Consider the following 144,179-nt stretch of genomic DNA (forward strand, 5'->3'; position numbering starts at 1 on the left):
TTTAATCTATGAAGTCAGATGGCCTAAGTTCAAATTCCAACGTTGCCATTTACTAGGTATATTAATACTGACAGGACTTCCCTGGTGGCACAGTGGTTGAGAATCTGCCTGCCAAAGCAGGGGACACGGGTTCGAGCCCTGGTCCGGGAAGATCCCACATGCTGCAGAGCAACTAGGCCCATGCATCACAACTACTGAGCCTGCGCTCTAGAGCCTGCAAGCCACAACTACTGAGCCCACATGCTACAACTACTGAAGCCTGCACGTCTAGAGCCTGTGCTCCACAACAAAGAGAAGCCACTGCAGTGAGAAGCCCGCGCATGGCAATGAAGAGTAGCCCCCGCTCGCCACAACTAGAGAAAGCCTCTGTGCAACAGTGAAGACCCAACGTGGCCAAAAATAAATAAATAAATAAATAAATAAATAAATAAAAATTAGAAAAAAAATACTGATAAACATTTGTATATTTATCAAATAGGGATTTAAACAGCCCTTACCTGAGAGAGTTGTGGTAATGATGACACAATGCTCGTAAAACATTTCGTTAACATTTACTGAGCGCTTCTCTCTTTTTTTGAATTGCAATATCATTTAATACTATTTTCAACTGCTTTAATGACAGTATCCATTCTGACAGTTTGAGTACAGTATACAGAAATCAGATTGTGGGTAGCATGGTGCAGTTGAAAGAAAAGAAGCCTTGGAATCTAAACCCAAATGATCAAGATGAGGTCACCAGTAAGGGAACAAATGGGCATGATGTGACTGAGTGCTTCTTTTACTCTTTTTTTTTTTTTTTTTTGCGGTACGTGGGCCTCTCACTGCTGCGGCCTCTCCCGTTGCGGAGCACAGGCTCCGGACGCGCAGGCTCAGCGGCCATGGCTCACGGGCCCAGTCGCTCCGCGGCACGTGGGATCCTCCCGGACCAGGGCACGAACCCGTGTCCCCTTCATTGGCAGGCGGACTCTCAACCACTGCGCCACCAGGGAAGCCCTGAGTGCTTCTTTTAAACTGTCTTAATCTGTTTGGGCTGCTATAACAGAATACCATAGACTGGGTGGCTTATAAACAACACAAATTTATTTCTCGCAGTTCTTGAGGCCAGGAAGTCCAAAATCAAAATGCTCACAGATCTGGTGTCTGTTGAGACCCTGCTTCCTGCATTCTGGAGAAACATCTTCTCACTGTGTCCTTACATGGTGGAAGGTACAGGGGACTCCCTGAGGTCCCTTTTATAAGGGCATTACCTTACCATCATATTGGCAGTTTGGATTTCAACACAGGAATATTGAGAAGACACAAGCATTCAGTCTGTAGCATGAGCTAAGCAATGTACTGATATTGTCATTATCGGTAAGAGGGGGAAGATGCCACTCTCGTGGCATGTTGCTTATTGCAATAAATAGCTCTGCCCGTGTTTAACTTAGTCTTTATATACAGCCCCTCACTTTAGGACCCAGACTGGCCTAGAACAACATGAATGGCAGACACCGCTATACTCAGAAACAGCTGTTTGCACAGGCCCGGATATGACTCACTCCTGGGGTGAACCAAGTATCCAGGAGACTTGATAAACTGTACCTAGTTCATTAATTACATAATTCCAGTACAATAATAATGTGTTTCTTTTTAAAGTACCAATTAAAAATTATCATATAAAAAGGAAAAAACCCCACAATTTTCAGCGGCTTTCAGGCATTCTTAAGGAAGACCCCAAATATGATAAACTCCTCTAAAATTTGAGTTGCCCAGGCTCAAAAAAACACAGGTAAAGTGAAATATTTCTTACAGAAAGGTGCCTGGTGGGTCATATTTATCCTACATGAGAAATTTTATGAATTCCTCCTGGGAATTTGTCCTATAGACATACTTCCATATGTATAATAGGTATATGAAAAAAGATGCTAATTGCAGCAGTGTTTATATATGCATGAAAGGAAATAAATATTTACCTGCAGAGAACAAACTAACTAAATCATGGGGTTTTTTTTAATTGAATTAAATCTCTATGTTCTGATATGGAAAGATTTCCGATATAAATAAGTTTAAAAAGTACGTACAAAAAATGTCTCTAGTATGTCCCCATTTACGTGTATGTGCAAGCATTTTAACAGACATATACATGTTTGGGTTTATATACATAAAACAATTCTGGAAATATATTTTAGAAATTACTGATGGGGGCGTCAGTGGCAATAGCTGTTTCAGATGTTTTGATTGAATACCTTGCCAACTTTGATTTCCATAAAATTGTGAATGGACATAAAATAGACAAGGGACAAATCAATTACATCTGTAAGATTTAGGAATCAAAATGATACCCCATACTACTTCCTCCTGATGGTTTGCTTATTTTAAACAATATTTAACATGGCAAAATTCCAATGAAAGAATCTGGATAATCTCTAGGAGTTTGTTAGGGAGAAAAAGCGTTCTACATTATGGTAATTTCCTTTTACTAAACCTGCACTTAGGTTGTCTTCTCCAGATTCTTACTGACATCCCAGAACTGTAGGGCCATATAGTTATTTAAGTATTATCCATTCCTTCTTCATGTTCACAAGACCTGAGAAAAAAAATTACTTGTTTGTAGTGACCTGAGAGAATTGAATGTTGCAGTGAGTTATTTAATATTATTTCTATATTCTCTCACTTTTGTTAGGGTCACATATTATAAAGAAGAAAATGTCTTACAATTAAACTATAAAACAGCTTAATGAAAACATAAAATGCGTAAATCAAGAACCCTCAGGTAAAATGGTCAAATAACAATGATATTTTGAAAAGAAAGAAATATTGCAGTCCTAAAGGAAAAAAAAAAAGAGAACCAAAACAATATTAAGATACAACTAATGAACTGATAATAAGTGGTAAGGGGTGAGATAACCACAAGTAAAAACTACCTTACTAAAAGAGATCCTCACAGTGAAAGCAGAATGAAAAAGCCAAGGATAGAAGCAATTAGAGAGGGGCTAATAGAGATGGAAGATAAAGGTAATCTAGTATAAATGATGTTCTTGGAGAACTTAAAAATGTAAGAAAAAAATTTTTTTAAATTTTTTTTTTTAAAGATCTCTGTTCAAGTCTCTCTCTCTCTTTTGTTGCTTTTGTTGTTGTTGTTGCTTTTGGCCATACGGCGTGGCTTGCAGGATCTCAGTTCCCCAACCAGGGACTGAACCCGGACCACGGGAGTGAAAGTCCAGAATCCTAACCACTAGGCCGCCAGGGAACTCCCCCTTGCAAGGAAAATTTTATCCAAGGATATAATTCAAGAAATGTCCCTGAAATGGCCAAAAACTGAATATGCAGAACAAAATATCACCTCCAAAGAAAATTTGATATAGAACATTCAACTCATAGACAAACTGATGGGCTTCAAAAACAAATTTTTTTCAGGCATCTAGGTTTTATAGGTAAACTACTAGGCAGGGAGAGAATTTAGGTTGCCTTCTGACTTCTCCATGATAATACTCAAGGCCAGAAGGAAAACAGCAGTAGTAGCGAGCCTCCAAGAAGACCTTCCACGATCCCTGCCTCCTGGTATTCACACCTTTGTGTAGTCCACTCCTTTGTTTTAATAGGGTTGGTCAGTGTGCCCAACAGAATCCTGCAGATGTGGTGACATGTCACTTCCAAGGTTAGGTTATAAAAGGCACTTCGGGGCCTCCTGGTGGCGCAGTGGCTGAGAGTCCGCCTGCCAATTCAGGGGACACGGGTTCGTGCCCCGGTCGGGGAGGATCCCACATGCCACGGAGCGGCTGGGCCCATGAGCCATGGCCGCTGAACCTGCGTGTCCGGAGCCTGTGCTCCGCAACAGGAGAGGTCACAACAGTGAGAGGCCCGCGTACCGCAAAAAAAAAGGCACTTGGCTTCTGCCCTGGGGGCACTCTCACTCTCTCTTGGATGACTCATTCTGTGGTAAGCCAGCTGCTACGCAAAGGCCACGGCGATGAAGAACCATCTAGAAAGGAAGAGTCTCTGGACAACAACCACCTGAGAGCCATCTTGGAAGTAGATCTAGGCCCCGCTAACCCTTGAGATGCCCACAGCCATAGCCCACAGCTTGAATGAATCCTCATAGCCCACAGCTTGAATGAACCCTCAGAATGAATCCTAAACCTGGACCACACAACTAAGCCTCCCCCAGTTTCCTGATCCTCAGAAATTGCGTATGATAACAAAGACTTGTTGTTAATGGCTAAAATTTCACGTAATTTGTTGCACAGCAGCAGATAATTAAAACAGTCCTCAAAAAGGGAAATAGAATATGACCCAAGGATAATATACAGGGTAACCTAAGAACAATCTATTCTGACAAGATGTTATTCAAGAATAAAAGTAACCAGTAGATATTTTCATAGAAGAAAAACATGAGGCAATGCAAGATCCATTAAAAGAACTACTTGTGAGGGAGGGGATATGGGAACATATTTATATGTATAACTGATTCATTTTGTTATAAAGCAGAAACTAACAAAAAAAATTTAAAAATGAGTATTTGAACCCCCCCCCCAAAAAAAAGAACTACTTGTTTAAGAAAAAATCAGCCAGTTAAGAGATTAAAGCAAAGAATTCAGAGACAGAACTCACGGTGAAAAAACTGACAGTGAGTATTAACTCTGTGAAAATGGAGGAATGACACCTACTATGGAAATTTTGCTACAGATGGGAAAATAAATGTTAGAAATCATACAATGTATAAACTATAATAATAACAGCAACAATAATAATAGCGTAGATAACAAACAACATTGGGAGGAATTGCAGGAGTGGTAAGGTCCTTGATCTTTCTTAGCGGTATGAAAATAAAGGAAACCTCATTTACAATGAAGTTGGGAAGCCCTGAAGGAGAAGCTCTCATGCATATGACTCACCCCAGCTTGCAGACCCCAGCAACAGCAAGCTGCCCCCCACCTGCAGCCAATGAAGAACCGCCACAGCCCTCCCCAATTTCTTCCTTTCCTCTCTAAAAGCAGGCCCCACTTTTCTGTTCTCCAGACTTGCCTATGATTTGCCACAGTTTGCATGTCCTGACATGAAATTCCTCTGCTCTTCCTGAATAAATTCATTTTTCTGGCTCCTTTTTTTTTTTAAGGTCAATAGCAGGATATTAATTACTATCAGCTAAGATGTAAAGATTTTATTAAAAAATAAACAGGACTCCAATCTCTGTATTTTTCATAGATTCCCTGCTAAGAGGAACTTTTTAGAAAATATTCTCTCTTGTAGTGAAGAACTATGTTTTTAACCAACATCTTAGAAAGACACCCCATTGAAGTAAAAAGGTATTTATTTGGGGTTCGTTAGAACTGCAGCCCAGGAGACACAAATTCAAGAAGCATTTGAATTGTTTTTGGCCTCTCTACAAAATGGAGGAGACTTATAAAGACAAAAGCCCCAGGGTTATAGTTAGTTACATGAGTTGTTTATCAAGAATTATAATGGAAGCTGGCAAGAAGTAAGGATGCTTGTTAAGTAAGGGTTGGTTGGGGTCTAGAATGGTTGCATAGTTAGGAGGGGAAAGCTTGAAACCATAAGGTTGCAGCTGGCAGGTGTTCTGAATACGCTTGGCAGTGTCCTTGGGTCTGGTACAGTTCAAAGAAAGTTCAAGTTTTCAGTGGTGCAGAGATGTGACCTAGAACAGATCCTCAATGGCTGCCCAAGTCCATTTTTGCATGCCTGAACTGTGATTACTGCATTGTAATTTCAATTTGTCAACAATGTCCTGATTTTGAATTTCAAAAATTCCTTTAGTTTCACTTTTCTTATGTTGTATATTTGAATTAAATTGTATTTAGAAATAGGGTTATATTACCTCACTTGTAGAGAAGTTTATCTTTCACTCTTCCTCCTTATTTTAACTGAAAAATGTTTTAAGTAAGGTTTACTACTGCATTATTTCTTAATGACAGAATTTGATGATTTTTTTTCACTTTCATTTTTGTACTTTTCTGCATTACATAAAATCCTGGCAACGTGTATATGTTGATTTTATAATAATAACTGAGTAATTTTTAACAATAAGATAAAGTACTAGAAGCACATACAATGTGTTTAGTGATTTATTCTAGATGATGGGAACATTTATGGTTGTGATTTTCTTCTTTGTACTTTTCTATATTTTAAAATGTGAATGAATAAAATATGATTTTTTAAAAAGCAACAAGTGGGCCTCCCTGGTGGCGCAAGTGGTTGAGAGTCCGCCTGCCGATGCAGGGGATACGGGTTCGTGCCCCGGTCTGGGAGGATCCCATATGCCGCGGAGCGGCTGGGCCCGTGAGCCATGGCTGCTGGGCCTGCGTGTCCGGAGCCTGTGCTCCGCAACGGGGGAGGCCACAACAGTGAGAGGCCCGCATACCGCAAAAAGAAAAAAAAAAAAAGCAACAAGTAACCAAAAGATTTTTCATAGTATGCATGTAATTATTGAAATATTTTCTGTGACATACAATTTATTGCTTTATTGACTATAAAAGTAACACATGGTTATTTTTTGGGGGGGAGGGGATGCACTGGGTCCTCACTGCTACACACGGGCTTTCTCTAGTTGCCGCGAGTGGGGGCCCTCCCCATTGCAGTGCGGGGGCTTCTCATTGTGAGGGTTTCTCATTGCTGTGGCTTCTCTTGCTGCAGAGCGCAGGCTCCAGGTGCACAGGGTTCAGTAGTTGTGGCACACGGGCCCAGCTGCTCCACGGCATGTGGGAATCCTCCCAGACCAAGGTTCGAACCTGTGTCCCCGCATTGGCAGGCAGATTCTCAACCACTGTGCCACCAGGGAAGTCCCGGTTATTCTTTAAAAAATGTGAACAGTGTAAAATGTCAACATATAAAATATATTTTAAAATGTAAAGAAAAGATGTAAAAAATCATGGCAGTCTATGTTCCATTACACAGTGGTAGGCCCTATAAATAAGCATTTTCTTATGGTTTCTTATTGTGTATATAATCCACTGGGATGAATGTCCTCCTGGAGAAAGATAGTGACAATCTGTTCACTGCTATATCTCCTGTGCCCAGAACACTGCCTGCACATATGTGGCACTAAATTAATACTTCCTGCTTCAAGTTACCATATAATCCAGCAATCCCATTCCTGGGCATATATCCAGAGAAAACTCTAATTCGAAAAGATACATGCACCCCAATGTTCATAGCAGCACTATTTACAATAGCCAAGACATGGAAGCAACCTAAATGTCCATCAAGAGATGAATGGGTAAAGAAGATGTGTTATACTAATCATTAGAGAAATGCAAATCAAAACTACAATGAGGTATCACCTCACAACAGTCAGAATGACCATCATCAAAAAATCTACATACAATAAATGCTGGAGAGGATGTGGAGAAAAGGGAACCCTCTTGCACTGTTGGTGGGAATGTAAATTGATATAGCCACTATGGAGAACAGTATGGAGGTTCCTTAAAAACTAAAAATAGAACTACCATACGACCCAGCAATCCCATTGCTGGGCATATATGCTGAGAAAACCATAATTCAAAAAGAGTCATGGGGTTTCCCTGGTGGCGCAGTGGTTGAGAATCTGCCTGCCAATGCAGGGACATGGGTTCGGGCCCTGGTCTGGGAAGATCCCACATGCCGCGGAGCAACTAAGCCCATGAGCCACAACTACTGAGCCTGCGCGTCTGGAGCTTGTGCTCCGCAACAAGAGAGGCCATGACAGTGAGAGTCCCGCGCACCGCGATGAAGAGTGGCCCCTGCTCATCACAACTAGAGAAAGCCCTCACACAGAAACAAAGACCCAACACAGCCAAAAATTAAATAAATAAATTAATTAATTAAGAGTCATGTACCACAATGTTCATTGCAGGTCTGTTTACACTAGCCAGGACATGGAAGCAACCTAAGTGTCCATCAACAGATGAATGGATAAAGAAGATGTGGCACATATATACAATGGAATATTACTCAGCCATAAAAAGAAATGAAATTGAGTTATTTGTAGTGAGGTGAATGGACCTAGAGTCTGTCATACAGAGTGAAGTAAGTCAGAAAGAGAAAAACAAATACCATATGCTAACACATATATATGGAATCTAAAAAAAAAAAAAAGGTTCTGAAAAACCTAGGGGTAGGACAGGAATAAAGATGCAGATGTAGAGAATGGACTTGAGGACATGGGGAGTGGGAAGTGTAAGCTGGGATGAAGTGAGAGAGTGGCATTGACAATATATACACTACCAAATGTAAAATAGATAGCTAGTTGGAAGTAGCCACATAGCACAGGGAGATCAGCTCGGTGCTTTGTGATCACCTAGAGGGGTGGGATAGGGAGGGTGGGATGGAGACCCAAGAGAGAGGAGATATGGGGATATATGTATATGTATAGCTGATTCACTTTGTCATAAAGCAGAAAGTAACACACCATTGTAAAACAATTATACTCCAATAAAGATGTTAAAAAATAAAAAGATGTGGTATATATAACACAATGGAATGCTACTCAGCCATAAAAAGAATGAAACAATGCCATTTGCAGCAACATGGATAGACCTAGAGATTATCACATTAAGTGAAATAAGTCAGGGAAAGACAAATATGATATCACTTTTATGTGGACTCTAAAATATGATACAAACGAACTTATTTAGAAAACAGAAGTAGACTCACAGGGACTTCCCTGGTGGCGCAGTGGTTAAGAATCTTCCTGCCAATGCAGTGGACACGGGTTTGAGCCCTGGTCCGGGAAGATCCCACATGCTGTGGAGCAACTAAGCCCATGCGCCACAACTACTGAGCCTGTGCTCTAGAGCCCACGAACCTCAACTCCTGAGGCCACATGCCACAACTACTGAAGCCTGAGCACCTAGAGCCCATGCTCCGCAACAAGAGAAGCCACCACAATGGGAAGCCCACGCACCGTAAAGAAGAGTAGACTCCGCTTGCCACAACTAGAGGAAGCCTACGTGCAGCGACGAAGACCCAACGCAGCCAAAAATTAATTAATCAATTAATTTTAAAAAAGAAATAGACTCACAGACATAGAAAACAAATTTATAGTTACCAAAGGGGGGGGATAAATTAGGAGTTTGGGATTAGCTGATACAAACCACTATATATAAAATAAACAACAAGGTCCTACTGTATAGCACAGGGAACTATATTCAATATCTTGTAATAAGCTATAAAGAAAAAGAATATGAAAAAGAATATGTATAAATGAATCACTTTGCTGTATACCAGAAACTAACACAACATTGTAAATGAACTGTACTTCAATTAGAAAAATAAAGTACTTCCTATTTAATTAACAAATGGTTTTAAATTGAGATAATGGAATATTTATGGGTTTGCATTTCTCTTTATCCATCTATTTCATATATATAATAAACTATTCCCCATGTGACTAAACATTTTATGTCTGCTCATCGTCAATTATATGGAGTTCATTTATTTCACTATTTCCCTTTTGTTACAGTTAAATTTTTCCTAAAATCTCATTTTTATAGAAGTTCAACAAATAGCCTTGTACATAAATTTGTCTGCATATCTATTGAAAATTTGTCTGCATATCTATTGAGGATTATCCCTCAGAACAGAGTCTAGGGGGCTTCCCTGGTGGCGCAGTGGTTAAGAATCTGCCTGTCAATGCAGGGGACAAGGGTTCGAGCCCTGGTCCAGGAAGATCCCACATGCCGCGGAGCAACTAAGCCCGTGCGCCACAACTACTGAGCCTGCGCTGTAGAGCCCGCAAGCCACAACTACTGAGCCCATGTGCCACGTGGCTACTGAAGCTCACGTGCCTAGAGCCCCGTGCTCCGCAACAAGAGAAGGCACGGCAATGGGAAACCTGCGCACCACAACGGAGTGCAGCCCCCCCCCCTCACGGCAAGTAAAGAAAGCCCACCCGTAGTAATGAAGATCCAACTCAGCCAAAAATAAATAAAATAACATAAGTAAACTTAAGAAAAAGAAAAAAAGAACAGAGTCTAAAATGTAGAATTACTAGATCAATGAGCATAAATATTTTTTAGGTACCATGATTTAGTAGTTTATGACATAGTTACAACTAACATTTGAGAGTTTACTCTGTATCAGAGATTTTACCAAGAACTTCAGTCATATTGTCTCTTTGAGTTATTACAGTGATGCTACAATGTTAATACTGTTGCTATTCTCATTTTGCAGATAAGAAAACCTAGGCTGAGAGAATAACTTTCCTGAAGTCGCACAATTAGTAAGTGGTGGAGGCAGGATTGGAAACAAAGCAAGACAACCCCGGAACCTAACTCCATCCTCAAAAGTGAAAGTTTGCTTGGGTTTGTATCTCACGAGCACCCATTTACTAGCTGTGGGATCCATGCAAGTTACTTAATCTCTTTGGCTTTGGTTTTCTATAAAATGGAGTTCATAATAGTACCCTCCATTGTGAGAATTAAATGAGAAAGTGTACATTAAACTCTTACTAGTGCTGATACATAAGAAGAGCTCAACATGTTAGCTACCCAATTGTTATCTTGTTATTTATAAAGTTCTGAATATACTCTGCACATTTTGTATCAAAGCCTCACACATTACATTCCCACCAGGAATGTTGTCAACAGATTTATGTTGCTGCAGATTATACTGGGTTCCAAGAGTGCCAAGAAAAATAATACACCAAAGAGATGACCTATGCATAACAGAACTTACTTCCTTTTGCTTGCACATCATATATGCATCCTAAAGGTGTTATTTGAATTTCCAACACTAAGCTTCCTTTCTGTTCTTTGCCATAATATTCATTTTGGCAAGAGGAATGTAAATAAGTGGAGAATTGGCAGAGTAATTTTGGTAAATCAAACTCTTAAAATTAATTTGACATGAAACCTCTGGTTAATGAGGGCAAAACTGAGCTTGTTTGAAATTACTGATAATTTCATCACTATCCTATGTTTTTTTTTTCTATGCATACAAGAAGATAGGGGAAGAGAAGGAGAAATAATGGTACTCCTAAGACTTTGCTTAATATTTGAACCAGACAGAGACATATTTAATTTATACATTATTACTTATTTCATCCAATTTTTTCATCCTTACTGCAGCCAAACCAAGCAGTTTGATATTATACTCAACATACTCTCATAATTTGTAGACAATTGACAATAATGATCTCAAGAATTTAAAAAATGTAATTATATTCAAAGTATTCAAAGTTTGATGATGAAAGTACAAAGTGTAGAAATTGGATAAGTACTTTCATCAAAATATGGAAATTAAAGGTAAAAAATCAAATAATAAAAATTTCTATATTTTTCAAAAATATTCAAAGATGTATTGAAATGAAACTACAATTCTAACACAAATTAGAATTTAACAATATCACGATTTAAATCAACATGATTTTTAAGCGCTGAATTTTTATTTACCTTTTGGAAATTTAATTGCATTGTATTAATTTTTTTAATTAATTAATTAATTTATTTATTTTGGGCTGTGTTGGGTCTTCATTTCTGTGCGAGGGCTTTCTCTAGTTGTGGCAAGTGGGGGCCACTCTTCATCGCAGTGTGCGGGCCTCTCACTATCGCGGCCTCTCTTGTTGCGGAGCACAGGCTCCAGACGCGCAGGCTCAGTAGTTGTGGCTCACGGGCTTAGTTGCTCCGTGGAATGTGGGATCCTCCCAGACCAGGGCTCAAACCCGTGTCCCCTGCATTAGCAGGCAGATTCTCAACCAGTGCGCCACCAGGGAAGCCCACATTGTATTAATTTTTTAAACTAAGCATAATTCTAGCATTCACTGTCCATTGAGTTGCCAACGTAAAGAATCATTATCCCACGTCAATATGTACATGTAAGAGTAACATGAACTCTTCAACCTCATTTGCCACCGTTCCAAATACCATGTGAGCACCAAACTGAGACGTATTCACAACTGGGAACATGAACAGAAGCAAGAAACTGGAAGCTCCCCACTAACTGGAAAAAGACACATCCATTAAGCAAGGATCTACTGCATTTGTGCTATCTGAAGGGAAGGACTTGACAATTTGTCCTTTCTCTTACCTGGCATTGCTGCTCTGCTAATCCTCCTCGCACTGTAAGGCAGTGTGTTTTTCTGACACTGGCAGCAGCAGACTTCAAGCCTTCACATTTGGTCACGGGTCGTCTTTAGTTTCAAGGAAAGGAGGCAGGAGAAGCATTTCCCTGGGGCCTGAATGATAGCCACCGGAGTGAATCTGAGGGTCACAGGCCTCTTGGACCCACGTGCCCAGGATAAAGGTGCTGTCTCAGTTCAGGCTGCTACAACAGCATAACTTACACTGGGAGACTTAAACAACAAACTTTTATTTCGCCCAGTTCTAGAGGCTACAAATCCAAGCTAAGGGTGCCAGCACAGTCAGCTTCTCAGTGAGAGGCCTCCTCCTCGTTACATCATCACTGTGTCTTCCTTGGTGCACGCACAGATAGAACTCCCCTTTCTCCTCTTCTTTTTTTTTTTTTTTTTTCCCGGTACGCGGGCCTCTCACTGTTGTGGCCTCTCGCGTTGCGGAGCACAGGCCCCGGACGCGCAGGCTCAGCGGCCATGGCTCACGGGCCCAGCCGCTCGGCAGCATGTGGGATCTTCCCGGACCGGGGCACGAACCCGCGTCCCCCGCATCGGCGAGCGGACTCCCAACCACTGCGCCACCAGGGAAGCCCCTCCTCTTCTTATAAAAGAGCATTAATCCCCTTGCCATTTCACCTGCCTTCACTAATCAAGGTCATTTTGAGACTTGCACGTCTCCAAGAGGCAGATAGCCTAAACAATATGATGCTAGCCAGAGTTATTCTCCAGGAACTTGAAGTCAGCTGTGTCTAGATAGAACTGAGCTGGTTAAGACTGGATAGGACCACCGACCTTCCAACTGGGCAAGCGCGAGTGTCTGTTCGGTGACCTTTTGACGTCATCAGATGGTGCTAAGCGCCTCCATTTCACAATGCGCACAGGCCTGTAGCTTAGTACGCCTTCACAGAATAATGATTATTCCAATCACCTTTTTTTTTTTTTTTTTTGCGGTACGCAGGCCTCTCACTGCTGTGGCCTCTCCCGTTGCGGAGCACAGGCTCCGGACGCACAGGCTCAGCGGCCATGGCCCACGGCCCACGGGCCCAGCCGCTCCATGGCATGTGGGATCCTCCCGGACCAGGGCACGAACCCGTGTTCCCTGCATCGGCAGGCGGACTCCCAACCACTGCGCCACCAGGGAAGCCCTCCAGTCACCTTTTCCAATCACCTTTCCCCATGCCGCCCGTGCTCCCCACGCCTCAGACAGTCCTGCTTCATTACTCTTTACCCCATAAATACCCCGAGCACCTTGCCTTGGGAGAGGTGGATCTGAGACTTGTCCTCCTGTCTCCTCATTTGGCTACCTTGAGAATAAATCCTCTCTTGGCTGCAAACCGTGGCATCCCACTGTTTCGGCTTGCTGCATGTCAAAAATGAACCCAGTTCAGTAACACCACCCTAAGGGCAGAACCCTCAGGACCTCCCAAAGACCTGCTGCCAAATACCATTGCATTGGGGGTTAGGGTTTGAGCATATGAATTTGGGAGGGACACAGATGTTCAGTCTACAGCAGATACCCATGTGTTCTTTATACATTTTTTTTGTGGATGTTTTTGTGATATGTGTGGCCCTCTACAGTGTGGGACCCAGGGCATCAGTATCTCTTGCCCAGTTCTAAGAGCCTAACTACTGCAAGGGAGTGATTATTGCTTCCATCTTCAGAGTTTTTGTGCAGAACACCCAAGTTGAGGTTCCTACAGTTAGAGCTGTCCCTTTAAAATTCTCAGTAAGGGGCTTCCCTGGTGGCGCAGTGGTTGAGAGTCTGCCTGCCGATTCAGGGGACGCGGGTTCGTGCCCCGGTCCGGGAAGATCCCACATGCTGCGGAGCGGCTGGGCCCGTGAGCCATGGCCACTGAGCCTGCGCGTCCGGGGCCTGTGCTCCGCAACGGGAGAGGCCACAACAGTGAGAGACCCGCGTACCAGGAAAAAAAAAAATTCTCAGTAGGTCCTCGAGGGCAGGCATTCCTTCAAAGGCCAGAATCCCGAGTGAGAGTTCAAAGCGTCCACCTCTTACTTTCACAACAATAGCAAGTCCAGGAGGAGAAGAGCTGGCTCAGGACAGACGGCAGGGCTAGCTCTTCCAAGGCCCTACTTCTCCTTTTGGTTTAGGGTCAGAGCCAGCTCCTTGTTCCCACTTCTTATTTCAGAGGCCCTGCTGCATTACTTGCACCTGGGCCTTGGTCGGGACCATCCTAGTCCAAATCCATGAATCTACCTGAAATCAAACCTCAGGGAGAAAACCTGGGGAGCAAGGATTGAAGTATTTATCTCTCCCTTCCAAGAAGACCCCTGGGATCCTGATGCCCATGGTTTCCCTCAACTTCTCAGCTCAGCAGCTGGCTTTAAACGAAGTCCTTCTTTTACCTTTCTTCTGGGCATCACCCATGTCCTCCTAGTGTACAAAAGGCATAATGATCTACTCATAGGTGATCTTCCATCTCTACTGGTACAAGGAGGGAGTGGTAACATTTTTGCATAAGAAAAGAGAGAAAATATTTATATAATCCCTTCTAGGGCATAAATTTGGCAGATAATCCCATTTGGCAAGTCAATATAAGTTTAATATTTATATGCTTGTTGATTCGGTGAAACCCTGCAGACAATGCTGAGATATTATCATAGTAATTTGATACATTTGGTAATTCGATATATTTTATCTAGTTAGTGTTCTAGAAGAATATATACCTCTATTGTTTGTCAAGACTAGTACCTTGGTTGTTTATTAGTGGTTATTGTTAATTAATCCTGATGTTGTATGAATGCTTGTCAAGATTCTGGATTTCACCACAGAGGCAGTCATAACATATTAGTCTTTAAAGATGAGTATGAAATTTCTTAACACTTTTAGACAGAGATAAAATGAATCAGTTTTTTTATTTCTTTTACATGCAACTAGCACATAAAAGGAAATTTTTACTGCCTAGGATGTGGATTTTAACTATAGAACACTTTAAAATTATTTTTATTACCTATAATATTTTTTCTGATTACAAAATTAATTAATGCTCTCTACTGAAAACATGGAGGATATAGAAAAGCACAAAGAAAAAAATAAAAATCATCCACATTTCTAAATTCAGATTTAAACCTCTTCACATTTTGATGTAAGATCTACCAGTATTTTTTTCAGCACATATATATATCATTTAGTTTAAAAACTGGGTTCTGAGCATACATTCAGTTTTACAGTTTGATGTCTTCATGTAACATATTGCAAATTTTTTTTCATGTTATTCAATATTCTTTAGTGTTTTTTTTTTTTTTTTCGGCTGTGTTGGGTCTTCATTGCTGCGCATGGGCTTTCTCTAATTGAGGTGAGTGGGGGCTACTCTTTGTTGTGGTGCGTGGGCTTCTCATTGCGGTGGCTTCTCTTGTTGCAGAGCACGGGCTCTAGGTGCATGGGCTTCAGTAGTTGTGGCACATGGGCTCAGTAGTTGCAGCTCGCGGGCTCTAGAGCACAGGCTCAGTAGTTGTGGCACACGGGCTTAGTTGCTCCTTGGCATGTGGGATCTTCCCAGACCAGGGCTCGAACCTGTGTGCCCTGCATTGGCAGGCAGATTCTTAACCATTGAGCCACCAGGGAAGCCCTCTTTTGTGATTTTTTTAATGGCTGAAGATCATATCATATAGCTCTACTATTTAACCAACTCCTATTTTTAGACATTTAAAATTGTTTCTTGTGTTTTACTATTAGTAACTCCAAGCAGTTAATAGTGGAAGTAGTATTATAGTAGAAGTAGTAGAATAGTAGAAGTTAATAATTCGACTTCAATTCTAGAAGTAGATTCTTGAGTAGAAGTATCTATACACATTCTGGTTCACAATACCTACTGCAAATTGTGCCCAGCCATCACCCTCACCTTACACCTCACATTTACAGGAAAGCCCATTTATGCCCTTATGAGAAATGCATACAAAAGCCTGTTCCCAGCACCTTCCTTCATGGGGTGTTATATGTTTTTCAGTATTGCCAATTTCTTTAGTTACTAAAGAAGGTTCTTTTTTTTTTTCATATATTTAATTGATTCTTGTGTATACTTTACCATTTTTATCTGGGGTATTCACATTTCTTAATAATTTTTTTTTTACTTTGAAAAAATAAATATTAAAGTAATTATCCTTGTCATATATTTGCAAACATTTTCACAGTTTGTCATTTTCACCTGTAATTTTGTCTGACATTTTTTTGACATACAGATGTTTTAAATGATTTGTGTTGTCAACTTTATGATTCATTTCCCTTATGTTTTCCTCCTTTGGTTTTATGTAATTACACAGAAGTTTTCACTCAGTGAAAATCTATCCAGCACACTTATGATTTGTTCACTTTTCCATATTTATGTTATATTTCAATAAAATTTACCAAAACTAGTAAAGATCTTTTCTAGCCTATATATGTATGTGTATATATACACACACACAGATATCTATATTCTCTTGGTTATTTTATTACTTTATTTTTAAATTCTTTAATCTATTTGAGTATATTGTTGTAAAGTGAGCTAACTAAATGTATTTTTCCAAATTGTCAACTAATTTTAGCAAAATAATTCTTCTTTGAATAAGAATAAATTAATACCTCTTTTCCCCCTGAACCTTAGCATCCACATTTGCAAAATGAGCAAGATGGATTGATCTCTTGGCTTTTCTCTGTGTCTAAAGTTTTCTGATGTAGTAACATAGATGTTAGAGAATAACCTATGGTGATTTAAAACCATAAGTGGAGGAAACACTGAAACTAAATATACTTCATCTAACAAGTTTGAACAGACTTGAATAACCAAGCTAACAGCAAAGTCCATGATATTAAAAAAAAGATGAAGATGAAGGTAGAAAAACTGATTTTTCCAGACTTGCAAGGGAAGTGGTCCAGGGAAGAAATTACCAGAAGAAGCCAATCTAGCCACACAGCAGCTGAGCAGTTCTTTATTCAGTGGATGAGTTGGCAGCATGACAGCACCTTCTCCTACTTTCGGTAATGGGATTTTCATTCAGTACTATGGTTCCTGCACATTGATATATCCCTCCATCAGCTCCTGACATTGATTTTGGAAGCACTGCAGATTCTGACCTAGTTAGGTATAGACTCTGGAAATTGTATTACTATTACTATGTTCATAGAAGTCAATTATCATTTGCCCTTGAGCTCCTCCAGAAATTGATGCATTCATTGAATAAATTCTGGAGTCGAAGTTATAAATCCCAGAAACTGGACCTAATGGGATTTAGCATAGAAGTAAACGAGAGGTAATTCTACTCATTATCACTAAATCACTGTTTTTTCCAGTGCTTCTCAAGGTCTCCTAGTTGAGGGAGCATACATTGCCATCACCTAGCCTAGCTTCTGCTACCACTGTCATGACCACCTACTGCCTCCTAGAGTAGTAAGGAGGGACCCTACAAATTCATGAAGGCACCTATGCTCCGATATAACTAGAGAATCATTTCCCTCCATGATAACCTGAAGTACTCTTAACTCTTTGGCCCCTAGAACATGGAGCTTCATGAAATCAGTATACTTCCTCTTTGACCCAATACCCAGGTGCTCCAGGAATTCTAGATACCAATGTTTATTAAAGGCTTATGTGGGACTTCCCTGGTGGCCCAGTGGGTAAGACTGAGCTCCCAATGCAGTGGGCCTGGGTTTGATCCCTGGTCAGGGAACTAGATCCTGCACGCATGCCACAACTAAGAAGTCCACATGGCACAACAAAGATCCTGTGTGCCGCAGCTAAGACCTGGTGCAGCCAAAATAAATAAAAATAATTTTAAAAAGTAAATAAAGGCTCATGCAGCCCTTAATATTATTGACAAAACAACCCATATTTATTGCTTGGGGTAGGGGTCAGTAATGAATTCCAGTTTGCATTTACTACTCAGGACAGACTGCTGTTATAAACTAACACTGGTTTTCTGTTAGTTCCTTTAATCTCACGCATCCTTTGTCAAAACTCTAGCATCCCTGGGTCTGCACCTCTGCCCAGGTCTCATTTTGAATAAAAGAAGTCAGGAGTTAAAAAATGAAAAATACCTTCCACATCAATACTGAACATTCAGACATAATCACACCATTTTGACCATATTACACTCAAGGGATCTTATAATGAATTGCATTTTCTACCAAATCAAGGCCTGGTAATCTACTCCAGGAGCACAGAAAACTTGTCTATCCTGCTCCCTAATTTATCCCTAATGTATATAATAGTATCCATCACATATTTATTGAGGAAAAAAGAAAAGAGTATTTTAAAGTGATTTATTTATTTTTTGAATAGGTAATGTATGCATATAGTTTGAAATTCAAAAGATATTATATGATATACAGTGAAAAGGTTTTCTCCCATGGTCTCCCAGACAGCCAACTACCCTCCTCAGAAGCAATAACTATCATCAGTGTTTTTCTATTTCTTTTCAGAAATAATAATCATATGCATACACACACTCATATACATTCACACAAGTAGTGGTATATGATAGACACAGTTTTGTATCTTGCTTTCTTCAGTTAACAAAATATTCTTGATATATTATTATTGCACAAAGAGAGATACATTATTTCAAAAAAAGCTGCCTCAGTGAAAGATATTTCGGTTTTCTCATCTAGTCAATATGCGAAGTTAGTTAAAACTGGTTTTGCATTCCAGTGAGAAAAAATTTTGTAAACTAAAAATATGATTAAAAAAAGATTGCATTTCCGGGCTTCCCTGGTGGCGCAGCGGTTGAGAATCTGCCTGCCGATGCAGGGGACGTGGGTTCGTGCCCCGGTCCGGGAGGATCCCACATGCCGCGGAGCGGCTGGGCCCGTGGGCCATGGCTGCTGAGCCTGCGCGTCTGGAGCCTGTGCTCCACAACAGGAGAGGCCACAACAGTGAGAGGCCCACGTACCACAAAAAAACAAACAAACAAACAAAACAAAACAAAAAGATTGCATTTCCAAGAAGAAGCCAGTAAGAATCCAGAAATTAAATGTCTTCCTGGATTGGAGTATACCCTATAATTCAAAATTCTTCCAGAATGCGTTAGTTTTCAGATGGATTCAAGCAGAGTCTTTTCAAAGATCCAAGAGTATGTAGGGAGAGGTCTCTCTTCCTCTAGATTTATGAGTGCTAAAAGCCACATGTAGAAAGGGCCTACCTAAAATAAAGCCAAACTGAGAAAAAACAGAGCCAAAGGAACTAGCTAAGTCATGATGTGTTCATTTGAACTTCTGGATTCAGCCATGCCTGAAGGAGGTCAGGACTAGGGTAAGGCAAGTGAGGCACTCATCTCAGGAGCAAAACTTGAGAGGATGCAAACAAAACTCAGTAATCAAAAAAAAACAGTATTTAGGGCTTCCCTGGTGGCGCAGTGGTTGAGAGTCTGCCTGCCGATGCAGGGAACACGAGTTCGTGCCCCAGTCCGGGAAGATCCCACATGCCGTGGAGCGGCTGGGCCCGTGAGCCATGGCCACTGAGCCTGAGCGTCCGGAGCCTGTGCTCCGCAACAGGAGAGGCCACAACAGTGAGAGTCCCGCGTACCACAAAAAAATAAATAAATAAAAATAAATTAAAAGAAAAAAAAAATCTTACCAGTAAACCTGAAAGCCATCTTCTTAGCCTGGAACCAACAGAGAGGGCTATATTTAGTGATGGTTTTGTGATGTTGCCTTTGTTCCAAAGTCATGATGACATCACGGCAACAGTGGACACTGTTTCAATAATGGTTCATTTTCCTAGGAACTGGGAATCTCCCTCCTATGGCTCTCAGCACTATTAACACTACCATGTTTGAAACTGATAACAGTTACTGTTTCTGGAAAAATTAGAGATGACTGGCAGGGCATAAGTCATGATTTTTGTTTTTATATCCTTTTATAGTTACTGAAGTTGGCGTTATATTATTGCATTATCCACTCAACAAACTGTAAAATAAAATAGCTTATTGTGCTGTTCTTATAGGAATTTTAGGTGGTCTTACTAAAATCAAACCAAGACTCAAAATTCACCCACTGCAGAAGATACTCGTCCTAGTCTATTTGGTCTGCACTCACAGACTGAGTAGCTTAAACAACAAATATTTATATCTCACAGTTCTGGAGACTGGGAAGTCCAAGATCAAGGTGCCAGCAAATTCAGTGTCTGGCAAGGACCAATTTCCTAGTTGAATGACGACCTTCCTCCCACTGTGTCCTCACATAGTGGATGGGGTGAAGTAGATCTCTGTGGCCTCTTTTACAAGGGCACTAATTCCATTCATGAGGGCTTAACCTCATGACCCAGTTATCTCCCAAAGGCTCCCCCTTCGAATACCATCACATTAAGGGTAGGGGTTTCAACAGAGGACTTTGAGGGGCTTCCCTGGTGGTCCAGTGGTTAAGACTGTGCGCTTCCACTGCAGGGTCATGGGTGCAGTCCCTGTTTGGGAACTAAGATCCTGCATACCGCACAGCACAGCCAAAGGAAAACAAACAAACAAACGATTTTGGGGGCAACACAAACATCCAGTCTATGGCAATACTACTCTTCAATCACTAGGTATCTCTCTGACACAACACTTTAAAACATCTTAGCTATGCCCCCTGTTACAGGAAAACCTGGGCCTCCCCCCCTTCATGTCTCTGAATGCCCCTAATAATGTCCTCCATTCCTCCATCTAGAACATGGTGTTTCAATATAACTATGGAGTCTATTATTCAGATCTGACACTGCTTTCTCCCACAAGGCTTTCCAAGATAGATAATTCCTTAGCTGGCCCCAGCCACTCTGTATTCACCTTTCAGCAAGCTGAGACAAGGTAAAAATTTTCTATAGGTCAGCATAGATCCCCAAAGACCGAGATTCTTTGACACCTCAAGTGGAACTTTACAATCCCAAAAAATTGAACGCAAAATCATGTATATATATGCACTTATTTTTTTTTATAGTGAAAGGATCTATGACTTTTAATCAAATTCTCCAAGTGATTGATAACCGCCAAAACAACTTAAGAGCCATGTAACACATTCTGTAGGTGCCTGGCCTATATTCATCCTACATTTACTGTTCCCATATTTCCTATGGGTAAGAACCAATGACTGGGGCTTCCCTGGTAGTGCGGTGGTTAAGAATCTGCCTCCTAGTGCAGGGGACACAGGTTTGAGCCCTGGTCTGGGAAGATCCCACATGCCACAGAGCAACTAAGCCCATGCACCACAACTACTGAAGCCGGAGCGCCTAGAGCTGGTGCTCCGCAACAAGAGAAGCCACCGCAGTGAGAAGCCCGCACACCTCAACGAAGAGTAGCCCCCCCTCGCCACCACTAGAGAAAGCCCGCGCAGCAGCGAACACCCAACACAGCCAAAAATACAATAAATAAAAATTTAAAAAAAAAGAATATTAAAAAAAAAAAAGAAGAACCAGTGACTGACTGCCTAAGAGCTTCTCCAGTTATGGAGTGTGCTAGGTCCTGAAAGGACAGATGGGAAATGCTGAGGAGTTAATGTCTCCAGGAATAGCCTTGAGCCATTGACAGATGAGAGTTGGAAAATAAACACCCCACCTCCTCATCCATCATATGGAACAATGCCAAGAAAGACCTACTCTACATAATTTTCCAGGATCTCCCATTGGGATTAAACCATTAATCACAGAGTCAATCTGCTCATCAACATACCTTCTATTGGCTTTCTTCCATGGTTGTCTCACTTCCCCATTTCCCTACTTGTGTGTCCTGGGATCACCTTCTAAATAAAAACCTGTACTCAGATCTGTACTTCAGCATCATCCCAAGTCAAACCACTCCCCTTTTGGTTCCCATATAGATAATCCACTCTGGCTGTCATTTGGGTCATCTGTACTCCAACCAACCAATAATAAAATCAGAATGCTTGTTAATGGGCCTAGTTCTATATCCATCTTTGGAAACCTACCTGCGTTTTGCTAATCGCTCCTTAGTGGTTACATTAGACCCTACTTTGTATTCAACCTCACCACACTCCATACCACACAAGGTAACATATGGGAAAATGCATTACTCTTCCTAAAATTTTAGGCTCCTATGCCCTGCACCACTACTTAAAATTTCTCAGCAGCCCTTTGGGGCCTGAGGAAAAAAATACAAGGAGTGAAAAGGGAGCTGACCTAGGCTATCAGGATGCTAAGTGTTTATTTTCTCATTGTGTTGAAGATTACAACCTACTTTGGTTTATTTGTTTTTTGACTTGAATTTAGACTCTTCCTTCTTGCTGCCATTACTTGGCTCTCATGCTTCTTAAGGAATTAATTGGAGTCTTAGTAGCATTCTAAGAAGTCGGCCCCTGGAATCCACAGGCATGTCTTTTGGCAGATGGTTTTTTGCAGTTCTGCAGACCAAACCTAATTATCCACTTTGAGTTGTCATCTGAGTTTCTATTTGAGTTGCCAATGTTTGTCCATTTGAGTCTTCTCCTGTCCATTAAGCAATTATAGTGCATGAAAGAGCATCTGCAGAAAAAGAATGTCAGGAAACCAACAGCCATTTGTTGAGAGCCATATGGGGCATGCTGGGACAGTCACCAGAAGTCCATTTATTTTCTTAATCAAGCAAGTAGGAAACATATAATAATGGAGAAAAGAACTCAAAAAAGATATGACCTAGCACATCTACAGGACAGTTTGGAAAATTCCTCTCATGTTAACAGAGTCCAACATATGCACCGAACGCATTTCTACTTGGTCAAGCAGAGTGTACTTAATCTCTACCAAAATAGCACAAAAACAAATGCTATAAATTGGAGCTACCTAAATACTTTTTAAATAAGTACATATTAAATATGTTTAAATGTCCTTTCCTCAGTTTTAAGTTTCTACAAAGGGTCAACTTCCACCCCCATCCCTACCCAGCATCTCCTGCCAAATCGGAAGTTTGTCTGACCCTCCGACACAAGAAAAATTAATTTTCTTTCACTGATTCTCCCTATATTCCTTCCTTGCTTAGTAACAGCAGCACGAGGAAAATAGAAAACAAATAAACAAACAGAAAACTAAAATCAGCCAGCTTATTTTTTCTTTTCTTTTCTTTTTTTTTTTTTTTTTTTTTTTTTTTGCGGTATGCGAGCCTCTCACTCCTGTGGCCTCTCCCGTTGCGGAGCACAGGCTCCGGACGCACAGGCTCAGCGGCCATGGCTCACAGGCCCAGCCGCTCCGCGGCACGTGGGATCTTCCCGGACCGGGGCACGAACCCGTGTCCCCTGCATCGGCAGGCGGACTCTCAACCACTGCGCCACCAGGGAAGCCCAGCCAGCTTATTTTTATATAAGGTTTACATAAAAGTGAAATCACAATGCTCAGCACTGATAAGAAAGTTTTTTTTAATGATAAGAGGGACATCTTAAATCTTTCAAGTGCTTTTGAATCAAGGATGCTTATCTTACTTTTTTTTTTTTTTTTTCCCGGTACTCGGGCCTCTCACTGTTGTGGCCTCTCCCGTTGCGGAGCACAGTCTCCGAACACACAGGCTCAGCGGCCATGGCTCACGGGCCCAGCCGCTCCGCGGCATGTGGGATCCTCCCAGACTGGGGCACGAACCTGTGTCCCCTGCATCGGCAGGCGGACTCTCAACCACTTCGCCACCAGGGAAGCCCTTAACGTACTTTTAAACCTATAAAAGTAGGGACAGTTGAGATCACCTTGACAGCATGCCCGTCTTCACAGTAGTAAAGTTCCTCCCAGAACAAGTTTCCTAGTCTTTTAGAGCTTGAGTTGTAAATTGGGCTAATTTGTTCTACTAGAAATCCGAAATTAGAAATAACCAATATACCTATGACTGGCTGTCTTAGCCAGGGAGTCACCGGGTTGTGTCCAAAGAACAGCCTTTCCCTGCCCATTCTCACGGCCCCTGGGCCCCCTCCACATCACCTTTCTTCTCTTTTTCAGTATTGATTAGCAGAATCCCTGGCTGTTAAAAGTTCTGTTCTCCAACTCCAATGAGTGTGTACGCTACCAAGAAATTCTCTGATACCACTTGGGTGTCCTACAATTCAACTCAATTCTGACACTATCTACCTGGATAGTACATCAGATTCCACAGGTTGAGAGCTTAGTCCTTCAAGGACTGCCCCCCCACACACAAACACACACACACACCTTCACAGGCCAGTTGGAAGCTCTTATTATCACCTGTGCCTCTGACAAGCTGGCTGTAGATTGGAAGTTCCAACCACCTCCACCATGGGTTCAAATTAATTTCCTAGAGCAGACTTCAGTTGCCAGTCATAAATCCACGTTGTTACCTGTACTTCTGACCAACTGACTATGAAACAGATGCTCCCATTGCCCTTATTGCTTAGGAAAATTCCAAGAGTTTTGGGAGCTGTGAGCCAGGTACTGTGGACAAAGACCAAATCTATATGAGAAACATATTTTGGTCATCCGAATGACCAAATACATATCACAGTATCACAGCTATTATCTTCCCAAATTCATCAACAAGGTCACCAAAGCTGCCTGGGATCTGTGGTCTCAGGCCTTCTATTCTTTTTTTTTTTTTTTAAGATTTAAAAATATATTTATTTATTTGGTTGCACTGGGTCTTAGTTGCAGCAGGCGGGCTCAGTTGTGGCACGTGGGCTCCTTAGTTGTGGCATGTCAACTCTTAGTTGCGTCATGCATATGGGATCTAGTTCCCTGAGCAGGGATCGAAGCCAGGCCCCCTGCTTTGGGAGTGTAGAGTCTTAGCCACTGCACCACCAGGAAAGTCCCTATGCTTTCTGTTCTTGCTAATCCACCACCCCTGCTATTCCTCCAACTTTAACCAGAGTCTTTCACTCCAACTTCCACAGCATCCGTACCAGCATCTACCCATGCTAGATCACTTATTCCTACCTGAATGATCTGCCAATTCTCCCTCTCCCTTCTTTAAATGCAAATAGAGTCCCTTCTCCCTAAAACTACAAACAATACTGGTTCCACACCATAATATACATGATTTGCCCTTAAACATTTTATGCTCCATTGTTCCTGGCGAACAGAATAAGTTTTGGCAAAGAAGTCTCACACCCAGTTCTATGTCTGAGTGAGAGAAGCTGCTTTACTGGGGTCCTGTGTGGGCCTTGTAAATGCAGGTCCCCATAGAAACATTCTTATGAATGACATTTCATCTGCTCTATCAGGAACATAATAGTCTCAGTGAATGTTTGTGGGCTTTCAGAAATTAGCATGGCTGCTATGAGATTTACAACCACTATAAAAAAAAAAAAAAACTAATTCCTCAAAGGAGTGTAATCTAGGTTCCAAAATCTGGATTACCAGCCAGGTCGTCTTTCTTTCTGGCACCTCTACTTGGATGTCTCCCAGGTGCCAAAAACCTAACATTTACACTCCACTGAACCTGCTTGTTCTCTATTCCCTGTTTAGTTAATAGCACCTTACCCACTGATTGCTCAGACCTGGAAACCTGAGACGGCTGTGCTTGTTTCCTGTTCCTCACAGGCTCACATCCTGCTAGTCTTTTCTCTGAAATGTCTCCCAAATCTCGCTCACCACCATAACTTGAGCTCAGACCCCACCAGCTTTTACTGTGACGACGACAGTGGTTTCAATGATCTCCTTCCTTTGTTTCTTTCTCCTCTCTTCAGATCCATCCTTGGTACTGCCTCTTCCCAAAACACAGGATTATGACAAGCCCTGTTTAAAACAAAAAGCGATAACAACAACAAAAGCAACAGCAAAAACAACACACACACCTGACTTCACAAGATTTTTTTTTTTTTTAGTATATAATTTTTTTAATTGAAGTATAATTGACCTACAACACTATGTTAGTTCCAGGTGCACAGTGTAGTGATTTGATATTTCCATACATTACAAAATGATCACCACGAAGAGAGGTTATTGCCCACTCTGTGTTACACTCAAGTGGTCAGTACATCTACGGCTTTTGCTGGCAGCAACTCTGCACGCTCAGATGTGAGCCCTTCAGTAAGGCCAGGGAACAGACAGCTCAAATGCATCTAGTCTCTCAGGCTTGCTCTATCATGAGTCCCTCCTGACCAATCAAATAAATGTGAGTTGATGACTGGAGGTCACAGAGACAAAGGGAAATACAGAGGGAAGTCCTCTTCTTGGGTTCAAGTGGGGACTCCAGCTACAGAAATAATCTCCTAACTTTCTTGTCTAATCTCAGATTTCCAAAGACTAGAGATAAATTTTGTGTTAAGTTGTGGTAGCTCCTCTTAATCACAGTTTTTATGTGTTCTCCCCCTTTCACCATTTTCCTGATATGTCTCTTGTCATCTTACTGGAATTTTAATGGTTTTAGTTTGAATTAAGTTGTTATAACAGTCTATATATTTTCCTATTCTGATATGTTAGAATAAGGACTTAGAATGCCAACCATTTTCTTCCTGTTCAAACTCTGAGAGAACACTTTCCCTAAAATCTAAATTAGTTCAGTCAACAAGTATGTTTTGAGCCCATATTTAGCACCAAGCACTAAACTTGATGCTGGGGCAACAACAGTAAGGAAAACCAGGTATGTTCCCTGCCCTCCTGGAGCCTATAGAAGAGAGAGTGGAATAGGCACTAACCAATCACATAACATATTCAAGTATAAAACTGCAAGTGCTCTGAAGGGAAGGTGCCTGGTACTTTGAGAAACTCTAAAGCTGAAATTTGATTTAATCCAGAGGTTTCCTAGGGAGGGACACTTGATCTGAAACAGGAAGGGTGACTAGGAGATACCCACTTGAGAAGGTCAAGTATTCCAGGCAGAGAGAACAGTTTCTGCAAAGTGGCTGTAGCCACAGGGGCATACGGAGTATGAGATGAGCTTGGAAAGGTAGGCAAGAGCTAATCCCATTCATAGTTAAGACGTATCATCTCTGTCATAAACACAGTGGAAGCCCTTGAAGAGCTAACTTTATAGGGAGGGAGTGTGTGCTACTCTGTGTCATTATGGTCTAATCAAAGAGAGGGGAACTTATTCTGAATTCCATCTCTGACTCCTGGAATGCTTTGTTATCACCTTAATGGCTCCATGACTCAAGTTTCTTTGCCTATAACCAGTTTACTTCACAGTGTGTTGTCTCAAGTGTTGTAGAGATATTTTAAGGAACAATGAATCATAACTGCTGAGTTCTTTGAACTCCTTGGATGAAAGATGTTATACAGCTTATTAATATAAAGCATTGTTATTACCTATCAGACAGAAAGTTGTCTCCAGCCAAAAAGAAACCAGCAAAATATAAAGTATATGAGGCTCCATCTACTTCTGTAATACTTAAATTTATAATCTAGGTATAAATTAAACGGGCTTAATGCTGGGTAGTCTCAGCATCTTTGATCTAAAATGCCCAGAGCACTCTGCAAATATGAAGTCATCTATTCTCAGAACACCAGCCACTATAATTCTTTCTTCCTGAGAATTATGATAGAGTTCACAAAGTTTACATTCTTTTCTAAAGGTCACCACCAAAGTTAGGGTAAATTTGCCAAAGAGGAATAAGCTCCTGGTTTATTCTGCCAGTCCTAGTGATGGTTTGTTTGCTTGGTTTTCACTCAAACAAGCAAACAAAAACACCTCAAAGCCAAAATATAAACTATAGAACATGGAGATGGAGGAAGAGCTTAAAAAAAAACCAAACGAGCAATAAACTTTCTCCCCTAGGTAAATATCTTACCTCTTTCTTATCTTTAGTATAGAGCAATTTAATACATTATGTATTGTTTTGGCCTAAGAGGAAAAGTAGACAAAAGGAACTGCAGATGAAGAAACCATAAGGTTAGGGACTTTTGGCAAAAGAAGTGAAATAGAGACACAGATGAGAAGGAACTTTGAAAGCTGACTCCTTTTATTTCCTTTCAAAGAAAACCTTTAATATTATTGGTATCTTCATAACAACTTATATTAGGGGTGGAGAGAGGGAGGGAGAGAGAAGCAATGCCCAGTGCCAACTTATCCAGGGCCTGTGAAAATGTTTTTAGTTCTTTTATTTATTTATTTTAAATTTATTTATTTTACTCATTTATTTTTGGCTGTGTTGGGTCTTCGTTGCTGTGCACGAGCTCTCTCTAGTTGTGGCAAGCGGGGGCTACTCTTCATTGTGGTGTGCGGGCTTCTTATTGCAGTGGCTTCTCTTGTTGCAGAGCACGGGTCCTAGGTGCATGGGCTTCAGTAGTTGCAGCATACGGGCTCAGTAGTTGTGGCACAGGGGCTTAGTTGCTCCACGGCATGTGGGATCTTCCCGGACCAGGGATCAAACCCGTGTCCCCTTCATCGGCAGGTGGATTCTTAAGCACTGCGCCACCAGGGAAGTCCTCCTTTAGCTCTTCTAAATTAGAAGAAATAATGATATGATCTAGCCTGAATTAAATTTGTCTTTATATCAACACAGCCATAAAAGACAATTTTAAATATTTTTTTTATTGGTAGAAGAGGCTCACAAAAGCAAAAACACCCAGGGCCTGTGAAAGTTAAAATGTGGCCTTAGAAATGCCCTAACTTAGATATTGTGAAGAAAAGTTGCTGAGGAAATCCTTAACAAGGATTTATTTTTCTACCCAGACACCAGAGCATCTCACAAAAGCAACTAAATATAATGTTTTTCAAATGATTCAACAAACTGAATGGAGCCAGCTAAGTGAAAAAATCTGGAGGGTGATCAACAAAGGAAGATGTGGTTTGATTTCTCTATACAGCTAATCTACAGAGCATGGGATTGTTATTTTATCTAAAAGGGCTATTGAAGTGATCAGAGTGATGAGCCTCATTGAGAATTTATAACTACAAGCCCTTCCTCATGCTGGTTTCTGATCCAAACTTACATTAACTGTGTTATCTGATAAACGTAATGCCAAAAATCAGTTTTTAAGTTTCCCTGGATTGGTAGTGCCCCTAAGATCCTGGAAGAAGCTAATACAAATCCTCTCTCAAGGAAAGCACTTAAATCCCTCAAATGATTCACACAGATAAAGTTCCACAAATACCAAGACTATGATAAAAAATAATCATAAAACATGAAAAAAGAAGCCTAACATGAGCAAGAATCTGCATAAACAACAAAGAAATAAAATGGGACACACAGATTTCAAATAATGTAATTACTGTACACCTAATCTATATTAAATGTGTTTAATATGCTTAAAGAAATATAAGAGATATTTGGAAGTATGAGTTGGGAACAAACAAATATGAAGAAAGATTAAATATCTATAAATGAAAAGTGTAGTTGAAATTAAAATCCATTTGGAGAACTGAATAGAAGATTCAACACAACTGAAATGCAGAGTTATTAACTGGAAGATAAAACCTGGGATTCAGTTCAGAATATCAAACACATGAAAAATATGAGAATGAGATATGAAGGTTAGAATGAAGAGGTGTAAAATACATCTAATGGGTATCTCAGAGTATGATAAAAGAAAGTGGGAAAAGCAATATTCAACAAGATTTTGAATACTGAGATTTTTCCAGAATTGGGGGATGACAGTAATTCTCTCAGGTTCAGGAAATCGTTGGCTGGATAAATAAACAGCAACTCCAAACTAGACACAATTGTAATGAAATTGAATAACAAATCAAAGAGCTCTTAAAAACAGCCCACATTAACTACAAGGATCATTAGATTGACTTCATTAGAGCAGCAAAGGAAGACAGAATACAGTGGAATAGTATTTTGAAAGCATTGACAGAACAGACTAATAAGCCCCAAATTCTATATCAAGAACTCTACCTTTTAAGAATGAGGCAAAATAAAGACATATTTTTAGACAAACAGAAACAAAGTTTACCTTAAAGAGATCCTCAGTGAAGGAATTTGTAAAGGACATACTTCTGGAGGAAGGAAAAGAAGTGTTTTGAGATACAAGAAGAAATGGTGAAGAATGTGTAGACTGTTGATGAAAGAAAAACACACAGGGCTTCCCTGGTGGCGCAGTGGTTGAGAATCTGCCTGCCAATGCAGGGGACACAGGTTCGAGCCCTGGTCTGGGAAGATCCCACATGCCACAGAGCCACAACTAGGCCCGTGAGCCACAACTACTGAGCCTGCACATCTGGAGCCTGTGCTCAGCAACAAGAGAGGCCGCGATAGTGAGAGGCCCGCGCACCGCGATGAAGAGTGGCCCCAGCTTGCCGCAACTAGAGAAAGCTCTCGCACAGAAATGAAGACCCAACACAGCCAAAAATAAATAAATTAATTAATTAATTTTAAAAAAAAAAGAAAAACACACAATCTAAAAGTTGTGAATGAAGGGCTTCCCTGGTGGCGCAGTGGTTGAGAGTCCACCTGCCGATGCAGGGGACACGGGTTTGTGCCCCGGTCGGGGAAGATCCCACATGCCGCGGAGCTGCTGGGCCCATGAGCCATGGCCGCTGAACCTGCACGTCCGGAGCCTGTGCTCCGCAACGGGAGAGGCCACAACAGTGAGAGGCCCGCATACCACAAAAAAAAAAAAAAAAAAAAAAAAAAGTTGTGAACGAAGTTTTATTTGGGGACCTTATGAGGATATAGCCTGGGGAGCAGTCTCTCAGATAGTTATGGGGAACTGCTTTAAAGAGGTAAGGGAGGAGCCAGGATATACATAGGAGTTTTTTGCTGAAAAAAAAAAAAAACACCACACACACATGTTGTCAAACATCAAAATATTACTGCTAATCACAAAAAAACAGATATCTCAAGTCAGTGATTTTAGTGCTTTTCTCTACGTGGGAAGATGCAAGAGTCTGGGCTCCCTGAAATCATTCCTTAGACAAGCATCTTAACTATCTAGGGCTGGTATCCAAAGCACAGAATGCTTCCTGTTTTTCTCCATCCTGAATTCTCCTCAGGGTGCACTACTGGGTGGGGGAGGGCAGTTGCAGTGGTTGATGGCTTGATCCTTGTAGAACTGGAATGGCAGGCAACATTCTTTGTTTATTGGAGTGGCGGGCAACATTCCCTTTCCACAAGACAAATCTAATTAGACACTGGCTATAAAAAAAAAAAAAAGACAATGTATAATTATAAGGTAGACAGAACAAAAACAATGGATTACAATAAATTAGGAGAGGGATTTGATAGGGGTTAAACCAGTCTAAGATCCTTGTGTTATTCAGGGGAAGAGTAAAGATGTCAATTCTCTTCAGACTTAAAAAATTTCAATATTCATGGGAACATTTCACCCCAATCAAGGGCAGATTTTTGAATAAAGATGGAGAGTTATACACATGCATCTGCCTCTACTCACCCAAAGAAAACCTCACTAAAATCACAGTAAATAGACTTTAAAAGGCCTCCAGGTATAAGGACAAAGAAGACAGAAGATGAAGTACCAAATTTTTGGAAACTGAAAAGCAGATGGATGAAAGTTTACTGACTGAATGCACTCAAGAAAGTTGAATTCTGGGGCTTCCCTGGTGGCACAGTGGTTGGGAGTCCGCCTGCCGATGCAGGGAACACGGGTTCGTGCCCTGGTCCGGGAGGATCCCACATGCCGCGGAGCGGCTGGGCCCGTGAGCCATGGCCTCTGAGCCTGCGCGTCGGGAGCCTGTGCTCCGCAATGGGAGAGGCCACAGCAGTGAGAGGCCCGCGTACCGCAAAAAAAAAAAAAAAAAAAAAAAAAAGAAAGTTGAATTCTAGGCCAGCAATGGTCCAAATGAAGCTTCAAATAGTTTCAAAACCGAGCAGGACCCCATGGGGCCCTCCAGGGTACAAATCCTTTCTGTGTCCCCATTTCTTGTTTGTAGGAAATAGGTTTCAATCAGCCTCTTTGACTTTCCCTGAAGTCCAAAGGGCAGGTTCAAACAGTTGCTAATCAGAAAAGTGAGGGAATGCAGAAACAAAGGAAGAGCAATCAAGAAACAATAGCACAGCAATAAAGCAGGGTCCTGCTCAAGGAATATACATAACAATATCTTTGAGTTCTTCTGCAGGAACTAAGGCCCCCGACCCAGGTGGAGGAAGGTAACTCCAGGCTGAGCACAAGAGTCCTGGAGCACCAAACTGTCACCTCACCACTAACCAATCAGAAGAAAGTCTGCATACAGTGGAAGATGACAAAGACTCTAAAATCCTCCCCAAATGATTAACTGCAATTAACACCCCCTTTTTCCCTTTAAAACTTTTCATGGTCGAGCAGAGTCTTTGGAGTTGGTTCTTAAATAACTCCACCTGGAGGTCCATCTTCTCCCCAGGTTGCTGGCCTCCTGAATAAAGCAATCTTTCCTTTCCAACAAACACTTGTCTTGGAGTGCTTGGTTCCTAAGAAAGGGCAATTTATTTAATGGTTGCGTGCTATTTGTTACCTTGGTTTGAGGATACCAAACAATCCATAATCTGTACATTCCAGAATTAATGAGATTATCTCATTACAGATTCCAGGAGACATAATTTCCAAGCTGACAACAACAACAAAGACTATTTAAGGTGTCATTAAGAAGTTTCAGACTACTGCATAATTTCAGCTACTGTTTATATGAAAGAATGTACTCATAAGCCAAAGTCTAAAGATGACTTCAATTCAAATAACTTTTTTCCCCAGTTTTAATGTAATTTCTAAAAGAAAAACGGTTCACTCAATAAGATAAACTGCTCCTTTCAAAGTTACTTAAATCTTAGAGATGATACATTAGAAAAACCTGTGTTCAGTAACCTAAAGAAGTAGAAAACATTAATTTCGTGAAATTTACCTTTACTTGCTAAAAAGCTATATTAAGATGCAATGATTTGTGAGTTATTGTACAGGTATTTACATACACTTTATTAATATATGAATTAAATATATTCAGCTCAACAAATGCTAGAGAACCTACTATGGGCTGTGCTCCCCAGAGTAAAAAAGATGAATAATGTGCCTTTTGGCCTTCTAGGAATATTCAGGGTAAGAGAAGTGATTGATAGGTATGAAAATGCCTACCACAGAAGGAGGCAAAATGTAAGGAGTGTAAAACAAAGTACCAGAAGGAAAAGGATTAAGATGAAAATCCTTTTGGGTAATTGCTAAAGATTTCCTCTAGATGACCCCTGAGATGACCCCTGAGGGTGGGTTTGCTTTCTACTGAAGGAGACACTCAAGGTAGCAACCTGATAACAAAATGTGTGCCGCTTGGAAGTGATTAATACTAGAAGAGTCCTCATAAACAGTCTGAAATAGATATGAATTTTAATACTTAATCTCTTCTAATCTCATAACATATAACGTGGTACGTAAAATTTCAAGTTCCAAATATTTTATACCTTCAATCATATCCAGTATAGTTCCTGTTTCCTCAACTAATAGGAAGTCCCTAGCAGTTACTCTGGACTCTCCTTAGATCAGCCAGGATCCCACTGGAGACAAGTTAAATCAGGATCGCTGGAGTAGGGGTTCAGGTATTTGTATTTTACAAAAGTTCTCCAGATAATTTTAATGTGCAGGCCAGGGTTGCAAATCAGCTGCCTAAATTGCAGTTGGGCAATTTTGGTCTTCCCGATAACTGGTTTAATTTCTTTGCTGGTTCAATAAATAACAAGAGTTTTCCTATATTATTTTCTATTAGCTTCCACTTTACTGACCATTTACTATGTGCCAGGCACGGTGCCAAGCATACTTTTGCGCATTGTCTCTAATTTTCATAGCTACCCTTGGAGTAGGTGCTGTTTCTAAGTTACTTGACCAGTTACTACCCCATTCCGGAGCCCAAGAATTTACCCACTGCACAATACTGCTTCTCTCCTCACTGACTCCTCATAAGGAGCTGCCGTCAACACCAAAGTCTCTCAGCAGATATAAATAAACGCTATCTGGAAAGACCAACGAAGAACAAGTAACGGAGGGCACCGGGAGGCAGAGGCGACATTGCAGGGCTGACCGGGAGATTCTGCGAGACTCAAGATCTCTAATCCCCTGGTCTCCCAGCTACCGCCCGCGCCCCCTCCGCCCCAAGCCTTTAACCGTCCCTACTTAGCCCCGCTTTTCAACCTCACTGTTCCTTGTTGGCCAGTTTCAGAGCTGGAATAACGTTTAAACACAAGGGAGGAAGCCCAATCCGGGTATTTCCCAAACTAGCTTAGTCATTACTGGAGATGGGGAAAAGCCTTCTCTAGCATTCTTCTTCATCAGCCTGAAAGGACTCTACGAGATGGGAGCAAATGCCAGGGCTGCCCACTTGGCTTCCTCTAGGGCCTTAGGTGGAAGAGCCCGCCCCAGCAGCAAACATCCAGAGACAGGAGGCGTGGCTGGAGGCTCCCACCCCTACTACCCTGAGGGGAGGGTGGGGTAAGTGCAGGCGGGGCTGACTGCTTTAGTTGCCTTTCAGGGTCCGGGGGCAGGTGGGCGAGTTTTGTCCCGTGCCTTGCCTTTAAGCCAGGGTGCGATAGCAGTTTCAGTCGTCTGGGGAGAGGGGCTGGCCCGACCCACGTGCACATACCCAATTTAACTGAAGGCATTGAGGGGGGGATCCGAGTTCAGGCTTGGGGCGAGTGGCTGCCGGCGCACGTCAACGCCCCAGCTCCGCTGGCAGGAGTTCCTTACTCGCGTGGGTCCCAGGGCAGCCCGCCGGGGGGGCTCCCTGTTGCCATAGCAACCCCACGCGCCTGGCAGGGACGGCGCGCGCCGCGGGGCTTCGCTACTACCGGAAGTGACGTGTTTCACCTGCCGAGCGAGGGCGGGGTGGGACCGGGCTGCGAGGTGCCGCCGCAGCCAGCGGGTCGGGAACGCGCGGGGAGCCGGGTGACTGAGACCCCGGGTGAGGAGAGCCGCCTACCTGCAGTCGTCGCCCACAGTTGGGCCGCCACCATGGCGCTTCTGCTGCGCTTCGTGCTCCTGTGCGGAGTCGCGGGTGAGTGGGGGACAGATCGGTCCCTCGGGTCTTTATTGCCTGGCCAACCCTGGGGCGCTCGCTGCCTGCGGCCACCCGGGAACAATGGGGCTTGGGGGAGGGGGCGGGCGCGATTTGGGGGCGCTGCGGCAGTGGTGGCGGTTCGCGCGGAATTGCACCGGGGTGATTTTGCCGGACCGGGCGCGCGAGCCCCGAAGGTGGGTGGGGCCGCTGGGAGGGGAGCCCTGCGGGGCCGTGGGGTACCGGGGGGGGCGTTGGAGTGGGGGACGGAGCCCCGGGATGTGGGGCGGCGGTGGAGAGGGCTCCCCGGGCGCGGGTGGGTGGGCGCGGCGTGCCGGCTGCGCCTGGCGTCTCTCCCAGGCTATTCTTTGCCGCGGGTGCGGGCTTTGCTTTATTTGCTCTTGCCCTTTCCCTTGTTAGCCTCGGTGTCGTTTCCATCGGGGTTACCCGGTTTCAGAAGCCTTGGGCGGCGAGTTTTCAGGTGTCGAGCAGTCCAAGCCAGGAGACCGAATTACAAACGCCATGATTAAATGGACACTGAGCTTTTCAGTGCCTCGGATCGTCCAAGCTACCTCTAGGAAAGAGGCGCTGAACGAACTGTAGGCTGAGCCTTCTTGGTCTCGTGGAAGAGGCGAGCCCAGGCACGAGCTGTTAACTAGACGGTAACTCGACGAAGTGGACTGTGGAAAATCAGAAGTAGATTCCTGCAAAAATGCAGTATTGATTTCTGCAGTCGCGGGGCAAAGTGCAAAGGAGAAATTAGTAACCTTGGTTTTGAGTTTATAATGTTTTGATTCATTTTGATAAGATGACTTGTACAGGGAATTTCGAAAGGATTCGCCACGTAATGCATGTTCGACTGCGCCTTTCTTGGGAGGGGGGAAAAGGGCATTTAAAGCTGCGTGGATGTAAGGCATAATCGTTCGATATCTTTAAAAAACTGATTGGTTGCCATGTCCGTGCTTTAACCAACTGATATTGTTTTGTCAAAGTAAGCATTTTAGAACCAAAGGATTCATTAAACCAACCACAACAACAAAAAAACCCATCGGTGGGACCCTAGGAGGCACACTTTGTGTAGCCTCCGGAAGGATAATTTTTTTAAGCGCTCTAAAGCTGGATCGAGTGGCCCTTTCTGTTGGGATGGCTCTCTGCTTCCTGTTGAAATGTTAATTCCATTGTTGGATGCCCCAGCTGTGAGCATTACTCATGGGATCAACATTCTATTAACAAGTCTAATCTTCGATATGAGTCTATAGCATTACACTCCACCTTTTTAATACATATCATTTAGACATGGCTGAAATTTCCAAAGTAAAGCTTCCGGAAAACCTAAGAGTCCGTAACCATTTTACATGATACGTTACACCTTGTTTTGGTCAAGGACTAAACTGAAGTAGAAGTTGAGAACATTGTGATCTCTGTGGAAAAAAATGTTTTAGCCTATATCTAGAGCAGAGAAGTGGAAGAACATAAACCATATAGAGGATCCCCACCCCCACCCCGCCCAGGGATATCAGGATAATTGTCTGGATTTCATTTTTTTCTGGATGCCTCACTTTGGTAGGCACAATCTCATCCTAGGATATTTTGATACATATAGAGTCATTCTGCTCATAAACTGTACACTATGGTACAATGAACATCTCTTTAAAGGACTGTTGGCTTCAACTAAACTATTTTACTTCAATTTTCCAGCTTAGGAAACAACTCAAAAACTGTAATTGGCGTATAGCTTTGGCTATTTCTTCAGATACTTCTTGACATCTTAGAAATTTATTGCCATGAACTCAGTTTGAGTGGTGACATGATTGGATTCTACAATTGGCAAAACAAGGTGGAGGCTTACATATTAAAAATTTCAGTGCTATTGGTATATCTTCCTCTAGAGCTGTCTATGTGGGTTGTAGAGTTTTGTGTTGTACTCTGGTTGCTGATGGAACACTTTTTGATGCGTTTTTATCACCTACCTAGTCGTACCGCTAGTAATAGTAGGGTCAGTAGTGATAGAGCAGAAGCAGTGGTAGTAAAAATAAAGCCTTGATTACGCAGTTATTTTTTTTTAAATAAATTTATTTATTTATTGGCTGCGTTGGGTCCTCGTTACTGCGCGCGGGCTTTCTCTAGTTGTGGCGAGCAGGAGCTGCTCTTAGTTGAGGTGGCTTCTCTTGTTGCGGAGCACGGGCTCTAGGCACGCGGGCTCAGTTGTTGTGGCACACGGGCTCTAGAGTGCAGGCTCAGTAGTTGTGGCGCACGGGCTTAGTTGCTCCGCGGCATGTGGGATCTTCCTGGACCAAGGCTCGAGCCTGTGTCCCCTGCATGGCAGGCAGATTCTTAACCACTGCGCCAACAGGAATGTCCCTGATTACTCAGTTATTAAATGCCAGGCACTGTTCCAGGGCTTTACATACACTCATTTAATGTACCTTGCAGCCCTAGAGGATATATATGTATTATAATGTTCCCTACTGTACAAGTGGAGAAACTGAGGCATGAAGTGGTTGTATAACTTTACTCGCCAAGGTCACAAATTTCCTTCTGAATCCCTGCTCTTATCACTATGCTGCCACTTTCCTCTTTGATTACCTCTAATCGACATCTTAAATTTGTATCACTGGTTATCTGTCATTTATTAAGAACCTGCTTTTGGTTTGACCGTGTGCCAAATACTGAGGGCTTTTATTATTAGCCTTTTAATTTCTTGATCTTAGTTGAACATTTTCAGGCCCTCTGCGAACACGAGGATCCAGGGCTTAGACTGGTGTTGTAAGCTTAAATGGCCCATGACCCAGCAGCATCATTGTCACCTCGGGATGGCAGTGTTAAAGTGTGGGGTGCTGCTGCTTTTCACAGTGTCAATATGAGTGAAAGTAAAGTACTGGCCAGTGATTCTGGTCTCCAAACCACTTGTTAGCCATGCAGTGGCGGCAGGACCCTGTTCTCTGTGCTTCAGTTGCTGCTGATGTCAAGAATGGGAATCCCACTATATCAGTTGATATAGTGGGAAATGTTTATTGTTTTGCTTTACCTGGTGTTTTTTAAAAATAAATAAATTTATTTATTTATTTATTTTGGCTGCATTGGGTCTCTGTTGCTGCGCTCGGACTTCCTCTAGTTGCGGCGAGCGGGGGCTACTCTTCGTTGCGGTGCGTGGGCTTCTCATTGTGGTGGCTTCTCTTGTTGGGGAGCACAGGCTCGAGGCACGCGGGCTTCAGTACCTGTGACTCACGGGTTTCAGTAGTTGTGGCACGCGGACTCTAGAGCGCAGGCTCAGTAGTTGTGTCATGTGGGCTTAGTTGCTCTGCGGCATGTGGGATCTTCCCGGACCAGGGCTCGAACCCGTGTCCCCTGCATTGGCAGGTGGATTGTTAACCACTGCGCCACCAGGGAAGTCCCTACCTGGTGTTTTTTCCTTTACTTGAAAAAAATGAAGATTATTAGATGTGAACTTTATCCCCTCCATATGCCTCTCTCTTAATTACATTCCTGTCATTATACCACCACCAGGGCAAAAGTTGCCCTTCTCCAAGGCAAGCCACCCAACATTGGCTCCTTACCCTATCTGTTGTGGGGTTTCCATAAAATTACCCAGTATATCTCATTGCACTAGGTCAGAGGGCAGGGGCATTACCTGTGCTGCTGTTCATTGTCACAGTCCCGGCGTTAGCTTGTGGCACCTGGCAGATCGCAAGTGTTCAGCAAATGTTGCACGTCTGAATGTTTTCAGCCTCTTTGCCCATAGGCCTGTGTATATGATATGGCTCTCATCAGTTTTATCTCTTTCCCTTCTCATCCAATAAAGATGGTCCTGGGCTTCCCTGGTGGTGCAGTGGTTGAGAGTCCGCCTGCCGATGCAGGGGACACGGGTTCGTGCCCCGGTCCGGGAAGATCCCACATGCCGCGGAGCGCTGGGCCCATGAGCCATGGCCGCTGAGCCTGCGCGTCCGGAGCCTGTGCTCCGCAACGGGAGGGGCCACGGCAGTGAGAGGCCCGCGTACCGCAAAAAAAAAAAAAAAAAAAAAAGATGGTCCTCCACTAGTGACCATTCCATTAGCCTTTCTTCATTCCATTGTTAGAAGTTAAGCCTCTGCTTTATCTCTGACCTCATTCTTCTGTCTCACCCACCTGCTTCAGTTGCCAAAGGTATCAATAACCACGTGCCGAATCCATTTATTTCTTTAGAGCTCCTTGACAGCTACTTTGGTTCTTTCCTACTCTGTTAACCTGCCCTTCACTACCTTCCTCAATAGGTCCCTTAAATGGCAGCCTCCCCCATGATTTAACCCATAGCCCTCTTCTCAGCCTCCATCTTAAACCTGGGTGACTTCATCTGTCCATCACTGTACACTCAGAATCGTTGCTAGTGACTTAAAAATGTTGCCAACTCACCTCTCCTTTGAATTCTGGGCCACTATTTCCAACTGCCTAACATTCAGCATCCCACCTGAATGCACTTGAGTACCTCAGACTCTGCAGGTCCTCAACTGAAATTACCATTAATTAACTGATTAAATGATCCCATCATTCAAATATCTATGGCCTACTGTATACTATGGCTGTGCTAGATGCCCCTACAATAGTACAGGCATTTGCCTGTACTATTAATTACCATTAATTAACTGATTACCATTAATTACCATTAATTAACTGATTAAATGATCCCATCATTCAAATACTATGGCCTACTGTATACTATGGCTGTGCTAGATGCCCCTACAATAGTACAGGCGTTTGCAAGGTGCAAAAGGTTTGGTGGAACGTTCCCAGCAGATGGAGATCTGAAAGGGTATAATGTGCCTTGGGTTCAGTGCATATAAGGCATCTAACTAACACTTCTCGTTTTGATGTGCACCTGAGTCATTATGAGGACGTGTGGGGTGGAGCTTGAGAGTTTACATTTTAACAGGTTCCACATGATGTCACTGCTGAGTGCACTCTGAGTATACAGAGACCCAGAGACTGTGCCAAGAGCTTAGGAGATGATCCCCCAGGAGTGGCACTGAGAAGCTTGTGGAGGTGTTAAAGAAGTGAGGTTATACACTGAGATTTATTCTCTTGAATGGTGTAGAACTCTGCAGCAGTTTTGGAGGCAGGTAGGACCAATAGATTTAACGCATTGATCCATCTGGGATGACCTGGACACAAGCAGTCCCTGTTGAAATACAGCAGAGTGGTGCTGGGCTTCCTGTTTCAAATGAAAATTGTTCTGAGGGAGATGCAGAGGAACCTGTATCTGGTGGATTGAATGAGTGGCAAGAAAAAGTTGGAGGAAGCCAGTAGGATTTCTGGCTTGAGTGAATGATCACGTCACTAACCTATAGGGAATAAAGAAAGGAGAAGCAAGTTTTAGGGAGATGACAGTGACACGTCTTCACACGTCCTCACGCCCTCATAATGACTCAGGTGCACATCAAAAAGAGAAGTGTTAGTTAGATGCCTTATACGCACTGAACCCAAGGCACATTATACCCTTTCAGATCTCCATCTGCTGGACACTTTGTATTTGTGGTGCCTGAGGGGAATGGAGGTGAAAGATACCCAGTAGGAAGACTTAAGCAAAGGACTGGATCTCAGGAGAGAGGCAAAGATGGGTGATACAGAATTGAGAATCACTGCTGATAGGTGGCATCTGTGTCTGGTTAACCAGGAAAAGCAGGTAGGACTAGAAAAGAAGATGAAATGTGATGCTGGGGAACATCAACATCTAATAAGTAGTCAGGAGGTGAGGAACCCAGGGACAGTAAGAATTTATGGAGAGTGCAGGAGAACTAGAGGATGAGGGTGTCCCAGAAACTGATGAAGAAATGAGGCCAGTGGGTCTTACATTAGGAGATTACTGAGAACATCTGGAAAGTGATCGAATCCAGAGGGAGGACAGTACGTGTACTGAGAGTAAAGCTAGATTTTAAGAGATTGAGGAGAGGGCATCAGGTAAGTAGAGAATAAGAGATTACTTTGCACTTGCAGTTGGTTTAGTGCACGTTGCACGTATGGCCTTCATTCCAGGGGACAGTAGCAGACTCCATGGGAGAAGGTAGAAGCCAGAAGATAAGAACTCTAACTTCTGTGCGTGTGTGTGTGTGTGTGTTTATTGAAGTTTAGTTGATTAACAATGTTTCAGGTATACAGCAAAGTGATTCAGTGTGTTTGTGTGTGTGTGTGTGTGTACACACACACACACACACTTTTTCAGATTCTTTTCCATTATAGGTTATTACAGGGTACTGAATATAGTTCCCTGTGCTCTACAGTAGGTCTTCATTGTTTATCTAGAACTCTTAACTTCCAACCACCGAGACATAGAACCTTGTTCACATGATCATTCTTCTTTAAAACAGTGTATTCCTCTTTACACTCGTTCCGGGACTCTGAACTCTTTGGCTTCCCAGGGGATGTCACTGTCTCATCCCACCCTTTATGTAGGGATCCCATCAACTTTAAAAAAGCTTAAATATCCCTCCTGACATGGCTTCAACCCTTATATCCCTCTTTCAGCACCGCCTGTCTCTCCTTTTCTCCACCGGATTTCTTGAAGGAGTGGATTTTCCTTCATATCCACTAATTCTTCCACCCTTTGCAATCTAATTTTCACCCCCCCTCTACTCCTGTGAAACTGCACTGGCCGCTGTGGCTGCATCCAGTGGACATGTCACACCTTCAATCTCTTAGACCTCTTACCGAGAATGGCTCTATTGACTAATCTCTTTCCTCCATGAGCTGTTCCTCATTCTCCTTTGTGGGCCCACTTTCCTCCCTCTACTTAAATGTCAGTTTCTGGCTTCAGTTACCATTTATGTCCTTACAGCCTCCAGTCTGTTTCCTGTCTCACTCTCCCAAAGCTTTGCCCGTAATGTCAAACTGCTCACTTGACAGCTCTGCTTAGACTTCCCACAGGTAACTTCCCACAGGTACCACCAGTTGAACCTGTCTCCAAACTACTGTTCTCTCTCACATTAAATGGCATTTTCAGCCACCAAAATGCCCAGGCAAAAATCTGGGTACCTTACTTGACTTTTCATATCCTCTTCCCAGCTTACACCCAGTTTCGAAGTCACTTGTATCCCTCCAGCCACTCCTGGAGGGATACAGCATACCTCAGTGTATACCACCATCTCTTAAGATGGTTGAAGTAGCTTCATAATTGGTTTTTCATTGAGTGAGGAAATAAATGGGGAAAGATGTACTAGGCATGAATTTCTGTTTGTTGGCTTGAGAAAAGACCTGGAAGGGAAAGAGTATTTGAAGATCAAGAATAGGTATATCGTTGAAGAGGTGAGCAGGGCTGGGCTCGGCGTCCTGCACAGGCCAGCTTTGGGTGTGTCAGCCCTGCCATGCGTTCAGTATTGGAGTGAGTTTATGTTACCACTCCAGTCTCATTTTAATCCCCTGCTTTCAACCTGTTCTCCCCTCTCCCTTCGTTTCTACCTTTCCTCTATCATACTCAAATCATTATCAGGTGTAACTAAGTAAAGGCAAGAATTGAGACTGGGAGCTTTTGATTTGCTTCATTTGGTGGGCAGCAAGTAATGGATGTGAACGTTAAAATAATTTTAAAAATTTTTAAGTAATTATTAAGGTAACCTGGAAAATAATTAAAAATTATCTAACTGAAATGAGCTTATTATGGCTTTATCTTACTGTCATTTACGTAGCATTTTTATTTTTATTTATTTATGTATTTCGGCTGCGCCGGTCTAAGTTGCGGCATGTGGGACTGTCATTTACGTAGCATTTTTATTTTTATTTATTTATGTATTTCGGCTGCGCCGGTCTAAGTTGCGGCATGTGGGATCTTTAGTTGCGGCGCACATGCCGGATCTAGTTCCCAGGCTAGGGATGGAACCCAGGCCCCCTGCACTGGGAACTCAGAGCCTTAGCCACTGGACCATCAGGGAAGTGCCTCCCTTGCATTTTTTAAAGAAAACAAATCTAATGTTCTAGAATAATTGTTAGATTGGTTTTGGAATTAGATTGGTTTCTATTAAGAATATGATGCTAAGTGGAAGTAAAGAGCAGTAACCTTTTTTAGCCCTGGCTCCTTTATTTTCTACTTAATTTTTTCGGTGGGGCTGAAATTACAAATGGTAGAGTGTGAGGGGGGATGGGAGAACTTCACCTTGGCACAGTGAAGTGGTCTGTACAGGAAGCTGGTAGTTTATGGTTTGGTGATCTCTTGGGGCTCATTTATTGATATTCTTTGTAATTTGTTCACTTTGTTGAATCCATTACTGTCTCCACGTAAAAGAAAATGGGAAGGAAGTTGAAAATGTTTCTGTATTCAGTGGCAAAATGGTGACTTAAAGGAACATTTACCTCTTTTGTGCTTTCCCACTGGTCTTTTCTGTAGGCTTTCCCTCCCCTCATTGACTCACCCTTTCTGGTTTCTAATAATGAGTTAGCCAATTAAAGTTTAAGCCTTAAAGGCCTTAGCTTGACTCAGTAGTATTTGCGGTTTATTTTAATTGGCAGGGTGCTGGTAGAAGAAAAGGTTATTGCCTGCTCTGTTGACAAAGGGAAGGTAGGATAAGGGAAGGAGATAGTAACAGTCTATTTTTAGGGTAGGTGTGAGATCAGTGGCATGGTCCAGTTTGACCTTTGATAGTTGGTGAGAAAAGGATTAATGGTCACATTAACCAATGTTTATACATACTGAGACAATGCAAATTTCTTTACAGACTATTAAATCACTTTCATTCTTTCAAAGATATTTTACAGGTTGGAATGGGAATGCTGTTTCATTTACTTCTAAGAAAGAAAACTTTAGATTTCAGGAAGAAGCAACATAACTAATCATGATTACTTTTTCACTTCCCTATCGTGTAACTGTATGTTCTGTGTGAGCTTTTATCTATCTATCTATCTAGTTATCTATCTATCTATTTATTTATTTATGGCTGCCTTGGGTCTTTGTTGCTGCACGCGGGCTTTCTTTAGTTGCAGCGAGCCGGGGCTACTCTTTGTTGCGGTGCGCAGGCTTCTCATCGCGGTGGCTTCTCTTGCTGCGGAGCACGGGCACTAGGCACACGGGCTTCAGTAGTTGTGGCATGTGGGCTCAGTAGTTGTGGCACAAGGGCTTAGTTGCTCCGAGGCGTGTGGGATCTTCCCAGACCAGGGCTCGAACCCATGTCCCCTGCATTGGCAGGCGGATTCTTTTTTTTTTTTTTTTGCGGTATGCGGGCCTCCCACTGTTGTGGCCTCTCCTGTTGTGGAGCACAGGCTCCGGACGCGCAGGCTCAGCAGCCATGGCTCACGGGCCTAGCCGCTCCGCGGCATGTGGACTCTTCCCAGACCGGGGCACGAACCCGTGTCCCCTGCATCGGTAGGCGGACTCTCAACCACTGCGCCACCAGGGAAGCCCAGCAGGCGGATTCTTAACCACTGCGCCACCAGGGGAGTCCCTGTGTGAGTTTTACAGGTTTCTCCAAAGGAAGTATGGTTTGGCTGCACAGATAAAAATGCTCTCAAGGAATCTCAAGGAATATGCAGATACGGTGAAATCAAACGTGTTGAGCCACATCTTTGTTGAATTGTTAGAGTGACTCTAGTTGACCCTCCTCAGTCTCTCAGATTCCCCAGTAAAGAGTGCTTTGAACTCTTGAATACCAGGCTATTCTCATGGGGGTTTTCTTTAATGGACCAGACAGAAACTTCAAGTGTTTTGTGCCCTGGATAGTTCTACAGTAAGAATTGAGAAGACTCTTTAACCTACTTGGTTGTACACTGTGAAATCTGATACTTTTAGAATGAGCTGGTAACTCTGGGCTAGAAAAGTGATCTTACTGTGTTTTTAAAGACAGTTTCACATGCATCTCATTTGAATCCACTCTCCTGACAGCCTATGGGTAGGAAGGACACATTTTTTTTTTTTTTTAATAAGGAATCAAGTTGTAAAGCCAAGGCCTTAAGTTCAATAAATTATGGCATTGGTCCAAGACAATGCTGACCTAGTAGAAACATGTCATTTAAAATGTTCTGGTAGTCACATTTAAAATTGAAAAGGAAAAGGTGAAATCAATTTGTATATATTTTGTTTAACCCAATATATACAAAATATTAATTCCATATGGTCAAATTGAACATCAGTAAGATTAATTTTTTTTTTCATACTAAGCCTTCAAAATCTGGTATTTTACCTACAGCACATCTCAGTTTGCACTGGCCACATTTCACGTGCTCAGTAGCTGTGTGTGGCTAGCAGATACCCTTTTGGTCAGTACAGGTCTAGAACTTGGAGCTTTAGTTCCCAGTAACCTTCCACCATATTTAGTTTCAGAACATTCCACTAACTAAAATAGCATGGGTGTGGTGTGCCATCAAAACAGCTTTGTCAAATGGAAAATGCCTTTGGAACTGCTCTCATGAGATTTTATCTAAAATAATTATTTGTATCACAGTATTCCCGTTGACAACAAGTTAAATAAAGTCTCTTGTTATTTAGTTTCTTGTAATCATCAGAGCATTTGTTGCACACAAAATTATATCAGCTGTCCTTTTTTGGTTATATGCATTTATATTTTAGGTATAAGGTAGACAAAATAAATATATGGACAAAAATAATATTTTTAGCTTGCCTATGTGGGGAATAAATGCATTTATGGAGAGATTGAAAGTAAGGATAGAGTGGTCCCTGGTGATGGTTGCTAGGAAATTTGAATTTATTTTGGGATATTAGAAAGGAAATCATGCCAAGATTGAGGCAATCTTACAACAGTTAGACATGCTTACAACTGGTTTTTTATTATTATTATTATTGTAACTAACCTTTTCTTTATTAACTTAAGTATTTTCCGCAAGTAGGTGACATTTGCTTGTTTTGCTGTTACGTCTCTTTGCTTTTTTTTTTCCTGTGATCTCATCTTTATAAGACACTTCACCTGAGTTTCTTTGCTTTTTTTTTTGTTGTTTTTTTGGCCAGGTACTCACTTTTCCTGTTTCATGTTAATTAAAGGAAGAAAAGAAAACTTGTGGTTGTTTTTGAACGAGGAGGCAAAGGCAGATTTCTTAAAATGAAGCGATACGTGTTATTTTACGAAGGTGATGAAAATATTCACTATGGCAACGGATCTGCTTTACCCATAATGCAAAATACCCTATTTGCATTTGTTTTGCCAGAGACTTCTGAAATTAGCATCTCTGTATTAGAGAACATGGGGAAAATAATACACTACATAGATTGAAAACAGGCTGAGACTTAATTTTTTTTTTAAGGTTTAAAAAAACAAAACTTTTATTTAGAAAGGCTAAAATGATTGCATGCTAATTTGAACAGATAGGTTGTATAAGAAAATTCCATTTTTGATACCCTCCAAGAGTTGGATTCCATTATGTGTGCTTTGCTCTTTCTTCAGACCTCTTAACTTCAGACTGGAGTTGAACAGAAATGTGGCTTACTCCTTTCCCCTCAATTCACTAAGAATTAATTTTATTTATTTATTTATGGAAGGGTTTTCTTTTTTTTTAATTAGTTATCTATTGTATACATATTAGTGTATGTATGTCAATCCCAACCTCCCAATTCATTCCCCCCCCCACCGCCCCCGCCGCCCCGCTTTCCCCCCTTTGTGTCCATACCTTTGCTCTCTACATCTGTGTCTCTATTTCTGCCTTGCAAACTGGTTCATCTGTACCATTTTTCTAGATTCCACATTAATGGAATATAGAAATTCCATTCTGACTTACTTCACTCTGTATGACAGACTCTAGGACCATCCACATCTCTACAGATGACCCAATTTCTTTCCTTTTTATGGCTAAGTAATATTCCATTGTATATATTTACCATGTCTTTATCCATTCCATCTGTCGATGGGCATTTAGGTTGCTTCCATGACCTGGCTATTGTAAATAGTGCTGCAATGAACGTTGGGGTGCATGTGTCTTTTTGAATTATGGTTTTCTCTGGGTATATGCCCAGTAGTGGGATTGCTGGGTCATATGGTAATTCTATTTTTAGTTTTTTAAAGCACCTCCATACTGTTCTCCATAGTGGCTGTATCAATTTACACTCACACCTACAGTGTGAGAGGGTTCCCTTTTTGCCACACCCTCTCCAGCATTTGTTGTTTGTAGATTTTCTGATGATGGCCATTCTAACCAGTGTGAGGTGCTACCTCATTGTAGTTTTGATTTGCATTTCTCTAATAATTAGTGATGTTGAGAAGTTTTCATGTGCCTCTTGGCCATCTGTATGTCTTCTTTGGCCCATTTTTTGACTGGGTTGTTTGTTTTTAAATTTTTTTTTAAATAAATTTATTTATTTTATTTATTTATTTTTGGCTGTGGTGGGTCTTCATTCTGCATGCAGGCTTCCTCTAGTTGCGGTGAGTGGGGGCTACCCTTCATTGTCCTGCGTGGGCTTCTCATTGTGGTGGCTTCTCGTTGCAGAGCACGGGCTCTTAAGTGCGTGGGCTTCAGTAGTTGTGGCACGCGGGCTCAGTAGATGGGGCTCACGGGCTCTAGAGCACAGGCTCGGTAGTTGAGGCATAAAGGCTTAGTTGCTCCGCAGCATGTGGGATCTTTCTGGACCAGGGCTCAAACCCATGTCCCCTGCATTGGCAGGCGGATTCTTAACCACTGCACCATCAGGGAAGCCATGTGCAAAGGTCCCATTTGTTTATTTTTGTTTTTATTTCCATTACTCTAGGAGGTGAGTCAAAAAAGATCTTGCTGTGATTTATGTCAAAGAGTGTTCTTCCTATGTTTTTCTATAAGAGTTTTATAGTGTCTGGCCTTACATTTAGGTCTTTAATGCATTTTGAGTTTATTTTTGTGTCTGGTGTTAGGGGAGTGTTCTAATTTCACTCTTTTACATGTAGCTGTCCAGTTTTCCCAGCACCACTTATTGAAGAGACTGTCTTTTCTCCATTGTATATCCTTGCCTGCTTTGTCATATATTAGTTGACCATAGGTGTGTGGGTTTACCTCTGGGCTTTCTATCCTGTTCCATTGATCTATGTTTCTGTTTTTTGTGCCAGTACCATATTGTCTTGATTACTGTAGCTTTGTAGCATAGTCTGAAGTCAGGGAGTCTGATTCCTCCAGCTCCTTTTTTTTCCCTCAAGACTGCTTTGCCTATTTGGGGTATTTTGTGTCTCCATACAAATTTTAAGATTTTTTTGTTCTAGTTCTGTAAAAAATGCCATTGGAAATTTGATAGGGATTGCATTGAATCTGTAGATTGCTTTGGGTAGTATAGTCATCTTCCAATCCAAGAACATGGTATATCTCCATTTGTTTCTGTCATCTTTGATTTCTTTCACCAGTGTCTTATAGTTTTCTGAGTCCTGGTCTTTTACCTCCTTAGGTAGGTTTACTCCTAGGTATTTTATTCTTTTTGTTGCAATGGTGAATGGGATTGTTTCCTTAATTTCTCTTTCTGATCTTTCATTGTTAGTGTATAGGAATGCAAGAGATTTCTGTGCATTAATTTTGTATCCTGAAACTTTATGGAATGCATTGATTAGCTCTAGTAGTTTTCTGGTGGCATCTTTAGGATTCTCTACTTATAGTATCATGTCATCTGCAAACAGTGACAGTTTTAATTCTTCTTTTCCAATTTATATTCCTTTTATTTCTTTTTATTCTCTGATTGCCGTGGCTAGGACTTCCAAAACTATGTTGACTAATAGTGGTGAGAGTGAACATCCTTGTCTTGTTCCTAATGTTAGAGGAAATGCTTTCAGTTTTTCACCATTGAGAATGATGTTTGCTGTGGGTTTGTCATATATATGGACTTTATTAGGTTCCCTCTATGCCTACTTTCTGGAGAGTTTTTATCATAAATGGGTGTTGAATTTTGTCAGAAGCTTTTTCTGCATCTATTGAGATATCATATGGTTCTTCTTCTTCAATTTGTCACTGTGGTGTATCACATTGATTGATTTGTGTATTTTGAAGAGTCCTTGTATCCCTGGGATAAATCCCACTTGATCATGGTGTATGAACCTTTTAATGTGCTGTTGGATTCTGTTTGCTAGTATTTTGTTGAGGATTTTTGCATCTATATTCATCAATGATATTGGTCTGTAAGTTTCTTTTTTTGTAGCATCTCTGGTTTTGTTATCAGGGTGATGGTGGACTTGTAGAATGAGGTCGGGAGTGTTCCTTCCTCTGCAATTTTTGGAAGAGTTTGAGAAGGGTGGGTGTTAGCTCCTCTCTAAATGTTTGCTAGAATTCGCCTGTGAAGCCATGTGGTCCTGGACTTTTGTTTGTTGGAAGATTTTAAATCACAGTTTCAATTTCATTACTTGTGATTGGTCTGTTCATATTTTCTATTTCTTCCTGGTTCAGTCTTGGAAGGTTATACCTTTCTAAGAATCTGTCTATTTCTTCCAAGTTGTCCATTTTATTGGCATAGAGTTGCTTGGAGTAGTCTCTTAGGATGCTTTGTATTTCTGCAGTGCCCATTGTAACTTCTCCTTTTTCATTTCTAATTTTATTGATTTGAGTCCTTTCCCTCTTTTTCTTGATGAGTCTGGCTAAAGGTTTATCAATTTTGTTTATATTTTCAAAGAACCAGCTTTTAGTTTTATTGATCTTTGCTATTGTTTTCTTTGTTTCTCTTTCATTTATTTCTGCTCTGATAGTTATGATTTCTTTCCTTCTGATAACTTTGGGTTTTGTTTGTTCTTCTTTCTCTAGCTGCTTTAGGTGTAAGGTTAGATTATTTATTTGAGAGTTTTGTTTCTGGAGGTAGGATTGTATTGCTGTAAACTTTCCTCTTGGAACTGCTTTTGCTGCATCCCATAGGTTTTGGATCATCCTGTTTTCATTGTCATTTGTCTCTAGGTATTTTTTGATTTCCTCTTTGATTTCTTCAGTGATCTCTTGGTTATTTAGTAACATATTGTTTAGCCTTCATGTGTTTGTGTTTTTTACGTTTTTTTCCCTGTAAATGATTTCTAATCTCATAGTGTTGTAGTCAGAAAAGATGCTTGATATTTCAGTTTTCTTAAATTTACCGAGGCTTGATTTGTGACCCAAGATGTGATCTATCCTCGAGAATGTTCTGTGTGCATTTGAGAAGAAAGTGTAATCTGCTCTTTTCGGATGGAATGTCCTATAAATATCAATTAAATCTATCTGGTCTATTGTGTCATTTAAAGCATGTGTTTCCTTATTAATTTTCTGTCGATGATCTGTCCATTGGTGTAAGTGAGGTGTTAAAGTCCCCCACTGTTATTATGTTACTGTCAGTTTCCTCTTTTACAGCTGTTAGCAGTTGCCTTATGTATTGAGGTCCTCCTATGTTGGGTGCATATATATTTATAATTGTTATATCTTCTTCTTGGATTGATCCCTTGATCATTATGTAGTGTCCTTCTTTGTCTCTTGTAATACTCTTTATTTTAAAGTCTATATTGTCTGATATGAGAATTGCTACTCCATGTTTCCTTTGATTTCCATTTGCATGGAATATCTTTTTCCATCCCCTCACTTTCAGTCTGTATGTGTCCCTAGGTCTGAAGTGGGTCTCTTGTAGACAGCATATATATGGGTCTTGTTTTTGTATCCATTCAGCAAGCCTGTGTCTTTTGGTTGGAGCATTTAATCTATTCACATTTAAGGTAATTATCGATATGTATGTTCCTATTACCATTTTCTTAATTGTTTGGGGTTTGTTTTTCTAGATCCTTTTCTTCTCTTGTATTTCCCACTTAGAGAAGTTCCTTTAGCATTTGTTGTAGAGCTGGTTTTGTGGTCCTCAATTCTCTTCATTTTTGCTTGTCTGTAAAGCTTTTGATTTTCTCCTTGAATCTGAATGAGATCCTTGCCAGGGTAAGTCACCTTGGTTGTAGGTTCTTCCCTTTCATCACTTTAAATATATCATGCCACTTCCTTCTGCTGTAGAGTTTCTTCTGAGAAATCAGCTGTTAACCTTATGGGAGTCCCCTTTTATGTTATTTGTCATTTTTCCCTTGTTGCTTTTAATAATTTTTCTTTGTCTTTAATTTTTGTCCGTTTGATTACTGTGTGTCCTGGCATGTTTCTCCTTGTGCTTACTCTGCCTGGGACTCTCTGTGCTTCCTGGACTTGGGTGGCTATTTCCTTTCACATGTTAGGGAAGTTTTTGACTATAATCTCTTCAAATATTTTCTCAGGACCTTTCTCTCTCTCTTCTCCTTCTGGGACCCCTATAATGAGAATGTTGTTGCGTTTAATTTTGTCCCAGAGGTCTCTTAGGCTGTCTTCATTTCTTTTCACTCTTTTTTTCTTTATTCTGTTCATGGCAGTGATTTCCACTGTTCTGTCTTCCAAGTCATTTATCCATTCTTCTGTCTCAGTTATTCTGCTATTGATTCCTTCTAGTATATTTTTCATTTCAGTTATTGTATTGTTCATCTCTGTTTGTTCTTTAATTCTTCTAGGTCTTTTTTAAACATTTCTTGCATCTTCTCGATCTTTGCCTCCATTCTTTTTCCCTGGTCCTGGATCATCTTCATTATCATTAGTCTGAATTCTTTTTCTGGAAGGTTCGCTATCTCCACTTCATTTAGTTGTTTTTCTGGTGTTTTATCTTGTTCCTTCATCTGGTACATAGTCTTCTGTCTTTTCATTTTCTCTTTCTGTGATTGTGGTTTTTGTTCCACAGGCTGCAGGATTGTAGTTCTTTTTGCTTCTGCTGTCTGCCCTGTGGTCGAGACTTAATTTTAATCAGAAATGAAATTTGATTGCTTTCCTGAGATGTGTATGTGTGTGTGTTCATGAGGGGCAGGGGGAATGGGTGGGTCACAATCCAATTCAACAAATACTTACAGAAAATCTATCTGTATGTTCACATTCTTAACTCCCCCGTTTGGTTTTACATTATAATTTATAATTTCCCTGGTCCTGATTTATAAGTTATATGTTAAATTTCTCATACAGAATCTCAATCCCTGTGGAAGAAGTTTGGGGGGTAAATAAATAATCTGTACATGTGGGTGAGACATTGTAATAGGTGCTTCAGGAGGTATGAGGAAGATGCCGTTCCAGTACTATTTTCATGCTTCAGTCTGGAGGAGGGAGACTGACACTTACTCTTAAAACAAATAAATAAGTAAATAAGGCAGAGCAGGTACTGATTTGAGCAGATGTGTTATGTGATGTAAAACCATATGGTTTTCTGATTATTCTCTTGGGGACCCACTGCCTTCTCCAGATCATTTTCCCCCTTCACCTTGTGTACCAACCCTTCAGCCCACTGTTTACGCCAAACTTCTGGTTACTTTCCGATACTGACCATGAAATGCCCTGCCTCATACCCCCCACTCCCATCATACATTATCTTGGTATTTTAGGATTTTTGTCCTACAGTTTGCTTTTCAAACATCTCTACACCACAGTTCTTGATCCCTCAAACACAGTGATTTTCTGTGCATTTCACTTAGGCAGTCCTCTCCTTACATTTAGTTCTTCCTTAGAAATCTTGAACTCTATTGTCACTATTTCCCAGCTTTGTCAAATTTTCATCACACCTTGCTGTCATTGCGATCTCCAGGCCCTTGCCCCCTTCCACCCTGCTTCTAGTCTTCCAGTTACTTTAAAACCAGAATTTCTTCACTAATCCTGCATCCTATAGTCAGATTTCAGCTCGCATTCCTGGTGTGGATCAATCCTACAGGCCAGTTTCTTTGCTCCTGCTCATGGACTGGGTGCACAGCTGGAGAAAAAGTGCACATGCATAGCTTCATACATTAGGGAGACTATTGGCTAGACTTTTTGCCTAGCCATTTGGCTAGACTTTTTTTTTCAATTGCATTTATAAAACATCAGAACGTTTATATATATATATATATATATATATATATATATATATATATAATACACACACACACACACACACACACACACACACACACACATTTACTTTTTGGCTGCACAGCACAGCTTCCGGGGTCTTAGTTCCCTGACCAGGGATTGAACCCAGATCCCAGAGTGGGAGTGCTGAGTCCTAACCACTGGACCACCAGGGAATTCCCAGAACATCATATTTTTAACAAAGACAAAATAAAAATAACTTTTTTTTTTTTTTTTTGCTTTATAACAAATTTAATCAGTTATACATATACATATGTTTCCATATCCCCTCCCTTTTGCGTCTCCCTCCCACCCTCCCTATCCCACCCCTCCAGGCGGTCACAAAGTACCAAGCTGATCTCCCTGTGCTATGCGGCTGCTTCCCACTAGCTATTTACCTCACGTTTGGTAGTGTATATATGTCCATGCCGCTCTTTCACTTTGTCACAGCTTACCCTTCCCCCTCCCCATATCCTCAAGTCCATTCTCTAGTAGGTCTGTGTCTTTATTCCTGTCTTACCCCTATGTTCTTCATGACATTTTTTTTTCTTAAATTCCATATATATGTGTTAGCATACAGTATTTGTCTTTCTCTTTCTGACTTACTTCACTCTGTATGACAGACTCTAGGTCTATCCACCTCATTACAAATAGCTCAATTTCATTTCTTTTTATGGCTGAGTAATATTCCATTGTATATATGTGCCACATCTTCTTTATCCATTCATCCGATGATGGACACTTAGGTTGTTTCCATCTCCGGGCTATTGTAAATAGGGCTGCTATGAACATTTTGGTACATGTCTCTTTTTGAATTATGGTTTTCTCAGGGTATATGCCCAGTAGTGGGATTGCTGGGTCATATGGTAGTTCTATTTGTAGTTTTTTAAGGAACCTCCATACCGTTCTCCATAGCGGCTGTACCAATTCACATTCCCACCAGCAGTGCAAGAGTGTTCCCTTTTTTCCACACCCTCTCCAGCATTTATTGTTTCTAGATTTTTTGATGATGGCCATTCTGACTGGTGTGAGATGATATCTCATTGTAGTTTTGATTTGCATTTCTCTAATGAGTAAAGATGTTGAGCATCCTTTCATGTGTTTGTTGGCAGTCTGTATATCTTCTGTGGAGAAATGTCTATTTAGGTCTTCTGCCCATTTTTGGATTGGGTTGTTTGTTTTTTTGTTATTGAGCTGCATGAGCTGCTTATAAATTTTGGAGATTAATCCTTTGTCAGTTGCTTCATTTGCAAATATTTTCTCCCATTCTGAGGGTTGTCTTTTGGTCTTGTTTATGGTTTCCTTTGCTGTGCAAAAGCTTTTAAGTTTCATTAGGTCCCATGTGTTTATTTTTGTCTTTATTTCCATTTCTCTAGGAGGTGGGTCAAAAAGGATCTTGCTGTGATTTACGTCATAGAGTGTTCTGCCTATGTTTTCCTCTAAGAGTTTGATAGTGTCTGGCCTTACATTTAGGTCTTTAATCCATTTTGAGCTTATTTTTGTGTATGGTGTTAGGGAGTGATCTAATCTCATACTTTTACATGTCCCTATCCAGTTTTCCCAGCACCACTTATTGAAGAGACTGTCCTTTCTCCACTGTACATTCCTGCCTCCTTTATCAAAGATAAGGTGACCATATGTCCGTGGGTTTAACTCTGGGCTTTCTATCCTGTTCCATTGATCTATCTTTCTGTTTTTGTGCCAGTACCATACTGTCTTGATTACTGTAGCTTTGTAGTATAGTCTGAAGTCAGGGAGCCTGATTCCTCCAGCTCCATTTTTCGTTCTCAAGATTGCTTTGGCTATTCGGGGTCTTTTGTGTTTCCATACAAATTGTGAAATTTTTTGTTCTAGTTCTGTGAAAAATGCCAGTGGTAGTTTGATAGGGATTGCATTGAACCTGTAGATTGCTTTGGGTAGTAGAGTCATTTTCACAATGTTGATTCTTCCAATCCAAGAACATGGTACATCTCTCCATCTATTTGTATCATCTTTAATTTCTTTCATCAGTGTCTTATAATTTTCTGCATACAGGTCTTTTGTCTCCTTAGGTAGGTTTATTCCTAGATATTTTATTCTTTTTGTTGCAATGGTAAATGGGAGTGTTTCCTTGATTTCTCTTTCAGATTTTTCATCATCAGTATATAGGAATGCCAGAGATTTCTGTGCATTAATTTTGTATCCTGCAACTTTACCAAATTCATTGATTAACTCTAGTAGTTTTCTGGTAGCATCTTTAGGATTCTCTATGTATAGTATCATGTCATCTGCAAACAGTGACAGCTTTACTTCTTCTTTTCCAATTTGGATTCCTTTTATTTCCTTTTCTTCTCTGATTGCTGTGGCTAAAACTTCCAAAACTAGGTTGAATAAGAGTGGTGAAAGTGGGCAACCTTGTCTAGTTCCTGATCTTAGTGGAAATGGTTTCAGTTTTTCACCATTGAGGACGATGCTGGCTGTGGGTTTGTCATATATGGCCTTTATTATGTTGAGGAAAGTTCCCTCTATGCCTACTTTCTGCAGGGTTTTTATCATAAATGGGTGTTGAATTTTGTCGAAAGCTTTCTCTGCATCTATTGAGATGATCATATGGTTTTTCTCCTTCAGTTTGTTAATATGGTGTATCACGTTGATTGATTTGCGTATATTGAAGAATCCTTGCATTCCTGGAATAAACCCCACTTGATCATGGTGTATGATCCTTTTAATGTGCTGTTGGATTCTCTTTGCTAGGATTTTGTTGAGGATTTTTGCATCTATGTTCATCAGTGATATTGGCCTGTAGTTTTCTTTCTTTGTGACATCCTTGCCTGGTTTTGGTATCAAGGTGATGGTGGCCTCGTAGAATGAGTTTGGGAGTGTTCCTCCCTCTGCTATATTTTGGAAGAGTTTCAGAAGGACAGGTGTTAGCTCTTCTCTAAATGCTTGATAGAATTCGCCTGTGAAGCCATCTGGTCCTGGGCTTTTGTTTGTTGGAAGATTTTTTATCACAGTTTCAATTTCAGTGCTTGTGATTGGTCTGTTCATATTTTCTATTTCTTCCTGATTCAGTCTCGGCAGGTTGTGCATTTCTAAGAATTTGTCCATTTCTTCCAGGTTGTCCATTTTATTGGCATAGAGTTGCTTATAGTAATCTCTCATGATCTTTTTTATTTCTGTAGTGTCAGTTGTTACTTCTCCTTTTTCATTTCTAATTCTATTGATTTGAGTCTTCTCCCTTTTTTTCTTGATGAGTCTGGCTAATGGTTTATCAATTTTGTTTATCTTCTCAAAGAACCAGCTTTTAGTTTTATTGATCTTTGCTATCATTTCCTTCATTTCTTTTTCATTTATTTCTGATCTGATTTTTATGATTTCTTTCCTTCTGCTAACTTTGGGATGTTTTTGTTCTTCTTTCTCTAATTGCTTTAGGTGCAAGGTTAGGTTGTTTATTCGAGATGTTTCCTGTTTCTTAAGGTGGGATTGTATTGCTATAAACTTCCCTCTTAGCACTGCTTTTGGTGCATCCCATAGGTTTTGGGTCGTCGTGTCTCCATTGTCATTTGTTTCTAGGTATTTTTTAATTTCCTCTTTGATTTCTTCAGTGATCACTTCGTTATTAAGTAGTGTATTGTTTAGCCTCCATGTGTTTGTATTTTTTACAGCTCTTTTCCTGTAATTGATATCTAGTCTCATAGCATTGTGGTCGGAAAAGATACTTGATACAATTTCAATTTTCTTAAATTTACCAAGGCTTGATTTGTGACCCAAGATATGATCTATCCTGGAGAATGTTCCATGAGCACTTGAGAAAAATGTGTATTCTGTTGTTTTTGGATGGAATGTCCTATAAATATCAATTAAGTCCATCTTGTTTAATGTATCATTTAAAGCTTGTGTTTCCTTATTTATTTTCATTTTGGATGATCTGTCCATTGGTGAAAGTGGGGTGTTAAAGTCGCCTACTATGAGTGTGTTACTGTCGATTTCTCCTTTTATGGCTGTTAGTATTTGCCTTATGTATTGAGGTGCTCCTATGTTGGGTGCATAAATATTTACAATTGTTATATCTTCTTCTTGGATCGATCCCTTGATCATTATGTAGTGTCCTTCTTTGTCTCTTCTAGTAGTCCTTATTTTAAAGTCTATTTTGTCTGATATGAGAATTGCTACTCCAGCTTTCTTTTGGTTTCCATTTGCATGGAATATCTTTTTCCATCCCCTTACTTTCAGTCTGTATGTGTCTCTAGGTCTGAAGTGGGTCTCTTGTAGACAGCATATAGATGGGTCTTGTTTTTGTATCCATTCAGCCACTCTGTGTCTTTTGGTGGGAGCATTTAGTCCATTTACATTTAAGGTAATTATCGATATGTATGTTCCTATTCCCATTTTCTTAATTGTTTTGGGTTCATTATTGTAGGTCTTTTACTTCTGTTGTGTTTCTTGCCTAGAGAAGTTCCTTTAGCATTTGTTGTAAAGCTGGTTTGGTGGTGCTGAACTCTCTCAGCTTTTGCTTGTCTGTAAACGTTTTAATTTCTCCATCAAATCTGAATGAGATCCTTGCTGGGTAGAGTAATCTTGGTTGCAGGTTTTTCTCCTTCATCACTTTAAGTATGTCCTGCCACTCCCTTCTGGCTTGTAGAGTTTCTGCTGAGAGATCAGCTGTTATCCTGATGGGGATTCCCTTGTGTGTTATTTGTTGTTTTTGCCTTGCTGCTTTTAATATGATTTCTTTGTGTTTAATTTTTGACAGTTTGATTAATATGTGTCTTGGCGTATTTCTCCTTGGATTTATTCTGTATGGGACTCTCTGTGCCTCCTGGACTTGATTAACTATTTCCTTTCCCATATTAGGGAAGTTTTCAACTATAATCTCTTCAAATATTTTCTCAGTCCCTTTCTTTTTCTCTTCTTCTTCTGGAACCCCTATAATTCGAATGTTGGTGCGTTTAATGTTGTCCCAGAGGTCTCTGAGACTGTCCTCTGTTCTTTTCATTCTTTTTTCTTTATTTTGCTCTGCAGCAGTTATTTCCACTATTTTATCTTCCACCTCACTTATCCGTTCTTCTGCCTCAGTTATTCTGCTATTGATCCCATCTAGAGTATTTTTTATTTCATGTATTGTGTTTTTAATCGATGCTTGATTCATCTTTAGTTCTTCTAGGTCCTTGTTAACTGTTTCTTGCATTTTGTCTATTCTATTTCCAAGATTTTGGATCTGGGAAATAGAATCTTGGATCATCTTTACCATCATTATTCTGAATTCTTTTTCAGGTAGACTGCCTATTACCTCTTCATTTGTTAGGTCTGGTGGGTTTTTATCTTGCTCCTTCTCCTGCTGTGTGTTCTTCTGTCTTCTCATTTTGCTTATGTTACTGTGTTTGGGGTCTCCTTTTTGCAGGCTGCAGGTTCGTAGTTCCTGTTGTTTTTGGTGTCTGTCCCCAGTGGCTAAGGTTGGTTTAGTGGGTTGTGTAGGCTTCCTGGTGGAGGGGACTAGTGCCTGTGTTCTGGTGGATGAGGCTGGATCTTGTCTTTCTGGTGGGCAGGTCCACGTCTGGTGGTGTGTTTTGGGGTGTCTGTGGACTTTTTATGATTTTAGGCCACCTCTCTGCTAATGGGTGGCGTTGTGTTCCTGTCTTGCTAGTTGTTTGGCTTAGGGTGTCCAGCACTGTAGCCTGCTGGTCGTTGAGTGAAGCTGGGTGCTGGTGTTGAGATGGAGATCTCTGGAAGATTTTCGCCGTTTGATATTATGTGGAGCTGGGAGGTCTCTTGTGGACCAGTGTCCTGAAGTTGGCTCTCCCACCTCAGAGGCACAGCACTGACTCCTGGCTCCTCAATTTGGGATGATGTGTTGTCTATTCATGTATTAAATTCATTTTTAAATAGACCTTCTATTTGAAGTATGACATTCATACATAGAATGGCATGCAGTTTAAAGCATTATTTGCCAGTTTACAGGTGAGAACATTATTACAAAGCAGACCCATCTATAGTTATCACCCAGATCAAGGTATATTACATAACCCGCAACTCAGAAGTCCCCCCATGCCCCCTGCAGTCACTTCCTTCACTGTCTTCTGATTTCTAACAGCATAGATTAGTGTTGGCACTTTATATAAATGTTATACAGTATAAGCTTTTCTCCCTAAGCTTCCTATCATGCTTGTACAATTATTCCCATTGTGTAGCTCTAGTTTATTCATTTGCTTTGCTATATGGTATTGCATTGTGTGACTATACCATGGTTGATTTACCCATTCTACTGTTGGTGGACATTTTTTCCCTCCAGTTTTCTGCTGTTGTGAAAAATGCGGCTGTGACATCCTCAGGCATTTGTTTTAGTGCACACGTACATACAGTTCTCTAACTATGACTGGCTTTCTGGGGTCTTATAGATTATACATCTGTGTAGCTTTAGTTGATGCTGCCAAACATTTTCAAAAGTTAATTGTAGGACTTCCCTGGTGGCGCAGTGGTTAAGAATACACCTGCCAGTGCAGGGGGCACGGGTTCAAGCCGTGGTCTGGGAAGATCCCACATTCCACAGAGCAACTAAGCCCGTGTGCCATGACTACTGTGCCCACGCGCCTAGAGTGCGTCCTCCGCAACAAAAGAAGCCACTGCAACGAGAAGCCCATGCGCCGCAACGAAGAGCAGCCCCCAGTTGCCACAACCAGAGAAAACCCGCACGCAGCAACGAAGACCCAACACAGCCAAAAAAATAAACAAACAAACACACACACACACACACACACACACCAAGTTAATTGTACCAGTTGACACTCCCACTCCCATCAATAGAGATGAGAGTTGCTCCACATCCTCATCATAGCCTTTTTTCATTTTGTCTGCTCTGCTAGGTGTGTAGTGTCACATCATTGTAGTTTTCTTTTTAAAACATTTTTATTATGGAAAATTTCAAATAAATATAAAACTAGAAAAAAAAGGGATGATAAACCATATATCTTTGCTCAGCTTCATCAGCTATTAGCTCATCTCTGTTGGACTCATGGTACCATCCTGCAGTCATTCGATTTTTCTCCCATTCCTCTTCACATAGTTCAGACTTGAACCAGTCTCCAAAAACCCCTCTACCCACATTTTTTTCTGCCTCTTTTATTCTAAGTAAATACTCTGTGCCTCCTTTGTTACAGAGGAAATGTCCTTCCCTCGAATCTTATTTAAAGTTGTCTTATCCCCTGTTTTCTAGGTCTCGTTGTCTCCTGGGGTCTTGATCCTTCACTCTCTGAGTGTTCTGTTCTGTGTATTTTAACCTCCCATTCTATTTGCTCTTTCCTTTTGAGTCATAAACATGCTCTACATTTCTCATTTCGAAACAGCCTTTCCTTGACCACACAGCACACTGCTGTCTCCTACTCTTGGGAGCCATGTTCCTCAAAAGAGCAGTCATTTTCTGTCTCTGCTCACATATTTCCACCTCTGTAGTTAGAAATATCCCATTGCACCCTCCCCCAACCCCGAGCCTTCAATAAATCAAATTTGGCCTAGGTCACCAATGAGGTTCTGATTGCCAAACCTAATAGATACATGTCAGTGTCCTTTATTTACATAACAGATTTTGAGTTCTTCCTATATGGAAGGCTCTGCTTAGTGTCAGGGATAAAAGATTAAATGACACCTTCCCAACACTACACGAATTTATTTCCTAGTAGGAATGACAGGCTTGGAAGATGACAGTCAGTTGTCATACTGGATACTGTCTATTTTATTTATCTTTGGGTGAAGTAGAAAAGAATACCTTTATTGTTTTGCCAGGCAAAGGGGGCCACAGCGGACTAATGCCCTCAAAACTGTATCCCCACCTGGAGGAGGTAATGAGGAGTTTTATAGTAACGGTTCAAAGAGGGCATGGTCAGCTCATGGACATTCTTCTGATTCGTTGGTAGTGAGGTAATTGGGAGTCAGCATCATCGACCTCGTTCCAACTGGTCTGCTTGTATGCAGCACACAGTTAACTTCTTCTACCTGGTAGGGGTTTCAGTATCTGGTCTCAGGACTTAATGAACCTCAGGTTCTTTTTTTTGTGTGTGTGTGGTACGCAGGCCTCTCACTGCTGCGGCCTCTCCCGTTGCGGAGCACAGGCTCCAGAAGCGCAGGCTCAGCGGCCATGGCCCACGGGCCCAGCCGCTCCACGGCATGTGGGATCTTCCTGGACCGGGGCACGAACCCGTGTCCCCTGCATCGGCAGGCAGACTCTCAACCACTGCGCCACCAGGGAAGCCCGAACCTCAGGTTCTTGATGTCTCATTGCAGAAAGAATTCAGTGAGAGACAAAGTGATAGGTAAGAAGTGGATTTATTTAGAGAGAAACACACTCCACAGACAGAGTGTGGGCCATCTCAGAAGGCCAGAGGGTCCTGGATACTGCTTATTGAAAGGATGATACCAAGTTGTGCTGGAACTGTTCTAAGAACTTTACATACATTATTTTACTTAATCCCTATAAAGAAGTAAGCATTGTTACTACTAATTCCCATTTTACAGAAAAGAAGTTAAGACTTTATTTATTTTTAAAATTAATTAATTAATTAATTAATTAATTTTTGGCTGCATTGGGTCTTCGTTGCTTCATGTGGGCTTTCTCTAGTTGTGGTGAGCAAGGGCTACTCTTAGTTGCAGTGCGCGGGCTTCTCATTGCTGTGGCTTCTCATTGTGGAGCACGGGCTCTAGGAGCACGGGCTTCAGTAGTTGTGGCTCGCAGGCTCTAAGAGCGCAGGCTCAGTAGTTGAGGCGCACGGGCTTAGTTGCTCCGTGGCATGTGGGATCTTCCCAGACCAGGGCTCGAACCCGTGTCTCCCGCATTGGCAGGCGGACTCTCAACCACTGCGCCCCCAGGGAAGCCCCAACGTTAATACTTTAAAAGGCTAGATACTTGCCCTGGCTAAGCATTTGGTAAGCTCAGTTTGAATTTGAATGCAGATCTGACTTCAGAGCCGATGCTATTTGTGGGCAGAACTGCTTGCATAATTCAGTCTGCTCATATGTCAGAAATGTCTGCACTTGCTGTGAGGTGAACTCAGAGAACTGTTGCTACTGCCTTTGAGTTGTGCAAGGAGGGGAGGGGATGGATGTTGAGGGAAGGCTTCTTGTTGGTTGCTTGATTGATGGTCATATGTAGGACATATTTAGATCTGAAACAGATAATTTACTAACACCGTTTATTTATATTTGAGCCCTAGAGAAACAACATGTCCAAAGTGATAGAGCTTTTTTGTGACAAACTTGACAACAGATCCTGGTCTGGTATTTGTTTCTCTGTTTAAAAAAAGGGTCCAGGGCTTCCCTGGTGGCACAGTGGTTGAGAGTCTGCCTGCCGATGCAGGGGACACGGGTTCGTGGCCCGGTCCGGGAAGATCCCACATGCCGCGGAGCGGCTGGGCCCGTGAGCCATGGCCTCTGAGCCTGCATGTCCGGAGCCTGTGCTCCGCAGCAGGAGAGGCCACAGCAGTGAGAGGTCCGCATACCGAAAGAAAAAAAAAAAAGGGTCCACCCAAACTCCAGAACCACGTGCTACCTAAAATGCTGTCTTCTTGGAAATCTAGTACAGGAGAGGAATAGTGTAAATCCTGAACCCTTCTTCCACCAAGGTGATTGGAATGGGGTCTAATAACTTACTCACTGTGTTACTTTGTAGTGACTTTTAAAAGGAAATGTCTTATGTCTGGGGGTGTTGACTGGTGGACTTCTTCTTGCAGGACCAGTGTGGCTTGGGAGCCAATCTGCCTAGATTTGTATCTTGCTCCCATAGTAGCTTAGATACCTCTCAGTGTCTCTGTTTCTTCATTGTAAAATCGGGATGATATTAGTACCTCTCTCAGAGTCGTTATGAGGCTGAAAGAGTTAATATGTGTAAAATATTTTGAAACGTGCCTGGCATATAATAGGTACTCAGTCACTGTTAGTTACTATTTATGGTTAAGATGATGGTTTCCTCATTTCTGTCTCAGTTTATTTCCTGGGCACTTGCTTTTTGATTTCTCATTGGGGGTGGGGAGCTGAGAATTGATATAAAAAAAAAACAGCATAGAAAAAACCAGCATTAAGTAAGTATACTTAATGTCATTTCTCATTGTTATTTGACTGTAAGTATTATTTTCTTAGCTAAGTACATATTGACATCCTGTATTGAGTAACACATGGGAATTAAACAAAAACTCCTAGACAGCAAAGAGCATAATTTCTATCTACCTTCTGGTGTTTTCTTCTCTTCCCCAGCAATATTTAAAGGCCTAGTTGGAGTAGTTAACTAGTGTTAACATACTTAAAGTGTTTTTCTTTTTCCTTTCTAGAAAGAAACACTATTTAGGTGAATTTGTTTTTTGGTTTTTTTTTTGCGGTACGCAGGCCTCTCACTGTTGTGGCGTCTCCCGTTGTGGAGCACAGGCTCTGGACGCACAGGCTCAGCTGCCATGGCTCACGGGCCCAGCCGCTCTGCGGCATGTGGGATCTTCCCAGACTGGAGCAGGAACCCGAGTCCCCTGCATCAGCAGGCAGAGTCTCAACCACTGCGCCACCAGGGAAGCCCTATTTAGGTGAATTTTAAACATTGCTAATCCCAAAACAACTCCCCGGTGAGAAGGAAATTGGCAGATTGGCGTCAGGGTCAAGGAAATGGTCTAAATAGCTTGGCAGTTGCATTTTTGCAACATTTAAAAAGGGTTTAAAGTATCCCAATGACTTACTTGCTAACCCAGACATCTGATGTGTAGTATTTGTTATCAAACATACACAACAAAATTATACTTGTCATGATCAATTCCTTAAACATACCACTTCCTGATTTTCCCAGTTTATTTTTTAACATTGTTCTCATGAATTATTATTGAATGTTACTGTATTTTTATGTAAGGTTCCTGAATTCTGTATTCTGAATTAAGCAGCACAATTGAACATCTTCTCTATTTAAAATAGTAATCTCTATGACATACTTTGACATTTCTCACAAAAGTCAATATCAAATACATTCTTTGTAACAATTGACATGAAGGTCATCATAACATACCCCTTTTCAAGAAACCAAAGAAATATGCAAGACTTCTGAATGTGAAGTTAAATTATTCTTATTTTTATTCCTAGTTTTTCTTTTTTGTTAATATCTTTGGAATGACTCCAGATTTTCTTTCTTTCTTCTAATTTTTGGCTGTGTTGGGGCTACTCTTCATTGTGCGGTTCATGAGCTTTTCATTGTGGTGGCTTATCTTGTTGCAGAGCACGGGCTCTAGGCACTTGGGCTTCAGTAGTTGTGGTGCGTGGGCTCAGTAGCTGTGGCGCACAGGCTTAGCTGCTCTGCGGCGTGTGGGATCTTCCCAGACCAGGGATTGAACCCATGTCCCCTGAATTGGCAGGCGGATTCTTAACCACTGCACCACCAGGGGAGTCCAACTCCACATATTCTGAGAAACCACACATTGGTGTGTAACATTTTTCTCCTTTTGCTTCATGTTGTTCTAGAGATAGATAGACAAGCAACTTTTCTTCATCCCTAGTTGTGATTTTAGAATATTCATGAATAAAAGTTTTTCTTAATGTCATATTTCTTTCATGTTAATATAACTATACTTAGGGACTTCCCTGGTGGTTCAGTGGCTAAGACTCCACGCTCCCAATGTATGGGACCCGGGTTCGGATCCGTGGTCAGGGAACTAGATCCCATGTGCTGCAACTAAGAGTTTGCATGCGGCAACTAAGACCTAGTGCAGCCGAATAAATAAATAGATAAATAAATAGGTAAAATATTTTAAAAAATGAGTGACTGATCAGGTAGGCTGCTTTAAAATATATATATAACTAAACATAAAGTTGCATACACATTAATTTCTTACCACATTTGCTAACATTTCTTGTAACGTGAATATTAAAGTAATAAGCATCTGTCTTTGCTCTTGTTAGCATACGACCAAGCTTGTTCAGCTCCCTCTCAGCTCCATATATCTCCAGTGACTTCACTGTTCCTTTCCTTTACTTCCCTGGATGCACAGTCTTCCCGTGTGGCTCTCCTTCCCATACTTTTCCCGAAAGGTTTCATGGTCCTCTCTCCCATCACCACTCCTCTTTCAAATGGCTCCTTCATCTTCCCTCTGCTCTGAGCTCCCGCCCTCCACTGGAACTGAGCAGTTTCGTCCAAGGCAGGTCTGGGGTCTTGTTGAATTAAGGCTTGGAACATGCCCTCCAGAGGTGAAACCCCGGCACCCTGTTAAGCAAGTGAAAGTATGTGGTTAAGGGTAGGGACATGTAAACAGCTACCTTCAGTAGAGGTGGGGGTTGTGTAACTGAGAGGAGGAAGCAATTAACACTGCCTGTGGGGGCCTGGGAAAACTTCGGAGGAGGCCACAGGTGAGAGGTACTTTGAATGGCTGCAGGTGCTTTCAGTGGGAGAAAGCGGGCCTTTCAGACGAGGGAAACGTGCACAAACACAGGTGCTCCGCAAGTGTGCGCTTAACTCATCTTTTCCCCCTTGGTGCTTTCTCTGATTTCTTTGCTTTCCTTCTGTGATTGGCTGCAGACCAGGATACTTTCATTGTTGTGGTTCCATCTTTAATAGAGAAAAGTCTTAAAGTATTTTCACCTACTTTTAGCCACATTACATCTTGTTAATTTTTCCTCACTATTTTGAAATGAAACATCTTTCATTTCTGGTAGATCCTCAGTTTCCCTTCTCTTACACAAAGGTACTACTTGTGCCTGTGACTTTTCCTTTTCCTTTTCCTTTTCCTTTTTTTTTTTTTGTTTTTTTTTTTAAGCTGAGCACCAGAAATTTTGCTAGGCAATCAATGATAATCAAGAAGCTTTGGCTTCTAAATCAAATGCGAAATATTCACTGAGGGTATAGGGTAGGAAGGACACACAGTGAAGAAGCAACCTCAGTAAAACAGGGTAAGTACTTGTGATGGAGGCCTCATCAGCTGACTGAGGAGTCCATTGGAGTCAGTCCGTATTTGGGCACAAAGAAAGAATGCTTTCTGGGGAAGTGCCTGACCCGAGACCAAAGTAATAGAAGTGAGTCCAAAAGGTGGGATGGAGCAAGGAAGGCAGTGTTATAAAGCGTGTGGGTGCTCAGTGCTGCGGCACGTGGGGAGAGTGCGGGTGCGGAGCAGCCAGAGGTGGGGAGGCGCCTGCTCACCAAGGGCCTTGAGGAGGATAAAGGTGTCTGAACCAGGGAGGGGCTGCCAGGGGTGTTCAGACATGGCAGTGGTATAATTTCAGAAACAGCTGTTCAGAGCACACGGGTGAAGCATGGAGGTGGTCAGATGAGGTAGAGTGGGGGCAGGGAAGACAGCAGGCTCAGCCTGTGGGAGAGATGGCTGTTGCCTGGACATAGAGAAAAATGGTTGCATTTGGGACATTTTAATTTGACACCAATTCTGCTGTGTGTGTATAGGGGGCCCTCCCCGCTACGTCCACCAAGGAATTCTTTGACACCAGCTGGATGTTCTGACATCATCCACCCGGAGGTAGCGTCAGACCCACAGGTTCATAAGGGCTCGGTCCTGCGAGCCTGCCACCCCCCCTCATGCGCACACGCACTTCAGATGCCAGTTGCGCGTTCAGGTTGTCAGCTATGCTTCTATAGATCTGGGGTTCCTACCACCCTCTCCTTAGCTCGATTTACTAGAGCGGCTCGCAGAACTCAGAAATTTTTACTTCCTAGATCATCAGTTTATTATAAAAAGGATATACAGCCAAATGGAAGATGCCTAGGGCCAAGGTATGGGGAGAGGCTTCGCGCTTCTATGCTCTCTGAGCATCTCCATGTGTTTAACAACCCAGTTCTATCCTAATACTGTCCTTTTCGGTTTTTATAGAGTCTTCATTACAGAGGCATGATGGATCAAATCATTGGCTGCTGGTGAATGAACTTAGTCTCCAGCCCCTCCCCCTCCCCCCCCAGGGTTGGGGGTGGGACTGGTAGTTCTAATCCTCTCTTCACATGATCGCCTCCCTTGGCAGCCAGCCGGTCCTTAGGTTCCTTAGGAGTTCTCTAAAAGTCTCCGTTATCATAACAAAAGACACCTTGATCGCTCCTAGGAGCTCTGTGCCAGGCACTGGGACACAGACCAAATATATATGTATTATAAATCAGAACATCAAAGTTACATTAAGGAGGGCTTCCCTGGTGGCGCAGTGGTTGAGAGTCCACCCGCCGATGCAGGAGACACGGGTTCGTGCCCCGGTCCGGGAAGATCCCACATGCCGCGGAGCGACTGGGCCCGTGAGCCATGGCCGCCGAGCCTGCGCGTCCGGAGCCTGTGCTCCGCAACGGGAGAGGCCACAACAGTGAAAGGCCCCCGTACCGCAAAAAAAAAAAAAAAGTTACATTAAGGAGGTACCAGTTCTCATCGAATTAGGGCTCCACCCTTCGACCGAATGTAACATAATCACCTCCTTAAAGGCCGTCTCTAACACAGTCACATGGGGGATTCATTAAGGCATCCTCAAGAACTATGATGGGACACGATTCAGTCACTAGCACAGTCCCCCCAGAGTATTATTATACTTGTATATTTATTATTAAACGTGTATGTTAAAGGTCATATTCTTTTTGAAAGATCTAATTTGATTAGATAACTGTCTTTGCTGTCAGGTAAATGGAATTAAACCTGGTGGTGGCAGTGTTTAGTCGAACGTCCATTAATATAAGTGGGAGTCGATTTTACTACCTGAAAGCCATATTTTAGTCCGGTCCTTTGGCTGGAGCGGGCTCGTTCTGGCCTAGTGTGTTTGCTCTAGTTCTTTGTCTCAGGTAGGAGAGCTTGGATTTCTTACCCTAATTCTCCTGCCTGTTATTAGGCGTCTAGGTTGTTTTCGGATGCTGCCTTTTGTCGGACATTGGGGTTGTTTTCAGATGCATGCTTGCACGTATTAGGTCTTGTGAGTTCAGCCTCAATTCCTCAAAGTGGATTTGCTCATTTGCATTTCACAGGCCTCCTGTAGTGTTGGTCCAGTAAGGTGGACTCGCCCTCCATGGGTGCTGCAATATTTCCAACACTTTTGCCTAGCTTGGCTTTTTCTGTTTCCATTCTCTTAGACAAAGGTACTTGGGCCTGTGAGTTTGCTTTGCCTGTGCTGTCCCCAGCGTACTGTGACCTGCTTACCTCGGGCATCCAGAATTTCTTGAATGCCATTTGATTCTGTTGTAATGAAGCATTTCATTGATTGCTTAGATCTCTAGACAGCTTATGTGGGAGCCCCTCTCTCCACGCAGGTGAAAATACCTCACTCATCACTGCTTGAAAGATCCCTGTGCATATGCCATCTTTGGTCAGACTCCACATTTAGTGTCTTGCTTGTATAGATAAATATGTGGAAAACACGTTTCAGGTCATTCCTTTTGTCTCATTTCCTCAGTGATAGAACAGCAGAAAACCTTCCTTCGTTCAGCAAGTTTTGTTGAAAGCTAAATGGTGATTTTTTTAACCTAAGATTTTTAATATAGTTAAATTTATGTGTTTTCCTTCATAGTTTCTGTGTTCTCTGTTTTGTGTTCTCTAGTTTTTTTTTTTTTAAAGGAATTTTGCCTTTTTTAATATATTTTATTTATTTATTTATGGCTGTGTTGGGTCTTCGTTTCTGGGCGAGGGCTTTCTCTAGTTGTGGCAAGCGGGGGCCACTCTTCATCGCGGTGCGCGGTCCTCTCACTATTGTGGCCTCTCTCGTTGCGGAGCACAGGCTCCAGATGCGCAGGCTCGGTAATTGTGGCTCACGGGGCCAGCCGCTCCGCGGCATGCGGGATCTTCCCAGACCAGGGCCCAAACCCATGTCCCCTGCATTGGCAGGCAGACTCTCAACCACTGCGCCACCAGGGAAGCCCCTCTAGTTTTCTTTAAGACTTTCCTCAGTCAAAACATTATCGAAAATTCTCACACATTTACTTCATTTATTTTTTTAATCAACTATAAAGTTTCATGAGCACATTCCAACTTCCTATGATTTTAAGATTGACAGAAGGAAAAGATAGCTGAAGACCATCCAGGTTAACATGTAGCTTAAACTTGAAAAGAAATGAAAGAAGTAAGGCAGGTTATCAGTTGCAAACGTTGCCTGCCTTCAGGAGGAGTACTGCCTGCCACGCTCTCCAGTTGTGCTCCTTTCTGACGGTGGAAACAGATCGAAGGCCTTGGCAGAAGATGACAACATCAAAGCTGAAAAATACTCTGATGAAGTCATGTCATTTTGATGCTCAGATAGAAGTCAGACTGGGCAGAAGAGAGGTTCCACAGACTCAAGTGATTTGGAATTTGGAGATTAGAGAAAGCAAGCAGAAAACTGGGAGATGTTATTTTAGTCACTGCCAAAAAGGGACATGATTCAGTCTGTTTATTTACATAATCCAGTGCTGAGCACTTGTTAACAGGACCCTCCAAGTACTTGTGGTTGATCATGTGCTGCGTATTTCATCACATTCTGAATATGTTTGAATAAAATTATAAGAAGATTTGTTATTTGACTTAGGTTTGAGACCATGTTTGAACTTACAAGTAGTTTGCAAGTTAAATTATCACTCAATTTGCTGCATAAATAGAATTGGGCAGTGTTAAGAATATCCAGAGACACTGCCTGAGACCAAGTGTCTGCCTTTTGTCTTCTACAATTTGTGACTGATGCATACATCAGTGCTTGAAAAACTATGCCCTCGTGCAGAGAGGCCCCTTCAGTGTTGCTAGGAAACCCAATAACTGTTTTCTACCATCTTGAGATTTTAATTCATTTCTAGTGCAACACAATGAAGAGCAGTTGAATGTTTTAAACATTTTTGGAAAAAGAAATGCTGAAAACCGTTTAAGAGTCTGTTTAAAATTTCTTTTAGCAGTATACATATTAAGGAAATCTCATTATGAAGCTCACCTTTCTTAAAATCTCAGTTGTGAAAAATAACTAACAGTTTGGTATCTATCCAGATCATTTTTATACACATGAAACTGTTTTCTAAGATACTCTTTAAAAGTAATTTTTATGTATCAAAGAAGAAAGAATGGATGATACTATCATGAAAACGAAGTTACATTTCATTCTAATGACTGTAGTATAAGTACTGAGCATGAATTTAACTTTCACTTATTTAGATATCTAATTGATGCCTCTAAAGTTTTCATTTGATTTTTTATCAAATAAAAGCTCTAGAAGCACAGAGTAACCAGGAAGTTTTAATTGTTTTTTTTATGGCAAATTTTCATTCTTACTTATATATATTTTTGCCTCCATATTTTTGGACTATGTCTTGATTTGTTTGAAATGGAATTCTCATCCTGGACTGTACTTAGATTGTTCTTATCTTACATCATACATATGGTATTCATACCCAGACAAATGCAGACAATTGTAGGAGCTATAGACAGGAGATCTTCAAGTAGCAGGACCTTCTGGCAGATTAATGCTATTTTTCAACATTTCTAAAATTCATCAAACTTATAATCCAGTCACCAGTTATTTTCTACTAATGTGCAAGGAACACAACAGAGGATAAAGGTATCCACAATTTCTGCTGACCCTGATGGAGCTAATGGTGAATCAGGGCATGCATTTAAAACATTCACTGAAAATTACAAGGTAGTATGGGAAGATAAGCTCATCGATATCTAGAAGATGGGACAAAAACCATGGAGCCTGAGTTTATAAAAGGAAAGAAAAGAAGAAGATAGTATTCGCTGAGCGCCAAATGGGTGATAACGGATAGCAGAAAGTAAAGTACTGTGAGCATTACTAGGAAGACAGAGGAAAAATCATTGTAGGCTGGAGAGGTAGCAGAGTGCCTGAGTGAATGAGGTAGGAATGGAATTGAGTTTATTAGAAATGATAGAAAGTATTTATTCAGAGGATTGAATATTAATCAGGAGAAATAGTTGCGATTATACAGATACCTATCAAATCATACCATCTAAACTAGAAATGTGCACATGAAATGGAGATTGGAGTAGTATGAACTTCTGGGGGGATGGTAAGTGGTCCATTTGGGCTGAATCAGTGGTTTTGGATGGCATACCAATCTTTGCTGTTTAGCAAACTAACCCAAACTTTAGAGGCTTTAAAAGAACAATCGTGTATTAGTTCATGATCCTGTCTAGGGTCACTCCTGGAGCTGCAGGCAGCTGGTGTGGACTAGAGTGGTGTTTTAGGGTGGCTGCAGGTTGGGTACTTATAGCTGTTGGTCTGACACCTCAGTTCTCTCTGTGTGGAGCAGCAACGCCTCTTGAAGCCTAGCCCTGGGACTGGCTCAGTAGTACTCAGGCTACTTTCTATTCGCCAAAACAAGGCCACCTCTGATTTAGGGGAGGGCCTGCAGAGAATCTGTGTCCAATTTTAATTTGCTGTTTGATGAGTGCACTTAAATGTGATAAAAGCCTAGGATGGTGCCTGAATATAAATGGTCTTGAATGTAACCTGACTTTTCTTTCCTTCTCAATCTATTGGCTGCAACCTTACTAACATTTCATTACAACTGATAGTCTGCGTGTATTAAGCCTCTTCTAAGAGCTAATGGAAAGGTTCATATGATGGATAATAATATAATTCTTCATTTTCGTTTGTTCTGTTGGAATGTGTCATTTGAAAACCAGCAACAAAATCATCATTATGGAGAATTAGGACTTGGATTTACTTTTAATTTTGCTCTGTGTTTATTTTTATGGTGTGAGCAGGGGGATGGGAAGTGGGGGAGAGAAGAAGGCCCCATGTATCATAATCTTTGTGCTTGGGGTCTCTTCCAGGTCATCATCCAGCCCTGAAAGTCAGGGTTGGTTGATGTAGAGGCCCACGTTGTAGAGCTGCTGAATGGAAACCAGTGTATTCATTTGTAACTTCAGATCTGCATACGTTACACATTTGACTTTACCCATAAGAAAATGTTAGGTCATCACAAGAAAAACATACAGTGACAGATTAGTGTGGTTCAAACTTTTATAGTGTAAATAGTAAAAAAAAAAAAAAAAAAAAAAAGTTTTGTGTGATAGTTCATTTACAGACCAAATTTGCATTATATTAAGTTGTTGGTTGCTCAAACTGTAATCTTTTTCTTTTCTTTTTTTTTGCGGTACGCGGGCCTCTCACTGCTGTGGCCTCTCCCGTTGCGGAGCACGGGCTCCGGACGCTCAGGCTCAGCGCTCAGCGGCCATGGCTCACGGGCCCAGTCGCTCCGCGGCATGTGGGATCTTCCCGGACTGGGGCACGAACCCGTGTCCCCTGCATCGGCAGGCGGACTGTCAACCACTGCGCCACCAGGGAAGCCCGGTTGCAGTGGGTTTTAGCCATGTCTCTCACAAACTCAGTTGGAAGAAACTATGTTGGAATTTTTGTTTGGGGCTCAGGACATCTATTTTTGCTTTTATAGAGTTTTCAAATATTACCATCCAGCATTAGTGTGATCTAAGTGGAAGTTTCATAGAATACAAATTTGAGAATAGGTTATGGAATTTTATGATGTCTTTTAAAACATGATATAATAAATATGTCTGACTGTTTTTCAGAAGGGAAATAAGAAGGGACAAACAGTAAGAAATATCTTAAAGATAATATGGAGGTCAATTATTTGGTACATTTAAAAATATATAAATTGACAGTTTCTTCTCTTTTTGAATTGTCATCAAAATTTATTGCTTAGAAATATTTTTAAGCATTCAATAAAAGTTACAGAATCAAATTTAATAAAAATTTGGAATTACAGAAGCCTTGGCAGAAAACGTGTCAAAATTCATCAGCATGTGCCCCAGTGATGGGAGTTCCAAGTGTGTCCCTGGCACCATGGAAGCGTGAATTAATGTGGCCTTGAATTAGTATGACATAATTGACTTTTCAGAGACTCTAGCCAGGTTCAGTTTTAAACATCTGCTTGGATAATAGAAATCCTTTACTAGGTTCTTATGATTCATATGAGAATGCTGGTATTCCATATAATGTTGGGAACTTTCCAGTGTTCTGAAAGGAAATTGTGTTGAATAAGATGGATATTAATATTTGTCATTCTATTTCTACAGAAGCACAAACTTAAAAACTGGGGACCGCTGAGTTGGAATTTCATTCCTGTGGTCCCAAATAAAATCCTGTTTCACCCACATCCTGTGCTCCCTCTGAAGAGCTGAGGTGTGCTGAGCGTGCTGCCAGCCTGAGAGCAGATGCTCAGTCGATATGCATGTTTCATATTCTAGATTTCGCCAGAAGTTTGAGTATCACTACTCCTGAACAGATGATTGAAAAGGCCAAAGGGGAAACTGCCTATTTGCCGTGCAAATTTACCCTCGGTCCAGAAGACCAGGGACCTCTGGACATCGAGTGGCTGCTATCACCAGCTGATAATCAGAAGGTGGATCAAGTGGTATGTGTTGCTTACTCGGCAGATGCCGGGGAACTGGTCTTCGGTGTCTGTCACTGTGCTGATAACGTGGGGTGGGGGGGACGTGGGGAGCTATGAAGAAAGTCATAGCTTATGGTGTAGGTGAGGAAGGCACATGCTGTGGAAATTGAGGACACTTATGTAATGGAGTGAAGTGGATAATAAGTGACCTCTGATTTCAAGAGGAAGAAAAGGTCACCAGACTTCTTAGAGAAGGCTGCAAGGAAGAAGAGGAACTTGTGAACGTTCTGAAAATCTGGACTTGGAAGTATATGTGAGCCAGGGAGCAGGGGAGGCGTATATGGAGCAGGTCTGACAGTGCAGCAGGAATGTGCATAACGTGTTAGGGGATGCCTGGTAAACTAGGCTTTGTGAAAGGTTAGGTAGAATTGAATTTTTACATTTCACACAAGGATTCCATTACCAGTATAAGGGTCAAGTCTAACAGTGTAATGAAGGTATGTATTATTACAGTCTGCTTTCCATATTTTTGCAAGTTAAATATCCTATACATTGAATTCCTTAAAAAACAAAACAGCAGTTGGCCCTTCATATCTGTGGGTTCCCCATCTGTGGATTCAACCATTCATGGATTGAAAATATTTGGGAACAAAAATTCCAGAAAGTTCCAGAAAGCAAAACTTGAATTTCCCACATGCCAGCAACAATTTACATACCATTTACATTGTATTAGGTATTGTAGGTAATGTAGAGATGAGTTAAAGTATATGGGAGGGTGCATATACTTTAAGTCATCTCATAAGTATGCTATCTTGTATGAGGGGCCTGAGCATCTGCGGATTTTGGCATCTGAGGAGGGGAGGGGGAAAGGGAGGAGGTCCTGGACCACCCCCATCCCCACCCCCACTGGGGGTATGGAGGGATGTCTGTATTATTATTTTTTTATTTTAATTTTTTTTATAATTAAGATCTAGTTTCTTTTTTTTTTAATTTATTCATTTAAATTTATTTATTTTTGGCTGCATTGGGTCTTTGTTGCTGTGCACGGGCTTTCTCTAGTTGCAGAGAGCGGGGGCTACTCTTCGTTGTGGCGTGCGGGCTTCTCATTGCGGTGGCTTCTCTTGTTGTGGAGCGCAGGCTCCAGGCACGCGGGCTTCAGTAGTGGTGGTTCGCGGGCTCTAGAGCTCAGGCTCAGCAGTTGTGGTGCACGGGGTTAGTTGCTCCGCAGCATGTGGGATCTTCCCGGACCAGGGCTCGAACCCGCGTTCCCTGCATTGGCAGGCGGATTCTTAACCACTGCGCCACCAGGGAAACCCCGGGATGACTGTATTATTATAGAATTTTTTCTAATTACAAATTAATAAGAGCGTAATGTAGAAAACTTGGAAAGCCAAAAGTAGCACAAAGGAGAAAAATTGCCCAATAACCTTGGTATTTAACCAGGTTTCTTTGCCTGACTTGCAGCAAGACAAATGCTGAAAGACAAGAGCTGAGATGCCAAAGTTTACAGCTGAGAAAGAGTTATTTACAAGGCAGCCAAGTGAGGAGACAGAACAAATCTCAGATCTGTCTCCCTGAAGGCAAGGGACTTGACATATTTATGAGATAAAGAAGCAGGGTGGGGGCTTTCCCTGGTGGCGCAGTGGTTGAGGGTCCGCCTGCCGTGGCAGGGGACACGGGTTCGTGCCCCGGTCCGGGAAGATCCCACATGCCGCGGAGCGGCTGGGCCCGTGAGCCATGGCGCTGAGCCTGCGCATCTGGAGCCTGTGCTCCGCAATGGGAGAGGCGACAACGGTGAGAGGCCCGCGTACCGCAAAAAAAAAAAAAGAAGCAGGGTGGTCTTACTCATGGGGAAAGGTGTTTGGAGTTAGGAAAAGGTGAAGTCATCAGTGTTCTGTGCAGATTTATCTTAGTTACATGCTTTTTCTTGAGATTCATCTTCAGAAATGGAGGCACTTAGCATGATTGAGGGTGGAGTTTTCAGCCCTCTGACGTCAAAAGGCCATTCAGTGGACACCTGCCCAGACTCAGTTTTAGGGTCGGTGGTCCCAGCCAACCTTAGCCAGCTTGAACTGCACAGAAGCCAACTCCCAGTTCCTGGAAAACAACTTAAGCCCCCCCATCACTATGTGACCCATACATCAGCATTGTCTATAAAGGTGGTTAAGGAGTTAAAAAATAATTAAGGCGAGCTGGGTCAGAGAAGGTAGGGTACAAGTGGAGGGGTTTTGAACAAGCTGTGCTCTTCTTATGTGCTGTTCTCTAAGACAAGCTCAGGAATTCCTGTTAGTCACCAGTTTCTGTTAACCCTCTGCGGCATGATTTCAGCCTCATCTCCAGATACACATATCACGCTTTGCCTTTTAATGGTACCAGAATATTCCACTAATTTAGAGTGCTTCATATTAGCTTCGCCTGATATATTTAATTTTAAAAAATCAGTGTTGATAAATTATATTAAGCCAGGGAGAGAAAAAGAAGTTCACATATTTGGAGGAATATTATATATAATATATTTGGAAGGGAAATGTTTACTTATGGTCCATGTTAAAGAAGGGGTTATCCAGCCGTTTAATGGCTGAATCAGTGCAGTTAGGTAATTAACTATTTTTGGCAAATACAAGCAGTCTGTCTATGATGTATTTGTGAAGAAAAAAATTAAGGTGCTTTCCCAAGTTGTAAATGTCTAGGGCCACCCCCCCCAAGGGTATATCTCTGCCCTGATTCTGGTACTAGAACTTCCTTCTCTCCCCCTAAGCAAAATAAATTGAGCCTGACTCATCCTGTATACTCAGCCCAGATACTCTGTCCCCTCTCATCTTGCTCTTCATCCCGTCTCTCTCTCTCTTTTTTTTTTTTTTTGCCGTACGCGGGCCTCTCACTGTTGTGGCCTCTCCCGTTGCGGAGCACAGGCTCCGGACGCTCAGGCTCAGTGGCCATGGCTCACGGTCCCAGCCGCTCCGCGGCATGTGGGATCCTCCCGGACCGGGGCACGAACTCGTGTCCCCCGCATCGGCAGGCAGACTCTCAACCACTGCACCACCAGGGAAGCCCCATCCCCTCTCCCCTTTCCATGGCAGTGCCAGCACCCTGAGCGCAGGCTTCTACCTGAGGTCCTACACACCCCGGACTCCCTTGCCAGTGCAGTGCCCATCCCCCTTTAGAGTCCAGGACTCTGGTTCCGTGGTTAAGATGCATGAATGGAGAGCACAGGTCATAAATGCTTCTGGCTTAAGACTCACGGGTGAAGCCCTGTGACCAGGTACGACTCGAGACCAAGAAGTCCAGCGTGCCCTATAGCCTTGTGTTTCTATTCATGTAAGGAGACAAGGACTTCTGTGCTGAGTGGGAGGCCCAGGCTTGCTGCCTACAGGACTTGTGAGACAAGTGTGAAACTAGGAACTGGGTTGAAGTGTCCATTTCTGGGCAATTTTGGCAAATGTGGCAAAGCCTAGCCTCTAACCTAAAACACAGTAAAGGAAGACCAAAAGAAAGAAGGGCTAGGGAGAGATTGATGCAGAAGAGGATGCTTACATAGAATTTCAGCTACATTATAATGCTCGCTAAATCCTTATTTTAATATTTTTAAGCTAGCAGGCAGTGCGGTGGGGGACTGGGCTGGAGAAATTTCCATCCCCATTCCCTGTGTGATCTCTTTAGTCAGCAAACAGTTACCATGTACTGTGCACTTACTGTGTGCTGGGCAGTGTTTTAGGTACTTTAATTATATATACTTATTTAAGCCTTAAAACAGCATCCCGGAATGAAGATGATTATACATGTGAGGAGGAGGTAAATGAGGCCCAGGGATTTGAAGGAACATGCCCAGGGTCACGCAGCTGGCAACAGACACAGCTGGGGCTCTGAACCCCAGTCTCTCTGACCTTGCCCTGCCCGCCACCCCCCAGCCCGCACTTGATTATCCTCTGCACTAACGTGTACTAGCTCCTCTGTCTCCTCATGTGTAAAATAGGAACAAGTACACCTGCCTCAGGGTTGTGGTAAGAATCCTCTGAAATACTGTATGCATTAGCATTTCGTAAGCCTGTAAGTCATAAAGAAATGTTTATATAGTCAGTCAGTATACAGTGCCGGGCCAAATGGATCTGGTTTGCATCTCAGCTGTGTGACTTTGGGAGAATAGGTCTGTGACAGCCCCTGCTTTCCTCAGGTTAAAGGTTAAATGTGGATAGTGTCTCCATCGCTGCTGGGTTGTAAAGAGGAATCAAAATTGCCTGGTAAATGTTACTTCCCGGTTTCTTAACTACTGTTTATAAGACTGTTTTCATGGGAAAACATTAAGTTAGTTTACAAAAATGACTGACAGTGGAGACACATTTTATTTGTCAGGCCCTCCTTGAAAGACTCCTGAAGTGTGTGTGTAGCAGAATGAGGGACTGAACTTTGTGGCTCAGGAGAGCCCACTGTTTAATATAGAGGAAGAGACACTGTCTCATTTGAGGAGTTTTCAGTGTTGCTGTTGTCAAGTGGGTGTGGAGAGAAGATGGAACAAACAAAGTGATGGCTTGTTTTACAGAGTAAGTCAGCTGTGGACCCTTCGACTGTGTCTTTTATTTACTTAGCAAACCGGTATTGAGTGTGTCTGCAATGCAGACACTTTATACAAGCAAAAGATCTTTAGTGAATTGGGGGTGGGGTCAGCATGGTAGGGGAGGTGATAATAGAAGAACCCAAGTCTGTGCCCTGAAGAAATTCCTACAGATGGCCCTGATTCTGATCTTATTTTTCATAATAAACATCTCAGATAAAAAATTATTTGCAGGATGTAGACTGTAGTTGTCTTTTCTGATTATTATTTGACTTTGGTACCACTGCTCTTTGGCTCTTTGGTCTCAGATGGCCAGAATGAAGGATTTTATTAGCGAATGAAAAATTATAAAGTGTGTTCAATTAATTTTAGTGATAGTTAGAGATGACTATTATAAGTTCTCTTCCAAGTCAAGTTTAGCAGAATTTATTTTCCCTCTAAATCTAGCCTTTAGTTATTTCCATCAAAGCCTATAACAGTGGTTCAGAAAACTTAGTGGAATTAGGAAAGGTCTTTGCTCTTCATCACAGATTAATTGGAAGGTCCTGTGTAACCTGGCTGGGCACACACATCTTAACAGGTTTATTTTATTATTTTATCTATTAGGGTCTGGAACCTTCGAGTGCCTCCAACTTAGTATATTAAGACAAAAAATGTTGTCTTTTTTTGTCTGTAAGTTCCATGGGTAAATTATCATAAGCCCTTTTTGGGCAGTAGTGGTGGTTTGTACCTGATTTTATACAGTTGATTGGCATACTGCATCCTCTGAGGCAGCTGAAAATAGAGTGTTTCAGAATTCACAAATCCATGCTCTTGTGGAGTCTCACCGAATGGCTCTCTGATAGAGGGCTACATTACTTAATCATGTGGCAGTCTTGGTTTCCCCATCTACACTGACAGTGTGTGACCATACTTTGGGATCATATTGTGGTTTCTTTCCGTTTTCTTAACCCGTGATTTGAATAATTGTAGATTCCTCATGATACCATGTTCTTATTCTTTTTGTGGATCCTACATTACCATGGTGTATCCAGAGCTCCTTTAATGAGACAGAGAGTTTACTTGCTTGTTTGTTTTTTCCTTGTCTTATCTTGACTTTCTTTTAGATTATTTTATATTCCGGAGACAAAATTTATGACGACTACTATCAAGATCTCAAGGGACGAGTACATTTTACAAGTACTGATCTCAAATCTGGTGATGCATCAATAAATGTAACAAATTTACAGTTGTCAGATATTGGCACATACCAGTGCAAAGTGAAAAAAGCTCCCGGTGTTGGAAATAAGAAGATTCAGCTGACAGTTCTTGGTAAGTTATTTGTAATAATGTTACTTATTAACAGGGTGAGTGGTTACAGTACTATAGTAGCAGCATTTAAGTGAGACAAAGCTTAGGTTTTTAGAATAATAATTTTAATACTTGACATAATTCTAATGTCCTCTAATAGCATAAAACATAAAGCTACCTTTTTTTTGGTGGGGGTAGGAAAAATAAGCGACCAACTTCTTTGTGAAGTTCATGAAAGCATTTGAAAGTAAACGAAGGAGTTTTGTGATATGGGAGAAGAACCCTGAAGCAGGAGTTAGGGGATCCAGGCTTTTCCCATAGTTCTCAGGTTTGCCCTGAGAATTAAATAGAACCTCTTCATTTCCTGGGCCTCAGCCTACATTTTCGAAACATAAAAATAATTATCATTAAATCTCTTTGCAGTCTTATTCAGCTCAAAATTGTGATGTGTGCCTTAAGCTTTTTCGAACTGCATTTCCCAAAGAATAAATGAGGTTTCTATGATGAATAATTGGAGTATTTAGAACAGAGGAGATGGAACATGGTAGCTGGAATATTGAATTGGTATAAGGCCTTTAGACCTTAGATAGTCCTTTAACCTCCATGAGCATCAATGTTTTTCATCCTTAAAGTGAGGAGATTAGACAGGTGGCCACTAAGATGCAGCTCTCCAGGACAGTTAAGAAGGAGATATGTATAAACTGCTTTATAAACAGTCAAAGCCGGCAGAGTTTGTTATCCTCCTCTAGGTTCTGTGGTCATGCACAAGCACTCTTTACCGCTGCAAACTGAGAAACTCTGAAAGGTACTGTTCATAAATATACTTCTAAAATCTTATCGTGGTAGGCTTTATCCAAAAGTACAATGGCTGCCATGTAGAAAATCTCAACTATCTAGCACTATTCAGTGACAGTAAATTCCCCTGTGACCTAAGGTGTCAGGTTTGGGGGACACTTGGGCACCCACTTTATGTAGGAAATACTGGTTGCTGGAATCACCTGCCATACCCCTGGAGATAACTAATCTGGACAACTCCCCCCACATCAACTTCTACCTTTCGTTCCTTTTGTTTTAGAAACTGAGCAGAGGGGTTAAGTGCGTTGGATTCCAGACTCATCCTGAGTAGCATTCTTTTCTAAAGAATGAATATCAGAGCAGGTAGAGATTAGGAATAAGAATGCGGATTTCTTTTCACCCCAATGGCAACTCCAGGGGTTGTCTTGGTTGGTAAGGCAGTCTTCTGGCAACATCACTGAGGGGGGCACACGAGGGGGACCTGGTAAAGGGCACTCCATGCTAAATGGAACTCATTCAGAATATGTCTGTGGTATGAAAGCAAGTGAACCTGAACAAGGATCCAGAAAAAGGAATACGGAAACATTGGAAATTCTAGCCTTTTGTGTTTACATTTAGCGAACATGGAGTTGCCTTTCTTTTTTATAAATATGAAAGCAGATAAAGTTGAATAATTTGTCTGAACTCTTAACCCAGGCATACCTGGAATTATAACCCTGAGTATATCTTCTTTAAGCACCGCTCTCCAGGAAGCGTTGAGTTAGGATATATATGAAAATTTAACTAGTTCATGCTGTACCAAGCAGACTATACATGTTTATCAGAATTATTTATTGTGAAATCCCTGTCTGATGGGGACAGGTACACTGGGAGGAATGCGATTGGCACATGTTCCCAGAAGAGGTGTGGACAGGCACTGTGTGTGTGTGAGTGTGTGTGTGTGAGAGGGAAAGAGAGATCCCTTAGGAACAGGCTCTGGCCGGGCACACTGAGGCAGGAGCCATGGCTGTCGGGCGGGAGGGATGGCCTTTTAAACCTCACACCCCTGGCATCTTATTCCTCAGCCTAGACCTGTGGGGAGCATTGACACAGGAACTCCTTTTGTTAGCTCCGTGGGGCATCACCGTGGCCAAGCAAACCCTGAAGTCAAATCAGGGAGGGAGAGAGGGATTAAAATGAGGGGTAGGGGAGAATGGGGGCAGTGGTTGCTGAAGGGAAGTGGGGATGACTAATCCTCTGACCTGGCGAGGCTGTCTCAGAGCCAGAGGAGAATTTCTTTATCTCTTCCGTGTTTCCAGGTGAGTCATGACCACTGTGGGAGAAAACATTAAAAGTTTCTCTTGAAAGTGAGAGCTGGACAGAAGCCTAATTTGCTCGCTTTTTTTCTGAAAATTCTGCTTAGACAATCTGGAGGAAAGATTAAATAAAGTGCCCTCTAGGGACCAGACTGAAATGGCAGTCCAGTGGAGCTCTTGCTTGGTTCACTGTCAGAGGCTCTGCCTGATACTTTGATTCGTTTGTGGGAAACCTGAAGATGCCACCATGGTGTTCACGGAGTAATGAAAGCTCGTTCGGTGAGCCATGGGCGCTGTGTGGACCGTTAGCTGCCTCGGTGTGAGGGGTGGTATGTTGCTATCCCTCGCTCCATTGCTGGGGCCCACTCTGCTCTTTCAGATACACCAGACGTATAAGTGGATGCAACTCAGGAAAGAAACTGGACAGGGGTGATGATAACAAAGGGAATCGACAGAGGGTTAATATGGTGGCCACACATTTCCAGCACCTTCCCTGAGAACTCTGAAAAAGCCTATTATTGAGACCTGTTGGTATAAATAGACTGGGTTGTTTTGTAGAGGAGAGCATACACAGTTAACTTTCCTTCATGTGTGTATATGGTGCGCTCAGACTGCACCCACATGACAAGAACACGTGGCAACAGCATGTGTGGGGACTCAGTCAACACTGGGATTTTTTTTTTCAACTTTTTATTCTGAAATAATTTTAGTTTTACAGAAAAGTTGCAAAAATACCAGAAAGTTCCTGAGAGTATACCCATAACCTAATTTTTCCTAATGTTAACATTTTATAAAATCATAGTACAACTACCAAAAGCAAGAGATTAATGTTGGGACAATAATATTAACTAAACTACAGGCCTAATTTGAATTTCACAGCTTCCTGTTAATGCCTTTTTGTGCTGGGGTCAAATCTAAGATCGCTGCTGCATTGACATCTGTAGTCTCCAGTTAATGTCGGGGGCACGTGATGTCCTGTCTTATTGTTAACCATGATCACTTGGTTTCAGTTTAATCTGATAGGTTTCTCCGCTATAAAATTACTACTTTTCCTCTGGGATTAAAAAATAATCCCATGTTGGTGGGAATGTAAATTGATACAACCACTATGGAGAACAGTATGGAGGTTCCTTAAAAAACTAAAAATAGAACCACCATACGACCCAGCAATCCCACTACTGGGCATATATATACCCTGAGAAAACCATAACTCAAAAAGAGTCATGTACCACAGGGTTCATTGCAGCTCTATTTACAGTATCCAGGACGTGGAAACAACCTAAGTGTCCATCAACAGATGAATGGATAAAGAAGATGTGGCACGTGTGTACAATGGAACATTACTCAACCATAAAAAGAAATGAAACTGAGTTATTTGTAGTGAGGTGGATGGACCTAGAGTCTGTCATACAGAGTGAAGTAAGTCAGAAAGAGAAAAACAAATACCGTATGCTAACACATATATATGGAATCTAAAAAAAAAAAGAAATGGTTCTGATGAACCTAGGGATAGGATAGGAATAAAGACGCAGACATAGAGAATGGACTTGAGGACACGGGGAGGGGGAAGGGTAAGCTAGGACGAAGTGAGAGAGTAACATGGACATATATACACTCCCAAATGTAAAATAGATAGCTAGTGGGAAGCAGCTGCCTAGCACAGGGAGATCAGCTCGGTGCTTTGTGTCCACCTAGAGGGGTGAGATAGGGAGGGTGGGAGGGAGACGCAAGAGGGAGGAGATATGGAGATATATGTATACATATAGCTGATTCACTTTGTTATACATCAGAAACTAACACAACATTGTAAAGCAATTATACTCCAATAAAGATGTTTAAAAAAAAAATCCCAGCGGGGGAGCCACTTTAAGACTATGCAAATATCTTGTTTCTCCTCAAACTTTTGCCCATTGATTTTTAGCATCTATGCATGGATTTTGCCAGGAGTCAAGGTATTTTGAGCTAAGCAAAAATATTCCTGTATGGGTGACGTGATGATCAAAGCATATTCTGTCCCAAATAGAGATTTAGAGTGTTTCCTATAGACTGAGGCAGTTAGCCACTAGCATGGAGGGATGATGATATAATACACAGATGGAGCACAGCATTGCTAAATTGGTGGGTCACTGACCGAATACAAGTTGACGGCCACGTACCCTTAACTGAGAAGGACTTTTTATTAGCTCTGCTAATGATCATGGTGGCACATGTTCTGAGGACAATAGCTAGATATCCTGGAGCCCCAGACCAAAGAAACCTTAGCGGGTAAGACTTTATTTTTGTTCCTTTTGTGGTTTCATCTTTCAATTCATCGAAGTGCCGTGGATTAGGAGTTCGTCTTCCCGGCTTTGTAATGGTGGGGCTGGCATGTAAAAGACTTGCACTTTCTCCACCCAGCGGAAAGCAGGCAGCTGGTCCTAAGCACCGCTCAGAACCAGTGCTGGTAAAAATCTCGTTCTGCTGTGCATAGAGTATGTTGAAATCTCAAACTCAGTGGGACCCTGATTTCCTGAGCAGCCACTTTAAACAGCTGCCTGTTATTGGATATGTTTGGGCAGGGGACATTTTTCAGTAGAAAAGGAGAAGGGTTAGGGTTAGAACGCTGTATTACCAATAGAAGTTTGATGTCCAAAGCATTGCTTCAGTATCTCCCTTACTGCTAGTTTGTGTAATAAAGGATTTATTTATTGGTAGTTTGAAGAAATGGAGAACAAGGCTCATTTTGTTGAAGACTCGGAGGATGAAATAATGCGCAAAACTGATTCAAAAGTCCAGTTGATGTAATGTCCAGGGCAACTGACCAATCTGAAAAAGAAAGAGATTTGCTTAGGAAAGTCAACAACGCAGTTAAATGCATCTGTTGATCCTTACTAAAAAGTAGAAGTAGTAACAAAGGGGAGGAATCCAATTACATTTAAGAATTACCAGGACATGTGTGAAGTGAGATCATGATTGACCACCTTAGGTGAAGATGCCCCACTGCGTATGACAGACCCTGTCAGCCAGATCTGGAAAACAGTTTGGCACTTTCTTATAAAGTTAAACATTTACTTACCTGGTATGAAAAGGGAAAACATATACCAGTATTTACAAGCAGTGTTGTTCAAACTGTTCACGTAGTACCAAACTGTAAATCCCATTCACATTTATTCTTAGTAGTGAAAGAATAAAAGCCCACCCAGGACTTGAAAGAATGAAAATCAGAAAAACAGAAGAAAAGCAGTCCTGCCATGTATCAGACTGGGAGGAGAGATGCAAATAGAGGCAGGTACAGGGTTTATGGGGAATGTTGCTCTCCCAAGGTCGTGGGACGCTGAGAAACTATAGCCCACTGCTGTCCCCTCATTGCTGCCCCCAGACCCACTTTGCACTGCTCATCCTTTACTGGGGGCACTCAGGTTGCTAAATGACCCTCGTCTCCAGTTTAATCCCTGCTTCTCCTAACCCTGCCTCAGAAATGGCATCCGATTCAGAACTGATCTCTGCCTCTAGAAGACTCTTCTCAGAACCTTCAGAATCCCTCTCTCCCTTGTCCCAGCTCCTCACAGCAGTCTGATTTCCACAGACCTCACACCTGCTCCTGGCCAGTTTAGCTAATTAGGCTTTAACAGTAGCCCCAAGACAGGAAACAGTGTGCATCAATACCTGAATGAACAAGCAATGGGATACAACTCGGTAGTAAGAAAGAATGGACCACTGATCTATATACAACAACATTGGTCAATTGGATCAGTCTTAAAAAGCCTTACGATGAATAAAAGAAACAAAAGCGCATACTGTATTTTTCCATTTATAGGACTCATGAAGCAGCAGAACTAATCTATAGCAATAGAAATCTTGGATCAGTGGCTGTCTGGGACCCGGATTGCACAGTGAGATCAACTGCAGTGAGCTTGAGGGAAATTGCTCGGGAGAGGATTGGAGTGGTGCTAGTGTTGAAAGTGATCAGCTCACATGATTAAAATGTGTTAATTTTATTGTATGCGTATTCTGCCTTAATGCAGCTCAGCAAGAGAGTCTGAACTGCCAGGGTGTTAACCTAGTGTTGAGGTGGGTTTCACATAATGGAGTCAGACCTGGAATATAACCTCAGATCTGCCTTTTTATAACACTGCTCTCTGGGTGGTTTTGGATTGCTGTAAATGTGGAAAATAACTGGTCCTTCCTGTACTAAGGGAATTGTCCCTCTTATCGGCATAATTTATCGTCAACCCCCTGATTGTTGGGTTAACAGCACACAGAGAGGAATGTGACAGTGCACATACTCCCAGAGGGCTACATGTCAAGCTCCAAGTAGAATAGGTTAGGAATGGGGGGTGGGGGGGAAGAAGCTTCCTTGGGTCTGAAGTAGCCCAGCCTGCATCATCCTTGCTTTTTTCACATGTGCCCCATGGGATGGAGGGGCACAGAGCCGCACCTGAGATGCTGCCTGGCCTTGTGCAGTGGCTGCTTGCCTGAGCTCATTCTTGCCTGTTTTGTGCTGGATCAGGCTGAGTAAACTGGCGTTGGCAACCTATCGTAGCCTTTCAGTCTTGTCCACTCTGGACCCAGGACCCCCTGCTGTCGAGTTAGTGGTTGTGCGACATGCTGTGTGTTTAAGTAATCATTAGAAACATACATTCCGTTCTCTTGTATAAAGTTATAACTTATTTTCTTTTCTCAGTTAAGCCTTCAGGTACAAGATGTTACATTGATGGATCAGAAGAAATTGGAAGTGACTTTAAACTAAAATGTGAACCAAAAGAAGGTTCACTCCCATTACGATATGAATGGCAAAAATTGTCCAACTCACAGAAACTGCCCACCTCATGGTTACCAGGTACTGCTGATGATGCACTTTGAGTCGTGTGCCATTGATTTGGACTTAAGTCTAGTAGGGTTTGTGCATGTAAATGTATATTTTTAAATCCCCATATACCTTCCCTTTTCTAGACAGAGCAATCAGGATTCTGTGGGAATTAGTCAGTGTTTTTATAATGACAGCTTGGTGTCATGTAGTGTAAGTGAAGAGATATTTTTATAATGATCACCATTTAGGATATTATAATTGGTTTCTTTGTTGTGTGTTTATTAATTGTTGGTAATATTGATGGAAACTGTTCATTATCATAAATTAGTGGTTAAGTTACAGCAAGAGTTGGATGTTGAGTGTTTTGCCTGGATTCATGTTGAAGATATGGTTATTTAACCATGGCATGTCTGTTAAAACAACAAAACAACAGCTATGACTAACCAAAAAGATTCAAATTGTTTAAATCTGATTACTCATCTGTATGTTATAATTAACCTGTTATTCAAACTGGTTACCATGCTCCACCCTCCTCCCTCCCACCCCACCCTGCTCTTAAGCAGGATCTCTCTCCACCTCTGTTTTTCAAACTAAGAGGCTGAACAATACGACCCCCTCTAACTTTCTTTTATGTTTCTTCTGTCTGGGGGGATGAAATATATTTTGTAAATCTTCCTGCTGCACCTAAGAGCCTTTGTGGCACAGAATGTTTTTTATAGTCAACGTGGCTCTGCTTCAGCAGAGACTCCCTGTGCCTGGCTGAAGGGGTCATGATTACCTTGGCTCTGACATAAATGAACTAGAGGCATAGTCGTTTGCATCCCGGAGACATGCACGTGTCTTGCCAAGTTTTTTCTGTATGTAGCTTCAGTTTGTCTCACTTCTACCTGGATTGTCAACCAAGTAGAGTTTGCCTTTACTAAAAACTCAGCAGTATGTTACTATAAGAATGGGTTTTGCTCCCTTACCCCCTTTCTTCTCATAGAAATGACTTCACCTGTTATATCTGTAAAAAATGCCACTACCGAATACTCTGGGACATACAGTTGTACAGTCAAAAACAGAGTGGGCTCTGATCAATGCCTGCTACGCCTGGATGTTGTTCCTCGTAAGTTATCTTCTTTCTGCTGTGATAGTGTTATCTTTATACAGCCTCCTTTGGTTCCATCAGTGAGTGTGGGTATTAAGGGCAAGGGGATGCTAACTTGGAGCAAAGCACTCTGTGGCTTGGTTGCTAGCTTTTCTAAGTCATGGAAAGAAAAAAAGTACTACATTTTATTAATAAAACCTTCTTCATCATTATTATTATTGTTATTATTATTATTATTATTATTTTTTTTTTTTGCGGTACGCGGGCCCCTAACTGTAGTGGTCTCTCCCCTTGCGGAGCACAGGCTCTGGACGCGCAGGCTCAGCGGCCATGGCTCACGGGCCTAGCCGCTCCACGGCTCGTGGGATCTTCCCAGACCGGGGCACGAACCCGTGTGCCCTGCATTGGCAGGCAGACTCTCAACCACTACACCACCAGGGAAGCCCAGGCCTTCTTCATTACTGTAGTGACATTAAAGAGGCAAGAGTTGTCAAATTGACTCTTGTACCGTATTTAGCCAATGTCAGTGAGGACAGGCTTTTTAGAACATTCTTATATGCCAACCAAGATAGCTGTGAATATTAAAATCTTTTATAGTGGTTTTATTCTTTTTATCCTTGAAATAGCTTACACAGTTCAGAAGAAAGTTCTTTTAGTGGATTTTCCCCTAGACCAGAAAAATCTAACTAATTTGTCTCTTAACGTTAATATATGCGATGAAATCAATGTCATTGTGTATCCTTACCTTCAAAATGACTAGATGGAAGTTTTTTTGTTTGTTTGTTTTGCTTTTTTAAAATATTAATTATTTTCTTATTAACACTTTATTCAAGCTTCAAATAGAGCTGGGACAATTGCAGGAGCTGTTATAGGAATTTTGCTTGCACTAGTGCTCATTGGTCTTATCGTCTTTTGCTGTCGTAAAAAGCGCAGAGAAGAAAAATACGAAAAGGAAGTTCATCATGATATCAGGTAATTAAGTGACACAGGAGTTGACTGATATATACTCAATTTATTATGTCACTAAAGCATTAATTCTCTTAACCATCTGGAGCATTTGCCCCTATAAGAATTGGATGAAAGCTATCGCTCTTCCCTTCAACACATTTGAAAGCTTTTACTTATTTCAAGTGTGTGGAGCCAACCAACCTACATTGTGCCCTCCTCCCCCGTTTTGGGCTCTACGTTAAGAAGCATTGCAAAATGCTTTTCTCAAGATGTCTCCCTTCTCCCAATAAAGTATAGGCATGAAACAGCAAAGGAAACCATAAACAAGATGAAAAGACAACGCTCAGTATGGGAGAAAATATTTGCAAATGAAGCAACTGACAAAAGATTAATCTCCAAAATATACAAACAGCTCATGCAGCTCGATATCAAAAAAACAACCCAATCCAGAAATAGGCGGAAGACCTAAATAGACATTTCTCCAAAGAAGACATACAGATTGTCCACAAACACATGAAAAGATGCTCAACATCACTAATTATTAGAGAAATGCAAATCAAAACCACAATGAGGTATCACCTCACACCGGTCAGAATGGCCATCATCAAAAAGAGAGTGTGGAGAAAAGGGAACCCTCTTGCACTGCTGGTGGGAATGTAAATTGATACAGCCACTATGGAGAACGGTATGGAGGTTCCTTAAAAAAACTAAAAATAGAACTACCATACCACCCAGCAATCCCACGACTGGGCATATACGCTGAGAAAACCGTAATTCAAAGAGAGTCATGTACCAAAATATTCATTGCAGCTCTCTTTACAATAGCCAGGACATGGAAGCAACCTAAGTGTCCATCAACAGATGAATGGATAAAGAAGATGTGGCACATGTGTACAAAGGAATATTAGCCATAAAAAGAAATGAAATTGAATTGTTTGTAGTGAGGTGGATGGACCTAGAGTCTGTCAAACAGAGTGAAGTAAGTCAGAAAGAGAAAAACAAATACTGTATGCTAACACATATATGTGGTACAACAACAACAAAAAAAACGGTTCTGATGAACCTAGGGGCAGGACAGGAATAAAGACGCAGACGTAGAGAATGGACTTGAGGGCACGGAGGGGGAAGGGTAAGCTGAGAGGAAGTGAGAGAGTAGCATGGGCATATATACACTACCAAATACAAGATAACTAGTAGGAAGCAGCTGCATGGCACAGGGAGATCAGCTGAAAGCTTTGTGACGACCTAGAGGGGTGGGACAGGGAGGGTGGAAGGGAGGCTCAAGAGGGAGGGAATATGGGGATATATGTATACATATAGCTGATTCCCTTTGTTGTACAGCAGAAACTAACATAACATTGTAAAGCAATTATACTCCAATAAAGATGTAAAAGAAAAAAAAGTACAGGCATAAAGTTTTCAAAAAATGGAGATGTTGGGTTTCCCTGGTGGCGCAGTGGTTGAGAGTCCACCTGCCGATGCAGGGGACACGGGTTTGTGCCCCAGTCCGGGAGGATCAAAACCCCAAACCTTAACCTCTCCATTTTTTTTTTTTTTTTTTTTTTTTTTTTGCGGTACACGGGCTTCTCACTGTTGTGGCTTCTCCCGTTGCGGAGCACAGGCTCCGGACGCGCAGGCTCAGCGGCCGTGGATCACGGGCCCAGCCGCTCCGCGGCATGTGGCATCCTCCCGGACCGGGACACAAACCCGTGTGTCCCCTGCATCGGCAGGTGGACTCTCAAGCACTGCGCCGCCAGGGAAGCCCTGGGTTTTTTTTTTTTTTTTTTAAAGATCTGATTGTATCAAGTGACATAGGTAGTTAATAGAACTATGGGTAATGTGATTTTATTTTATTTTTAAAATATTCTAAACCAGTAGATCTTAACTAGAAGTGCACATTGGATTATAGAACTTGTAAAAATAATAACATATGACCAAAGTAACACCCAGAAAATTGACATTTGGTGGGTCTGGGCACTTTTATTTTTTAAATGCACAGAAGTAACTCAGATATATATTCTATGTCAGTGCTTAGTGTGAAAATTCTTATGCCTAATTCTCAGTTTTTGCAAACTTCAATCTGCTAAGTTTTCAGCTAAAGTCTTAGATGAGTAACTTTGATAATAAAAAGGATATTTTGTCTTTTTTTTTTTTTGGTAGAAATATCTGCAGGTGTTAGTGCTTTATTGACTATAGAGTGTTACGTGACTGTAACCAGGTTATCTTGATCAGTGATACTAGAATATGAAAATATTTGAAGTTTGTTCTTTGTAAGACAGCATTATAGAATCTCACATTTTTGTAAAAATATTTCATTGTGTGTGAAGATAGAAACTGTAAATGATAAATTTGGGACAGATACACAGTTCATGACATTATGCCTTATTGTGCTTGTGTTTTGTGTGTCACACACGATTTTATGTACTTAATGCTTAATTAGAGGCTCTTCCCTACCCATGATTCATAGCGTACGTATTGTAGGTTTTTAGAAATTTGTTCTTTGAACGTGTATTGGGATCTTTATTTCTAGGGAAGACGTGCCTCCTCCGAAGAGCCGTACATCCACTGCCAGAAGCTACCTTGGCAGCAATCACTCATCCCTGGGATCCATGTCCCCTTCCAACATGGAAGGGTATTCCAAGACTCAGTATAACCAAGTGCCAAGCGAAGACTTCGAGCGCGATCCTCAGAGTGCGACACTCCCAACTGCTAAGGTAGCTGCCCCTAATCTCAGTAGGATGGGAGCGGTGCCCGTGATGATTCCAGCACAGAGCAAGGACGGGTCCATAGTATAGAGCCTCTGTACCCTTCATCTGTGCTCTCCTCTTGAGATGTGAGCACCTGTTTTAATTTTTGCTACCAGCCTCAAAACAATATATATATATATATATAAATTAACCAAAAACTGTAAGAATAATACTTCACAAAAAGTTTTATTTGGTTATATTGAAATAGTAAAGGCATTAAAGTTCTAAGGACAAATTCACCATCTAAATAGTATTTCCTTTAAGAGCTTGACTTTATACATTTCTGACTATCAATACTTAAGTCAGCTGTGGCACTTTGAATATGAAATCATAGGTGAAGAAATAAATTGGTGAACTTACATGCATACCAAGTTGATACTTGAATCATCTGAAAGTGGTACTTTATTATTTGTTATTTTTATATTGCTTTTTTCAATTAATTTATGACCCCCACCCCCTGCCAAAATTGGTAAAGAAAGATTCATGGCAAAAATACTTACGTAGATTTATGTTTGTTCTTGTTTTTGCTTCTTTGAAAACTCTAAATGTGTTTGACGAGTCTCTAATAACTAGAAAACACTGCTAGAAGTCACTAGTTCTGAGTTAATTCATAAACCTTGTATATGAAATGACTTAAGTATTTAACTGCTAGATTGCTGTGGGCAGCAGGGACATAGTAAGCTCTTTCGTATGCTAAAATAAAAGAGCATTTATCTGATCCATTTAGAAAATTTGTTGTCAGCTACATATAGCGATGACACTAGTGGTGCAGTTGTGAGGATGACTTTTGTTGATTAATGTTCCAATGCCCTGAGGCCTGTGGTGGTCTTCAGAACAGTGACCTGCTATCAAGGAAGTGTAGTATTTTGCAATTCCCAAGTAAATGCTGGTCCTCCACTTTAGGTGATATTTTTCTAAAAAGAAAAAAATTATAACTCATTTATTATTTGACAATTACAGATTGTAATTCCATAATTATTGGTTCTAAATTTAAATTTTTTTTCCTGGTTCGGTGTTTTGTTTTTGTTTTTGTGATGGTGTTGTACATTATATGTTCTAGAAAGGTAATCTTAACTTACCGTCTTGAATGCAGTTCCTGGAGGATATTTTCTTCATAGACTTAGAATGATGAAATATACTTTAAACTAGTAAGTGTCCTCTATCAGTTCTGTGTTTCAAACTTGGGAGGATGTACAGTTGCTATTGTATGGCCAGCATGTCTTGTGTAGTTGCAGAAAATCAAGCTGAGCTTTGAAAAGTTTGTCTGAGCTTTGTGGAAGTGACTTAATCTTTAAAAAAAAAAAAAAGAAAAAAAGAAAAAAATGAGAGAAATGAAAGGAAAAGGAATACTCCTACCTGCCAAATGTGTTAAGTACTGTTTTAGTAGATGAAAGTGAATTTATTGTACTTTCCTTAAGATTGTGAGGGAGTGTGGATTGAGTAGAATGAGCCACCAGTTTCTTTATAGTAATATGGTCTGCAGTAAATTATTTCACTAGCTCTGAAACCTTTTCCCTAGATTTTAGTAGGGAGTTGGTTTCTGTTCATCTCTTTGGGTGCTGTGGTGGTAAATGCTACATTATAAATTAATGTTGGCATGAATTTATGATTAGGCAGAGTATTGTATACACTTTTTAACGGTAAATTGAAGCTGAATGTGTAATGGATTCGTGTATAGTTTTACATATTTGGAAGCATTTTAAAAATAGGTTTTTAACATTACATAATATTGCTTTTACTCTTGTGTTAACGTTTTCATCTGTGCCTTTTGGGTAATTTAGTTTTTATTATGAATTTCTGGTGCCTATGAACTAGCTATCACCTGAAAGGTGCTTAGAGGTGAAGGTACTGTTCCTAAAAATGCATCACTGTGATACCTTTCTATCCTCATACTTTCAGTCTTGCCTCTTTTCTGATCTTTTTGGATGCAAGTTAACTGATTGTGTTACTCATAAAGTTTTTTAAATTTCAACATCCCCTATACTCTTTTGACTGTGTTTCTGATTTTATAATAACTATTTTTGAATACCAGGCCTCTGGTCTGTTTCATATGAATAAAATTTATAAGATATTGTAAAAATAAATAGCAGAGCACAGACATTACTAATAAAAATTTTGGTCCTCTCTAGTCCCAGTTTTCATATAATGAAAATTATGCTATCAAGCTAAGTAGAAATTACTACAAAGGTGGACATATGTAAGGCTTTCCTTTCCTTAGACTTCATAGTTAGTCTAGGATTTGGTTATAAGTAAATATGAATCTCTTCCAGAAATGCTTCCTTCCAGTTCAGGGCCATTACCAGCTACAGCCTGAGAAACAAGCTTGGAAGAAAAACTACTGTTGTGACCTGAAGAGACCTACTGGGTGTGGTTGAGTTTAGAGGACAGAACTCAGTTTTAGGTTTATGTCTCCAGCTACCCATTGTAAATTTCAGTGAATCCAAAAGTCAAATAGTACTGATAACTTCCTAAATAATTCTCAGTGGTAGTTTCTGGTGAACTAGAGATCAAGTATTTGTTCTAGAATTACTATTGGTAATCATCAAGCAAGTCAACAAAAAATTGTTATTCAGGCATTTCCACTAGAAGCCAAACATCAGTCAAGGATGGCACTGAACCTTCAAAGCAAAACTCTTCCATTCTACTTCATACCTAAGAGACTTGACACCATCTTTCTGAGTTATGCAGGATAATTTCAAAAGAAATATCATAGAGGATGTAATTCTGTGCTTTGAATATGTAGATTACAGGTTTCTTTTTCTTATGTCAACGTTACTAATACTTCCCTGTTAGAAGGCCAGAAACAAAAACCTTATTGATAAACGGGCCAAATAACTTTCTTTAAATTTGGGCTATCTGCCAGGAAGTTGTTGCAATGGAAACACAGACTGTGTCTTAGGGGGAGGTTAATTCAAGAAACACAATTAGATTATTGGTATGAATTAATACCTGGTTTTTATTAAAAAGATAATTTTTAGGATTGAGTTCTGGAAATTTGGAGCAAGTGAAGGGGCAAATAAACATTTTGATTAAATATGAAAAAAACTCATTGCATGAAGTTGGATGTCAAATTCTGTAATGTATGGCTTCTTAACTATTCTGTCTTTCTGTGTGCGTGCAGCATGTAAATCTGAAGTTATATGAATGTTTAAAGTTTTTTTTCTAATCTTGTTTCATCTCCACAGTGTTTAGGGCTTTCGGATGCCTTATTGCAGTGTGAACAGCAAAAGTCCTTATTTTTTGTGGTTACTGCTTTGATGTGTCATGTAAGGAGTAGTTTGTAGAAAATGTTAGCATAACTAACTTTTTAGTGGCTTGTGACATTATATATTATATATATGTATATATATATCTTTATAATATTCCTGTGTTTAGTAGTATAATGCTCTGGGCAAGTTTTAATATTTCAAATGCCTTTGGATATTCTTGCAATAAAGGCAACGTGTTCTGTAGTTAGATTTTTTTTACTCATTTGACACTAAAATGGTCTATAACTGAGCACAAATTCTACCTAATAGAAGCAGGAAAGAATAATAAATAAATTGGTGAATTGTGGTTCTGTTTATCTTATGGATGGTAACACCAGCAAATATTTGCTGCATTTGGCTTCTCACTGTTCATTAAAATCCAGTTTTACAAAATACACTATTTTGTAATTTCAGAGTGTGGTGTGAATATCATCAGTTGGATTTGGTTTTGACCCTGAACACTAAAAGCTCCAAAGAACTCTGTTTTCTACTAACTTAATGACACAAGTGTTAAGAGAACCACAATTCACTGATTGACTGATTTTCATCCCTAACTGTGAATTTCTGTGACAAATACTCTTATACTACTGAGAAGTAATATTTTGACACTTCACATATGCAAGTAGAGAACTGATAGTGTCAGTTTCAAAAATGATTTTTTGTATTTCAAGTTTCTGGCTTAAATATCCAATGGTGCAGATTTTGAAATTTGTAAGAACAAAATTTGGTTTAAAGAAAAGCCAAAAACTTGCTCTGGTTTTGTGACCTTGTGTACCTTTAAAAAAAAAATAAAATCAAGAAAGCAGTTTTCTGCCTCATGGTGTGGTTTCATTGTACCTTTTATAAAAAAAGGTCTACTTTATAAAGCTTCATTATACTCTTACTCCCTGCTTTTCTGAGCCAGGGTTTCCTTTACCCCTCTCCTTTGCATCTTTTATTAAACAAAATAAATATCAGAACAGTAACATCAATGAAAACATATCAAACATATTTATAGAAATTTCTCCAGTCCTGTGCATCTATATGACACTAAATAACATAATGTATTTGGGGTTGAAACCTCCAAAGTTCTGTTATCATGTCACAATTTACAGTGTAAATTCAAGAGTTTTTCAGATGAATTAAAAATGTGCGTACATAAATGTATTAAATACACACACATCTAGTTATATTTTAAAGCTATTTTCATTGACTCTAAGTGTTGATTTCAGAAAAAAAACAGGATGGGGTTAGCAGTGCTTTTGTAAGAAGGTATTTTGAGAAATATTTTGTTTATACTACAGTTTCTCAACCTTGGCACTTTTAACATTTTGGGATGGATGATTCTTGGTTGTGGGAGACATCCTGTGCATTGCAGGATGTTTAGTAGCATTGCTGTCCTTTACCTACTAGGTGCCAGTAGCTCTTGCCCTCCTTCCCCCAGATGTGACAACCAAAAATGTCTCCAGTGTTGCCAAATAGCCACTGGGGTGCGGGGCAAAACTGCCCCTAGTTGAGAACCAGTGGTTTATACTAATGTGAAGTTTTCTACTCGGAGGTTAAAAGAAGAGCATAGGCTTTGGAGTCAGACATATCTGAATACCACTTATTACTAGATGCTTTACTTAGCTTCAGTTTCCTGGTGCTTAAAATGGGGATAAAAATACCTACATCACAGGGGATGTTGGAGGATTTTAAAGAGATAGAATTGATATAATGAAAATTCTTTGCACTTGTCCCTGTTTGCTGGGATGCTGATAGTGGTACACAGATTTTCAAAGAATCAAGATTACAGTAAAATATGCTAACAAACTACTAAGTATAATTTAATGCCCTTAATTTAGATCATATTTTAATCATGAAGTTCTAAAGGCCAGATCATATTTCTGGTTAATTAAGTACCAAATGGCAAAAATGTTGAAATTGAGTCAAAATTGAATATAAAACAATCTGTTGTTAAATATTGATAAAAAATGGTTTTAAGTCTATGTCATAAACAAATGTAGTTTCTAAATGCAGTAAAGGCAGCTGAAAAGATCAGAAAACCAGTGCTAGGAATTCAACTCAGTATTTCTTGGTGATATTTCTTCAGTATAAATCAAATGGGATTTGTTGTTTTGTTACTTAAATGATGTTTCTAAATTTTGTAACTATTTATAGGGGAAAAAATTGTCCTAAGGTAACTGCAGAAAAAGTAGAATTTCTGAAGTTAATGAAGAACTGAGAAATAAATTTCAGTCTAGTTAATCAAGGGCTTGATCGGTATGCTTCTCGTTTCACTGCTGAGCTAGGAAATTCTAACTCTAATGGAGAACGAGAGAGGTGGGAGGAGATACAGGAAATTACAGAGGGAAAACCTGATGTCAGCCCTCAACAAAGTGCTAGAAGCCGACGTGATCTTGTCTTTCCCCAAGTCATTCATTGTCCACAGTCCTAGTGGATTAGTTGTTTTAAAATGTAAATCTGATCATATTAAAAACCAGATCATCTTAAACTGACACAGAAGGTCTCTGATGACCATTCTATTTCTCTGTGGTTTATTTTATTTATTTATTTTTTTCTTTTTGCGGTACGCGGGCCTCTCACTGCTGTGGCCTCCCCCATTGCGGAGCACAGGCTCCGGACGCGCAGGCCCAGCGGCCATGGCTCACGGGCCCAGCCGCTCCGCGGCATATGGGATCCTCCCAGACCGGGGCACGAACCCGTATCCCCTGCATCGGCAGGCGGACTCTCAACCACTGCGCCACCAGGGAGGCCCTGTGGTTTATTTTTTACACACCTCTAGGTGCACCTTTGTGATAGCCATACTCCATAGCTAAGGGGCTGTGGTCTCATACCTTTGTGAACATGCAATTTCCTCAGCCAGAGAGGAACCCATCCTTGTTTACCTGCCCAGTGCCCTGCAAGTGTCAGTCCAAACTGTCTCCTTGGAATCATTTTTCCTATTTTCACCCCTGCCCCTCACTCAAGTTAAATTAGGGGTGCATCTGGGCCCTCTACATTGCCAGTATGGGTCTTTATGGCACAAAACCCTTTTTGCATTCTAATTATTTAACATTCTTAATAGACCTCCTTGATGAGTTTGAAGCTGGTTCATTCACCTTTATCCCCAGTTCCTAACTCTGACTTGCATATTGCTCAGTAAATGCTGAATGAATTTTTAGGAGGGAAGTTATGGGCATCAGGAGCAAGTGTGCATTTATCACGTGTGTGTCATGTGTTCTGCAAGATAACGGGCCTGGTTTCTTCCAAGAACGCAGTATCAATAGAAAAAGGGTGAATGTGTACGGGTGGTAAGGGAAAATTCTGCACAGGGCTTAAAAAGTTAACTTGCACAAATAAAGACTGGGTGACCTGACTCAATAGGACCCAACACAGAAAGAAACCTAATTATTATGCAAACCTAGAGAAGTGGAGAAGCATTGGAGAAATAAGCTTCTAAAATCCTCCTCAGAGATTCTGAGTGGGTTTGGGGTAAGATCAGTGGCTGTTTCTCTCCCAGGTTATTTCAATAATCATTTAAACTTGGGAACCTCTGAATTGTTTAGGAAACCCTGTGTAGATGACTGGTGTCCATGCTAAGTCACTAGTAGGTGGAATGTTTTTTCTTGGACCTCACAAACTTTCAGAAATATTTGAGTACACCTTTTTAGTGAGGCCAAAAAACTTACATGCTTAGATATCATTGCCTAATTTGAATATAGTGATATTTCAGAATTTTTAGGGAGACCTACTTAGATAGATAAAACACCATATCTTGGAAGATTTTAATTTTTAAAAAATGACATAATGTCAGTTGTTTTCAAGTCTTTTAAAATGATTAGTCTCCTGAAGAGACTAGTCATTTATAACTAATTCTGTGTATAATTGTATTAGTTTGCTAGGGCTACCATAACAAAGTACCACAAATTGGGTGGTTTAAAAAACAAATTTACTGTCTCACAGTTCTGGAGGCTGAAGGTCTGAGATCAAGGTGATGGTAGGGTTGGTTCCTTTTTTTTTTTTTTTTAATTGAAGTATAGTCAGTTGATTTACAATATTAGTTTCAGGTGTACAACATAGTGATTCAATATTTTTATAGATTATACTCCATTTAAAGTTGTTATAAAACAATGGCTATATTTCCCTGTGCTGTGCAATATATACTCGTAGCTTATTTTGTACATAGTAGTTGGTACGTCTCAATCCCATACCCCTATCTTCCTGCTGTCTCTCTCTCCACTGGTAACCACAAGTTTGCTTTCTGTATTTGTGAGTCTGTTTTTGTTTTGCATATACATTCATTTGTATTATTTTTTGATTCCACATATAAGTGATATCATACTGACTTACCAAGCATAATATTCTCTAGGTCCATTCACTTTGCTGCAAATGGCAGAATTTCATTCTTTTTTATGGATGAGCAGTATTCCATTATATGTGTGTGTGTGTGTGTGTGTGTGTGTTATATAGATGCTATATATATATATATATATATATATATATATATATATGTATGTATATCACATCTTAATCCAATCATCTGTTGATGGGCACTTGGGTTGCTTCCATGTCTTGGCTATTGTAATAGTGCTGCTATGAACATTGGGGTACATTTATCTTTTCAAATTAATGTTTTCATTTTTTCTGGCTGTATACCCAGGAGTGGAATTGCTGGATCATATGGTAATCCTATTTTTAGTTTTCTGAAGAACCTCCATACTGTTCTCCATAGTAGCTGCATCAATTTACACTCCCACCAACAGTGCAAGAGGGTTCCCTCTTCTCCACATCCTCCCCAACATTAATTTGTAGACTTTTCAATGATAGCCTTTCTGACAGGTGTGAAGAGATACTGTGGTTTTGCTTTGCATTTCTGATGATTGGTGATGACCATTTTTTCATGCGCACTTTTGGCCATTCATATGTCTTTGGAAAAGTGCCTATTCAGGTTTTCTGCCTATTTTTTAATCAGGTTGTTTGTCTTTTTGATATCGAGTTGTATGAACTATTTATATATTTTGGATATTAACCCCTATTCGTCTTACTGTTTGCAAGTGTTTCTCCCATTTAGTAGGATGTCTTTTCGTTTTGTCAGTGGTTTTCTTTGCTGTGCAAAAGCTTTTAAGTTTAATTAGGTCCCATTTGTTTATTTTTATTTTTGCTTTCTTTGCCTTAGGAGATAGATCCAACAAAATACTGCTACAATTTGTGTCAAAGAGTGTTCTGCCTATGTTTTTGTTTAGGAATTTAATGGTTTCTGGTCTTATAGGTCTTATTAGGTCTCTAATCCATTTTTAGTTTAGTTTTGTATATGGTGTGAGAAAATGTTCTAATTTTCTTCTTTCCTTCTTTCACATGTAGCTGTCCAGTTTTTCCAGAACCACTTATGGAAGAGACTGTCTTTTCTCCATTGTGTATTCTTGCCTCCTTTGTCACAGAATAACTGACCATAGGTGTGTGGGTTTATTTCTGGGCTTTCTATCCTGTTCATTGATCTATGTATCTGTTTTTATGCCAGTGCCATACTGTTTTGATTACTGTAGCTTTGTAGTATAGTCTGAAATCAGTGAGCATGATTCCTGCAGCTTTGTTCTTTTCCCTCAAGGTTGCTTTGGCTATTGGGGATCTTTTGTGGTTCCATATAAAATTTCAGATTATTCTAGTTCTGTAAAAAAATATCATGGGTATTTTGATAAGTATTGCATTGAACTGGTAGATTGCCTTGGGTAGTATGGACATTTTAATAATATTAATTTTTCCGATCCATGAACATGGAATTTCTTTTCATTTAATTGTATTGTTTTCAATTTCCTTCATCATTGTCTTACAGTTTTCAGAGTATAGGTCTTTCATCTCCTCGGTTTATTTCCAGGTATCTTATTCTTTTTGATGCAGTTGTAAATGGAATTGTTTTCTTGAATTCTCTTTGTGATAGTTCATTGTTAGTGTATAGAAAAACAACAGATTTCTGATATTAATCTTGTATCCTGCAACTTTAGTGAATTTATTTATTAGTTCTAGTAGTTTTTTTGGTGGAGGGGGTTGGTTCCTTCTGAGCATTGTGAAGGAAGTTCTCTTTCCTTGGCTTGTAGATGGCTGTCTTCTCTCTATGTCACTTCATGTCACCTTCCCTCTGTGTGTGTCTGTCTCTGTGTCCTAATTTTCCCCTTTTATAAGGACACCAGTCATATTGGACGAGGACCCACCCTAATGACCTCATTTTAAATAATTGTATCTTCAACAACCCTATTTCCAAATAAGGTTACATTCTCAGGTACTGGAGATTAGAACTGCAGCATAGGAATTTGGGGACACACAATTCAATCCATAACAGAAATGATGATTGGAAACTGTGAAGCAGGACTAATAAATAAAATGGAGAAAGTTGGTATGGAATACATTCCCAAAGAGTTTTTTTTTTGCTTAGTTGGTACAATTAAAATAGCAGCACCTGAGTAACTATGCCAATATAGTTATTTCATGCTTCTCAGTCTCCCCCATCCTTACCCTCAGGAGTGTACTATTTTTATTTCAAATATGCAGTGACCATAATACACTATTAACCTCACATCTGCTTGTCAAGTGAAAAAGTAGTTGATGAAATGATTATGGATTGTCTTCTTAAGAATCTTGCTGACAAGATGAAACTATTTTTCCAGGGAAACAGAGTTTTTAAAGTTCTGTATTTCAAGTTGTTTATATAATATTTGTGAAATGAATTTTTTATTTAATGTTTCAAATATTAACTGCTATACTCCTTCTCCGTAACAGTAAAATGAGGATAATAGCATCTATCTCATGGAATGGTTCTGGGAATGATAAATTAATACATGTCAAGCACTTAGGCTGGCACACGTCAGTGCTCTGTAAGCACTGGTTGCTGTCATTATCATCATTGTTATTGTGTTATAATAGCAACATTTGCCTCATATCTTATAGGATTAGGGCACTATATCCCAGTTTTCCCAAGACAGTTCTGTCTTATGCCTGTTATCTCACTGTAATTACAACAGCAATAGACCTTTTGCTCTAGAGTGTCTCAGACTGGACAGTAAGATCTGTGGTTACCCTACCTTTGGGGTTTATAGAGTCATAGTGATCTAGTACTTGGCATGAAGAATGTAAAATATTTCACCCAAATGACATCAGTACCAAAAATCTTTCTCTTTTGTTTCTCTTCTAGTATATTTAAGTATACATATTATTTTTAAACTGAATGTCCTCTGTTAGTTTCTTTTATCAACTTGGTGTTGAATCATACTTGTATGTGTATCTTAGCTATTGTTGGAAGTATTTATATATATCCATTTTAATAGCTGCAAGATGTTTTATTAAGTTGATGTTCCATAATTCATTTTTTTCTTATTTGTGGACCTAGACGCTTCCAATTTTCTGTTATATGGTAATATTGCTTCCTAGAGTTTTTTCCCATTCTTTTGAGGTATTTCAGAGCACAGGTATTAAAGCAGTGGGTTGTTAGGGCAGATTAAGTTGTGGGATTTAAGTGAAAGCACTATGAAGTTGTTTCTTACACACAAATCATTTCACAAGCTACTTTTTGTGGATGCAGTGATCTCTAAACTACAATTTGAGGAGACTGGTAAAGAGAAAAAGTGAAGTTCTGGCCTTTTTAAGCCAAAGGCATGTGTATTAATATGTTAAATCTACAAAAGAGGGTGCGATTATTCAGGAAAGAGTGTTTAGAATGAGAAGAGGACTGGATTCAGCCCCCTGGGCCACAAAAGACTGAGAAAGAAACCATTCTGGGAATGAAGTCACTCATGATGACAGACCAGTTCTGGTGGAACAGTTGTGCCAATCCTTAGTTCCATGGATTGAAGCGTGGATGAGAGCTAAGGGAGATCTAGAAACACAGTTAGCATGCAAAACATGCCTCACTGAGATTAAATCCTACAGAGTCCAAATTATATAAAAGATGAAACGGCTATTGTTTGTCTCCCCATAAGATCCCCACCAGCTCTTGAGACGTCTGATTCACAAGACGCAATTTGAAAACTATACTAGACTATCAATATTCTTGGCCATGAAGGGAAGGAGGAAGCCAGAGGAAACAGCAACTAGAGTAGGGCAAAGGTTAGCTTGTTTGTGAGGATGGGAGAGACTTGAGGCTGTGGAGAAGGGGCCTGGAAAGAGGAAGGAGCCAAAATGTAATGTGGGCGGGATTAACTTGAAGAGGGCAAGTAGAACATCTTCCCCAGAGGTTGAGGGGGAAAGTCAGTGAGGTTGGGGGGGAAAATCAGTGAGGTTGAGGGCAGATTTAATAGGTTTGTGGTTGTGTGGACGGGATATAATTAGATGATCTCACTTTCCTCCAGGAAGTAGAGGTGAAGTCATACTCTAGGAGCATGGCGGGAAGGTAGCTAGGTAGTAAGAGGACTGAGGGAAGAGGTGAAAGTAGGAAATTTCGGGTGAAGCATGGGAGAGAGAAGAGGCTAACACACACAGAAAAGGAACCCTGAATGGTCCTGAGAGGGCAGATGAGGTTTGGATCATGACTGTATGCCTGGCCTGTTTAGCATCTGGTACTATAGCTGACTAAAATCAAGTATTCAGTGAAAGCGTGCTTGTATGAATTTATGATTCGTTTCAGTTCTGCTGCTTTTATAAAAAGAAACATCATTTCCCATTCATTTACTACTGCTTGGAGAGGACTTGGAAGCGTCTAATCTGAGGAAGACATGAAGAGGTGATGGACCACTTTAGAAAGAAATGACCTACCTGACAATAGAAGCAAGTAGATGACCATTTCTCTACAATTATCTTTTTTCTAGACAAGAGTTGATTAAAACTCTCCAATTTGAAGTTAATTTTCTTAAAGCTTTAGGTTCACTCCCTTGCTTGAAAGCTTTCCTGGACCTCTAACTTAAAGTCTAAACTCTAGCCTAGCTTTTGACTTTCATGGCTAGCCCTCCACTACAACACTGACTCTGTGCTTACACTTGCATATATATGTGTATATATATATATTTTTTTTAAAATAAGGTTTTATACACACTTGTTTTTTTAATTTAGCAAATCCTCAGATCATTCTGTATATATGTATCTATCATTTATATATCTACCTATCTAAAACAACCTTATTTGTTTTCAAAACTCTATAATACATCAACTTGCTACACTGTAACTTATTTAGCCAATCTCCAATTGGCCATTTAAGTTGATCCCATCTTTTTGATATAATGAATTATAAGTAGTATATTTGTATATACATCATTTTTCATATATGCAAATATATCAAATTTCTAGAAGGGGAGGTACTGAGTAAAGAGTATTTTGACAGCTATTATTACAATATCTCCTTAATATACTCCTTAATAAGTGTAGCAGCTTATGCTTGCAGTGGATAAGAGTGCTCATCTACCCCCAAATCCTCACCAATACTCTTATCTGACTTTTTGTTTGTTTTTTTTTTTTGTGCGGTACGTGGGCCTCTCACTGTTGTGGCCTCTCCCGTTGCGGAGCACAGGCTCTGGAGGCGCAGGCTCAGCGGCCATGGCTCACAGGCCCAGCCGCTCTGCAGCATGTGGGATCTTCCTGGACCGGGACACGAACCTGTGTCCCCTGCATCGGCAGGTGGACTCTCAACCACTGCGTCACCAGGGAACCCCTTATCTGACCTTTTTATCTTTCCTGATCTCTGAGAAGAAAATTTTGTCATGGTTTAAAAGTCTATTTCTGTTTGGTCAGTTGAGCATCTTTTCCTATGTTTAAAAACCATTTGTGTTTTTGAGAACTATGTTCATATGCTTTGCCCATTTTTCTTTATATTACAATTCTGCTAATCTGGAGGAGCTGTTAAATGTTAATAAAATTAGCCCTTTGTGATATGAAATACACCCCCCCCTTTTTTTTCTTTTGCCAGGTTATCCTTTTTCTTTGACTCTGTTTATGGGCTTACCCTTTTCTGACCATGTAATCCTAATCCTTTCTAAGATGTTCTCCTAATTTCTCCCTTCTTGAGATTGTAACCTCAGAAGAAGCTGAGGGTCACCTGTCTTCATGTATCTGTCTCCTCTCCCTAAGCAGATGCCAGACTTCTCAAAGGTGGAACATGTTTACATCTAAATGATCAACACATAATAGATTCTCAGTGTACTTTGTTGATGATAATAATTGCAGCAGTTCTGGCTATGTTCGTATCAAGTCATTGCCACAAGTGTTCCCATCACGGTGTATTTCTTCATCATTTATCTTTGGTTTCTTTCTTCAAGTTTCTGGAGTTTTTGCCCAGAGCAGTTTTATGGAATCAGCACAAACTACTAATGGAGAAAATGAGTTATCTTGCACTTGAAAAAGATGTGTTGGTCACATGTTAGGTGAGCTGTCACACACTGTTCTAATTTGAATGTTAGCTACTGGCACTGTGCTCTTTTCATGTTGCTAAGTAGGATATTTTTCCTCATGGAGTCCCAGAACTATCAACAGTGAGAACATTTCTAGAGAACAGTAGAAAGACCTTGCAATTCTGAGAGGAGACAGTGTGATAGTGAAGATACAGTAGTTCCCCCCCCCTTGTTCCTGGGGGGCTACAATCCAAGATCCCCCAGTGGATGCCTGAATCTGCAGGTTGTATCAAACCCTAGGTATACTGTGTTTTCCTACACATACATACCTATGATAAAGTTTCATTTATAAATTAGGCACAGTAAGAGATTAATAACAATAATAATAAAGTAGAACAATTATAACAATATGCTATAATAAAATTTATGTGAATGTGGTCTCTCTCAAAATATCTTATTGTACAAACTTAATACATTTTCCATTTAACTAAGTACTTAACCACACACTGTAGCTATAACTTTTTCAATTTGAAGTGTGACAGCAAAACCAACACAATTTTTTTTCCTTCACAATTTCCCGGATAGAAGATTTATTCTTACTGTAGATCTTAGCAACCTCGGCATTTTTTTCTTTCCCTATTAAGTAAAGAACTCTTACCTTTTCATTGAAAGGAAGCACTTTACTGCTTCTTTTGTGCATATTAGGATTACCAGCATCACTACCCTTGTGCTGTAAGGCCGTTATTAAGTAAAATAAGGGTTACCTGGACACGAATGTCCATCTGATGACTGAGAGGGCCACTAAGTAAGTAAGGGGTTGGGTACACTGGACAAAAGGATGCTTCACATCCCAGGCGGGACAGAACAGGATGGTGCAATAATATTTCATCACACTGAACAGAGTGCAGCTTAAAACTTATGAATTGTTTATTCATAGCAATAATATTAAATGGAAAATTGTTTGGACCTTGGTTGGCTGCAAGTAAATGAAACCGTAGAAAGTGAAACCATGCATAAGAGAGGAACTACTGTGCCAATGATTTGCAACCTTTTGGAAAATCACAGTCCTCCAATGTTCAGCCTCCACCAGGCTTTTGATCTCCTGACAAGGGGAAGACATTTTATATGTTCACAAAAACAAGAGAACACAAAGTAAAATAATTACATGAAATGAAATGTAATCTCTGCCTTGCCAATTAAAAGATACAATCTTAGGTCCAGGACAAGGTAAAGATGCACTGTATAGTAGGCAACAGGACTTTATAAACACATGTTTATGTAGGTTTGATTTGTGTGTGTGTGTAATTTTGTAGCATTTTTGTTTTTGTAATATGGGCAAAAGATTTGTAATATAGTTAAGTGAAGAAAATTTGCATAGCAGTTCAAATTTGGTAAAAACCAAACAAAACCCCCAAAATATCTATGGGCTATGTTATCTAGTTCAATATCATTTTACTAAAATATCAAGATTCGGAAAGGTTTTGATTTCCCAAGGCCAGTAGTTAGGAATGAAATCCAGGTGTCCTGATTCCTGGTCTAGTGTTTCTCTAGGAACCTTGAGTCGTTGGCAGTCCTGCCCTGAGAGAACTATATAAAAGGAAAGAAGAAGGGAGGAGGTGGGAGGTGTGGCTCTTCCTCACCTCTGATCCCCCTTCCCGGCAACATCAGCCCAGGAGAAGGCCCATGAAAGGAGAGGAGACTGGCCTAAGCACGCCCTCTGCTCCCCCCAAACGGGGTCCGCACGCAGGGCGCACTGACTCTTCTTGACGATACCCATGGAGGCCCCGGTGGGCTGTATTATTGACGAGAGTCCGCTTTGTTTGGTACCAAGCCTGTTTATGCTTGTTGTATTGCTGATGACATAATTAAAGTAAATCGTATATACCAACTGTACTAGATATAGTGAAGACATGATAATCAGAGGGAATGATTCTGCTGGCACATTGATTCAAAAATATGTTGCTTTCACTTGACTGCAAAGAAACCAAACTTTAAATTAGTATCAATATATTATGGATGTAGGTTATGGAGAAAAGAAAACAGCTTCTAGAAATAGACTCATATTCTAAGAAAAATTCTTAACTCTACATCAAAAATTTGGTGCCTGAATGTATATTGATACATTTTAAACATTTAAAATATTTAAGGGATGTATCATTTTTAGTGGTTTCCCACTTAAGCTTTTTTGATTGGCACTCCTAATTGTGCTAGGGAGAGGGATTTTACAGTAACTCTGCATGCCAAATCCCTATATCAGATCTTGCATCTTAGCTTTTTGTGTATTCCTTTCCAGATTTTACAGTGACTGTCAAGCATCACAAATGATCCTTTCAAAATTATTTACTCAAGGATCTCATTAGCTATCAATATCAGATTTTAAATATAGTCTGTTTTAACATTGGCAATATTAGGAAACATGAAATACTCAGATTTCACTTTAACTCAGATAAAAACTGAAGTTTACATTCTTCATGTTCCAGTCACCTCAGAAAAGTTTAAAATTTTTAAATACAAAGGTTTTTTTTTTCCATTGAATTTAGTGAAACAGTCAATCTATTTTTCTGTTGAAATTTCACAGCTTTACTTATTAATTTGACTCTAAGAAATCTATCATCTATAGATTTTTTGTATGTAGAACTGCCAAATTAAATTGGCAGTTCTAAAATCAGTTTGCCCATTTATTTCTGGACTTCAAAGGAATACCCCCCTCCCTCAACCCACTCCCAACAAAGGAGTTATATATGTAGATATACGACTGAAAAAAAATTTCCAAAAGAGATCGGTAGCTTAATAGCTAATGATAAAGATTGGTTAAATCAATTAAGGCAATATATATGAATACTATGAAACTATTAAAAATCATGTTTTAGGAAAAAAATCCATGACATAAGATGTTCCACATTCCCAAATTGTGAGACCATAAAATGATTATATTTCATAACACAACAAAACAGGAATCTAAAAAAGAGGGAGCTAAAGTAAAAGCTCCCTCTTTTAAACATTCCCCCATCCACTAAAATATTAACAGTGGTTATCTTTGCTGGAAGGATTATAGGTAATTTTAATGATCTCTTTGTGCTTTTAGGTAATTTTATTCTCCCAAATGAACTATACATTTCTTTTTTAACAAAAATCATTCTAATAACTAAAAGTTGTATATAATAACTATGGCATACTTAATTAACATTCTCCATTAGCAGTGGCAATTTCTGTATGTAGATGCATAGGAAAAGCTGTGATTTAAACTATAACCACTAATACTTTTCATGGAGAAGGGAGATTATTTACAGCCTTTAGCTTGGAAGTTGGAAAAAGAACATCTGATGCCCTCTTGTGGCCAATAATTTTTATAAAGTGATTTGTTCTTTTTCATTGAAATCCAGTCTAAGCTAAGAGAATAATACCAAAATATCTATTCTATTGCTTTCTAAAAAATATTGCTTACACACTATTATTAACAGTTTAAGGGTAACTGTTAGAAACAGTTTAGTGTATCTTTCCAACCCCCTATCTTGCTCTTCAAAGCATGTGTCCTGGAGTCATATTGCTTGGGTTTGAAGCCCTGCTAGTTTAGGTCACCTGGGACAACTTAACTTGAATACTCTGAGACTCAGTTTCCTTGTGTATAATAAGGTGAGGATAATACTAGAACACACAAAAGTTTATCATCAAATGGAAAGCACTTAAGTACCTGTCAAATGGAATTTCATTTTGCTGGATGAAACGCTTTATAAACATGTATGCAGGGCTTCCCTGGTGGCGCAGTGGTTAAGAATCCACCTGCCAATGCAGGGGACACGGGTTCAGACCCTGGTCCAGGAAGATCCCACATGCCGTGGAGCAACTAAGCCCGTGCACCACGACTACTGAGCCTGCGCTCTAGAGCCCGTGAGCCACAACTACTGGAGCCCGTGAACCTACAGCCCATGCTCCACAACAAGAGAAGCCACCACAATGAGAAGCCCGCGCACCAAAATGAAGAGTAGCCCCCGCTCGCCGCAACTAGAGAAAGCCCACGCGTGCACGCAGCAACGAAGACCCAACACAGCCATACATAAATAAGTAAATAAAATCTATTTAAAAAAACAAGTATGCATATGTATGAACTATTAATGGTTAACATTATCCTGTGATAACCTACCTAGATTCTATTGCCCTCACTTTTTGTACCTATTTTCATCCTTCATACATCTTATGTAAACATAAAACTTATTGAGCATTTGATATTTGCCATGTATTGGAGTGTTTTATATTAATCATCTTATTTCATTCCATGATAAACCTATCAAGTTCTATTACTATCCTCACTTTCTGTACCATTTTTACCCCTCACAATATGGTGGACATCTTTCCACAACAGATACAGATCATTCTTTTACTGGCCTCATGCTCTTACATAGTATAAGTGAATTATAATATTTTATTATATAAAAAAAGGCTGCACCCATTGTACATTAATTTTTATACATTTTTGAAAGTATTTCCATAGGCTATCTTCTATATATATGGCATTTGAATTACTGGGTAAGAGAATATACACATTAAAAATTTTTTTGACATTGTTAAATTGGCTTCCACAAAGAATGCAAGCCACTGTCTTTTCAATGTCAAATTTGTTAGGTGAAAAATGGTATTTCGTGGTTTCAGTGAATACTTCCTTTGTCATTAGTGTGCCATTAGCACCTCTTTTAATTTTTTAGCCATTTGTATTTCTTTATATTTATTTGGCTCTGCTAAATAACTTAATTATATGTAGAAGCTATTTGTATATTAAGAATACTAATTCATTTTCTTTTAAACATTCTGTAGAAAATTTCTCCCTCTTTGGAGTTTGTCATTTTTTTTTTAACTTTTCTGAAGATTTAAATTTACTTATTTATGGCTGCGTTGGGTCTTCATTGCTGCGTGCAGGCTTTCTCTAGTTGTGGTGAGCAGGGGCTACTCTTCGTTGTGGTACACAGGCTTCTCATTGCAGTGGCTTCTCTTGTTGCTGAGCATGGGCTCTAGGCACACAGGCTTCAGTAGTTGCGGCACGCAGGCTCAGTAGCTGTGGTGCACAGGCTTAGTTGCTCTGCGGCATGTGTGATCTTCCCGGACCAGGGCTCGAACCCGTGTCCCCTGCATTGGCAGGTGGATTCTTAACCACTGTACCACCAGGGAAATCCCAGAGTTTGTCTTTTTAAGTGTATTTATGTCTTTAAATATGCAATTAAAAATTTTTTTTCAATTCTAAAATGCCACTTTTTCTATCTTCATGGGGAAAATTTTCCTAAGCTAAAAGTTTATGAATATCTCCTTCCATATTTCCTCTCAGTACTTTTATAGTTTCATATTTTACATTTTATCTTTAATCTATCTGGAATTTATTTTTATGGTTTGAAGTAGGAATTTAACTTTAAAAATCGCATAGCCAAATATAGTTCACAATTAATTTTTTTATTAGTGAATTATTTTCCATTTGAAAAGCCACATTCACCATACAGTAAACTTCTGTATCTAAATGTTTCTGGTTCTGCACTTGTATTGTTTCATTGGTATATTCACTCCTATGTTATATTGGGTTGGCCAAAAAGTGCCTTCGGTTTTTAAGTAAAAATAAAAGACACATTTTTCATTTTCACTAAGAACTTTATTGAACAACGTAGTCACCCTTTTGTTCCACTACCTTCTGCCATTTTTCAGGCGACTGCATAATTCCATCTTCCCAAAACTTTTTATCTTTTTGAGCAAAGAACTGTTCCAGGTGCCTTTTACACTCTTCCAGGGAATTGAAATTTTTTTCTATTAAGAGAATTTTGTAAAGACCTAAATAAATGGAAATCTGAAGGTTCAGTGTCTGGTGAATACGGTGGATGAATCAGAACTTCCCAGACAAGCTGTAACAGTTTTTGCCTGGTCATCAAAGAAACATGCAGTCTTGCATTATCCTGATGGAAGATTATGAGTTTTCTGTTGACTAATTTTATTCGCTTTTCGTCAAGTGCCGCTTTCAGTTGGTGTAATTGGGAGCAGTACTTCTTGGAGTTATTTGTTCGATTTTCCGAAAGGAGTTCGTAATAGAGGACTTCCTTCCAATCCTACCATATACACAACATCACCTTATTTGCATGAAGACCGACCAGCCTTTGGTGTGGTTGTTGGTGGTTCATTTCACTTGCCCCATGATGTCTTCTGTTCCACATTTATTGCACAGTATCCACTTTCCATCACCCGTCACAATTTGTTTTAAAAATGGGATGTTTTCATTACGTTTAAGTAGAGAATCGCACGCGGAAATATGGTCAAGAAGGTTTTTTTCATTTAACTTATGTGGAACCCAAACATCAAAGTGATTAACGTAACCAAGCTGGTGCAAATGATTTTCAACGCTTGATTTAGATATTTTGAGTATGTTGGCTATCTCCTGCCTGGTATAACGTTGATTGTTCTCAATTAATGTCTCGATTGCTATCAACTTCAACTGGTCAACCTGACTGTGGAGCATTGTCCAATGAGAAATCTCCAGCACGAAACTTCAAAAACCACTTTTGACAGGTTCAGTCAGTCACAGCACCTTCTCCATACGCTGCACAAATCTTCTTTTGCGTTTCAGTTGTGTTTTTACCTTTCTTGAAATAATAAAGCATAATAGGCCGAAAATGTTGTTTTTCTTCCATCTTCAATATTAAAATGGTTACACAAAAATTAACCAATTTTGATAAGAATGCATGCTGATATGACAGCTGTCACATATAATCTAACAAAATTGTTTCGAATGAAATTAAAAACAACTAAGTGCTACTAGAGCCATCTTATGGAAAAAAAACGAACGAACCTTTTGGCCAACCCAATACTTTAAAGCATATATTGATAAATTACTTAAAAGGAAGAACACTCCCTGTCCATTGTTCTTTTTTTTTTTAAAAATTCCTGGTTATTGAGAATTATTCTTCTTTCTATGTAAACTTAAAATCAGGCTTTCAAGTTCCACTAAAATTTCAGTGGGATTTTAATTGATTTATATTGACTTTACATATTAATTTGAAAAGTAAAGTTTTTTTATAGTATTGTATCAATTTAAATATGGCATATTCTTCTAGTCAGTTATTTTTGACTTTAGGCAAATTCTTATAAATTTTTCTCTGTGGGACACACTCCTTTCTGTTGTTAAAGTTTACTTCCAGGTATTTAATACCCTTTCTTAGTAACAGGGATTTTTCTCCCACAAAGTACTATTTAAAAATTTTCTCATGAAATTAATATATATCATTGGGAACATTGGAGAAGTAATACAACCACTTTATTAAAAGCATTTATTTTGGAAAATTTCCTTCTAGACACAGTATGATCAGCAAATAAAATTTTGTCAGCACACTGCAATGGTTTAACTCAGAAATGTACCAGATCGTCCATATATGCAATTTGGTTATCAGTGATGTATAGTATTTGTATTTGCTAAAAATAAATCCACTGAACTTGTCTTAAATTGAGTGCTCTTGGGCTTCCCTGGTGGCGCAGTGGTTGAGAGTCCGCCTGCCGATGCAGGGGACACGGGTTCGTGCCCCGGTCCGGGAAGATCCCACATGCCGCAGAGCGGCTGGGCCCATGAGCCATGGCCGCTGAGCCTGCGCGTCCAGAGCCTGTGCTCCGCAACGGGAGAGGCCACAAACAGTGAGAGGCCCGCGTACCGCAAAAAAAAAAAAAAAAAAAAAAAAAATTGAGTGCTCTTTAAGAAATATTTGTCCGTTCACTTCTCCAGTTACAAAGTCATAATAGTATAAATATCTGAAATGTGCAATGTAGGAAAATGGAGGTTCTCTGTATCTGCCCCTCCCCTGCCTCTGAGAACCCTAACTACTTTTAACAACGGTGTTTATTTTTCCAGACAATATTGGCACCATCCTAGATGTAACATTTCTTTCCCCACTTGCAGTATTTTCCCAACTTGCAACATTTTATCCCACATCATTAGAAACTGATGTACTTTTGTGTGTGTGGCTACATGGTATTTTCCACAGTATTTTCTTGAACAAATGTTCAAATTTAACTGTTCATCTATTGGGTTTTTATTTTTGCTGTTTACAAACATTTTGCAATGAACACTTTTACATAGGTAACAGCCCCTTGTTTTTGAGTATTTCTGTAGATACATTCCTAGAAGTATATTTGCTTGGTCAAAGGATATGCATATATACATTTTTAACTGCCTTTCAAAAAGGTTATATTACTCTTTCAAGCCTGTACTAACACTATGTGTGTGACTGCCTCCCCACACTTTTAATCTTATGACTATCAAGATAAACCTGCTTTAATTGCTAGTGAAGTTCACTTAACAGTCATGACACTAAAATTATGTATAGAAGTTAGCCATTAAACCTCTAGCCTGGCTAGAAATACTTACCATCTTTAATGCAGGGATATTGTGTTTCCCGTAGAGCCTTACAGTGTTACTGCTTCACAACTGGGATACAAACTCCAGAGAATACATGAGAACATCATATACCACGTCAAATCAACAAATGTTTGTTTGATACTAAGAAAAAAAGAAGTCCTGTGATAAACTTGGGCCATACTAATACCGCTCTCTTTTCCTTGACCAATCATTGGTAGTTTGCTTTGTCATCTCAATCCTCAATCTATTGGGCTGTAGAAATATTGCAATTTGATTTAGAGTTCAAGTGAATAAAAGGGCTGTCAAGTTATTAGTCAGCCCCTTTTCAAAATATCTTAATAGTTTGTAAAAAGGAACTTCGTCAAGGGTTTATTAGTTATTAATCAAGATACTTTAATGTCTCGTATTCACACTCAATCTAATTTTTGCATCTGTTCCTTTTTTTCCAAATCTTGCCTTGATACCGAACCTGTCCTGAAGTTTTAAGAGTTGGTAGACTTTATAGTTAATGAACCAAGGCATTACGGAGCATGGGCTTTACAAAGCCCAGCTTGGATTTAAGTCAGGGCTTCATTACTTAGCTCTCTGTGATCTTGGGCATTTTTAGCTTCTCTGAGAGCCCTTATCTTACCTGGGATAATAATGGTACCAACCTCAGGGGGTTATTACGAGGATTAAATAAGTTGTTGGCATATAGTAATACAAATTTTAAAAACTTACTGTTTACTACTATTATCTGTAAAATGGATAGAATGGTTACTCTAGCAAGGTAAATGCACATAAGTGATTTAAAGTTTTTTTCCTCTTCCAAATCACCAAATAAGAAATCACTTTAACAGTGTAGCTGAGTAGAAGCCAATATAAATGCTTTATCACCTTAGTTTGAAGTCGTTGAAGTTTGCCAGAAAGTTAAATACTCTGAGATAAATATTACACTAAAAACCCAGAAATAAGCACTTTGGTATTGATGTAATATAACTTACCAAAAGAATTTATATTTTTCTTTTATTTTTGATATTTCCATGTCCAAGTTTAACCTCTAAATTTAGAGCTTTGCAGCTATGGCTACAAATATAAAATGGAGAATTAAAACAAATTTTCATCATTCAGTCACAAACCACTCCTTCAAACAGCCTCGTAACACTGTCAAGCTGAAATTATGCAGCAACATTTTGTCTTCATTAGAGCAGTCCTGGAGTCTGAGGGAGACAGACTTAGAGATGTTACAACTCCTAGAGTCCTAATTACTAGTTAAAAAGTTTGACACACTTTGAATTGCATACTTACTAGACTGAGTTTAAGATGTAGCTTCTGAAAGAAAGATGGTTTTATTTCATTAGGAATGGATTGGAAAAGCTATATTGATGAGCTTTCTTTTGCTTTAAATAAATTTTGGAACAAGGTATGAGGTGGATAGTCAATAAAGGGCAGAATCTTCTACAGGTAACATATCTAATATGCAGTCAACTTCAAAATTAACATTTTCCCTGAGACACTCTGCCATTTAGTTGTCAACACTAATGAATAAGAGATTTAGATTTTTATAGTAATCTGATGTGGAAAGAAAGGTGTAGCTGGCTAGGTACTACCAAAAATATTTCCCTCAACAGTAGAGCTATTATGCTTCTGATTTTCCCAACAGCCTTATAACTATGACATGTGCAAACTAACAGAACAAATACTATCTGATAACTCCATGATAAAAATACTTGAAACCTGCCACTTTTACGATTGCCTAGAAATCTGCCATTATCACCCAAACTCTCTAGGATCTATAAGTGAACAGTAACAATTAAAATTTTTTTTCCAACTTAAATAAAACTAATCTCCCTTGTGATGCCAGTTACCCCTAGGAAAATATGCTCAAGTTTGAATAAGCATTCACTATAAATCTCAGGAAAAAATGTAGATATGGTTTAGAAATATATTAAAAGTTGCATGTGGCTTATCAAAGAGTACAATAACATTAAAACCACAGGCCTCTAAAGTTTAAGTCTTCTGTTGAAGTTGCAGACATTTTGAATTCCACGTACTTCAAGCCTTTGAGAGCTATGTATCCATACGATTTGTGCACTTTTCTGGTAGTCTGTACATCAACAGACTTTATCAGCAAACACAACAGAAATATCTGGAACAGCCAAGGACATCCAATGATTTATTAGCAAGTTGTGATTTTTCTGGTAAGTCAAATAATTTAAGACTAGAAATCTAAAGATGTAGGTAATGAGAAAACGTAATCTTTTAGTTTGTAAAAATTTACCTTCGGGAAAAAACCTAAATTCTTATATCTTTTTTTCTCTTTTCGTAGTTCAAGTACACTTACGAGACTGATGGCATTACCGTGGTATAAATAGGGACTACTGAAGAATCTGAAGTACTGTACTATTTGGCTTTATTTTAGACCTCTAATAAAGACTTCAACATGTTGAAAAAAAGCACAAGGCACAGAGATTAGCATAGCTATAAGAACATTTCTGCTTTACGCCATGGTACTAGGCGTATAAGTCAGATGTCATATCAAAATTTGTACAGGCCAAATTCTTGGTTAGGAAAATCCTACGTATAGTGACTCTAATGGTTGAAAGATGTTTCATTATATTTATATTTTCAATTATCTACTACTAACAAACTTTAGTCGTTTTATATGAATCTTTTGATACTATAGCCTTTGGGAAAGGTATGGCTAATAAAAAGTCAAATTTTTTAAAGAAAAGTTAAAATTGTTAGTTTTTTTCTTTGCTAAATATTAAACACATGGAAGTGAGATACCCCCTTTGCTCTTTCTCCCTTTTTATGCACAGAACAGAAGCACACATTGTCATGCCTCAAACTACTTTTTATTTGCAACTACATGATTTCACGCAATTCTTCTAAACAATGACATAAAATAGATTTCCTTGTGTATAAATAACTTACATACTCTCCATAAAGTAAATGCTCAAAGGTGCTAGAACAGATCGTCCACTCCTACAGTGTTCTCATATCCAACAGAGTTGATGCACAATATATAAATACTCAAGTCCAATATTAAAAACTCAGGCACTTGACTAACTTTAATAAAGTTTCTCAAACTATATCAATATATCTAAAGTGCATATATATTTTTTAAGAAAGATTATTCTCAATAACTTCTCTATAAAAATAAGTTTGATGGTTTAGCCCATCTAACTTTACTACTTTGAGTATGAACTTTTAATATGCAGTCAGGCTTATTCTACCTTCTCTCAACATGACACCAACAGAATCAAAGCAGCTAGTGAGGTGCTAACATGTGAGGATTAATCCAGTGATTCCGGTCACAATGCATTCCAGGAGGAGGTACCCATGTTACTGGAATTGGGCGATATGGTTTATTCTTCCTTCCCTGATTTGGATAACCAAATGGAACAGGAGGAGGGTAGTGACTTTGATGACCATTCCCTCGGTACATTCCTGGTTTTTTTCTGGGTAAAGGGTGCCACATTGGAAGAGGCGGGAATATCAGCTCTGAAATCTGTAAAGAAGAGAAAACAGTAAGTTAATAAAAAGAAAAAATTAGTCATGTGTTATATAAAAACTAGGTTACCTTCCAGATTACTCATTAAAGAAAAACAAAATCACTCACCCACAACCCTAATAGTAGGTCTAAGGCACATTCCTACAATCAAGTCTAAATATGTTAAAAACCTCAAATATAATAGGTGATCAATCAGCGTTTTTTCACTAAATGAGTGAAAATGAGTAAACTCAAACACAGCACTCTAAAGCAACCGGATATTTTCTGGCTATTTCAACCAAAGAAGATGAAAACACGGAATGAATAGAAGCTTGTACGGATACATCATGTTTTAGACCACTGGTTTCCACAGCTGGCTAAAGAGTCACCTAAGAAGCTTTTAAACACAAAATGTTCATGCCCCAGCCCTGGTCTACTGAACAATATTAACAAAACTTTAGGAAGAAAGGCCAAGTATTTTGATGACACTGCAGGTGATTCTAATGTAGCCAGTTCAGCATTTTAGAAAACAGTCTTAGATTATCCCATAAGTCAAGTGGGACATCAAGTTCACATCATTCAAAATGTTATCAGCAGTTTCAGACTGCTCTGCTCAGAATGCCACACCCTGTGACTATGAGTTTCAGAGTTCTCTGATTTCTAATCTGCTCTTCCTAGCATAGGCATTTAAAAATTTATATTCTGTATAACAGCACTGCATTCATGATAGAAAATTCAAAAGGTACGAAACTGTATACAGTGGAAAAAAGTCTCTCTTCTTTATGTGATTACCAGCTACCCTCTCAGAGGCAGCTGACACTAATCAATTGTTTGATTATCTTTAGAGATATTCTATGAATATACTTGTGTATACATCTATATACACATTTATAAAAACTTACAAAACTCTGTATACTGCTTTTTGCACTTGATAAATACATCTCAGAGACATTCATCTCAGTACATAACGACTTCTTTTGTCATTTTACAGCTAGACAGTAATGCAATGACTATGCCATAACTAAATTAACTGGTGTCTTGTTGATAGTACATTTAGGCTGCTTTCAGTCTTTTAATATCAAAAAACAATGCACAAAAGCAAACAAAACAATGCAGCAGTGAATAACCTTAGCACAGTTAATTCTTGATTATCTACAATAATGGGGAAATAAAGAATTTAGCGCTCAAACTAATTGACCTATACTACAAACCACTAACAAAGTGGAATGTTTCATTTCTTTGTACATTGGGGTGTTGATAAGCTTTAAAAACTGTCAGAAAGCAGACACAATCCCACAGGCAACCACTGTTCTGATTTTTATCACCAGACTGAGTTTTCCCTGTTTGTGAACTTCGTATAAATGGAATCATGTGGCATGTATTCTTTTGTATCTGGCAATTTTTTTTTTTTTGGCCACACCGCCTGGCTTGTGGGATCTTAGTTCCCCAATCAGGGATCAAACCAGTGCCCTCCGCAGTGAAAGAGGGGAGTCCTAATCACTGGACCACCAGGAAACCCCCCGGCAAAATTCTTTTGCTCAATCAGATGGTTTTTAGGTCCTTCCGTATTGTGTCTATTATTAGTTCTTTCTGTTTTATTGCTATTATCCTACTGTGTGAATGAATACACAATTTCCTCCCATTCACTTGTTAATGGGTATTTGGGTTGTTTTCCTTTTTTTTATTAAACGATTATGAAAAGAGCTGTTATAAACATTCTAATATGAGGCTTTGTAGATATTTGTTTTTTTCATTTCTCTTGTTAAATACTTAGGAGTGGAACTGTTGGGTTATAGGGCAGATGCATATTTAACTTTGTAAATGCCAGTTTTCCAAAGTGGTTGTACCATTTTACACTTCCATCAACAGTTTATGAATCCAGTTGCTTCACATCCTTGCCAACATTTGGTATTGTCAGACGTTTTAATTTTAGCCATTCTGGAAGTAGTGTTTCACTGCGGTTTAAATTTGAATTTTCCTTATAACAAATAAGGTTGAGCACCTTTTTCATTTGCTTACTGGCCATTTATATAACTTCTTTTGTACAGTGTTTATTCTTATCTTTTGCCCACTGCTTTTAACTGGATCATGTCTTTTATTATTGATTTATAGGAGTGATTTTTAAAGTATATTCTGGAAACAAGTCCTTTGACAAATATATGTATTGAGAATATTTTGTCCCAGTCTATGCTTTTGCCCATTCGTTTTCTTAATGGTTTCTTATTTATTTATTTTTATTTATTTTTTGGCTGCACTGGGTCTTCGTTGCTGCGCGTGGGCTTTCTCTAGTTGCAGCGAGCAGGGGCTACTCTTTGTTGCGGTGCGCAGGCTTCTCATTGCGGTGGGTTCTCTTGTCGTGGAGCACAGGCTCTAGGCACAAGGGTGTCAGTAGCTGTGGCTCGCGGGCTCTGGAGCACAGTCTCAGTAGTTGTGGCATATGGACTTAGTGGCTCCGCGGCATGTGAGATCTTCCCAGACCAGGGATCGAACCCGTGCCCCCTGCATTGGCAGGTGGATTCTTAACCACTGTGCCACCAGGGAAGTCCCTCAAATTAGTTTTCTAATGTATGGTATCAGGTAGCAGTTAGGTTCTTTTTTTTTTTTTTAATATATAGATTATCCAATTGTTCCAGTACTAGTTCTTGTATACTTACCCTACTGAATTGCTTTGGCACTTTAATTTTAAAAAAAACATAAACAAAATTGTACACACATGGGTCTACTTCTGGACTCTCTATCTGTTCCAATAATATATTTATATATCTTTAAATCATTATCACACTATCTTGATAAACATAATGACTTAATATTAGTGTGAGATCTCTGAGTTAATTCTCCTTTCTTTAAATTTTATCTAGAAAAAGACTTTTGGGATTTTGATTGATAGCAAGTTGAAACTACAGATCAGTTTGGGGAGAAATAACATAATCTTCATTCTTAATTAGTAGAGAATTATCTCTGGAGGTTCCTTTCAGAAAACACAGACCCCCCTCAGAGAACAAAGACCCCAAGCCTGGAATTATTTTGCCCATACTCTGATAACCTCTTTTTTAAGGCTCTTGGTAATGCCAGGTTCAAGATGGAAAAATGTATAGGTAAAAAAATTAAAGTGGACCATCTGCACCAGCTTTCTACACAATGATTTTAAGAGCTATGCTTCTCAGTCATGAAATGTTTTGTAAGTGAATATAATGTCAAGGAGAAAAGCACATGAAGGACAGTTCAATTTCTATGCCTTTCTGTTATAATTTTATCCTAATAGTCTTTCAACATAGGGGAAAACAAATACAATTTAATTTTAAAAGAAAATCTAAAAATTAAAGGTCAATTTACTTGAAAAAATTGGCAGCAATCACTTCAATTTGGAATTTACATTCTTGCTTTGCTGCGTAACAAATAAAATTCTTGAGGTAAAATTAGCACACATCTGAATGAATTCCAGGCAATTTAACAATGGTAATCTGTAGTACGTAATACATCATACAGAGGAAAAAAATGTCCAAAATATTTATGGTAATGGTCTTAAAAATGATCCCTGAATTACAAATATTATGTTTACTTATCTATATAGGGAATCTCTTGGGAAGAATACAAAAATAACTGGTAATGAAAACCTCCATGCAAGAGCACAAGACTGGTCACTGTGGGAAGAGGAGGACGTGTCACTATTATACTTTTTTAAAAAATAAATTTATTTATTTATTTATTTATGGCTGTGTTGGGTCTTTGTTGCTGTGTGTGGGCTTTCTCTAGTTGCGGTGAGTGGGGGCTACTCTTCATGTGGTGTGCGGGCTTGTCATTGCGGTGGTTTCTCTTGTTGCGGAGCATGGGCTCTAGGTGTGCAGGCTTCAGTAGTTGTGGCTTGCAGGCTCTAGAGTGCAGGCTCAGTAGTTGTGGCACACGGGCTTAGTTGCTCTGCGGCATGTGGGATCTTCCCAGACCAGGGCTCGACCCAGTGTCCCCAGCATTGGCAGGTGGATTCTTAACCACTGCGCTACCAAGGAAGCCCCTATACTCTTTCATACTGTTTCAAGTTTTTGTTTTGGTTTTTATTTTTTTTAAAAGCAGGTGCATATGTTATAATATACACATATACATATACCCCTAAGAATGTGATAATCTTCAGAACTAATCTTCCTCTCAAGCCTAGGAAGGATAATTCAACAATTAAAAAAAAAAAATTAGGGCTTTCCTGGTGGCACAGTGGTTGAGAGTCTGCCTGCCGATGCAGGGGATGCGGGTTCATGCCCCGGTCCGGGACGATCCCACATGCCACGGAGCGGCTGGGCCCGTGAGCCATGGCTGCTGAGCCTGCACATCCGGAGCCTGTGCTCCGCAACGGGAGAGGCCACAACAGTGGGAGGCCCGCGTACCGCAAAAATAAATAAATAATTAAGAACTAAAAAATTAAGTTAAACTGAAAGGATGTTCATTATATAAATGTATCCTGGATTTAAAGGTTCAGTTTCTCATACTCATGATACTCTGATTTCTCACTCATTAAGGTCTAAATTCTCATTTTAGCCCAAATCAAACCCTACCAGAAACCTGGTATGTTTAATTATGTCTAATTAAGGCCAAATTAATAAAAATAGGTATATTTAAAAATATACTCAAAATTAGAAAAACTGCACGTACAGAATAAGGCTCAACTCAAAGGACTTCTTTAAATTTTTGTATTAGTAGCTATATGACTCTTTAAATGTTAAAGCAAAGAAAAATATTGTTTTGGCTTGAGTGAAAAATTAAAGAATAATTTAGTGAGGTTTCTCTTTAATCATAGAAAGGGAAAGAACATGAAAGTTAGGTACAAATTGGAAGTGTTAAAGGCTACAAAAAAATTAGTGGCTATTTTTGAATGCAATAAGCATTTTTAAAACATCAGGAATGTTTTATCACCATGATTTTTTCTATTGTTTTTACAATGTATTCATCCCACTTATTTAGTAAAGCAGACCTTTGATAAAATGACTCAGGATGCCTATTTCATCTCAGAGGAAGCAGCTTTCCCCTTAGCGTGGGAAGGCAAGAACTGTGATCCAGAATTTCAACTCAGAAACTTTGGGCAATATAAGCAGGACTACCTAGAATGCCCTTGCAAGCCTTGCTCATGACCTTCAGTATGGAGCCACTTCATGGTTACCTGGTATACGGGGCTGGGGGTCGCAGCCACTGAACTGGGTTTCACTTCTACTTCCTTACTTGTTTCTTCATCTGAAGAAGAGGACCCTGAATGATAATCAGAGGTAACCTTATCAAGGGCCCTGGTCACTTTCTTGGAAATCTCATCCTTGTTCTCATCCTCATTTTCAAAGCTGGCAACAATGAATGCGTTGTTTTTCTCTCCATACCTAAGAATAAAAAACCCAAAAAACTTACACACCTTGAAGTCACATCAACAAAGCAAGAAATGTCCATAAAAACAATTGAACAGGTTTGGACATGCCATCAGTCCCAGGCAAAGAAGGAACCCTCCCAGAACTTGATTCTGCATCTATAGTATCCTAACCCAGCTCCATGCCAACAGGCAGGCCACAATTTTCTACTTCTGGTCTATTAAAGTACAAATAAAAAGTGACCTCATTCTCTTTTCCAATTTTCTTTTCTACTGTCTCCTGACAAAAATAGTTGTCTACGATATCAGAGAAACTCATTGTTTTGATTACATTTTTGTATGTACCATTGAAACTGGCCATACATAACTTTCGAACAAATTTTTAACTGACCCTTATAACATAGATCCTAGTAATTCAAGTCAAAACTCAACCAGACATTTCCTATGGGATTTATTTTTACCACGATTAAATAAAAAAGAGGCCTGTGTTTCCTATATCCACACTGACAAAAACGAGAACTGAGGCAACTGTTGAAGTTAAAGGGGGAAAAAAAAACTACTGTTGAGGAAAATAAAAGGATTTTGCTTGAATTATACTGCTGATTTCATAGAGATTCCTATGATAAATGCTTACCCCTCATCTTAATTTTTTTAAATTAAGCAAACATTTTTATCCTTCCAAAACATTTTTAAAGCCTTGATCTAAGAAAAATAATTGTCAGAACATGTAACTTCGGCTGTTGGGTACTAGAAAAAAGGAAAATAAATTCTGCAATGAGGGAAAATAGCACAACACACAGTAAAACTAGGAGTTTTCATCGAGAGGACAGAGGAGAAACCCACAAATCCATTCTAATAGATTGCACAACATAAACACTATGAAACAATTTCTAGGAAGTGTTAGGACAAAGGAAATGAATTGTTAAGCAGTCTTACACAGCATGTAATTAAAGTTAAAGAAAGTGATTCTAAGCTTAAAAAATATAAAAACATCAACAGAAAATAGGGTTAATTGACTACAATGTCAATTAATTTCATTCATGATAATTCTTGTCTCAAATTATTTCTGAATCAGGATGATATCTACAATTAAGTAAAAGGCCTAACTGCAACCAAGCCTTTGAAAGTTTAAATGGCAATCAAGTAGTCTCACAGGCGAGTTCTATTTCTTTCAACTGTGCTATCTTCCGTTCTCATAGGCTGGATGGGGCCATAAATGCAATCTAAATATGGTACGTAATTTCCTTTTCTATTCTTTTTCAGTCTCTCTCATAAAAGGAGTTGCTGCAGGATGGTGGAAAGAGCACTAGACATGTTTCTGGTTCTGTTCTGTCATTAACTAGCTCTGTTACCAGGTGCAAGTTATTTAATCTCTCCCGGCCTTAGTTTCCTATCTGCAGAATGAGGAAGCTGAAGATAGCTGGATAGTCGTTAGTCTTCAGCTGGTGATTCTTCTTAGTAGAAGATGCCTGAACAGTGGGAAGGGTTCTTCACAACACAGAATTCATGAAGTATAATTTCAAGATTACTTAGCCTTGGGTTGTAGCAGTGGAAATCTACCCCTTGGTCCTCTCCAGGTTTAAAGACGCAACAAATTTCAATAAAATCAAAGGTTAATTCATATATTAATACCAGCAGTATTAACAATGGGCTTAGGCCTACCTTCAGTATTGCCCATTAATGGAGTCAAAACTCAAGCAAAACAGAAAGGCAAGAAATTTGAGAAAAATCCCTGCCTCTGTAGAAACAGAAACCTAATCCAAGGGCAGACATCTAATGATTGAAGGATCAGCTTTATTAACTCAGGTTTCTTTGACACTCAAGCTCAGTTAGGTTTGCATTTTTCCCGTGGTAGTATTTTGGTATGAGGGCTCTCTTCAGGGTAAGTGAAGCTGCTTACTATATTACTATAACATTAGAATGTGCAGTTAATTCCTCAGAATTCGTAATGGACAACTTTTAAATTTTCCAATTTTCAATGACACACTGCTCAAACATTCAGGCCTACTGAGTTAATCTGAAACAAATCAATAGTATCTATTGCTCTTTATCAGGAAAAGAAAGGATTATAGAAGTTACAAACAAACAAAAAAAGAAGTGTAGAATATTGAGTAGATAATAAAGCTGCCAGCTATTTGCAGGCCTTCTCCTTATAGGATCTGTCGTCTATTCAATATCTTCTCTAATATTTCACTTAGTGAAATATTTCTAACTATATAACACTTTGCACTCTTCCAATATTTATCCTGATGGAATAACTCTATGAAGAATGTTCTCTTTGAGTGCATTTCAATTTTTTTCATAACCTTAGTCTTTAGTATACCAATAAGTTATTATTTTTAATGACTCAGATATTTATTCTATTGCTATATCAGCTTTAATTTTCAGAATAGTTCCAGTTTTGGTCCAAAAGCACTAATATCTCAGTCTCCTCTATTAATTTACAGCAATCACCTCTACCCAATCACTAACAGGTCTTTCTTTCTGGGATTTCTATCATCACTGAATGAGCACTCATATTCTGAAGATATCAATAATTTCTATTAACCGTGAAAAACCTCACATCATAGCCAATTTGGGGCAAAATTTTGATCATATATAAAATAATTAGAAGGCTACTGAATGCAAAGGTTTTCTTATATTAACAAGATTAAAGCACAGTAATTTTTTATTATCTGGCATCATCAAGTAATGAAGTATCCACTTAAGTAGAATGTCCATGTAACTAAAGCTTCTATCTTCAGGTGCCAAGATGTAGTTTAAGCATTTCAAATAAATATGTCCAAAATGTTTATATAATTAGCCAACTTCTTAAATGTCCTTGGATATGGGAACTTTTCCCTAATGATTTAAGATCGTTGTATTAAGTATTCATTATTTGATGTTGTGATAATACATTTGGGTCAACTCTTGCTTTTTTGTTCCTGCCTCTATGTCAGACTGTTACTTTTTTTTGTAGCTTTATGACAACAGTATCCTGGGGGATTGGTTCCAGGACCATCCCTGCCTCCCCCAAATGCCAAAATCTGTGGATGCCCAAGTACCTTAAATAAAATGGCATGGTATTTGCATACAACCTACGCACACCCTCCCATACACTTTAAATCATCTCTAGATTACTTATCATATCTAATACAATGTAAATGTTATATAAATAGTTGCATGGCATGGCAAATTCAAGTTTTGCTTTTTGGAAATTCTTCCCCCCCCACCAAATATTTTTGAACTAAAGTTGGTTGAATGCATGGATGTGGAACCCTCAGATACAGATGGCCAACTGTACTAGGAACAATCCCCTTTCAAATGCCACGTAATATTTTATGGGCTGAAAAACTACACAACGAACTTAAAAGAACTGTGTGTTAAGTAAGAGTAAATATGATCAAAGTGTGGGCCTCATAAAAAGTGAACATTTCAATATAGTAACTTTGTGATAGCTATTTCTTGTATACTGAGGTCTTCTGCAGGGATTCAGTGGTCCAAGTCTATAAAACAAAGTCTGATCCCGGCCTATGGTAAGTGCTTAATTAGTCCCAGACTCTAAAAATGTTTGACCTTCTTAGACCAAAAACTGAGGTATCTTGATCTTCCTTTTTCTGAGAAATAAGTATTGGAGAATCAACTACCTACACCTGGTTTCCCAAAGCAATAAGCTTATATAAGCCACCAGCTTATATCAAGCAGCTCCAGGGTGGTACAGAAAATTGTTGCAGGATTACCATGTATTTTTCCAACATGTCTTCACCACCACTTTCATTTCTGGAGATCAGGTCAAAGGCTATGACCACCTTTGGAACATATTAGGGTTGCATCAAAAAGCACCTCTACTATAATCAATGGGTGAACTGTACCTCTAAACCAAAGAGAAAACCCTAAAGGGACAGCTGTAGGAAATTACTCACAGGGGTTCCATGCATCTATTCATCCTGTTCCTCCTGCCTGGAAACGTCCTTCCAACCTTGTCATCTAGTCAACTGCAACTCATCCTTCCCCACTCAGCTCAAGTATCACCTACTGTACAGTCAGCCCTCCATATCCATGGGTTCTGCATCCATGCATTCAACCAACCACAGACCAAAAACATTTGGGGAAAAAAAATCCAGAAAGTTCCTAAAAGCAAAACTTGAATTTTTTTCAATTCAAGCAACTATTTACGTAGCATTCGCATTGTACTTACAACTATTTACACAGCATTTACATTGCATTAGGTATTATAAGAAATCTAGAGATGATTTAAAGTATATGGGAGGTTATGCATAGGTTATATGCAAATACTACACTATTTTATATAAGGGACTTGAGCATCCAAGGATATTGCCTCTGCCTGTGTGTGTGTGTGCATGTGGCTGGGGCGGGGGCATGTTCTGGAACTAATCCCTCACCAATACCAAGGGCTGACTGTAGTCTTTCCTGAGGCAGCAACTTTCTCGTTTGTGCCACCAAGTATTGCATTTTGTACATACTTCTATTATAGCACAAATCACACTCTGTTGTAATCTACTTATTCTTTCTTCTCCCTCATTACACTCTGAACTACCTGAAAGAATGTCACTTTTTTTTTTTTTTTTTGTGGTACGCGGGCCTCTCACTGTTGTGGCCTCTCCCGTTGCGGAGTATAGGCTCCGGACGTGCAGGGTCAGCGGCCATGGCTCACGGGCCCAGCCGCTCCGCAGCATGTGGGATCTTCCCAGACCGGGGCACGAACCTGTGTCCCCTGCATCAGCAGGTGGACTCTCAACCACTGCCCCACCAGGGAAGCCCGTCACTTTCATTTTTTAAAAAATCCTACAACTAAGAATGCCTGGTCCAAAATGAGTATTTTAATTTAATTTAATTAATTAATTTATTTATTTATCTATTTATTTATGGCTGTGTTGGGTCTTTGTTGCTGCGCGCGGGCTTTCTGTAGTTGCGGGGAGCAGGGACTACTCATCGTTGCGGTCCACGGGCTTCTCATTGCGGTGGCTTCTCTTGTTGCGGAGCACAGGCTCTAGGCACGTGGGCTTCAGTAGTTGCAGCACTTGGGCTCAATAGTTGTGGCTTGCGGGCTCTAGAGCACAGGCTCAGTAGTTGTGGTGCACGGGCTTGGTTGCTCCACAGCGTGTGGGATCTTCCTGGACCAGGGCTCAAACCCATGTCCCCCGCCTTGGCAGGCTGATTCTTAACCACTGCGCCACCAGGGAAGCCCACAATGAGTATTTTTAGAATGAATGAAGTTCAATTAGATTTCATACCTAACACTCACCTTTTACAATTCTGCTCATTAGGAGACAAGAAATAATTTCCATTATGAAAATAAAACCATGAAAATATCACTCAGCCACTTAAAAACCAAAAAGGGGGAGGGAGGCAAGAGTAGAAACAAACAGAAATCAACCAAAAGTTAATATCCAGTATTATTTGGGATTAGCATCTTTCCTAATTTGAAGAGGGGAAAGACAAGGGCACCACCAATGAAAGAAGATATAATTGACCTATAGGGAGTCTAGGTGTCTAAATTCTACAATAGAGTTCTTGGTAAAGCTCTAAAAAAAACCCTGCTCTATCAGTTTTTGAGTTTCTTTAGCTGTAAAAGAGGAATGTAACCAGTCTTTCACTATCACCTCCAAGAAGAATAGTTTACAAAATTCACAGCTGAGAAAGCCAAACAACCAGCTCCTGGCTATAAAAATACATGCGTAGGCAGTACCTGAGAGAATTTCATAAAATCAGTTCCAGCATGGTAATCAGTTAAGCAGCCAAACTCAAGAACTCACCGACAGCACACCTCACATGGGTCCACCCATAGAGTGAGTTCCTTTGGCAAGCCCAGGTCACTGTACAAAATGCAGCTGTTCTCACAGGCTTTCAGGACATCAGGATCAACTCTCTGAAACTTATTGACACGAATGCATCTACAACAAAGTGGAGTAATGTTAATAGCTTTAAATAAATGTAAATCAGAAACTTTGTTATATCTATTAGTTTTTGTCAACATGAATTTAAAAAAATAAAACGAACCCTGGCAAAGAACCCAGGAATATCTATCCTAAGTAGATAATAAATCTGAACTAAAGGCAAAGAGGCAGCAGCATCATCAAGACTAACCAGCCTGGTGGAAAGAAGAGTCTGTGTGATCACAGGGAAATCACTAGAACTGGCTCTACTTCATTTCACACAGAAACTACTCAATCTCGCACGTACATTAAATGAGCAAGGAGTATGAAAGTTGCATGAAATTACTTAGAGCTTTGAAGGTAAAAGTTTTAATAGGTCAGATTCCTATATAACAAAATCTCCAACTCACAAAAGACCTCAACCAATGGTTCAAATAATATTTGGAAATTCTTGTGACAAGTTTTGATCTGTTGTTACCTTGCTTAAGAAGGGCATCCTATGCCTTACCTATAATTGTTCTCTAAATACCGAATCAGTCAAGGACACAGAACCATTCATACCATGTACTTAAGATTAAAATATAATCCAGGGACTTCCCTGGTAGTTCAGTGGTTAAGAATCCATCTTCCAATGCAGGGGACGCGGGTTTGGTCCCTGGTCGGGGAACTAAGACCCCACACTGCAACTACTGAGCTGGTGCACTCTGGAGCCCGCATGCCATGACAAGAGAGAAGCCCGCGCACCGCAACAGAAGATCCCGCATGCCACAATGAAGATCCTGCATGCCACAACTAAGACCCGATGCAGCCAAATAAATTAATTAATTAGAAAAAAAAATCTGAAAGTGTTATTGGCTTATTTCACTTAACCTCTGTTACTCGAGTTTTCTTTTCTTTTTTTTTAAGTTATCGAAAGAGAGAAAAAAATTCTAAACCACTAAAGACTGTTCCTTTTTTTTTTTTTTTCGGTCGTGCCACATGGCTTTCAGGGATCTTAGTTCCCCAACCAGGAATCTAACCCATGCCCACAGCAGTGAAAGCACAGAGTCCTAACCACTGGACTGCCAGGGAATTCCCATCTGTTCCAATTTTTCTAACCTAAGAAATACCATTCACAGCTACCTAACAGAATGCTCAAAGATGGCTCTCAGTATGAATGCAAAAATACCTGTTAAAATAAGTATTCTGCTTACATAGAGAAACGTTAGCTACAATGAAAGTATTTAGTGCCTACAACTAAGAAATCAATCAAGAGAACCCAGATTTAGTACGAGTCCTGAGTACTAGTATTATTGGGTGAATTTAGATTAAGTCATTTTACTTCTTCAGACCTCAAAAATATGGAAAATATAAGTTAATTGACAAATACTGATTATATTACTAAATACAATATTGTAACATCAACAGAATAAGGTACTATTTAAATTTTTTTAAAGTTTAATTATTAGTTAATTTCAACTTTCATTTAAAACAGTGAAAAAAGCTCTCATTAGGTAACAGCTAATATGTATTTCTAAACAATAATCATAATAATAACTCTTTTTGAAGGTTTACCATGCAATGGAGAGTCTTCTAAACGCTCTGCATGTACAGGCATACCTCAGACATTGCAGGTTTGGTTCCAGACCACAGCAATAAAGCTGTGGTATCTCAAAAGAGCTAGTCACAAAATTTTTGGTTTCCCAGTATATATAAAAGTTGTATTACAGTACACTGTAGTCTATTAAGTGTGCAATAGCATTATGTCTAAAAAACAATGTACATAGCTTAATTAAAAACTTTATTGCTAAAAAATGGTAACCATCTGAGCCTTCAGCAAGTCTTTGTAACAGTATCACCAAAGATCGCTGATCACAGATCACCAAAACAAATATAATAATGAAAAAGTTTGAAATACTGTAAGAGTTACCAAAATGTGACACAGAGACACAAAGTGAGCAAATGCTGTTGGAAAACTGGCACTGACAGCCTTGCTCAATGCAGCTGCACAAACCTTCAGTTTATAAAAAACGCAATGTCTGTGATGAGCAATAAAGCAAAGCACAAAAAAATAAGGTATGCCTATGTTAACTTTTTTAATTTTCACAATGATCCTGTGAGTTAGATACTATTTTCTCCACTGTAAAAAAGAAAGGAGGCAGAGTTTGAGTAACTTGCCCAAAATTACACAGCTAGAAAGTAATGAATCCAGAGTTCAGATCCAGACCAGATGCCAAAGTTCACTTTATTAAACAACTCTATTATGCCTGTACTTATTGTAACATCACCGTTAACAATTTAGCAAATTCAGAGTAAAAAAAAAATATTTTAAACCATGTAAGACACTCTTTATTCCTTTCTATAATATGGTCCTATGTTACAGATTCTAATGTTGTGTAGGTTGATTCAAAAGTCCCACGTGCACCAGGATCAAAAGCAATTAAGCATAAGGTAGATCTTAGATGTATGTGTTTGTTTTTTTAATCTACAATGAGGGAGATGCAGGCTCTCAGCTTAAAAAAATATGTGTAAATATAGATGCTTAAATAGACTCGCTTCAACAAAATTTGCATACCTTACATATTTTTATGCTATTTTTTTCACTCTAGATACTGCGACGATTTACCCATTAACCACTCTTCAAAAACAAGATTTTAAAAGCTGCATAAAAATAGTCCATTGTTTACTTAATGTTGACAGTGTAGCACTTTCCAATTTTTTTGCAATTATAAAGTGTAAGAAATATCCATATTCATACATATTTGTCTGCATTTCTGATTATGCTTCTAGAATAGATTTTAGGAGATTTACTTTTCAAAGACTGTGAATATTTTTATAGATCTTGATAATGTTACCAAATTGCTCTTATTTGTATAAGAGAAACATACCCCCCTGCAGAGAAACATACTAATTTATAAAAACTTTAGAAGAAAAAGAACTTTACGGATTGCAGAGTCTACTAACTCTGGTTAATCCTATAGTCTATTCATTTTTATAAAAGAAACGACCCACAATTAACTCTAAGTTTTCTACTTCAAAGACGGCTTCAAAATGACTCAATAATGATACTTCTGATTATATGCCAATTTAATATTGTGGCTAACTTTTTTCCTCAAGTTTCTAGAATTAATGGAAATAAAATTGTACACTGTCTGACCTTTAAGCATTTACTTGATAGTGTCTCCTTTTTCAGTAATAGTACGGTGGCTTGGCACTTCCAAAAGCCTTAGTCCAATGTCAATTACATCAGTGTAAAAAGCTTGAACAGCTCTAATTCACAAAAGCTGTTCACTCTATCAGAAATGAAGATGTGCAGAAAAAAATTAAGAGAATCAAGTGAGAGGATAAAAAACAGTAACTTGAGTGCTTTATATAGAACATCCACATTTCTACTTTCACTCACCACATTTTCCAATATACTAGGAAACCTCTTTGGATAGAAATGAAGAGGAAAATATATCAATTACTTTGATTCTTTTCTTTTCAACAGATCATATGCTCACCTGGCTTTTAGCAAATGAGAACTAAACAAATCATATTTTCACCTCCCTTGCACACTCTGTGAACAGTCTTACACTTTCAAGAGCTCAGAGACTGAAAGGAAGTTCTTTTTACTGTGAAGGGCTGATTTGTGGAGGAATCTTTGGGGGCAGCAATATGCATAAATAAAAGAATTTCTGTATTCATGATAGTCACAACTGTTCCACTTTTATTTTTTTGGTCACATCCACAAATGGGGCATGGTTTGACAGCTGAGTTTAGCAGGATATTCTCAACTCAGGTTCCCAAGTAGTCACATAAATACTAAAGAGTGAGCATGCCAGGACATGTTTTACAGGAGGTTGCTCTTCTTTAAACTGTAAATGTAACTTATAAACCACAGTACAAAAGATAGCTGGGAGTGAGAATTGCCTTCACTCTCAAGAGACAAGGCTGTGGGAGGACTGTGGTATACAGAAAGCTCATAAGAATTTAGGGTCAGTGAGACCTGAATTCAAATCCCAGAGCTAATATTTACCAGTTGTGAATCATAGGTAAGTTACCTTCGTCTATAAAATGGTTACAATGGCTTCTACCACAACGAATTATGCACAGTACAAATGAAATTATTCCTGTGGCAAGAATATGTTAGGTGTCTAATAATCTTAGTTCTCATTTGCCAAAAAACTTTTAACACATAACATGTAATTTACTTTTAAATACAAGGAACTCATTTCCCTCAACCCTTACCATGACCCCCTTTAAGTGATAGTTTTAGGGGTTCTCTACAATCGGGAAAGCCCTCAACTACCTGTGATACTTAAAGAAAAACACTCAGGAACCACACTATGACCACAAGACTAACTCCCATGAGCCTATACTATTGGCCCTCCAAGTCCAGGCAGTGGGACTCAAACAACAAATACTTGTATTTTAAAGTGAATAAGGAAAAAATAAAACTGAGACACTCCTGAGTTGGGTATTTTGCAGATAAAGTGTGAAAGGCATGGACTGGACACACCCATCATTCCTCTGGCCTGGCACTCATTTGAGGAGCTGATCAGCCTCTTCATTTAGTCCAATCTAACTGTCCAAGCTACTCCTTTACCTGTAGGCCTGTCCTTTTGACGGTTTTTCCGGATACCAGTGATTTTTATATTTTTCTTGAAGTATTAGAGTCAATTTCTCAGCAAACCTCTCGACTGCTTCTTTTTTCAACTTATCATGTTTTCGAACTAGCCTTGTGAAAAAGAAGACTACGGCAGCAATTTCGTTCTTCATCTTTCCCTGCAAAGATAAAACAGTTTTTCTCAAAAAACCGAAACATCAAAACTTGAAGATAAAGCTCTGCAAAATATCCCTCCTTTACAGCAGCACCCCTTCCTCCTTCTAATTTTATCTTGTGTTTCACTGGCTCATATCTGGAGTAGGGAACAGTCACTAATTTATGTCATAAAGACCTTATTATAAAATACTGTTTAAGAGTCTTATCACCTAGCTTTGTAAAGGAGTTCAGTAAAGAGAGCACACCAAATTGCTCCTGTTAGCTAAAATAAAATCAGAGATATCACTCAAAGAGAAGCATTACAATGATACCACTATATAGTTTTTACTAAATGTGTCAATATTTAGCTACAATAATTCAAGTTTAAAGTTCTATGAAATAACTTGTATTTTAAAACATAAAAAAGTCCACTTTGGGCCTCCCTGGTGGCGCAGTGGTTGGGAGTCCGCCTGCCGATGCGGGGGATGCGGGTTCGTGCCCCGGTCTGGGAGGATCCCATATGCCGCGGAGCGGCTGGGCCCGTGAGCCATGGCCGCTGGGCCTGTGCATCCGGAGCCTGTGCTCCGCAACGGGAGAGGCCACAACAGTGAGAGGCCCGCATACCGCAAAAAGGAAAAAAAAAAAAAAAAAAAAAAAGTCCACTTTAAAATCCAGTATTGTAGAGCCACTACAGAAGACAGTTTGGCAGTTCCTAAAAAGGTCAGATATATAGCTACCATATGACCCAGCAATTCTACTCCTAGCTCTATACTCAAGAGAAATGAAGCCATATGTTCACACAAAAACTTGTACACAAATGTCCACAGAACCATTATTCATAATAACTAAAAAGTAGAAATAAACTAAATGTTGATCAACTGATAAATGGACAAATAAAGTGTGGTATATTATTCGGCAACAAAAAGAAATGACATACTGATATGTGCTACAACACGTATGAAACTTGAATACATTATGTTAAGGGAAAGAAGCCAAAAGACCAAATACTGTATGACACCAATTATATGAAATGTCCAGAATAAGCAAATCTATATAAACAGAAAGTAGATTAGTGGCCTAGGGGTAGGAGGATGGGGGGAAAGGAGTGATGTCAGTTGAGTATAAGATTTCCTTTTGAGGTGATGAAAACATCCTAAAATTGACTGTGCTGATGGTTGTACAACTCTGTGAATGTACTAAAACCAAAGACCTGTACATTTTAAATATGTGAATCGTATAGTTTGTGAATTATATTTCAATAAAGCTGTTATACACAAAGAAAAAAATCCATTATCAAGCTTCTGTAAGCACTCTTTCAAGAACAGAGATATATTTACCTAAAAAATATGACCAAAAAACCCCAGCTCTATCAAAACATATTTAAGAGTGGAAATTCAGGATCATTCACAGAAAATCTAAAAGAAATAATCAGAGATTCAGCTGCATATTGGAACTGCCTCAAGAAGGACTCTTTTTAAATGACAGATCTGATTTATCACTGATTAATGCATAAAGGCAAAAACCTTGTACTGGGATTGTTTCGATGTATATTCTGTCTTTGCTTGATGAGCTCATTCATTTGGCTGCTGTAAGTAACTTGGAGTTATTCAGATGCTGCGTTTAAGCAACATCACCTTTTCAGAGCCAATTATTAAAGACATACAGCCCCTGTTATGTTTAGTGCAAAAATTGACCAACCCAGCCTATAGTTTGTGTTCTTTCGCATTTAAAAAATACAGCTGATTCTGTTGGCTTCCTTTTTCTTTTCTCAAACTTGCTCTTAAAGTCCGTCTTCATAGGATTCCTTTCCTCCTTGTGCAAATTCAAACAAGGGACCTCAGTGTGAAATAAATTCTATATGTTATTTGAGAGGTCTGCTGGCAGCCATGGCCACCCTGATGCTAGATGGGAAGACACCCAGACCTTCCTCTTGGAAACCCTAGAATGCCAAGTCTACCTTCTATGGCCAGCTGCACACAACCCCAGCCCTCCACAACTGCTGTGCAGCCTCCTCCTGAAAAAGTCAGCCATTTCCACTTATAAAGCTATATTTATACTCCACCACGTTATGATGGAAAAGAAAACCCACTGCAATTTAATACATGGTTTGGGATGAAACTTGCTGATGGAACTCCATTAGCCTCCACCCCACCAAAGAAAACAAGAAAGGTACTCAATCCCTAACTAGCCCATTCTCCTCATTCATTAAATTGGCCAACTATGTTCCACATATCTGAGTTTTGTTTTCCTTTTATTTTTTCTTCTCTGTTTCATATCAAAAAATAAAAGGAAGAAAGAAAGGAAAAGAACCACTTAGCGGTTGCTTTGGGTTGTAACACAAGATGAGTCATATGGAATTACTTTTTTTTTTTTCCCCCCTCAGTTTGAGGGAATGATGCCTGGAAGAGCTGAGAATTTAACACACCTCCACCGGTCAGTATTCTAGGAGTACCAAAAGGGCAGCCCTAGAGGGGAGAGTTATGAGGTCAGGGAGAGAGAAACCAGAAGCCAGCAAGGCCAAGAAGCCCTTAGGCGTCTCGAGTAAGTCGCCGCAATTCCTCCACCCACACTCGGAGCGAAAAGCTCCCATTTTAAACATCGCACGGTGACGTCATCCTGGGACGTAGTCACCGAGGCGGCTGCCCCTCAAGTTCTACTTTGTTCCACAGGCTCCTCTGCTCACGGCGGCGGGCAGAGAACCCAAAGGAAAATCCAGTCCTGCCTTCCAGGAGTTTATAACTTTGTACTTTTCCCTCTCTTGTAACGAAGAGCTTCATCGCGGCCGTTTCTAGAAACAAGTATTTCTCCCGACGGACGTTCCCAAGGTTGAGGAAGGGGGGGTGGAGGGGGGAGGTCCCGGCCGCGAGGGGTGACGAGCCCTCGACCAGGCTCCGCGGCGACACAAAGCGGGCTCTGGACCCCGAGCGACAGGATTCCCACGGGGCCGGGAGTTGGGCTTTGCAAGCCATCCAAGCCTGCTGCTCGGCACTCGCGCTTGGGTTTGAAGAGCGCCGGGTGAGTAGGCTCCAAACGTCCCCACCCACTCTTGGAAGAACGGCCTGAACGCGCGTCCAACTTCTGCAATCGCGGGTTTTCCTGAGTTAAGGGGGCAGCGCCCCGAGCCCCCTGCCCTTCCTCCCGAGAACAGCCTCGCAGGGTCCGCAGTCCCCGGACAGGCTCCAGCCCCCGGCAGCCCTGGGTTCAAGGACCGGGCTCCCCTCAGGCGCGACTCCCCCCCGCCCCCCCCCCCAGACAGCGAGCCGGATCCCCGGCTCCAGAAAACCCACGGACGCGGAGGGGGAGGGGGCGTGGGCAGGCGCGGGGCTGTCGCCCACCGCGAGCAGAAGGTATCGCGCGGTGAAAACGTGGCAGGAGCCTCGAGGCGGCGTCTCCTCCGTCGCGATGCCGCTGAGGGTCCCGCGGAAACCCTCGCGGGCCGCCCCCCTCCGTCCCCAGCCCTTCCTTCGCGCCGGGCCAGAGCCAATGCAAGCAGGTTCGACCCCGCGCTCCTCCTGGTTCCCCCGCGCGTTGCCCGCCCGCGAGCCTTCGACGTGGCCGCAAAGGCGCCCGGACCACCCTCCTCCCGAAGCCCTCAGCCCCGCCATGTCCGCCTCCTCCAGGCCCGGTCTCCTCACCGCCGCCGCCTCCGCTCTGGGGCCACAGATTGCCTCCTGGCCGGGAACCGAGGGCGCCGCCTCAGCGGGCCGGCGCTCGGCGGCAACGAGCGCGGCGAGCCTAATCTGGCGCGTGCGGCTCCCGCGTCGTCGGGCGGCCGAGCGCGCGCTGAGAGGGCGGGCTGGTGGGCGCGCGCGAGCGAGCGAGCGAACGCGGCTCTGAAGCGGCGCGCGGGGGGCTCGCGGCCCGGAAGAGGGGAGGGGCGATGACCCGGGAAAGGGATGGCGCCGCGCGGGACCGGCTCGCGCTCCTGGGGGGGAGGAGCCAGAGGCAGGGCTTCGTCGACGTCCCGCCCCCAAGGCTCCGGCCTCGCTGTGCGAGCCGCGAAGCGCCTTCAGTCTTGCGACGCGCCAGCGGAGCCTCGGGTCACACGGCGAGGACCCGCCGCACCGCGGGCTTCCGTCCTCGGGAAGGAACGGCGCTGAGAGCCGAGCGGACCCTCGCTAGCCCGCCCTACCTTCTGCAGCGTCTTCGGGAGTCGCGTGGGCCACTTCCCCTCTGCTACCTGGGCCTCTGCTTCCCCCTCTCGTTTCTCCTTGTCGCCCTGCGCCCTGACGCCCTCCGGGAGGGCGAATACTAGACCCTGCTCTGTAGAGGTCCAGTTCTTTAGACCTGGGGCTTCGGGGGCAGGTTGGGGGGCGTGGGGGTCTACACAGGTCAGACGGAAGGTGGACTTTGCTTTTGTGGACTGATGCTCTTCTTTGCTGTGACAGTCACGGGCACGTCAGCTGTGCAGCCGCCTTGTGATATTTCAGTTTGTTTTGAAGTCCTAGTTGGACCCCTCCCTGGCCGGGCTGGTGGCTCCCTCAGAGCAGGGACTGCCTCCTGTTGACCCATGTGTCCCAGCTTGGCACTGAGTACAGTGTCTTGCACAAAGGAGGGGCTGCAGGGATGTTGGCTGAATGAAACCTTCAGAGTCCAAGCTTTCTATTTCCCAGCCACTTCTAGTCAAGGACTTCCAGATACAAAGCTTAATCTCTGAACAAATACAAATGTGGAAAAGGTACGTTAACTTTATGGAAGAAAAAGAGGAACATCTTTCCAACCTTTTGTATTGAACTGGCGCCATGGTATTAGTTTTGTGAAAGCGCTTTAATACATTAAACAGGCCAGAAAAAGACAAGATATTTCTACTTTTTTTTAATTAAAAGAGAGCCAGCTTTCACTGTTTCTAGCCAAAACATATTGTATATTACTCAAGAAATGATTGTTCAAGTTATACATTGACCAGATATTTCACTGCCTGCTATGCCTGGGAGCATGTTTTCAGCTCAGTTCTATGAATATTTTAAATTTGTGTTACTGATGGTGAGTATAGCCTATTCGCAATTCAAAACGTTAATGCTTTTAGCAGTAAAAAATATGCAATTCACAAACCAGTACAATAAACCTTATTTGTATTAAAAAAAAAAAGTATACTGTTCTACCTAGAGCTACTCACTGGTCAATTTAAGGAGGATACTTATATTCACACCCTAGTCTATTCTAGGAGATATGAAGGTGTTTTCATTCTAATCTCATAACAATCTGATTGAGGTTATTTTACTGATGAAGGCTTTTCTCTCTACGATTTCATAAAATAGCTAGGCAGGGCTTCCCTGGTGTCGCAGTGGTTGAGGGTCCGCCTGCCAGTGCAGGGGACGCAGGTTCGTGTCCCGGTCCGGGAAGATCCCACATGCCGCGGAGCGGCTGGGCCTGTGAGCCAAGGCCGCTGAGCCTGTGCGTCTGGAGCCTGTGCTCCGCAACGGGAGAGGCTACAACAGTGAGAGGCCCGCGTACCGCAAAAAAAAAAAAAAAAAAAAAGCTAGGCAGTGACAAACACTACTCAGAATTTGTCCAGAAATTTCTAAAACTCAAGATTAGTATTTTGTGTGATGTTTATAAATCTGTGACCCACATGGCCCAGTCTTACTTAGAGCAGTACTCTACTCAAAACACACAGGCAAGTACCTGAAACCTAATTTCAAAATACAAAAAATTCTTATAGCCTAGACACTGCGAAGCAGATAAGTAACAAACAATGGATCTTAAACACTTCTCTTTTCTCTCTCATCCACTGTTCTCACACAAGGTAGCTGCTTGTGTGCCTCTGTCTTTCAAAACGCCCTACTGTTCTCCAGTCCTGGCTGCGTGTTTTAGATCTTTCCCCCCAGCTCTCTTTCCTCCTAATTCAGAACCACACAAGCCCAAAAGAATTGGTCTCAAGTCCGGACCCTCCTCTTTAGGAGGCTGGAAGAGGGGAGAAGAGGCTGATACAAACAGTTACCCATTAATATGGATTTTTCCTTTCACAGTTTCTTTCTTTTCTCAGTGAACTCTAAATGTTCACTAAGATCGTGTGTTAGTAGATGTAGATTGCTTTTAGCACAAGCTGTTTCTTTGGAAAATGAGCCACCTAAATAGGGCAGGGCATCTATAATCACATACATCCTCCGGTTGTATCACAAAGTCACAGAGACCACGACTCAACAATCACCAAAATCTATGAATAGCTTCCAAAATCAGGACTTATTCTTTCACTAAATAAGTGTAACTCTTTCAAATCTGTTATTCCTTTTGAGCTCAGAGAAGTTCAGCATTGAAACCAGAACAGTGTCAGGCAACACTTTCTCAATCCACATGTCAAGTTTGAGTCTGAATACAAAACCATCCACTTTTATAGTGGACAGAGAGAGTTCTGTTATGTAACATCAGGGGAAAGTGTGCAGCCTTTGGGGGCCTTTGGAGGTCTACCAAGTGGGATTTAAGACTTTTTAATTCTAAAAACATTTCAATATATTTCTTCAAAAATTTCCAGGACCTAACCACTTGGATAAATTAAAACAAACTAAATCTATAATACTTTCTTTGCTTTGACTTCTTCAATATCCACAAACTGGCAGTGGTTTAAAAAAACATAAGCATAAAGAAAATTTGTAATCTTCATTATTTTCTCCATTACATCATGCAATAAAACTGACTTCCAAGAGTCGCAGCATAAACTCTCCTGATGAATGAGGCAATGGAAACTGGGCAAACCAACCTCTTATTTTGAGTTGCATTAACTCTTAAACCCCTCATCCCTGCCCGCCCCCCCCCCCAACTGTAGCCCATCTTTTTTGGAAGAAAGTGTTTTGATTAAACTTCTCAGTTTCTTTATTGGAAATTGGTTAGGATTTGTCAATTCATATGAACTAGCTTAGGCAAATGTATAGGTTATAGTGCTTAGGTAGGCTGCACACTCTGGACTCAAATAGAGCTTCATACTGGAAACCTCTGGTGTAAGATTTCCATGCTTGCCGGAAGAGGTGCCATTGTTGTTGGGTTCCTTTGACAATACTCTCTTGTTCTTCATACCAACAGAGAAACAGACTTCCATTAATAAGTAGTATATAAACTCCTACCCTTATTCAGTATAACAAAAGTAAGAATATAGATATATTCATTTAGCAAAACATTCAGAAATATTGTAAAAGAACTGCTTAGAAACACAACTGTGTTAGCGTTCTCCGGATACATATATGGATACAGAGATTTATTTTAAGGAATTGGCTCATGCAATTGTGGAAGCTGGCAAGTCTGAAATTTGTAGGGCAGGCAGCAGGCTGGAAACTTACACAAGAGTTAAAGTTGTAGTCTTGAGTCCCGAATCCATAGGGGTGATTTTTATGTTAAGGTGTTGAGGAAGGAATGGTATTCCTTCTACTCTGGAAAACCTTGTTTTTTGCTCTGAAGGCCTTCAACTTGTTGAAGCCCACCTACATTATTGAGGGTAATCTCCTTTAAACTCCATTGATTGTAAATGTTAATCACGTCTACAAAATACCAATCACAGCATCATCTAGACTAGTGTTTGACCAAACAACTGGGCACCATAGTCTAACCAAGTTGACACATAAGATTAACCATCACAATGACCTTCATTCAATAGTATTTCCTCAAAGGCATGTGATAAGTAGGTTTAAAAAGATAAATCCCTTAGTGAACACTGTAAAGCATGCTTTCAATAAGAAAACAGCTCCCCTTGTTTCTGTTTTTCTTTGCTCTTTTCAGTCAGTTGTGTGGTGATGGGGATGGTTGGGGACGGGGGGTGGGGAGGGAAGATTGGATGTTGGTCTTCAGGTGGCTTCTTCTGCTTAATGATATCAAATATTTGTGCTAGAGTATTGGGGACAGTGTGTCCATTAGGGAGGATCAAAAGATGAACAAATAAGCTGCTCACAATCTAGTGGAAGTTAGAGACATGAACAATCTACCTTACATATTACAAGTTGTATTATATTGATAAATTAAGTGCCACAGAAAGGTATAAAGGCAATAGTAATGTAGGCATAGAAAATGTTTTGTATGTGATTGGGCTCCCAGCTAACAGGAAGTTTCACAGACCTGGAGGGAAGCATCGCAAACCTTCCTTAATACTTTTTCAGTACAGGAAGGTGGAGGGGGAGATGCCATAAGCATAAGGAAATTGCTCCCAAGGCAGAGTCAGTCCCTTGATGCGGTAACATCAGTTGCACCACAGTGATGGCTAGAGTTAATCAAATTCACACAGCAAGTCCTGACACTTGATGGCTTAATTAGGGCGATTATGGGTAAGCTTTAAAAAGTCTGCTTTGTCAGCAGATGATCCAATAGATGAAATAAAGAGCATATTCCCACCCCACACCCAGCCCAGGAGAGGCTCAAAACATGGAACTAAAGTTAGTACATTAATATTCTGTGATGTAGTTGGAGAAAATATTTTGTAATTGTGTTTATAGGAGTATTTTAGTTACTTTAGATAATTGCATCAGGTCAGGAATTTTTCTATCTTGTAGGAAGATTTCAGCAACTCTTTGTGATACAAAAAGTTATATATATATATATATATATATATATATATATATATATATGACATATATGTATATATACAGATATATATTTAGATGTATATTTGTAATACATATAGATAGATATTTATGTAACATACATGTATAAATAAAACCTTTATCTCTGAGAGAGAGAATAAGACAGAAAATGAGAGTCATGATACAGAGAGAAAGATTTATGACAGAGTTGGGTTTTATTTTTAAGTGTTTTAATGTTTTTATACTAGCCTAAAGTGCTCACAAATACTTTTTTTTTTTTCCCAGAAGGAAAGTTGGTGAGAGTAATAAGCTAGCTATGACCCATATCATGAGCAACCACTGACACACACTGGGGACAGTATGTGTAGAAGAAAACAAAGAGTAGAACAAAGTTGTTGGGTTAGTAATTTTCTGTTTTGTTTTGTTTTTGTTTTTAATTGCAGACATGTAAATACTGAATTCTCATAGCGTTGAGGTATCAAAATGAATTGAAATATAATACTCCTTGCCAGATATTTAGCATAAATGTTATATAGAAACATATATAATTCTAGGATGTTAAAATGTCTCAGAGCCACAAAATAATATAATTTACTAGTCTTTTGATATGATTGTGCAGCTTATGCTGATTTCACTGGACTATTTCAGCTCTATGATCTGTGTTTAATTTGGAAGACCTAACTAAAATTAAGTGGTGACTCTTTATTTTGGATTTTCTGTGATGGTACAGATTTTATTCAATTTTATTATTATTGTTATTATTATTATTAATTTATTTATCTTTTTATTTTTGGCTGCGTTGGGTCTTGGTTGCTGCACACAGGTTTTCTCTAGTTGCCGTGAGTGGGGGCTGGTGGCTTCTCTTGTTGCAGAGCACGGGCTCTAGGTGCGCAGGCTTCAGTAGTTGTGGCACATGGGCTCAGTAGTTGTGGCTTGCGGGCTTTAGAGCTCAGGCTCAGTAGTTGTGGATCACAGGCTTGGTTGCTCCGCAGCATGTGGGATCCTCCCAGACCAGGGCTCGAACCCGTGTCCCCTGCATTGTCAAGCGGATCCTTAACCACTGCACCACCAGAGAAGTCCCCAGTTTTATTTTTTTTAAGGCAGGTAATTCATTAAATACATAACTAAATATTTTTAAAATATTTTGGTTTATGGGATTATTCATTTATTTGTGTTTACAAATCAGAGAAAAAAAATACGATCTAGGAGAGATTTTCAGAAAGGGGTAAGCCAGGAGGTACCATTCTTTTCTCTTTACACTCTTCCATGGTATTTGAACTCATCATCTTAAGGCTTTGAACACCATTGATGTGAGAGTCCCTAATTAATAGTTCCAGTTCCAGACAATCCTCTGAACTCTAGACTTGTGTATCTAACAGCTTAATGAACATCTCCACTTGGAGTGTGATTGGCATTTCGTACATAATAAGTCCCAAGATGAACCTTTCTCTGCCCCTGGTCCCTGATCTCCCTCTAGACTTGCTCCTCCTGCATTGTTTGTTATCTCAGCACCACTTTTCTACCCTTGGCTCAAGATGGTTTGGGGATCAACAATGACTCCTCTCTTCCAAGCGTGCCATAGGCCACCTATGAGCAAATCCTCTTGACTCATCCTTTGATTTTCTACTCTTTTTGACCCACTCAAATGGCAGTTTTATATAGTTCAGCCTAATGTACCCAGAACCTGACATCCTCTCTCTCTTACAATTTCCCCAAGTTTATACAGTTGTGTGAACTATTGCAACATCCATCTAACTGGATTCTTATACAGGGTAGTTCAAAGAGATCCTTTTACAATGTAAGTTTGATTATGTTATGCCTGCCCCAATCCCCCACTGACTCCCCATTTCACCCACAGTAAAAGATAAAGGCCTTACAATGGTCTGCAAGGCCCCATAGGAGTTGCCCTCCCTTGTTCACCTTCTTCCAATCCACCCTTTCATCTCCTATTACACTCTCCCCTCATTTCAATCCATTGTCATGGTCTATTAGTATTCTATTGCTGCCATAACAAAAGGCAACAAATTGCCACAAATTTAGCAGCTAAAGCAATACAGATTTATTATTTCGTAATTCTGCTGGTCAGAAGTCATTTGGTTCAGCTGGTTTTTCTGGTTGTTGGCAGAATCTCACGCTTTATGTTTATAGGACTGAGGTCCCTGTTTCCTCGCTGGCTGTCAGCTAAGGGCTGCTGTTAGCTTCCTAAGGCCTCTCCCTGGTCCTTGCTCAGGGGACCGCACATCTCAGAGCCAGCAACAGTGTGTGGTATTATTCTCACACTTGGAATTTTTCTGATTTCCTTTTCTGCCAAATCTCTCTTGCTGCCAGAGAAAGTTCTCTGCCTTAAGGGCTCATGTGATTAGATGGGACCCACCTGGATAATCCAGGATAATCTATTTTAAGGTCTGGAACTTTAATTCCATCTGCAAAGTCCCTTTGCCTTAATATAATATAGCAAATTTACAGGTTCTGGGAATTAATCACATGACATCTTTGGGGGACCATCATTCTGCCTATCAGAGGGCCTCTTGGCCAAGCATGCTTCCATCTCAGGGCTCATATACTTGCTGTCCTACTACCTGGAATATTCTTCCCCTGATAACTGAACAGCTCATTCCATCTGTTCAGGTCTCTGAACTAAAGATCTGTTATAACCATATCCTATCAGCCTCTCTAAACAGCCTTTAGAAGAAATCCCTCCTTACTCTTTTTTCCCTTTAACCTTTTTTTTTTTCTTTTTCTCACCAGTACCTGACACAGAATATAATCGTTTACTTGTCTATTATCTGTCTCCCTCTACCAAGTCCCTTGAGATGAGGGACTTTGATTTATTCACCATTGGCTTCCCACTACCAACTGCAGTTCCTGGCACATGGTGAAATGTTCATTAAATATTTGTTGAATTAATGAAAATCACCAGGAAAGCCCCAGAGGCTTCACTCCATTAATCACGTCTGAAAAAAATTAGTCAACTAACTCTGAATTGACCTAATAGAAAAACTTAAAAAAAAAATCTTATTCATAAGAATATCGTTAGTTTGTCAAATGCCTTGCTAAAATCATTAGTTGTAACTTCTATAGCATCTCCCCATCTATCATAAAAGAAAACAAGGAGCTTGACGTTCCTGTCCTTGGCATACCTAAACTAGCTCAAAGTTTTCCTCTCTTCCATCGCTAAGAGCTGACAAGCTTTTTAATAATCTATTTTAAAATTGTGAAAGAGCTCAAGTCTGTAATTTTCAGAACCCACTTTCTTCCTTCTCTCAAAATTAGGATATATCTCATTTTCAAATTCTTTAAACTTCTCTTATTTTAAATATTTCCTCAAAGATGATTGACAATACACTCTCAATATATAAGTGACTCTACGATCTGAGATATGAATCCCCTCAAAGTTACCATTCCTTCTTTTTCTTTAACCCCCATCATCCCACCCCACCCCTCTGTGAGGTTTGTTTTGTATTTTCTTATTTAAGTTTGCTTGGGGCAAAGTAGGAACACAAAATGAAATTTTGAAGATTTTGCTGTCTGTCTCCATCTGCAGCTGAGCAGGGATCTGAACACTTTCTCTGGACTTAGCTAAACAGCTGCTTGAGAAGTATCAGCTCACCCTGACAGCCTTTCCTCCACCATTGTTGAGGGTTTCAGCTGATGTCTTTTCTATTTGTAGCTGATCCATCAGGCAGCACCTTGTGCAGTCTCTTTGGTTTCCTATGCATTTTCTCCTTTTCTTTCCTCTTGGATATTATTGATAACATGGGCAGAAAATTTTAGAATTTCCCCTTCCTCCTGAGCCATTTTCTAGTTTAGATCTGTGTCAGTGCAAGTATACCTCTCCTTCTGAATTAAAACAAACTTTCAAAAAAATTTTTTTGAGCCCAAGTGCAAGCAAGAGGATGTGCTATATACGATGGAAAACATCTTTGAGTTGTTTTCTAAGTGTGCTCCCTGTACCACCTGAATCAGAATCATGGGGTGGGGTGGGGTGGGGCATGTTTATTACAATGTAGGTTATCAATTACTGAATCAGAATTGGAAAGAGGTGGATG

At 40.3% G+C, this 144,179-nt stretch overlaps 2 protein-coding genes across 4 annotated transcripts; one reads left to right on the forward strand and one right to left on the reverse strand.

Moving 5' to 3' along the window:
* Nucleotides 1–34,711: 34,711 nt before the first annotated feature.
* CXADR (CXADR cell adhesion molecule) lies at nt 34,712–94,355 on the forward strand (the record flags this gene model as incomplete). 3 transcript variants are annotated; one of them, XM_082626091.1, is made up of 8 exons in its annotated part: nt 34,712–34,774; nt 72,688–72,854; nt 78,489–78,693; nt 85,426–85,581; nt 86,537–86,659; nt 87,475–87,613; nt 90,120–90,303; nt 93,999–94,355. In XM_082626091.1, exons 1-8 carry the CDS (start codon nt 34,732–34,734, stop codon nt 94,008–94,010), a joined length of 1,029 nt encoding a protein of 342 aa, XP_082482217.1. In that variant the 5' UTR covers nt 34,712–34,731. The 3 variants fall into 3 exon arrangements, with proteins under 3 accessions (XP_082482217.1, XP_082482218.1, XP_082482219.1); XM_082626092.1 differs by lacking the exons at nt 86,537–86,659; nt 87,475–87,613; nt 93,999–94,355 and having other exon boundaries at nt 90,120–90,307; XM_082626093.1 differs by lacking the exons at nt 78,489–78,693; nt 85,426–85,581; nt 86,537–86,659; nt 87,475–87,613; nt 93,999–94,355 and having other exon boundaries at nt 90,120–90,297.
* Nucleotides 94,356–115,013: 20,658 nt separating this feature from the next.
* BTG3 (BTG anti-proliferation factor 3) lies at nt 115,014–135,460 on the reverse strand. The gene is made up of 5 exons (XM_082626094.1): nt 135,265–135,460; nt 131,474–131,652; nt 126,787–126,924; nt 120,839–121,046; nt 115,014–115,713 (listed from the first exon to the last, which is right to left on the reverse strand). The coding sequence occupies exons 2-5, from the start codon at nt 131,644–131,646 to the stop codon at nt 115,474–115,476; spliced, it is 759 nt and encodes a 252-aa protein (XP_082482220.1). The 5' UTR covers nt 131,647–131,652; nt 135,265–135,460; the 3' UTR covers nt 115,014–115,473.
* Between the last annotated feature and the right edge of the window lie 8,719 nt (nt 135,461–144,179).

The sequence above is a fragment of the Mesoplodon mirus genome (assembly GCF_964341445.2).
Source record: "Mesoplodon mirus genome assembly, chromosome: 6".
NCBI classification, from domain to species: domain Eukaryota; kingdom Metazoa; phylum Chordata; class Mammalia; order Artiodactyla; family Ziphiidae; genus Mesoplodon; species Mesoplodon mirus.

What these genes read in the sequence shown, in the direction of transcription:
- BTG3 (XM_082626094.1), bottom strand. Translation starts at nt 131,646, where the DNA reads ATGAAGAACGAAATTGCTGCCGTAGTCTTCTTTTTCACAAGGCTAGTT. An exon ending in TCAAAAGGACAGGCCTACAG is followed by an intron (nt 126,925 to 131,473) that starts GTAAAGGAGTAG and finishes ACTTTGTTGTAG; the next exon opens with ATGCATTCGTGTCAATAAGT. An exon ending in CCATGTGAGGTGTGCTGTCG is followed by an intron (nt 121,047 to 126,786) that starts GTGAGTTCTTGA and finishes TTTTATTCTTAG; the next exon opens with GTATGGAGAGAAAAACAACG.